General features: G+C 42.8%; 2 protein-coding genes across 3 annotated transcripts; one reads left to right on the top strand and one right to left on the bottom strand.

Annotated features, from left to right (window-relative positions):
• Positions 1 to 10,463: 10,463 nt before the first annotated feature.
• On the top strand, positions 10,464 to 23,122 carry LOC139379374 (G protein-coupled receptor 185 b). The gene is made up of 4 exons (XM_071122183.1): positions 10,464 to 10,636; positions 21,692 to 21,891; positions 22,028 to 22,314; positions 22,537 to 23,122. The coding sequence occupies exons 2-4, from the start codon at positions 21,694 to 21,696 to the stop codon at positions 23,120 to 23,122; spliced, it is 1,071 nt and encodes a 356-aa protein (XP_070978284.1). The 5' UTR covers positions 10,464 to 10,636; positions 21,692 to 21,693.
• Positions 23,123 to 42,548: 19,426 nt separating this feature from the next.
• On the bottom strand, positions 42,549 to 105,261 carry LOC139378797 (actin-binding protein WASF3). Of its 2 annotated transcripts, XM_071121301.1 has the most exons (10): positions 105,038 to 105,261; positions 79,555 to 79,694; positions 78,356 to 78,490; positions 62,433 to 62,586; positions 61,692 to 61,809; positions 57,965 to 58,042; positions 57,245 to 57,423; positions 50,137 to 50,436; positions 49,491 to 49,876; positions 42,549 to 46,080 (listed from the first exon to the last, which is right to left on the bottom strand). In XM_071121301.1, exons 2-10 carry the CDS (start codon positions 79,685 to 79,687, stop codon positions 45,920 to 45,922), a joined length of 1,644 nt encoding a protein of 547 aa, XP_070977402.1. In that variant the 5' UTR covers positions 79,688 to 79,694; positions 105,038 to 105,261; the 3' UTR covers positions 42,549 to 45,919. The 2 variants fall into 2 exon arrangements, with proteins under 2 accessions (XP_070977402.1, XP_070977403.1); XM_071121302.1 differs by lacking the exon at positions 57,965 to 58,042 and having other exon boundaries at positions 105,038 to 105,259.
• Between the last annotated feature and the right edge of the window lie 38,918 nt (positions 105,262 to 144,179).

Here is a 144,179-nt window from a genome sequence, read left to right as displayed (position 1 = left end):
ATGAGGCCGCCAGACCAGCAAACAAATCTAGTTGTAAACTCCTATATGAGAACAGGGAAGAGCAGACAGGCCCCTAGACGGGGATAATCTTAGAACATATCTAAGAAATTACAGTATTCCAGTGGACGTTCCACCTCCAAAACAAATGGCAAAAATAACCATGTCTTGCCATGTGTAGTTTCAACTACAATGCAACTAGTAAAATGCTCTAATCACGTGTTCCAGGAGGATAACATTTCAGAATAAATCGGTAGGATAACTGATCCCCTTGAGTACCAGTACCAATGCCAGCAGAGTCAGTCCAGCAAAAATCAAATGGTGCCGGAGGAGATGGCCGCCGTTTTATAGTCACCTAACCAATTGTGCTATTATGTGGTTGTTTTCGCGATATTTGTAAATAATTTTGTACGTAATGTTTCTGCAACCGTATCTTACGGAAGAAAAGAGCTTCTGGATATCAGGACAGCGATCACTCACCTTGGATTAGACGAAGATTTCTTCAACAACAACAACAACAAGCAGGACTCACACGATATTCTCCAAACACCCCACAGGGCAGACATCCCACTTATTTGCAAAAGGAAGCGACTCAGAGGAAGAAGAGCCGGATGCCTCATCCGGACCCGCAGAAGGCAACTAGGAAAGCTGCCGTTACCGTCAATATTACTCGCCAACGTGCAATCACTAGACGAGGTACGATCACGAATATCCTACCAACAGGACATTAAAAACTGTAATATCCTATGCTTCACGGAATTGTGGCTGAATGACGACATGGATATTCAGCTAGCGGGATACACGCTGCACCGGCAGCATAGAACAGAACACTCTGGAAAGACGAGGGGGGTGGTCTGTGCATATTTGTAAACAACAGCTGGTGCACGAAATCTAAGGAAGGCTCTAGATTTTGCTCACCTGAAGTTGAGTATATTGTGAAAAATTGCAGGCCACACTACTTACCTAGAGTTCTCAGCTATACTTTTCGTGGCTGTTTATTTATCACCACTGACAGATGCTGGCACTAAGACCGCCCTCAGTCAGCTGTATAAGGAAATAAGCAAACAGGAAACCACTCACCCAGAGGCAGCGCTCCTAGTGTCCGGAGACATTAATGCAGGGAAACTTAAATCAGTTCTACCAAATCTCTATCACCATGTTAAATGTGCAACCAGAGGGGAAAAAATTCTAGATCACCTGTACTCCACACACAGAGATGCATACAAAGCTCTCCCTCACCCTCCATTTGGTAAATCCGACCACAACTCTATCCTCCTGATTCCTGCTTACAAGCAAAAATTAAAGCAGGAAGCACCAGTTACTCGGCCTATGAAAAAATTGTCAGATGAAGCAGATGCTAAACTACAGGACTGCTTTGCTATCACAGACTGGAACATGTTCCAGGGTTATTCCGATGACATTGAGGAATACACCACATCAGTCACTGGCTTTATCAATAAATGCATTGAGGATGTCATCCCCACAGTGACTGTACGTACATGCCCCAACCAGAAGCCATGGCTCACAGGCAACATTCGCACTGAGCTAAAGGGTAGAGCTGCCGCTTTCAAGGTGCGGGACTAACCCAGAAGCTTACAAGAAATCCTGCTATGCCCTGCGACAAACCATCAAACAGGCAAAGCGTCAATAAAGGGCTAAGATTGAATCATAGTACACCAGCTCCGACGTTCGTCTTATGTGGCGGGGCTTGCAAACTATTACAGACTACAAAGGGAAGCATAGCTGCGAGCTTCCCAGTGACACGAGCATGCCAGATGATCTAAATCACTTCTATGCTTGCTTCGAGGCAAGCAACACTGAGGCATGCGTGAGAGCATCAGCTGTTCCGGACGACTGTGATCACGCTCTCCGTAGCCGACATGAGTAAGACCTTTTAAACAGGTCAACATTCACAAGGCTGCCGGGCCAGACGGATTACCAGGATGTGCGCTCCGGACATGTGCTGACCAACTGGCAGGTGTCTTCACTGATATTTTCAACATGTCCCTGCTTGAGTCTGTAATACCAACATGCTTTAAGCAGACCACCATAGTCCCTGTGCCCAAGAACACAAAGGCAACCTGCCTAAATGACTACAGACCCGTAGCACTCACGTCCGTAGCCATGAAATGCTTTGAAAGGCTGGTAATTGCTCACATCAACACCATTATCCCATAAACCCTAGACCCACTCCAATTTGCATACCGCCCAAACAGATCCACAGATTATGCAATCTCTATTGCACTCCACACTGTCCTTTCCCTCCTGGACAAAAGGAACACCTATGTGAGAATGCTATTCATTAACTACAGCTCAGCGTTCAACACCATAGTACCCTCAAAGCTCATCATCAAGCTAAGGAACCTGGGACTAAACACCTCCTTCTGCAACTGTATCCTGGACTTCCTGACAGGCCGTCCCCAGGTTGTGAGGGTAGGTAGCAACACATCTGCCATGCTGATCCTCAACACTGGAGCTCCCCAGGGGTGTATGCTCAGTCCCCTCCTGTACGCCCTGTTCACCCACGACTGCATGGCCAGGCACGACTCCAACACCATCATTAAGTTTGCTGACGACACAACAGATGTAGGCCTGATCACCGAAAATGACAAGACAGCCTATAGGGAGGAGGTCAGAGACCTGGCCGGGTGGTGCGAGAATAACAACCTATCCCTCAACGTAACCCAGAATAAGGAGATGATTGTGGACTACAGGAAAAGGAGCACCGAGCACTTCTCCATTCTCATCGACGGGGCTGTAGTGGAGCAGGTTGAGCGCTTCAAATTCCTTGGTGTCCACATCAACAACAAACTAGATTGGTCCAAACACACCAAGACAGTCGTGAAGAGGGCACGACAAAGCCTATTCCCCCTCAGGAAACTGAAAAGATTTGGCATGGGTCCTGTGATCCTCAAAAGGTTCTACAGCTGTAACATCGAGAGCATCCTGACCTGTTGCATCACTGCCTGGTACGGCAATTGCCCGGCCTCCGACCGCAAGGCACTTCAGAGGGTAGTGCGTACGGCCCAGTACATCACTGGGGCAAAGCTGCCTGCCACCCAGGACCTCTATACCAGGTGGTGTCAGAGGAAGGCCCTTAAAATTGTCAAAGCCCCCAGCAACCCCAGTCATAGACTGTTCTCTCTACTACCGCATGGCAAGCGGTACCGGAGTGCCAAGTCAAGGACAAAAAGGTTTCTCAACAGTTTTTACCCCCAAGCCAAAATACTCCTGAACAGGTAACCAAATGGGTACCCGGACTATTTACATTGTGTTCCCCCCCCAACCCCTCTTTTACTTTGTTGCTACTCTCTGTTTATCTTATATGCATAGTCACTTTAACTATACATTCATGTACATACTGCCTAAATTGGCCCAACCAACCAGTGCTCCCGCACATTGGCTAACCGGGCTATCTGCACTAATTCTGAACAGGTTGCAGCCTCACCGGGATACTTGGTTTCTTTACCTTGGTATGTGCCCTTGTGTAAGCACAAACACACACGTACAATGGAACATTTAATGAGTTATGCTCGGATCACTTCAGGGTCTGAACAAAATACCAGCCTTAGTAAAGTTGAAAATTTACTTTGAGGCCTTTGACTCTACAGCTACAGTACTCACCAGTTTCTCCACAGAGGTCCATAGGTCATCCCTGTAGACTGCCCAAAACTGGTGCCTTACAGCTGTAGACTTATCATGTAGTTATCAACTTAGAAACGCCCTAGATATGACATTAGATAATGCCATGATAGGGTAATTTTGCCAAGACCTTGGACGTATATAGAAAACAGTCCAATTAGATGATTAAGGTGTGATAATTATATTTTGTATATATTTTGTTTATGCTTCCATTCCTTTTAGTTTCATTTCCTCTGACACTTAGGAAGTGATAGAGCCATAAACAAGTTCCCCATACAACCCTCACTTCGTGCCACAACGCCGCTCACCTGGGAAGAAATGTAATTATGTATTTCATGAGTGTGTGTGCGTTATTAACATCTGCCTAAATTACTGCCTAGATCCACCAGCCTGAAAGACCAGGCGACGGGTCCGGAACGGCGTTCTCAATCCAGACATCCGCTGCCCATCCTTGTGGCAGCCTGCTCCATTTGCAGAAATCCTACCCGTGTCAACCACCAGAGGGTGAACGCAACAGTGATCCCAAACAAGGACATTCCCTGGCCATTCTTGTGGTAGTTTGCAGCTGTCAGAAAGCCTACCAGGGTAAACCACCGGGAGGGGGGGGGGACTGCTACGCTGATCCACATACATGGACATCCAAGGTTCATTCCTATGGTGGGTAGCAACTTGCAGGATCAAGTATAAAACCCACTTCCGACAAAATGTGCATTAGACCAGAGAGCATGGAACGGTAGCTACATGTTGAACAAGTTGGCAATTTAAATAAAGACCAGTTAGGTGGAGGGTCAGCTGAATATGTTACAAATGAGAAATCTACCACTCTATAGACCAAGCAGACCAAGGCGTGAGCCGGATGTTGCGAAATGGTTTAAACTACAACTCTACCAAAGGACAAGACCAGAGAACGTGGGGATCATCCCCATGCTGAAATTATTAAGAAATCTACAAACTAAAGACCAATTATTCAGTCTACAGCTGTTTAAGTACTTTAGTCTGGTAAACGCAACCGATCGAACGACCGAATGGTACTCTAAAAGATATATTCTGGAGAACCTTTCCTTATCAAGTGACCAGGGGTACGTCTGATGTATCCATTACAAAAGACACTATCCAGACCCCACTGAGAAAACTACAACTCGCAAGACTTTGATCACTGGTGGACAAACCAAAGACTTTCTGTCGACTGACTATCCAGCAGATGGACCGGCGATCACGGAGGGACAACAAAGGCATACACTAGTAAATATGTCAATTGCAATTTATTTTCGATTGAGCAGCTGTTCATGTGCAAAGGGTTAGCATTTCCATGAGTGTAGTTATCAACTGTATATCCGTGTTGTTTCTCTGACATTCCAGCTCTTGAGCTGTCCCCACCCCTTTCCTTTGTCTACCAAGCCGTCATATCAGTTTCATCCACTAGGGAATTTTCAGTGTATCATTATTAAGTGAGTAACCAATGTAGAACCTATCCTGTGTGTGTTTATGTAATTCTGTGGGATTATTTAGTTAGTAAATTTGTATATCACTGATTCATAATTTATGCTAGGGTTCGTGCAGATATCCAAGGGTTTGCGACATGCAGAATATGACTGATAAGGTAATAATACATTCATAAGTGACTGTAATTGATAAGATATGAAAATATCTGAAGAGAGTTACATTCGGGAAATTGTAACTCTTTAAACAACATTTTCCCGTGGTGCCCCGACTTCCTAGTTAATAACTATTCTTTGATTAGTGATAGTCCAATGTTTCAACAATACTGATCTATTTTTGTCTCTCTCCTTCTTTCTCTCACACAAACACACTCTCTAAATCGAAGCGTAGGGTCATTTCAGAGTCGATTCAGGCAGTCATCATCATCATCATTACCAGCCTTTTTACGCCTGATAATCCTATCTCAACACACCAAGTCACACACACACCCATTGTGCTTTAACTGTGTCTCTGCCGGGCCAATCAAATGATGATACAATTGTTAGATCGGTCTCAAAAGCCCACTGAGTAAAGCAAAGGGAATTAGATGATACTGTCAGACATAGACATTCATGAGACAATCAATTGTTCACACACATGCATGCAGATAGACATTCACTCCTTCTGTCTCTTCACACTCTTTTTCACACATGCACGCACATTCACATCTGCTGACGTCTAGTTCCATGTTCCTGCTTCTGTCAGCAGTAAGAGGCAATAGAGGACCTCTGCATTCCAAATGGTACCCTATTCTCTATTTAGTGCACTACTTAAGACCAGGGACCATATGGAATAAAATGACATTTGGGACGTACCCTAAGTGAATTTGGGTTACAGTTACTTTGTTTTTTTCTTTATTTTTGACTATTTTTTACATTGTAGAATAATAGTGAAGACCTCAAAACTATGAAATAACACATATGGAATAATGTAGTAAACAAAAAAGTGTTAAACAAATCAAAATATATTTTATATTTGAGATTCTTCAAAGTAGCCACCCTTTGCCTTGATGACAGCTTTACACACTCTTGGCATTCTCTCAACCAGCTGCACCTGGAATTCTTTTCCAACAGTATTGAAGGAATTCTAACATATGCTGAGCACTTGTTGGCTGCTTTTCCTTAACTCTGCGGTCCAACTCATCCCAAACGATCTCAAGTGGGTTGAGGTCTGGTGATTGTGGAGACCAGGTCATCTGATGCAGCACTCCATCACTCTCCTTCTTGGTCAAATAGCCCTTACACAGCCTGGAGGTGTGTTGCGTCATTGTCCTGTTGAAAAACAAACGATAGCCCCACTAAGCGCAAACCAGATGTGATGGTGTATTGCTGCAGAATGCTGTGGTAGCTATGCTGGTTAAGTGTGCTTGAAATCTAAGTAAATCACTGACAGTGTCACCACCAAAGCTCTCCCACACCATCACACCTCCTCCTCCATGCTTCACGGTGGGAACCACACATGCGGAGATCATCCGTACTCTGCGTCTCACAAAAACACGCCGGTTGGAACCAAAAATCTCAAATTTGGACTCATCAGACCAAAGGACAGGTCGTGTTTCTTGGCCCAAGCAAGTCATCTTCGTATTGGTGTCCTTTATTAGTGGTTCTTTTGCAGCAATTCAACCATGAAGGCCTGATTCATGCAGTCTCCTCTGAACAGTTAATGTTGAGATTTGTCTGTTACTTGAACTCTGTGAAGAATTTATTTGGGCTGCAATTTCTGAGGCTGGTAACTAATGAATTTATCCTCTGCAGCAGAAGTAACTCTGGGTCTTGCATTTCTGTGGCGGTCCTCATGAGAGCCAGTTTCATCATAGCGCTTGATGCTTTTTATGAATGCACTTGAAGAAACTTTAAAAGTTCTTGCAATTTTCCGGAATGACTGACCTTCATGTCTTAAAATAATGATTGACTGTCACTTGTCTTTGCTTATTTGAGCTGTTCTTGCAATAATATGTACTTGGTCTTTTACCAAATAGGGCTATCTTCTACAGTGCCTTGCGAAAGTATTCGGCCCCCTTGAACTTTGCGACCTTTTGCCACATTTCAGGCTTCAAACATAAAGATATAAAACTGTATTTTTTTGTGAAGAATCAACAACAAGTGGGACACAATCATGAAGTGGAACGACATTTATTGGATATTTCAAACTTTTTTTAAAAATCAAAAACTGAAAAATTGGGCGTGCAAAATTATTCAGCCCCCTTAAGTTAATACTTTGTAGCGCCACCTTTTGCTGCGATTACAGCTGTAAGTCGCTTGGGGTATGTCTCTATCAGTTTTGCACATCGAAAGACTGACATTTTTTCCCATTCCTCCTTGCAAAACAGCTCGAGCTCAGTGAGGTTGGATGGAGAGCATTTGTGAACAGCAGTTTTCAGTTCTTTCCACAGATTCTCGATTGGATTCAGGTCTGGACTTTGACTTGGCCATTCTAACACCTGGATATGTTTATTTTTGAACCATTCCATTGTAGATTTTGCTTTATGTTTTGGATCATTGTCTTGTTGGAAGACAAATCTCCGTCCCAGTCTCAGGTCTTTTGCAGACTGCATCAGGTTTTCTTCCAGAATGGTCCTGTATTTGGCTCCATCCATCTTCCCATCAATTTTAACCATCTTCCCTGTCCCTGCTGAAGAAAAGCAGGCCCAAACCATGATGCTGCCACCACCATGTTTGACAGTGGGGATGGTGTGTTCAGCTGTGTTGCTTTTACGCCAAACATAACGTTTTGCATTGTTGCCAAAAAGTTCAATTTTGGTTTCATCTGACCAGAGCACCTTCTTCCACATGTTTGGTGTGTCTCCCAGGTGGCTTGTGGCAAACTTTAAACAACACTTTTTATGGATATCTTTAAGAAAAGGCTTTCTTCTTGCCACTCTTCCATAAAGGCCAGATTTGTGCAATATACGACTGATTGTTGTCCTATGGACAGAGTCTCCCACCTCAGCTGTAGATCTCTGCAGTTCATCCAGAGTGATCATGGGCCTCTTGGCTGCATCTCTGATCAGTCTTCTCCTTGCATGAGCTGAAAGTTTAGAGGGACGGCCAGGTCTTGGTAGATTTGCAGTGGTCTGATACTCCTTCCATTTCAATATTATCGCTTGCACAGTGCTCCTTGGGATGTTTAAAGCTTGGGAAATCTTTTTGTATCCAAATCCGGCTTTAAACTTCTTCACAACAGTATCTCGGACCTGCCTGGTGTGTTCCTTGTTCTTCATGATGTTCTCTGCGCTTTTAACGGACCTCTGAGACTATCACAGTGCAGGTGCATTTATACGGAGACTTGATTACACACAGGTGGATTGTATTTATCATCATTAGTCATTTAGGTCAACATTGGATCATTCAGAGATCCTCACTGAACTTCTGGAGAGAGTTTGCTGCACTGAAAGTAAAGGGGCTGAATAATTTTGCACGCCCAATTTTTCAGTTTTTGATTTGTTCAAAAAGTTTGAAATATCAAATAAATGTCGTTCCACTTCATGATTGTGTCCCACTTGTTGTTGATTCTTCACAAAAAAAATAAAGTTTTATATCTTTATGTTTGAAGCCTGAAATGTGGCAAAAGGTCGCAAAGTTCAAGGGGGCCGAATACTTTCGCAAGGCACTGTATATACCACCCCTACCTTGTCACAGCACAACTGATTGGCTCAAACACATTAAGAAAGAACAAAATTACACAAATTCACTTTGAACAAGGTACACCTGTTGATTGGAATGCATTCCAGGTGACTGCCTCATGAAGCTGGTTGAGAGAATTTCAAGAGTGTGCAAATCTGTCATTAAGGCAAAGGGTGGCTATTTGAAGAATCTCAAATAGAAAATATATTTTTATTTGTTTAACACTTTTTTGGTTACTACATGATTCCATATGTGTTATGTCGTCACTATTATTCTACAACATAGACAATAGTAACAATAAAGAAAACTCCTTTAATGAGTAGGTGTGTCCAAACTCTCTCCATATCTCTCTCTTGGCCTCTGTAATATGCATAGCTGAATATGTGTGTGTGACTGTTTGTGTGTGTGTGTGTGTGTGTGTGTGTGGAATCAGATGTCCAAACCCTTAAGTTAAATTCAGGCTTTAAATGTCAATGGTTAAGTTAATTAAGGTTTGGGATAGGGTTAAAACAATAACAACTCCACGGTTAAGTTAAGCATTCATTCCGAATGGTTAAGGGTTAAGGATAGGGTAAACAAACTATAACAGTGCCTAGCACTGGGCTTGAACGCACAACCCTTGGGGCCAGAGCTCATGGTTTACACCCATCCACAACACCCTAACAAACCCAGAGCTTACTTGATGGTAATAGCGCTCACCGTTGCCCCTAGAGAATGGTTTTAACGTTATCTTCTGACATCCTGCTTACCTGGACGGAGGTCTAATTCCCAATGGATCTTGAGCGACTTGGCCGATTCTAATACCCAGAGTGCTATGCAGGAAAGATGAATGAAGGAGTCCGCTTGAAAACGACTGGGCGAAGTCATCAATGAACAGCTAGACACACACACACCCTCATCTGTATTCCTATCATGCGCTGTGATTCACACATTCATAAAAACATGTGTGTGTCTGTGTGTTTGTGCATTCCCTGTATGTTGTAAGTTACTACAATCAAGATTATTGCACTATTTCATACACAATAGCCACTGCAGAGGCACTGCACAAACGCCAAAGGCGTGATTTAGGTAGAGAGAGAGAGAGGGAATGAGAGAAAGAGAACTCAACATGGGAATGGAGCGGAGGAGGGGAATGGAGGATAGGGGGATGACAGAGAGCGTGTGGGCCGTGGAATTTCCTGCACAAAGGGTGTAATTGTGTTCCATGAGAGAGAGAGAGCAAGAGAGAAATATGAGTGCATATACTGTAGTTATAGCCTACCCTCACACCTTGACAAGTAACTCATGTTATTACTCACATTTAATATTCACAAGGGCAATTAACTTAAATCTTCTTAAACTGAAGTTCCACACTTGATCTGAATGATCTCAATTGGGTTAGGGTGAAAGGAAAACAGATGCAGGCCTACTTAGCCGTCTGTCTGCACATGCGAACTCACAGCTTCGACCTTGTGTTTGTGTGTGAGTGTGCGCGCGGACGGACGTTCACGTACGTGGGTACCGAACACAGAGATCCTCTTCTACCTATCTAAGCATGGAGTCCTGTTGTTTATGGAAACTGGAGAAACCGGATTTCATTATCAATATTCAGTCCCTGATTCACAGAACCCATCGACACAGCATGACCTTAGTGAGCTTCTGACGTCACCAAGGGAGAATCGTCGTCAACGTGTCCATGCAGAGAGTGGTGCGCATAGTAGGCTATGCACGGCTGGAGGAGAGCGGCAAGTGGCAGAGGTGGTTACACTGCTTACAGCGTTGAAGCAATGCTAACGAAAGGATAGCGTCAGATGACTACACCGTGCTCCTCAAGTACTACTCTACAGAAAGGAAAATCTAGATTAGTATTTCTTATATCCAGCGGCGTTAAAGAGGAAAAAGGACATAAAGAACTAGTAATTGTATTTCTTTTTTTCTTCTTCTCTGTCTTTGTGGCGTTGTCTCTCCTCTCTCCTTCCCCATCTCTCTCTATCTCTCTCTCTCTCTCCCTCCCTCCCTCCCTTGCTCAACAGTCACGGACTGCGCTGGGGGGAAAGGCATTGCAGTTGAATGAAACTGGGGTATTGTTCGTGGTGGGAGGTGCGCATATGGAATGATGCTATGTCTTTAGCGTACAGATGCATATGTTGTTTATTAATAAATAGTTTGTTGACAATGACAAACAATAACAGAAAACAAAATATTTATAAATAGAAACCACCAAATGGAAATTGCTTTGCGGGTTTAGTGACCTTCTCAGTCCTTTGCAGTGTGTCGGAGTGTACTGTATGTGTGTGCATGTGCGTGTGTATCCTTATATGCGCGTGCGTGTGCTTAGTAGACAGAGGGAGTGAGGGAAAGGAGGGAGGGTTAGAGAGGAGAGGATACATTTGTGAATGGAGCTTGCTGGCTGTGCGTGCGCTGGCAGAGTTAAAATTAGCTCTGTGTTTTTTTTTTGTCTGCGCAGCGTGTCAATCAGACTAGCATCAAAACGATCTCGCAGATTTTAAACGTTTTTTTCTAAAAATAGAATAAATCACTGCAAAGTGATAGCTCCAAGCCTAATCCGAAGGCTCTCTTTCTGTCCCATATTTCTGGTAAGAATATCAAATATGGATGTGTTTTTTTCTATTCCATTTGGACATGTTTTAGATGTCGCTGCAGCTGCAATGGGGATTATATTTAGCCAATACTGTTTCTTTAGGTTAATACTGTTTTTTTTTATAGGTTATATCTGTTCCATTCAAGGAGGAACAAAAGGAAAACAATTTCATGGTAAATCAATGCGGTATGTAGAAAAGCCATACAAGGATGCATGTTTAAACTGACAGGCAACATCTTGTGTTGTGCAATGTATGTGTAAGTGTCTCCAGCATCTATGTACTGAATAACGTGTATCTATGTATCAAGCATATGATCTGTATGTTTGCAACATGAGGGTGGTATTACAAGGAAACATGCATTTAGCGTTGTGTTGTAATGTGTGTTAAATGTGTTACAGTAGGCTATATACACTCACTAGCCAGTTTATTAGGTTTACCCATCTAGTACCGGGTCGGACCCCCCTTTGCCTCCAGAACAGCCTGTATTCTTGGGGCATTCTACAATGTGTTGGAATGTTGGTCCATGCTGACGCGATGGCATCACGCAGTTGATTCAGATTGGACACCGGTACATTCATGCTGCAAACAGCCCATTCCATCTCATCCAAAAGATGCTCTATTAGGTTGAGTTCTGGGGAATGCGCGAGCCACTCCTCAATTGTCCAGTGTTGGTGATCGTGTGCCCACTGGAGCGGCTTCTTCTTGTTTTTGACCGATAAGAGTGGAACCCGGTGTGGTCGTCTGCTGCAATAGCCCATCCGTGACAAGGTTCGACGAGTTGCCGTTCTGCGCTTCACTGTTGTACTGTGCCATTATTTGTCTGTTTGTGGTCTGCCTGTTAGCGTGCAAGATTCTTGCCATTCTCCTTCGACCTCTGTCATCAGCCCATAGGACTTTTTTTGTTTGTTGCACTATTCTCTGTAAAAAGCCATGGAGGCTGGCCATTTATGAGACACTGGATCCGGAGCGCCTGGCACCGACGATCATACCATACTCAAAGTCGCATACGTCACTTGTTTTGCCCATTCTAACTTTCAATCGAACAGTAACTGAATGCCTAGATGCCTGTCTGCCTGCTTTATTTAACAAGCCATGGCCACTTTACTCACTGTCTGCAGGAGCGATCCATTTTCGTGAACAGGTTGGTGTACCTACTTGACTGTCCAGTGAGTGTATATTTGTCACGTGCGCCGAATACAACAGGTGTAAACCTTACTGTGAAATGCTTACTTACAGGCTCTAACCAATGGTGCCCAAAAAAGTGTAGGTAAGTAAAGAAATAAAACAACAGTAGAAAGACATTTGAAAAAAGAGTGGCAAGGCTATATACAGACAATTGTTAGTCAGGCTTATAGAGGTAGTATGTACATGTAGGTATCGTTAAAGTGACTGTCCATATATGATGAACAGAGAGTAGCAGAAGCTTAAAAGAGGGGTTGGCGGGTGGTGGGACACAATGCAGATAGCCCGGTTAGCCAATGTGCGGGAGCATGTAAGATAAACAGAGAGTAGCAGCAGCGTAAAAGAGGGGTTGGGGGGGTGCACACAATGCAAATGGTCTGGGTAACCATTTGGTTACCTGTTCAGGAGGCTTATGGCTTGGGGGTAAAAACGGTTGAGAAGCCTTTTTGACCTAGACTTGGCACTCCGGTACCGCTTGCCATGTGGTATGCAAATTGGGGTGGGTCTAGGGTTTCTTGGATAATTTTGTTGATGTGAGCCATTACCAGCCTTTCAAAGCATTTCATGGCTACGGAAGTGAGTGCTACGGGTCTGTAGTCATTTAGGCAGGTTGCCTTTGTGTTCTTGGGCGCAGGGACTATGGTGGTCTGCTTGAAGCATGTTGGTATTACAGACTCAATCAGGGACATGTTGAAAATGTCAGTGAAGACACCTGCCAGTTGGTCAGTACATGCCCGGAGTACAGGTCCTGGTAATCCGTCTGGCCCCGCAGCCTTGTGTATTTTAACCTGTTTAAAGGGCCAGAAGTATACAGAATGGTGTCGTCTGCGTAGAGGTGGATCAGAGAATCACCAGCAGCAAGAGCAACATCATTGATGTATACAGAGAAGAGAGTCGGCCCGAGATTTGAACCCTGTGGCACCCCCATAGAGATTGCCAGAGGACCGGACCGGATTTGACACACTGAACTCTGTCGGAGAAGTAGTTGGTGAACAAGGCGAGGCAGTCATTTGAGAAACCAAGGCTGTTGAGTCTGCCGATAAGAATGTGGTGATTGACACAGTCGAAAGACTTGGCCAGGTCGATGAATACAGCTGCACAGTATTGTCTCTTATCGACGGCGGTTAGGATATCGTTTAGGACCTTGAGTGTAGCTGAGGTGCACCGATGACCAGCTCGGAAACCAGATTGAATAGCGGTGAAGGTACGGTGGAATTCGAAGTGGTCGGTGATCTGTTTGTTAACTTGGCTTTCGAATACCTTTGGAAGGCAGGGTGGGATAGATATAGGTCTGTAGCAGTTTGGGTCGAGAGTGTCTCCCCCTTTGAAGAGGGGGATGACCACGGCAGCTTTCCAATCTTTGGGGATCTCAGACGATACGAAAGAGAGGTTGAAAAGGCTAGTAAAAGGGGTTGCAACAATTTCGGTGGATCATTTTATAAAGAGTCTGTCCAGATTGTCTAGCCCGGCTGATGTGTAGGGGTCCAGATGTTGCAGCTCATTCAGAACATCAGCTATCTGGATTTGGGTGCAGGAGAAGTGGGGGAGGCTTGGGCAAGTTGCTGTGGGGGGTGTAGGGCTGTTGACCGGGGTAGGGGTAACCAGGTGGAAAGCATGGCCAGTCATAGAGAAATGCTTATTGAAATTCTTAATTATCGTGGATTTATCGGTGGTGATAGTGTTTCCTAGCCTAAGTGCAGTGGGCAGCTGGGAGGAGGTGCTCTTATTCTCCATGGACTTTACAGTGTCCCAGAACTTTTTGGAGTTTGTGTTACAGGATGCAAATTTCTGTTTGAAAAAGCTAGCCTTTACCTCTATATCTTTGCTTTTTTTTCTTGCTGGTCAAGGGCATTCAGGTCTGGAGTGAAGCAAAGGCTATATTTGTTCATGGTTCTACCATTTTTTAATGGGCATACTTATTTAAGATGGCGAGGAAAGCACTTTCAAAGAATAACCAGGTATCCTCTACTGACGGAATGAGGTCAATTTCCTTCCAGGATACCCGGGCCAGGTCGAATAGGAAGGCCTGTTCGCTGAAGTGTTTTAGGGAGCATTTGACAGTGATGAGGGGTGCAGACCCATTACGGACGCAGGCAATGAGACAGTGATCGCTGAGATCCTGGTTGAAGACAGCCAAGGTGTATTTGGAGGGCAGGTTGGTTAGGATGATATCTAGGAGGGTGCCCGTGTTTACGGATTTGGGGTTGTACCTGGTAGGTTCATTGATAATCAAATCAAATCAAATGTATTTATATAGCCCTTCGTACATCAGCTGATATCTCAAAGTGCTGTACAGAAACCCAGCCTAAAACCCCAAACAGCAAGCAATGCAGGTGTAGAAGCACGGTGGCTTGGAAAAACTCCCTAGAAAGGCCGGAACCTAGGAAGAAACCTTGAGAGGAACCAGGCTATGTGGGGTGGCCAGTCCTCTTCTGGCTGGGCTCTCCTCCGAGAGAGAGAAAGAAAGAGAGAATTAGAGAGAGCATACTTAAATTCACACAGGACATCGGATAGGACAGGAGAAGTACTCCAGATATAACAAACTGACCCTAACCCCCCGACACATACACTACTGCAGCATAAATACTGGAAGGATATAGGAATAATATATGCAAAGAACAATATATAAAAATATACACGGGACACGACAAGACGAAGACAAAGACATCTGACTGCTACGTCATCTTGGGAAAAAAATATGATTACTGCTGTGAGTCTTTCTAGGTACGTTTCTAAGAGCTTTCCACACCTGGATTGGGCAACATTTGCCTATTATTATTTTCAAATTTCTTCAAGTTCTGTCAAATTTGTTGTTGATCATTTTCAGGTATTTTCAGGTATTGCCATACATTGTCAAGTAAATGTAAGTAAAAAATGTAACTCGGCTACCCAGGAACATTCACTGTCTTCTTGGTAAGCAACTCCAGTGTACATTTTGGCTGGTTATTGACCTGCTAAAAGCTGAAATCATCTCACAGTGTCTGGTGGAAAGCAGACTGAACCAGGTTTTCCTCTAGGATTTTGCCTGTGCTTAGCTCCATTCAATTAATTTGTTTATCTTGAAAAACTCGTCCAGTTCTTAACGATTACAAGCATATCCATAACATGATTTAGCTACCACTATGCTTGAAAATATGGAGATTGGTACTCAGTAATATGTTGTATTGGATTTGTCCCAAACATAACACTTTGTATTGAGGACAAAAAGTTGTTTGCTTTGCCACATTTTTTGCAGTATTACTTTAGTGCCTTGTTGCAAACAGGATGTGTGTTTTGAAATATTTTGGGTGAATAAGTTGGATGAACTTTGACAGAGCTGGTGTAACTGAGTCAGGTTTGTAGGCCTCCTTGCTCGCACACCCTTTTTCAATTCTGCCAACAAATTTTCTATAGGATTAAGGTCAGGTCTTTGTGATGGCCACTACAATACCTTGACTTTGTTGTCCTTAAGCCATTTTGCCACAACTTTGGAAGTATGATTGGGGTCATTGTCCATTTGGAAGACCCATTTGTGATCAAGCTTTAAATTCCTGACTGATGTCTTGAGATGTTGCTTCAATATATGTTGCATCAATAAATCCACATAATTTTCCTACCTCATGATGTCATCTATTTTGTGAAGTGCACCAGTCCCTCCTGCAGCAAAGCACCCCCGGAACATGATGCTGCCACCCCCATGCTTCATGGTTGGGAAGGTGTTCTTCAGCTTGCAAGCATCCCCCATTTTCCTCCAAACATAACGATGGTCATTATGGACAAACAGTTCTATTTTTGTTTCATTAGACCACAGGACATTTCTCCAAAAAGTACGATATTCGTCCCCACGTGCAGTTGTAAACCGTAGTCTGGCTTTTTTATGGTGGTTTTGGAGCAGTGGCTTCTTCCTTGCTGAGCAGCCATTCAGGTTATGTCAATATAAGACTCATTTTACTGTAGATATAGATACTTTTGTACCTGTTTCCCCCAGCATCTCCACAAGATCCTTTGCTGTTGTTCTGGGATTGATTTGCACTTTTCGCACCAAAATACATTCATCTCTACGAGACAGAATGCTTCTCCTTCCTGATCGGTATGACGGCTGCGTGGTCCCATGGTGTGTATACTTGCGTACTATTGTACGTACAAATGAACGTGGTACCTTCAGGCATTTCAAAATTGCTCCCAAGGATGAATCAGACTTGTGGAGGTCTACAATTTATTTTCTGAGGTCTTGGCTGATTTCTTTAGATTTTCCCATGATGTCAAGCAAAGAGGCACTGAGTTTGAAGGTAGTCCTTGAAATACATCCACAGGTACATCTCCAATTGACTCACATTATGTCAATCAGCCTATCAGAAGCTTCTAAAGCCATGACATACTTTTGTGGAATTTCCCAAGCTGTTGAAAGGCAACAGTCAACTTAGTGTATGTAAACTTCTGACCCACTGGAATTGTGATACAGTGAGTTATATGTGAAATAATCTGCCTGTAAACAATTGTTGGAAAAATGACTTGTGTCATGCACAAAATAGATGTCCTAACCGACTTGCCAAAACTATAGTTTGTTAACAAGAAATTTGTGGAGTGGTTGAAAAACAAGTTTTAATGACTCCAACCTAAGTGTATGTAAACTTCTGACTTCAACTGTAAATAATGTGTGTGAAATGCTAGATAGTGTATGGGATGTAAACAGAGAGGTCTATTTTCTTGGGGATCTGAATATTGACTGGTTTTCAAATAAAATCAAATGGATTTGTCACATACACGTGGTTAGCAGATGTTAAAGCGAGTGTAGCGAAATGCTTGTGTTTCTAGTTCCGACAATGCGGTAATAACCAACGAGTAATCTAACCTAACAATTCCAAAACTACTACCTTATATACACAAGTGTAAAGGGATAAAGAATATGTACATAAAGATATATGAATGAGTGATGGTACAGAACGGCATAGGCAAGATGCAGGAGATGGTATCGAGTACAGTATATACATATGAGATGAGTAATGTAAGGTATGTAAACAAAGTGGCATAGTTTAAAGTGGCTAGTGATATATTTTACATAAATTTCCATCAATTACCATTATTAAAGTGGCTGGAGTTGAGTCAGTGTGTTGGCAGCAGCCACTCAATGTTAGTGGTGGCTGTTTAACAGTCTGATGGCCTTGAGATAGAAGCTGTTTTTCATTCTCTCGGTCCCTGCTTTGATGCACCTGTACTGACCTCGCCTTCTGGATGATAGCGGGGTGAACAGGCAGTGGCTCGGGTGGTTGTTGTCCTTGATGATCTTTATGGCATTGCTGTGACATCGGGTGGTGTAGGTGTCCTGGAGGGCAGGTAGTTTGCCCTCGGTGATGCGTTGTGCAGACCTCACTACCCTCTGGAGAGCCTTACGGTTGTGGGCGGAGCAGTTGCCGTACCAGGCATTGATATAGCCCGACAGGATGCTCTCGATTGTGCATCTGTAGAAGTTTGTGAGTGCTTTTGCTGACAAGCCGAATTTCTTCAGCCTCCTGAGGTTGAAGAGGCGCTGCTGCGCCTTCTTCACGACGCTGTCTGTGTGGGTGGACCAATTCAGTTTGTCCGTGATGTGTACGCCGAGGAACTTAAAACTTACTACCCTCTCCACTACTGTCCCATCGATGTGGATAGGGGGGTGCTCCCTCTGTTTCCTGACGTCCACAATCATCTCCTTAGTTTTGTTGACGTTGAGTGTGAGGTTATTTTCCTGACACCACACTCCAAGGGCCCTCACCTCCTCCCTGTAGGCCGTCTCGTCGTTGTTGGTAATCAAGCCTACCACTGTAGTGTCGTCCGCAAACTTGATGATTGAGTTGGAGGCGTGCATGGCCAGCAGTTGTGGGTGAACAGGGACTCCAGGAGAGGGCTCAGAACGCAGCCTTGTGGGGCCCCAGTGTTGAGGATCAGTGGGGTGGAGATGTTGTTACCTACCCTCACCACCTGGGGGCGGCCCGTCAGGAAGTCCAGTACCCAGTTGCACAGGGCAGGGTTGAGACCCAGGGTCTCGAGCTTGATGACGAGTTTGGAGGGCACTGTGGTGTTAAATGCTGAGCTGTAGTCGATGAACAGCATTCTCACATAGGTATTCCTCTTGTCCAGATGGGTTAGGGCAGTGTGTAGTGTGGTTGAGATTGCATTGTCTGTGGACCTATTTGGGCGGTAAGCAAATTGGAGTGGGTCTAGGGTGTCAGGTAGGGTGGAGGTGATATGGTCCTTGACTAGTCTCTCAAAGCACTTCATGATGACGGAAGGTAGTCGTTTAGCTCAGTTACCTTAGCTTTCTTGGGAACAGGGACAATGGTGGCCCTCTTGAAGCATGTGGGAACAGCAGACTGGGATAAGGATTGATTGAATATGTCCGTAAACACACCAGCCAGCTGGTCTGCGCATGCTCTGAGAACGCGGCTGGGGATGCCGTCTGGGCCTGCAGCCTTGCGAGGGTTAACACGTTTAAATGTTTAACTCACGTCGGCTGCAGTGAAGGAGAGTCTGCAGGTTTTGGTTGTGGGCCGTGTCAGTGGCACCGTATTGTCCTCAAAGCGGGCAAAAAAGTTATTTAGTCTGCCTGGGAGCAAGATAACCTGGTCTGTGACGGGGCTCGTTTTCTTTTTGTAATCCGTGATTGACTGTAGACCCTGCCACATACCTCTTGTGTCTGAGCCGTTGAATTGTGACTCTACTTTGTCTCTATACTGACGCTTAGCTTGTTTGATTGCCTTGCGGAGGGAATAGCTACGCTGTTTGTATTCAGTCATGTTTCCGGTCACCTTTCCCTGGTTAAATGCAGTGGTTCGCGCTTTCAGTTTCACGCGAATGCTGCCATCAATCCACAGTATCTGGTTTGGGAATGTTTTAATAATTGCTATGGGAACGACATCGTCAATGCACTTTCTAATGAACTCGCTCACTGAATCAGCGTATTCGTCAATGTTGTTGTTGGAAGCAATGCGGAACATATTCCAGTCCACGTGATCGAAGCAGTCTTGAAGCGTGGAATCAGATTGGTCGGACCAGCGTTGGTCGGAGATTGGTCGGAGCTGTCCGCTCAAGAGAACGCTTCTCAGTGTAATCAGCACCTGTAATCTGGTTCAGGTTATTAATCAACCTACCAGGGTGTTTACAAACACACCAGGAACAAGATCATCCACATGTATTGATCACATTTGGACTAATACGGTAGAGCTTTGTTCTAAAGCTGTATCAATATGCATTGGATGCAGTGATCACAATATAGAGGCTACTCTATATCTAGGAGAACGAAGGTTCCAGAAGCTGGGCCTAAAATAGTGTATAAGAGATCATACAAATGTTTATGCTGTGAATCTTATGTGGGTGATATAAAACATTTTTGCTGGTTTGATGTGATTAATAAGGAGCATCCAACCACTGCACTTGATAAAGTCATGAAATTGCTTCTTCCTATTATGGATAAACATGCACCTGTTAATTAAGAAACTGGCTGTTAGAACTGTTAAAGCTCCACCGATTGATGGAATTGAAAATGGTTGAATGGTTGAAAGAGATGGGGCAAAATTCGTGGCTAATAATTCTGGCTGCTGACAGCAAATTGAGCAATTATGTGACTAAATTTAAGAATTTTGGGGGGGAATATTTTAAATGAAATGATGTACTGTATGCTGATGATTCAACCAAATACATGTCAGCAACCACAGCTAATGAATTCACTGAAACCCTTAACAAGGAGTTGTAGTCAGTTTTGAAAAAGGTGGTCAGTAATAAACTGGTCCTAAACATCTCTAAAAGCAAGAGCATTGTATTTGGTACAAATTATTCCCCAAGCTCTTGACCTCAGCTGAATCTGGTGATGAATGGTGTGGCTGTTGAACAAGTTGAGGTGACTAAATTACTTGGTGTTACATTAAATTGTTAACTGTCATGGTCAAAACAAATATTGTGCATTCAGAAAGTATTCAGACACCTTCACTTTTCCACATTTTGCAACGTTAAAGCGTTAAAATGTATTAAATGGTTTATTTTCCTTGTCAATCTACACACAATACCCCATAATGATAAAGCCAAAACAGTTTTTTAGCGTATGTTTGCACATTTATTAAAAATAAAAAACAGATGTCACATTTACATAAGTATTCAGACCTTTTGGTATGAGACTCGAAATTGAGCTCGGGTGCATCCTGTTTCCATTAAGATGTTTCTATAACTTGATTGGAGTCTACTTGTGGTAAATTCATTTGATTGGACATGATTTGGAAAGGCACACACCTGTCTCTATAAGGCCCCACAGTTGACAGTGCATGTCAGAGCAAAAACCAAGCCATGAGGTCGAAGGAATTGTCCGAAGAGCCGAGGATTGTGCCGAGGCACAGTTCTGGCGAAGGGTACCAAAAAATTTCTGCAGCATTGAAGGTCCCTAAGAACACAGTGGCTTCGATAATTCTTAAATGGAAGAAGTTTGGAACCACCAAGACTCTTCCTAGAGCTGGCCGCCCAGCCAAACTGAGCAATCGGTTCACCTTCCAACAGGACAACAACCTTAAGCACACAACATCTGCTCTTTCCATGACATAGACTGACCAGGTGAAAGCTTTGATCCCTTTTTAATCACATTTTAAATCCACTTCAAATCAGTGTAGATGAAGGGGAGGAGACAGGTTAAAGAATACTTTTTAAGCCTTGAGACAATTGAGACATGGATTGTGTCTGTGTGGCAAGACAAAAAGATTGAAGTGCCTTTGAAAGGGGTATGGTAATAGGAACACTGTTTGTGGGGGGGAGGGTTCCGAATATTTGTTTTACTCGGTATATATATTATTTGAATCAGGCGCTTTTGTTGGATGGATGATCTCTTTGTTTTTATTTGAGAAGTGACTTTATTCCTCTGTAGTAATGGATACCTCTGACTCACTCACTCTCTCCCTCTACTCCTCAACCTGAATCACTTAATCCTCTTCCCCTCTCTTTCCTCATCCATCCTTCCTCTCTGCCCCAACTCTCACCCATCCCCCCTCTCTCCCACCTGGACTCCTCTCTCCCTCTCCTCTCCCTCTGTAGAATAATGTACTACAGCAACCATTATGCTCTGTATTCTCTATCTGGTTTTTATCTTATTAAAGACGTTCCTGAATCTTACACTATGGTGTCCCGTCTCCTTATTAATACAGCCTACTCTCTCCCTTCTTCTTCTTCACCCCCCTTCTTCCCTTCATCCAGTTATGATCCTCTCCCTAGCTGCAGCCATGAGCAGTGGTGGCCTTCCCCAGAACACTACTTCCTCTGCAACCTTTGATCCCTCATCCCTGGACCCCTGGCTTGACCCTTACCCTGACCTCCCTGGGGTCAACTCCTCCTCCGCAGTCCCCGTCCGCACCTCCACATCTGACCTTGATCTACGACCTCTGACCTCACCCCAGGTTAGTCATGATGTCATCAAGTTTTGTGAACATAAACGTACTGGTTGACTTTATAGCTTTAAAAAAATGTTGCTGACTATGTTAAGTGACTTTGGGTATTTTGAAAACGTATTACTATTATTGTTGTCATGAACAGGATGTCAGCCCATGGGACGTGGCATTATGTGTCACAGGAACCCTCATCTCCTGTGAGAATGCTCTGGTCATTGCTGTCCTGTTCTACACGCCGACCCTTCGAGCTCCTATGTTCATCCTGATTGGTTCGCTGGCGTTCGCCGACCTCCTGGCGGGTCTCGGACTCATCCTAAACTTTGTCTTCATCTATCTGGTCAAGGGAGAGGTCGTGACCTTGGTTTCCACGGGGATACTTATCGTGGCGTTCTCTGCGTCCATTTTGAATATCCTGGCGATCACTGTGGACAGGTATGGTGACGTTGTATTTCTCTTTATGTTGTATTTCTGATTGCTATAATTGCAGCGATGCAACTATGTATTGGAATTCTGAGTGTATCAGTTCTCACTAAGATGAAAACATGGACTGGACTAAAGTAATCAGTTATCAGTATGAGTTAAACATGTTTTGGAATAGTGAGTGTGCCAGTGAAAACATGGACTGGACTGACAGTAATGTTCACTCCATTACAGGTACCTGTCGCTGTACAACGCGTTGACCTATCACACCGAACGGACTGTCCTCTTCACGTACCTGGTAATAGGGCTCATCTGGTTGGTGGGTCTGATCCTTGGAGTCCTCCCTGCCCTCGGGTGGAACTGTCTAGACGACGAAACGACTTGTAGCGTATGCCGACCAGTCACGAAATCCAACGCCGTTGCACTCGCCATCTTCTTCCTATTGGTCTTCGCAGTCATGATGCAACTCTACCTGCAGATCTGTAGGATTGCGTTCCGACATGCTCAGCAAATCGCAGTCCAACATCAATTCATCGCCATTTCCACGACCAAAGGAGTCCAGACACTCTCTGTGATTCTCTGCGCTTTCGCTATGTGTTGGTTGCCGTTCGCAATGTATTCTATAGTGGCGGACTCGAGTTATCCTATAATATATACATACGCCACTGTGCTGCCGGCGGCGTGTAATTCAGTTATAAATCCAATTATATACGCTTTCAGGAACCCGGATATACAGAAGGGGTTGTGGTTGGCGTGCTGTGGGTGTGTCCCGTCAAATTTGAGTCTCAGACCGAGGGCGAGGACCTCCAGTGATGTATAGGGAACCTGAACATACAGAAAGTTTGATTAACTGGCCCAGAGCGTGTGGAGGATGTTGCCAGGACAACGGGGAGATGGGAATGTCGAGCCCCGGAGAAGGGCTTCTGGCTGCGACCGCTCCAATCTCTCCCTCCCACCATACATCCAGTGATGTAGAGGTAGGGGTGTTTCGGTCATCAGAGGAAGGGGATCCCCCCTCCTCCCCCCTTTCTCTAGGGGTGTGTTGACGTCAAGGCAAGATGGCACCCCTTCTCGAACCTCTGACGATGTATAGGGTGTGGGGTGTGGTGAGGTCAAGGTTCAAAGGTGACTAACAAGGCAAGGTCGACCCCCTCTTAGGACCTCCAGTCTCCAACAATGTCTAGGTTTGGGGTACGGTGACGTCAGAACAGGGTGGCAAGGAGAAATGTGGCCCAGTCCACACCTCACCTGCCTAGGGCTGAGACCAGTGTTGGGTGGCAGGTGTGGCTCCCCCTAGTCATATGTTGAGGAGGCATGGACTGGACTGAGAAGGTCTGGGATGCATTACCCTGGGTCTAGCCCTACCCAAGCTCACTGGATAGAGATGGTAGTAGTGGACTGTGACTGTGTGTGGGGCTAAGGTGAAACACTTATAGGCCTCTACAATGCTTCTAGCTCATAAGGTGAGCATTAGTAGTAGAGAGCCTAGTAGGAGTTGGTTGGAAGATGATAAGGAGTCTTCATAAACACAAGATGAGCTAACTCACTTATGATGAGCAAACTAGCCGACCATGGTAATGTGTGTTAGGGGTACTAGAGAAAACCTCAAGGGTACTAGAACCTTGAGGTTTTCAGTGAGGTGTCATTTGAGAGATTCTTTAAAGCTAGACTCCTTAGTTGCTACATCCATTTTTGGACTTACAAATGACTGATATATACCCATTGGTTATTGAAGAATATAACTTATAAATGCCTCATGAGCATGTATCAACTGTCATACATTGTCATTGTTTTATTTAAGAATTCTAGCTTTAAACTATCCTGCTTAAGCTGTCATGCCCCAAGGATCGTGTTGCAAATGATGACTATAACCGGCATTAGAACACCAATAACAATTGTTAGATCCAAGTCACAAGGCTACACAAACAAACAAACAAACAAACAAACAAACAAACAAACAAAACCAATATGAAGTCTGATTCATGTTTAACCTTAAAGAAAAAACACATTTTTAGAAAAGCCCAAACTTTTAAAACATTCCCTTGTTTCCCATTGCTATCAACACAAAACAAACCATTCAACAAACCTACATTCAGGAGGTATAAAAACAGAATAAAAGTACCTAGAAATCTACATTTTCTATGGTTATCATCATGGCGAGAAATGCATCTAAAACATTCTAAACCTGTTTCAGCACCATGGACTTCGCCTAGCAAATCTAGCCACTATCACCAAGCAACGAGAGCTCATTTCAGCACCATGGATAGCGACCGGGGAACCAACGCTCATAGTCCCTACTAGCCACTGATGTAAGGTCAGTTTTGTGTTAGAATTCAGGAAGTGTAATCTGATCCAAAATCCCTGTCTAAGCCAAGGGAAATTCTACCCTTGGAGCCAGCTATTCAGACCGTTGTTTTCACACCGTTCGTATGTTGTAGGGTTTAATCATGTATTATAAAACAGCCGTGGCGTTGAGAGAACGAGGGAGCACAGGCCCATGATTTTTAGATGAACAGGATCTTCCCAGGCAGACAGAGAGAGAGAGAGATGACAATATGTGTGTGTCACAGCCGACGACTCGTGTTTGCAGAAGCTTTGGTCGGGTTCCGTAATGATGTGATGGGTTCTACCTTTCTAAATTTTGCGAAGGGTTCTAAATGATAGCAGATGTAGATGACCATTGGAGGTATCTGTCATATCTTATTAGAATAGTGTGACATACAATCATAACAATTAATACACATCTGAATTAAATGTATTATTTGACATCATTAATGGAGTTAAATTTGAATTTAAACTAGGCCTATTGAAAACTTAGTATATGTAGGTTTTAAAGCCTTGATTGAGCCAGAAAAGTTAAACAATAATGATTGATCAACATCCATCTGTCAACCGACAATGTAAACAGTATATTGATTATCCATCATGTCAGATGAACAGACATCGATCCAAATCCGATAGGGTGTCTATCAATAAGATGGCGATGCATGGACGACACAGCACTAGACAACAACAGAACACCAGAACGTTTCCTGAAACACAAAACCAACATTCCGTTACATAGGTTCCGTTACATAGGTTCCATATTCATTATGTTATTGGCCTATATATCCCTCATTTCCCCTCTCCAGATCTAGGTCTCTACACAAGTTTCAAACCACATGCTCCCACTCGGCTCTACATCTCTGGATGTCTGCAATAGAGGGAAGCTGGCGTGTCATAGCCAGCCTCGGGAAGACTCAATGGCGCAGCGTGTTAATAACGACCAAGATACACTATACAAGCTGTAACTCGCCTAGCTTCACCCTGATGTGGGTGCTAACAAGCTAGCAAGCATGCTCATTAGCGCTAGGTATAAACAGCCATTGTCACCCAATCCAGTAGGGGCTGGAAGTTACAATGAGCTGGAAGCGGGGTCACTCACGCCGCAGTGTGGCGTATAAAGTTGAGCTTTCCCCATCTTTAGTCCTGCCCTGTGCTCAACAGTCCCCCGTTCACTCTTCTTCTCTTCACTCTCCTTATATTGAAAATGAATGGGAAGCCATTGTTACACCGCACGGTGCTGTCTCTAGTGTATCCAGGTCATAAGGTTTTGATAGGTGAGCCGCCAGGTGCGACGCGGTAGGGTAATGTGACCCGTGTTCACACATCGATAGTTTCACACACACACACACAGATTATACTGAGGTTAGTTTCTCATGAAAGGGTAGCTTGTAGTTGTAGGCTAACCCGCTGATATACATAGGCCCTTAGTGATGGTGATAGCGGTGTGGGAAAATTGTAGGATAGTAATACTGTGTCATAATACCTTGAAATGGCTTCCTTTCATTGTCTCCTTTCTTGCACAAGCTCGGATAGGTGAAAGTCTATGGATAGGTGGTTAGTAAGGAGAGGAGACGAGGAGAGGAAGCGAATTAAGACTATTAAGATGTAGCCCAAACTGTAAAGAAAACAGATGTCCTTTTCCCTCCATGACTTCTGATACTGGAGCGTATGTGAAAAGACTTGCTACATTAAGGTGAAGAGACGAGGAGAGGAAGCAAATCAATACTATTAGGATGTAGCCCCTAACTCCGAATTAAACAGAAATTGAGATGACACTTTCTTTCAAAAATCTTTCTGATTAGCAAACATGTTTGTTTGTCATCTCACAACTATGATTTTGCAACTGTATCCACTGTACTGTAAAAACAACAACAATTGTAAAAGACTACTGTGGCCTGTGAGATGTGCCAGCCATTGGGTCTATCTATCGGTCAATGGAGAGCTGGCTGTCTTATGAGGGTAAGAGTTTTGCCTCTAGAGCATGGTGTTTAAAAATGACTAAATGAAGGCAAATTGTACAGAAAGATTTGGATATTGTCAATGAGTCATCGTCACTTTTCAAGTGTATTACACGATTCCACGCTTTTACTGAAGAGAAAACTTATCAAAACAAATAACAAAAAATATAACAAACAACTCTCAAAATGGCACACATACAGGACTGGAGAACGTCTTTATAAAATGATAATGGAATTTTTCTACATTGTAAAGTGGTGTTTTTTAAAAATGGTTTTCTATTCAGCGGGATTGACGACCAAAAACAATCACATGCTTTCGCGGTTAGCCTGTGTCACAAATGGCACCCGATTCCTTATATAGTGCACTATGGGCCCTGCAAAGTAGTGCACTGCTAGCTACAATCGCGAGAGAGTGTTAACTGGACCTAAATGCAGAGAGAATCTATTCAAATCAAACTCTCACTACTTAAACTTTCAATAATCAAAAATAGACATAAATATTGGTTAGCATATATCAACAAAAACATTTTTTTGACCACCATATGACTGATTATAAATCGAGATATGTATTACCTGCTTGTGCCAGCCTTTAAATGCACAAGACAACAGATGTATATTGGGGTCTGCTGTGTACTCCTCTCTCTTGGGGTGTATTAACTAAGACCATTAAACAGAACCAAATGGAAGCAGAAGCAAACGGCGATGGACAAACTTGAATTTGTTTTTGTTGCAAGACATTTTAAGTTTGAAGTAAAACATTTCAGTTACAAAGCATTTTGCTACCATTTCTGACTTAATGAAAACACCCCTGGTCACTCTCTGATGGAAACGTGCATAACCACTGTGGTGAACACTCAAAACTCTGTGTTCTTATGTGAGGTGTGTCCTCCGATGTCATTGAATCCCATTTGTGAATATACCACTCTGTCATCCCTGTAGAACGGGGGTGGGACTACCTAGCACCGTGTGTGTGTGTCTGTCACCCCCTGGTTCATATTGCCAATACTGTATTGTAATGTGATGTAACAAAAAACAGACACTGTAAACAGGAGATGGTCAGGCTCCTTTCCTGGAGGGCTGCAGCACACCTGTGGCCTATTCATTTGGGATTTGGGCACGCAACGGAAGACATTATAAAACCCCTTGCAAATGTCCAGGTAGTTCCTTCTAGTTTCAGTCCATTTTCTTCCATTTGGTGCCTAATGATCACGACCCAGCTGATCCTCATCCTTGACTTTAAATTAGTGTCATTATTTACACATGGGAAACCATGTGTGAGCACTTTATAGCCAATCATTGACGCTAATTTGTTAATTGGTCAATTAACTGAGGAATGAAAACTACAGCAGACACTGTGGCCCTCCAGGATAAAAGCTTCCCTTTCTTATTCATCAACACATCAAGATGGGCCACACATATTGCTGTAGGCATACCTTTATAATCGAATCAAATTGTATTAGTCACATGCGCCCGAATACAACAGGTGTAGTAGACCTTACTGTAAAATTCTTCTTTATGAGTCCCTAACCCTTAACAATGCAGTTTTGAAAAATACAGATAAAAATAAGTAAAAGTAACAAGTAATTAAAGAGCAGCAGTAAAATTACAATAGCGAGACTATATACATGGGGGTATCGGTACAGAGTCAATGAGCTGGGTCACCGGTAGTTAGGTAGAGTTATTAAAATGACTATGCATTGATAATAACAGAGAACAGCAACAGTGTAAAGGGGGGGGGGGGGGGGGGGCAATGCAAATAGTCTGGGTATCCATTTGATTAGATGTTCAGGAGTCTTGGGGGTAGAAGCTGTTTAGTAGCCTCTTGGACCTAGATTTGGCGTTCCGGTACTGCTTGCCTTGTGGTAGCAGAGAGAACAGTCTACGACTAAGGTGGCTGGAGTCTTTGACCATTTTTAGGGCCTTCCTCTGACACCGCCTGGTATAGAGGTCCTGGATGGCAGGAAGCTTGGCCCCATGGATGTACTGGGCCGTTCGCACTACCCTCTGTAGTACCTTTCGGTCGGAGGCCGAGCAGTTGCCATGCCAGGCAGTGATGCAACCATTCAGGATGCTCTCGATGGTGCAGCTGTAGAACCTGTTGAGGATCTGAGGACCCATGCCAAATCTTTTCAGTCTCCCGAGGGGGAATAGGTTTTGTTGTGCCCTCTTCACGACTGTCTTGGTGTTATTGGACCATGTTAGTTTGTTGTTGATGTGGACACCAAGGAACTTGAAGCTCTCAACCTGCTCCACTGCAGCCCCGTCGATGAGAATGGGAGCGTGCTCGGTCCTCTTTTTCCTGTAGTCCACAATCATCTCCTTTTTCTTGATCACGTTGAAGGACAGGTTGTTGTCCTGGCACCACACAGCCAGGTCTCTGACCTCCTCCCTATAGACTGTCTCGTCGTTGTCGGTGATCAGGCCTACCATTGTTGTGTCATCGGCAAGCTTAATGATGGTGTTGGAGTTGTGCCTGGCCGTGCAGACATGAGTGAAATAGATTATATGAATTATCTTTCTATAGGCTCAACACAATCTCTTCAGGAGGGAAAAGGAGTGTGGTTATTTTTCTTATGCAATGCTGTACAGAAACGTATATTTTTTATATTCGTCGTCAGGGCATGAGTTTTAACAAACATGGTTGTTACAGTGTGTGCGACGTGTGTGTGTGTGTGTGTGTGCGTGTGTTTGTATTATCAATGGTCAAAATCATTTTCTTGAAACAATGTGTGTTGAATTATGCTAAAAAGTGCCATACTTCTTACCTATTACTGGTGTCTTATTTTGGTTGATGTATTACATGTATTGATCTTGTGTGTGTTTGTCTCATGTATTTCAAGGTAAATGCATTCACGAGCTATGAAAAAACAACACGACAGCCTATCACGAGCTATGAAATAACATAATAGCCTATCACCAGCCATGAAAAAACGTTACAGCCTATCACGTTTGATCTCGTGTACAGATGATATAGAAAAGACAAGAGCACTAAAACCAAACTGATCTACGATCAGCTACCCTCCCTGTCTCCCCCCAACAGAAACATAAACCATAGGAGGGAAGAAACAAAAGCTGATCTAGGATCTTACCCCACCCCACCCCAATCCCTACCTAACCATAGGAGAAGAGAGCACTGAAAAATTACCTTGAAAATATGAGCTAAATATGAGTTAAGAAAAACTGCAATCGAGGACCTTTGTGGCAGCAAAAATTGCCAAGAGTATATTTATCGGTGCTCTGTGAACAACAATGTGGAATACAGGAAGTACCTAAACTCATAGGCAATATTCACCAGAGTAGAGCAAACACATTAACTTGCCATTCTGAGAGCACATTGCCAAAAAAGACACATCAATAGGCCTAATTAAGATACAAAACAATCTTTATTGAGCCATTATACAGAGAACAGAAAAAGCAAGATGGACTTACATAAAAATAAGAAGAAAAAAGGGGGGGGAAGCAGGAATGAACGTCACACTGTCTATCTGGTTACAGGTGACGTCATTGCTGAGAAGAGAAGAGAGGAAAAGGTCACTTCAAAGACATGTTCTTTCTGCCTGCTTCCCAAATTGAACCCTAACCCCTATATAGTGCACTACATTTGATCAGGACCCACATAGGGCTCTAGTCAAAAGTAGTGCACTACATAGGAAATAGGGTGCCAACGTAGTGCACTATATAGGGAATAGGGTGCAAAAGTAGTGCAATACATAGGGAATAAGGTGCCATGTCAGACTGTGCTCCTCTCTCTGTAACATTTCACAAATCCTACCCAGAAATAAATCTGTCTCCAAACTATAAATAGCAAGCTGAAAGTGATGTTTACCCCCTGAGCAACTTGAAAATCCTCTCATTGCTCCATTAGACAAGAAACGTCTCTCTCTCTCTCTGTCTCTCTCTCCCCCCCCTCTCCCCTTCATGCCCAGCCTACCTGCCTTTCTCCTCCTCCTCTCTCCTTCTTTCTTTCTCTCTGACAGATCTGAGAATAATGTAAAGCTGGATTCTGTTTCGAATGCTTTTGCTGCTTTACAAAAGAACCCCACTAAACCTAAGCCACCTGCACTCATGATAAAATGTGTGTGTGTGAAGTGCTTTCAGCACTTGGAGAAGCATTATAAATCCCATTCATGAAAACGTTAGAACATTTTAAAACGTAATGTTGGGCTATTTTCTCCCTCTGTCACCCCTTTCACTAAGATAATGTATATAGCAGTACCTGAGAGCTAAACTTCACTGGGACCATGTATGGCCTTCACAGATTAAACAGTGTTTATGGTGCATTATCGTTGTTTCTTGGGGTGAATCCTAACTTCCACAAGTTTTCACTTAGTCATGCATTGCTGTCAACCGGTGACTAAGTGAAAATGCAACTTATGTAAGTGGAAGTTAGGATTTGTCCCTCATAGACTAAGGAAGTCAGGCCCTGAGCGAAGGATGTGATTGGTTGATGATACTGTGATGTAACAGAGCTAACATCTTGTTGTTGTTCTTACAAATGACTCCCTGTCTCCAATAGAGAGCAATAGTAAAATGGCGTCTTTTTGTAGGCACCAACTCCGCGAGGGACAAAGCCTATGGGTAAATTAATGGAGTTTTGGATAAATGCTGAAAATGTAGTCTGTGGTAAACACAGGCTTAGATCTTATCCCTTTTGTTCTATGAGATAATCATTTTCATCAGCTTACGTCACTTTTTGTGAATTTTGAAGCATTAGACTATGTGGGGAATAGGGTGTCATTTGTGACACAGCCCAAATCATGTTTTTATTTTCTTCTTTGTATTGTGAAATATCAATGTGATGATGACAAAGTACAATGGTTACATGGTACATGGTACATGGTTGTCTTCCAAATGGCACCCTATTCCCTATATACTGCACTACTAATTACCAGAGCCTTATGGGTCCTGGTCAAAAGTAGTGCACTACATAGGTAATAGGGTGCCATTTGGGATGCACTTTATGAGCGAGACAAGTTACACATTGCACTATAAGTGTTGAATGTATAATAATACTAATATTGCCGACAAATGATTTATTTTTCCTATTGCAAATAAATTCAAGAAATCGAACAGAACAAATAAACTTGCCAAATAAACTGAATAAATATGAAAGAAGCAAAATTATTTTTGTGTGCTTGTTGCGTCGCTCTCTTGCACGTTTCACTGTCTGTTGGGTCGAGTGCGTGTGTGTGCAGATAGTGTAGAATATCTTGTTTGTGTACGTGTGGGAGAGAGTATGTGTATGATATGTGCCTCCGTGTCTCTGAGCATGTCCTACGAGTGATGATGATATACATGTGCCTTCAGAAAGTTCACACACCCCTTGAGTTTTTCCACATTTTGTTGTGTTACAGCCTAAATTTAAAATGGATTAAATTTAGATTTTGTGTTACTGGCCTACACACAATAACCCATAATGTCAAAGTGGAATAATGTTTAGAAATGTTTAGAAATGAATCACAAATGAAAAGCTGAAATGTCTTCAGTAAATAAGTATTCAACACCTTTGTTATAGCAAGTCTAAATACGTTCAGGAGTAAAACATGTGCTTAACAAGTCACATAATAGGTTGCATGGACTCACTCTGTGTGCAATGATAGTGTTTAACATGATTTTTGAATGACTACCTCATCTCTATACCCCACACATACAATTAATTATCTGTTAGGTCCCTCAGTCGAGCAGTGAATTTCAAACACAGATTCAACCACGAAGACCAGGGAGTTTTCCAATTCCTCGCAAAGGGCACCGATTGGTTGAAAAAAAAGCAGACACTAAATATACCTTTGAGCATGGTGAAGTATTAATTACACTTTGGATAGTGTATCAATACACCCAGTCACTACAAACATACAGGCGTCCTTCCTAACTCAGTTGCCGGAGAGGAAGGAAACCGCTGAAGGATTTCATGACTTTAAAGCAGTTACAGAGTTTAATGGCTGTGACAGGAGAAAACTGAGGACGGATCAACAACATTGTAGTTACTAAACAATAATAACCTAAATGACAGAATGAAAAGGAAGCCTGTACAAAATATCCCAAGACATGCATCCTGTTTGCAATAAGGCACTAAAGTAAAACATCGAAAAAATGTGTCAAATAAGGAACTCTCTGTCCTTAGTAGGGCTGTGGCGGCCCTGACCTGGCTATGCTACTGTATATGGCTGTGGGCTACTTACTCACTTAGCAGACAAGATTTGCTTAGAATTCAGTGGCACTTTAAAAATATATATTTTATAGTGTGAGGAATGCAATTGAACATAGATGAATAAAATAGAAAGGATATTTTCTCCAAATGATTTGAGGGAAAGTCAGAGTGATTAGATAGAGTGCGGAGTACCAGGAAGTCAGCACGTTTGGCAGACTACTAATTACCATAAGCAGCATCAGAGCTTGGAGAAGCTTAATTACCATGACTAAATGGTCACATGGAATTTGACTGCCATCATGACTCGTGACCACCGGTGGGGCGGTAATATGGTCACCATAACAGCCCTAGTCCTGAATACAAAGAGTTATGTTTGGGGCAAATCCAACACTGCACATCACTGAGGACCGTTCTTCATATTTTCAAGCATGGTGCATCATCTTATGGGTATCCTTGTCATCGGCAAGGACTAGGGAGTTTTTTGGGGATGAAAATAAACGGAATAGAGCTAAGGACAACAAAATCCTGTGTGTTGTGTGTGTGTGTGTATTGAGTATTAAAAGGTCCGGTGATTAAATATAGCAAAAACTCTCTCTGGTTACATCCCAAATGGCATACTATTCCCTAGTATATAGGGGACCTGGGAAATGTCCCCAAGAGGGAAAATGTTCCTTGTTTTACTATCCTTGTGGGGAATTTGGGGATTTCCGGTACCCACGCCACAGGAAAAGTAAAATAAGCACACACATGTTTTGTTTACTATCCTTTTGGGGTCCAAACAGTTAACCCTAAACCTAACCCTATTCCCATTCAAAATACTGTTTTACCTAACCCTTAACCCTAACCATAACCCCTAACACTAACCCTAACTGTAACACTAACACAAAACAAAACCCCTAAGCCTAAAATAGCCTTTTTCCTTGTGGGGACTGGCAAAATGACTTGTGGTCCCCACAAAGATAGTAAAACCAAATAAAACACACACACATACACACACACTAATGTGTGATAGCAGAGTGGTGCAGCTCTGTCTCACCACAAATTATCACACAGAAGGTTGGGGGAGAGGACCGAGAGAGCACTGTCTGTGAGAACACCTAAACCAACACACATATATGCATGCACACACACACACACACCTCTACCTAGGCTAGGAGCAAGGACATGGGGAGAGAATTCCTATGCTAGCCAAACTCCTTCACTCACATTTGCAGAGGTCTCCTACTGAGAGAAACAGTACCCCCCTGTGGTCAGATGAAGGAAATGCAGGCTCAGGCAGGAAGACACGACAGAGCTGGGAAATCCTCAAGCAGGCTGGTCCATCCACCCACAGGCATAGGCTAAATCCCAAATCACCCCCTTCCCCTCACCCCTCAGCCCTCCATTTGCGCCTCCGCCATATTCACAAGTGGCCCAAAACTGAAGGAGTGAAAATGATCGAGGGTGTAGGGGCTAATTAGCAACAAGCTCTCACGGTCTCACTGCAGAATAAGACGATTAATCCATGTTCTCCAAACATAACATTTAGAAGTTGTGCCAAACCTAGAATTTCCAGTGGCGTGTATTCATGGATGCCAAGGGAAGCCAGGCTTCCCCCAAATTTGTATTAAAAAAATAAAAACAATGAATAATTTATCTTTCGTCTCTCTATGTTTCATAATTGTCCTTCAATTCACGAGAGGCTGGATGTATCTCACAGGAGAAAGCATTTGAGCAAGCGAAACAGTGCCACCTTGTCTCTCTAGGTGTAGGCCATCTGAAGCTGTCATGTCCAAACGAGTTTGACATTGTTGCCGCCCGTAGCACTCAAGGCAAGGGAAAACAGCGAGCATCTGGCCTCTCTTGACAAAAAAAGTATAAAATATTAACCAATCAGCGTTGAGCTAACTGAGTGAGCTCAACTGTGAATGGTCCTGGCGCACCCCCCCCCCCCCAAAAAAAAAAGTGTCAAGGGAAGCCAGCTTGGATTTGGCGTCACTCCTATCAAATTGGATTGAGAGTACACGTCATTGATAGAAAAACTAGAATTGTTGCATCTCGTTGTGTTGTCCTCAGGTGGATAGCTAGCTAGCTAGCAAAAATTGTCCCTTTCCTAAATTAGCCATGGATAGAGATATCAAATCAAGTCAAATGTATTTATAAAGCCCTTCTTACATCAGCTGATATCTCAAAGTGCTGTACAGAAACCCAGCCTAAAACCCCAAACGGCAAGCAATGCAGGTGTAGAAGGACGGTGGCTAGGAAAAATATGATATGGATTTGGACTTGGACTTGTGGTTTTACTTAATTCTCCGTACTTTCCAATGTTTATGACAGCGATTCTGATCCAACCATTAATTCATACATTGTTGTGCTGCTGGCTTGAGAGGATGGACGTATAATATGCAGCTATATGTAGAAGGCCAATGTTAACTAGCAAACGTTGCCCATGAATGAAAGTTAGGCTAGAGAGCAACCATTTTAGCCAGGACGCATAGGACAACAAAAGATAAAAGTGTGTACTGTATGACAGAGTGATAGACCGTTTCATCAACATGAAAGAGCGGAGGATGGCATTGGCGTTTCTCTACAAGTAGGTTGAGACAACATGTTTTTTTTACTTGCACAAATGCGCGCGCACTCACACACACAGAAATCAGAAATTGTTTTTGGTAATATTGACGTTGGAATGGTGTTGGAACAGCGGAGGCAGTTTCTGTTTTCGGTAACTCTCTGTGGTTCTAAACCAATATTTACGCAAGACTTTAGTTCTGGGTTAACCGAGATTATTCTCCACCTACCTCTCTTTCTCCCTCTTCTATTTACATGCATCTACCTCTCCCTCCCGATCTCTCTCACTACCCCCCTGTGGTCATATAAGGGAAGTGCAGGTACAGGCAGGGAGACGCCAGAGCTGGGAAATACTGGCTGGGAAATACGCACATCCACTGCCAACGGAATCTGCAAATCCATTCACCTCCACACACTAGCTCTACCTTTGTCAATCTTTCTATGTCCCTCCCTCTTTTTCTCTCTCTCTCTCTCTCTCGCTCTCTGACAAACCCACAACACATTGGTATTAATTTCAGAGCAACTCAGTAAACTCTCTTTTTCTCTCTTGCAGTCGTCGCCCACACGACCAACACTCTTTCTTACTTCTCACACTTTCACAGCAGATACCCCGTTCTCTTTCCCTCCTCTCTCCCTGTTCCCCTTTCTCGAGTGAGTCAGATAACTAACTCCTCCATCTGTAGCAGGGTGCTGTGTGTGTTTGAGTATGTGTGCATGTGTGTGGAGCGCCTCTATATGCCAGATAGCACAGGAGGTGATTATATCACTACCTCTGTACCACTGAGTCATAGGCCAAACATACCTTATGAGCCTTCTGCGATCAACTCAATAACCCTGGAAATGAATAATAAGTGACCCCCCTCCTAACCCCTAATCTTAGAATGGACCTGGGTACTTCCAGGAATTTAACCGGAAAGAACCACCGCAACACAGACGGGGTTAATACAATGATGCAAGAGACTATTATGACATGACACTAGAGTTAATACAGTGACGCCCAAAGAGGGCCCATAGGAGTCTGGTCAAAAGTAGTGCACTATATAGGGAATAGGCACATATGACATATTTCTCCCTTTTCATGACAAACATAATGACCATAAAATATAGTGACTCGCTGTTAAAGACGATGTGAACATTTTGGATGAGGAAGCCACTGAACCCTGTTTGAATGAGGGTAGCTATGGTGGAAAACTGCAAGATGATGTTTTAACACTGTATATGCATCAAATAAAACATGTATAAATACTCTCTCGTCTGTGTCTGTGGGACTGAGTTGGGCCTCTGGGGCTTGGCGCTGGCAATTGATTTGTGATGGCTTTGTGATTTGTGTCTGTGAAATGCTGGCCTGTCTGCCAGGGCCAGGTTTCTCTCCCACATGCAAATAAACACTGGACTTCAGAAATTGTGATGAGGACCCAGTGTCCCATGTTGCATTAGTATCTGTGTGTTAAGGAGTGCGGAATTGAGAAGATAACCCTGTATAAACAAGCAGTAAATGACCTAGAGACAGAAACCTGGCGCAATGAAAATCTTGCCTTCTATCTATGCCTTATGGCTAACGAGACATGGTGTGATGAAAGAAACATACAGGAACTCAAATCCTTCTGTTTACCTGATTTAGAATTCCTCACAATCAAATGTAGACCGCATTATCTACCAAGAGAATTCTCTTCGATTATAATCACAGCCGTATATATCCCCCCCCCCAAGCAGACACATCGATGGCTCTGAACAAACTTTATTTGACTCTTTGCAAACTGGAATCCATTTATCCGGAGGCTGCATTCATTGTAGCTGGGGATTTTAACAAGGCTAATCTGAAAACAAGACTCCCTAAACTTTATCAGCATATCGATTGCGCAACCAGGGGTGGAAAAACCTTGGATCATTGTTACTCTAACTTCCGCGACGCATATAAGGCCCTGCCCCGCCCCCCTTTCGGAAAAGCTGACCACGACTCCATTTTGTTGATCCCTGCCTACAGACAGAAACTAAAACAAGAGGCTCCCACGCTGAGGTCTGTCCAACGCTGGTCCGACCAAGCTGACTCCACACTCCAAGACTGCTTCCATCACGTGGACTGGGACATGTTTCGTATTGCGTCAGATAACAATATTGACGAATACACTGATTCGGTGTGCGAGTTCATTAGAACGTGCGTTGAAGATGTCGTTCCCATAGCAACGATTAAAACATTCCCTAACCAGAAACCGTGGATTGATGGCAGCATTCGCGTGAAACTGAAAGCGCGAACCACTGCTTTTAATCAGGGCAAGGTGACTGGTAACATGACCGAATACAAACAGTGCAGCTATTCCCTCCGCAAGGCTATCAAACAAGCTAAGCGTCAGTACAGAGACAAAGTAGAATCTCAATTCAACGGCTCAGACACAAGAGGCATGTGGCAGGGTCTACAGTCAATCACGGACTACAAGAAGAAATCCAGCCCAGTCACGGACCAGGATGTCCTCCTCCCAGGCAGACTAAATAACTTTTTTGCCCGCGTTGAGGACAATACAGTGCCACTGACACGGCCTGCAACGAAAACATGCGGACTCTCCTTCACTGCAGCCGAGGTGAGTAAGACATTTAAACGTGTTAACCCTCGCAAGGCTGCAGGCCCAGACGGCATCCCCAGCCGCGCCCTCAGAGCATGCGCAGACCAGCTGGCCGGTGTGTTTACGGACAGATTCAATCAATCCCTATACCAGTCTGCTGTTCCCACATGCTTCAAGAGGGCCACCATTGTTCCTGTTCCCAAGAAAGATAAGGTAACTGAGCTAAACGACTACCGCCCCGTAGCACTCACTTCCGTCATCATGAAGTGCTTTGAGAGACTAGTCAAGGACCATATCACCTCCACCCTACCCGACACCCTAGACCCACTCCAATTTGCTTACAGCCCAAATAGGTCCACAGACGATGCAATCTCAACCACACTGCACACTGCCCTAACCCACCTGGACAAGAGGAATACCTATGTGAGAATGCTGTTCATCGACTACAGCTCGGCATTCAACACCATAGTACCCTCCAAGCTCGTCATCAAGCTCGAGACCCTGGGTCTCGACCCCGCCCTGTGCAACTGGGTACTGGACTTCCTGACGGGCCGCCCCCAGGTGGTGAGGGTAGGCAACAACATCTCCACCCGCTGATCCTCAACACTGGGGACCCACAAGGGTGCGTTCTGAGCCCTCTCCTGTACTCCCTGTTCACCCACGACTGCGTGGCCACGCACGCCTCCAACTCAATCATCAAGTTTGCGGACGACACAACAGTGGTAGGCTTGATTACCAACAACGACGAGACGGCCTACAGGGAGGAGGTGAGGGCCCTCGGAGTGTGGTGTCAGGAAAATAACCTCACACTCAACGTCAACAAAACTAAGGAGATGATTGTGGACTTCAGGAAACAGCAGAGGGAACACCCCCCTATCCACATCGATGGAACAGTAGTGGAGAGGGTAGCAAGTTTTAAGTTCCTCGGCATACACATCACAAACAAACTGAATTGGTCCACTCACACAGACAGCATCGTGAAGAAGGCGCAGCAGCGCCTCTTCAACCTCAGGAGGCTGAAGAAATTCGGTTTGTTACCAAAAGCACTCACAAACTTCTACAGATGCACAATCGAGAGCATCCTGGCGGGCTGTATCACCGCCTGGTACGGCAACTGCTCCGCCCACAACCGTAAGGCTCTCCAGAGGGTAGTGAGGTCTGCACAACGCATCACCGGGGGCAAACTACCTGCCCTCCAGGACACCTACACCACCCGATGTTACAGGAAGGCCATAAAGATCATCAAGGACATCAACCACCCGAGCCACTGCCTGTTCACCCCGCTATCATCCAGAAGGCGAGGTCAGTACAGGTGCATCAAAGCTGGGACCGAGAGAATGAAAAACAGCTTCTATCTCAAGGCCATCAGACTGTTAAACAGCCACCACTAACATTGAGTGGCTGCTGCCAACACACTGACACTGACTCAACTCCAGCCACTTTAATAATGGGAATTGATGGGAAATGATGTAAATATATCACTAGCCACTTTAAACAATGCTACCTTATATAATGTTACTTACCCTACATTATTCATCTCATATGCATACGTATATACTGTACTCTATATCATCGACTGCATCCTTATGTAATACATGTATCACTAGCCACTTTAACTATGCCACTTTGTTTACATACTCACCTCATGTATATACTGTACTCGATACCATCTACTGTATCCTGCCTATGCTGCTCTGTACCATCACTCATTCATATATCCTTATGTACATATTCTTTATCCCCTTACACTGTGTATAAGACAGTAGTTTTGGAATTGTTAGTTAGATTACTTGTTGGTTATTACTGCATTGTCGGAACTAGAAGCACAAGCATTTCGCTACACTCGCATTAACATCTGCTAACCATGTGTATGTGACAAATAAAATTTGATTTGATTGATTTGATTTGATCAGAGGCAGGTGTTAGTCATTGTCTCTGATTGGGAACCATATTTAGGTAGCCTGTTTTGTGTTGGGTTTTGTGGGTGATTGTTCCTGTCTTTGTGGCACCAGATAGGACTGTTTCGTTTTTTTCACGTTTCTTGTTTTGTAGATTGTTGTATTTTCATCTTTATTAAAGATGTACAAAACTAACCACGCTGCATTTTGGTCCGCCTCTCCTTCAACAGAAGAAAGCTGTTACAAAACGTCAGCTATAAGAGAAATACTCAAAAAAAAATCAACAAAAATGGTATCTGTTTGGACAGAGGTGAATTTATTATCGCAACAAATTTTGGAAACAGTGTTAAGATTTTCTTTAAATGACGATTTCACAATTTTGAAGGTAAAGCGGAGCATGTGATGTCATCACGTAACTATAAATCTCCACTCCACATTCCTTTCCAAACGTCTACCGCTGCTGACTAAGTCATCAAGAATATGGTCCTGACCAAGTCCAGAATGCCTGCATTGCTTTGCCTTGCTTTTCTGGATGCAACTTTCCCCATCCAATTATTTCAGTTCTGCAGGAGTGCAAAAAGTCTCTCTATGGCAATCGAAAACTGTCTTTATAATAAAAATTCACCAAAACAAAAAAATGTGCTTTTTGGTCTTAATTTAAGGTTAGGCATAAAAGTTAGCAGTGTGGTTAAGGTTAGGTTTAAAATCTGATTTTAAGAAGAGAAATGGTAGAAATAGGCGGGTTTCTGACTTTGTGGCTGTGGTAGCTAGTGACGACCAGGACCATGTGGATAGCCTACTTTGGCACATGATAATTATTAAAGTACGGCAAATAGGCCCATCAGTCTGTTCTTGCATTCTATCCATGCTGGCTTTTGCGGGCTACCTGAGACATGAAACAGGTGGGAGGGCATACAGTGGTAGCAAGGAAGAAGCCACTGCTCCAAAACTGCCATAAGAAAGCCACACCACGGTTTGCAACTGCACACGGGATGAAGATCATACCTTTTTGAGAAATGTCCTCTGGTCTGATGAAACAAAAATATAACTATTTGGCCATAATGGCCATTGTTGTGTTTGGAAGAAAAAGGGTGCGGCTTGCAAGCTGAAGAACACCGTCCCAACCGTGAAGCATGGGGGTGGCAGCATCATGTTGTGGGGGTGCTTTGCTGCAGGAGGGTCTGGTGCACTTCACAAAATAGATGGCATCATGAGGTAGGAAAAGTATGTGGATATATTGAAACATCATCTCAAGACATAAGTCAGGAAGTTAAAGCTTGGTCGCAAATGGGTCTTCCAAATGGGACAATGACCCCACCCCAAGCATACTTCCAAAGTTGTGGCAAAATGGCTTAAGGACAACAAAGTAAACGTATTGGAGTGGCCATCACAAAGCACTGACCTCAATCCCATAGAACATTTGTGGGCAGAATTGAAAAAGCGTGTGCGAGCAAGGAGGCCTTACAAACCTGACTCCTTTACACCAGCTCTGTCAGGAGGAATGGGCAAAAATTCACCCAACTTATTGTGGAGAGCTTGTGGAAGGCTACCCAAAACGTTCGACCCAAGTTAAACAATTTAAAGGCAATGCTACCAAATACTAATTGAGTGTATGTAAACTTCTGACCCACTGGGAATGTGATGAAAGAAATAAAAGCTTAAATAAATCACTCTACTATACTTCTGACATTTCACATTCTTAAAATAAAGTGGTGATCCTAACTGACCTAAGACAGGGAATTTTTACAACGATTAAATGTCAGGAATTGTGGAGTTTAAATGTATTTGGCTAAGGTGTATGTAAACTTCCGAATACAGTTGAAGTCGATTAGTTTACATACACCTTAGCCAAATACATTTTTCCTCCAAACATAACGATGATCATTATGGCAAAACAGTTATATTTTTGTTTCATCAGACCAGAGGACATTTCTCCAAAAAGTACAAAAACAAACATAGTCTGGCTTTTTTATGGCGGTTTGGAGCGTGGCTTCTTCCTTGCTGAGCGGCCTTTCAGGTTATGTCGACATCGGACTTGTTTTACTGTGGATATAGATACTTTTGTACCTATTTCCTCCAGGATCTTCACAAGGTCCTTTGCTGTTGTTCTGGGATTGATTTGTACTTTTCGCACCAATGTACGTTCATCTCTAGGAGACGGAAAGCGTCTCCTTCCTGAGCGGCATGACGGCTGCGTGGTCCCATGGTGTTCATACTTGCGTACTATTGTTTGTACAGATCAACGTGGTACCTTCAGGCATTTCGAAATTGCTCCCAAGGATGAACCAGACTTGTGGAGGTCTACAATTTCTTTGAGGTCTTGGCTGATTTCTTCTGATTTTCCCATGATGTCAAACAAAGAGGCACCGAGTTTGAAGGTAGGCCTTGAAATCCATCCACAGGTTCACCTCCAATTGACTCAAATGATGTCAATTCGCCTATCAGAAGCTTCTAAAGCCATGACATAATTTTCTGAAATGTCCAAGCTGTTTGAAGGCACATTCAACTTAGTGTATGTAAACTTCTGACTCATTAGAATTGTGATACAGTGAATTTTAAGTGAAATAATCTGTCTGTAAACAATTGTTGGAAATGCACAAAGTAGATGTCCTAACCGACTTGCCAAAACTAGTTTGTTAACAAGACATTTGTGGAGTGGTTGAAAAACGAGTTTTAATGACTCCAACATAAGTGTATGTAAACTTCCGACTCATATATATATTTATTAATTTCTTCTTTGTCAGAATGCAGGAAGACTTCTTCCCCCACCAAATCCCTCCTCAAATAACTCAATAAGTAGGCTACACAGTCAGAATTTTCTTCACATTTATTATTAGCTATTAATACATGCATACTTTGCCTACAGTTTGTTTCGTGTAATACAGAAATTCTCTATCTAGATACCCTTTACAAGCAGTTTCTTACCAAAATTCTATACAATTTCATTTAAAACACAGAATGTTAGTTATATACAGCTTGAGAGACACTGAGTTAAATTGACTTCGGCTACAAATGACACCCTATTCTCCATATATACTAGTGCAATACTTTTAGTACAAAGTAGTATTTAATCAAAAGTAGTGCACTCCATGGAGAATATGGTATAATTTGAGGCTGAACCTTAGAAGTTGTATATTTACCATGTTGGCACTAATAGTTCCAAGACATTCTAGTTTAGAATGCAAATTATAACTTTGTTGTCATGAAACTACAATGTTTGCTGCTATTTGTTTTGTTATCACATTCCAGCTGTTCTTATGTACTGTATATTGAGGATAGAAGTTGTCCATAGTTAAAGATCTAGGATCAGCATAGCCTCCCCAACCCTTACCATTAGGGGTAAACCACAAAACTGACATTAGATCAGTGTTTATGATTCAACTTACTCATACTGTATTTATGTTCAGTTGGGATATATTTTAAAGGTGCAATGTCCCTTTTAATTAGCTTCTTATCCCGTGTAACGTTGAAACAACACAAAATAAAGTATTTTCAATGCGTTTCTTTTCTCAATGTCTTTCTTTCTTCATTTTAAAACCTGTACTTATTAAAAGCCTTATGATCAGGGATCATCCCTTTGGTTACAAACTCATTTTGCCCCACATTAAATCATTTCGGGGGGCACATTTGTCTCGTGGGCCAGGAGTTTGATACCCCTGCACTAAAACCACTGAGCAAATACAGAATTAACAGACAAATAAAGTCTGCAAAGTCTAGTGGTTTGAATGGTTGTTTAAACGTTGTTGAGACAACGTGAGTAACGTTAGATGAGTTAGCTAGGCAGCTGTACAATGTTACTTCATACAGCAAACAAAAAGCGGAGACTTGAGTATAGATATAATGAACCTTGTCTAATATTGAGACTGATTATTACACACAATTCATTACCCACAATTCCACATGCCCTGAAAAAATGTGCTCTTGAAAATACATCAACTCACTGCATCATACTGAACTAGTATGTCCGTTCACTCCCATACAGCTTAATTGTTGCTGATACAAACCTATATAGTGTTATTATTATCTTAAAACATTCATTTTAAAACTTGTGTTAAAGTGTAAAGCCATATTTAAAAGCACTGCACACTGGTATTTTCTTTTATGAGCTGGGTTTTATTTTATGAATTTGTTGTTGTTTACAAGTGGAGAAGAGGTGGGAGGTGTTGAGTTGTTAAGAGGGATCCTATGCAGTTTCACACACTATGGTATTCCAGGGTGCATCACACCCACCCCCCTCATGTGTTGCAGTGACAATTCACCAGAACATTGTCTGTCTGTCTTCTAGAATTAGCGTTATCAAGGTCAACTATCTGAACTTTCTGATGCTTAGTGTTAGTTGCTGTGGGTACATATTTGCATATTTATGTGCCATATAAAATAAATAACTGAATGAATAACTAAATAAAACATGAATGTGTCACCCACCTTTTATCTCACTTGTGCTCCTCTATGTATTTACAATTAATCCCTTCCCTCCATTTCGGACCATTTCATTTAGTTGACTTAAGCAAAGGGAAGTTGAGTTCTAGCTTTTTGTAGTGTTGTACTGTACAGTTATGGCCAAAAGTTTTGAGAATGACAAAAATACATTTTCACAAAGTCTGCTGCTTCAGTGTCTTTAGATATTTTTGTCAGATGTTACTATGGAATACTGAAGTATAATTACAAGCATTTCATAAGTGTCAAAGGCTTTTATTGACAATTACATGAAGTTGATGCAAAGAGTCAACATTTGCAGTGTTGACCCTCCTTTTTCAAGACCTCTGCAATCCATCCTGGCATGCTGTCAATTAACTTCCGGGCCACATCCTGAATGATGGCAGCCCATTCTTGCATAATCAATGCTTGGAGTTTGTCAGAATTTGTGGGTTTTTGTTTGTCCACCCGCCTCTTGAGGTTTGACAACAAGTTCTCAAGGGGATTAAGGTCTCGGGATTTTCCTGGCATGGACCCAAAATATCGATGTTTTGTTCCCTGAGCCACTTAGTTTTCACTTTTGCCTTATGGCAAGGTGCTCCATCATGCTGGAAAAGGCATTGTTCGTCACCAAACTGTTCCTGGATGGTTGGGAGAAGTTGCTCTCGGAGGATGTGTTGATACCATTCTTTATTCATGGCTGTGTTCTTAGGCAAAATTGTGAGTGAGCCCACTTCCTTGGCTGAGAAGCAACCTCACACATGAATGGTCTCAGGATGCTTTACTGTTGGCATGACACAGGACTAAAGGTAGCGCTCATCTTGTCTTCTCCGGACAAGCTTTTTTTCCGGATGCCCCAAACAATCGGAAAGGGGATTCATCAGAGAAAATGACTTTTCCCCAGTCCTCAGCAGTCCAATCCCTGTACCCTTTGCAGAATATCAGTCTGTCCCTGATGTTTTTCTAGGAGAGAAGTGGCTTCTTTGCTGCCCTTCTTGACACCAGGCCATCCTCCAAAAGTCCAAAGGTGCAATCTTACTGGCAGCAACATCCTTGCCTGCGAAGCCCTTTTTGTGCAAAGCAATGATGACTGCACATGTTTCCTTGCAGGTAACCATGGTTGACAGAGGAATAACAATGATTCCAAGCACCACCCTCCTTTTGAAGCTTCCAGTCTGTTATTCGAACTCGATCAGCATGACAGAGTGATCTCCAGATCTCCAGCCAGAGTCACTGACATGATGTCAGCTGGTCCTTTTGTGGCAGGGCTGAAATGCAGTGGAAATGTTTTTGGGGGTTTCAGTTCATTTGCATGGCAAAGAGGGACTTTGCAATTAATTGCAAATCGTCTGATCACGCTTCATAACATTCTAGAGTATATGCAAATTGCCATCATACAAACTGAGGAAGCAGACTTTGTGAAAATTAATATTTGTGTCATTCCCAAACTTTTGGCCACGACTGCACACTGGTATGTACTGTAGTCCTCTACTATAGCATTGCTTCATTGATTGTGTTATAGTGCTTGAGTAGAAGTCATGTAGTGTGTTTAGCAATACTACTCAAGCACACAACAATGTGCTAGAGTGGGGGAGTTAGGTAGGTTGGTGGTTGGTCTCTCCCTTTAAAGTCTATATGTGTGTGGTAGGCAACAGAAATTGAATTCAATAATTTTGAATAAAGTTTTGAACACCCTTTCCTCACAAGCACCTCCACTTGACCCCTAACACTTGTCCCCTTTAACCTATTGACCCCTGACCCATTTCAGTCGGACCACTCCCCGTTGTCCTCCCCTCCGGAGTCGGAATCTGATTCACTGTACTCAACGGCGATGCGACGTGATAGGATGGTGGCCACGTCGTTTCCAACTGGCTCTCTCTTCGCTTCCTGCTCTCTCTGTTCCTGGACCTTCCTCAACTGGATACCTGGAAAGATGGAAGGTTTGAAGGAGGGATGGAGGGAGTGAGGGGTTAGATAGATACATACATATAAAGCTCTGTGTGTGTGTGTGTGTGTGTGTGTGTGTGTGTGTGTGTGTGTGTGTGTGGTGTGGTGTGGTGTGGTGTGGTGTGGTGTGGTGTGGTGTGTGTGTGTGGTGTGTGTGTGGGTGTGGAACAGCATTGCTCCTGTCCCTCACTGGGCTTGAACCAGAGATCCTCTGAACACATCGACAGCGTGTCACCCACAGAAGCAGCCTTACCTGTTGCAAAATTCCTGTAACTTTCTGAAAGTTGCCAGGTTTTTTTTTTTTCCCCCTCACAATTCTGTGAATCTTTCAATCAGAATTTCTGGAAAACCTGGGAATTTTGCAACCCTACAGTCCACCAAAGCAATGCTTCTAAGGGGAATGATCTCATTCTAGGTCTCATCACAAAAGGGAAGATACAAACACACAGCTAACTAGTGTTGTCACGATACCAGAATTTTGACTTCGATACTGATACCAGGTTAAGTATCACGATACTCAATACCATCATGATACTCGATACAGATAAACAGAAACTCAGCTACTGCTCTGTTCAATCGTTGGTAATCTTTTGAGTTCAATATCATTACATTCTACATTTTTTTATGTCAATATTTCAGACAGGCATGTACACATTAATGCACCAATTATACAATTCTGCAATCTATCTTACTACATAACGGTAATTTATTTATTTGAATGGTAAATCTCTATTGATAAACTGGGTAAATCAAGGGGCTGCAGATGACAAAATCTGTTTCCCATTGATTTGGGACTTATTTTATTGATCAACAACGTTTTCATAGAGGAAGCATTTTCTTATTTCATAAGTGTGCGGTGTCTCTTTAAGACACAGTGTTGAGGTTATTTAAGAGGCACATGCACTCAAGTCAATTGGAGGGAGAGAAATGATGCGAGGGAGGCGATGTGAATGAATCAAGTTTTTGGTGACAATCGGCTTTGAAATCAGTATAATTTACATTATGGTTAGCATATTATGACAAACAGAGCGAGCAAGGAAAGTTAGCCTACAACGCTGGAAGCTACCGGTATCTTCTTGCATTGTAAAGTGTTCTTTCCTTTATAGACATTGTTTTGCGAACAGTAATAAACATTTTCAACATTTCTACATGCCGTGATGCATTATTCAAGTGTGATAACATTCTGTGCAGCATAAGTGGTGAGCCAACATGATGTGATCCAGACTCCCAGTGAGTGCAGTGGTTCCTCAGGACAGGCTAGAGCTAGCAATGAGTAAGTGGAGCAGGCACCTTGCTCTGGCGCTATAAAGGACATCGGCTGCGCTGATAGACAGACTTGGTCCTCTAAATAAGTATACAACGTGACACATTTGACATAAGTACCGAAAGTAACAGAAAATCTAATACTGAACCGGTTTTCATGTTCTAGTATCAACAAAGTACCGAAGTTTCAGTATATCGTGCAACACTACCAAAAACTAGCTAGCCATTTCAAATACGCTAAATGTACTCATTCACAGGTGGATACACATGTACAGTGCCTTGCGAAAGTATTCGGCCCCCTTGAACTTTGTGACCTTTTGCCACATTTCAGGCTTCAAACATAAAGATATAAAACTGTATTTTTTTGTGAAGAATCAACAACAAGTGGGACACAATCATGAAGTGGAACGACATTTATTGGATATTTCAAACTTTTTTAACAAATCAAAAACTGAAAAATTGGGCGTGTAAAATTATTCAGCCCCTTTACTTTCAGTGCAGCAAACTCTCTCCAGAAGTTCAGTGAGGATCTCTGAATGATCCAATGTTGACCTAAATGACTAATGATGATAAATACAATCCACCTGTGTGTAATCAAGTCTCCGTATAAATGCACCTGCACTGTGATAGTCTCAGAGGTCCGTTAAAAGCGCAGAGACCATCATGAAGAACAAGGAACACACCAGGCAGGTCCGAGATACTGTTGTGAAGAAGTTTAAAGCCGGATTTGGATACAAAAAGATTTCCCAAGCTTTAAACATCCCAAGGAGCACTGTGCAAGCGATAATATTGAAATGGAAGGAGTATCAGACCACTGCAAATCTACCAAGACCTGGCCGTCCCTCTAAACTTTCAGCTCATACAAGGAGAAGACTGATCAGAGATGCAGCCAAGAGGCCCATGATCACTCTGGATGAACTGCAGAGATCTACAGCTGAGGTGGGAGACTCTGTCCATAGGACAACAATCAGTCGTATATTGCACAAATCTGGCCTTTATGGAAGAGTGACAAGAAGAAAGCCATTTCTTAAAGATATCCATGAAAAGTGTAGTTTAAAGTTTGCCACAAGCCACCTGGGAGACACACCAAACATGTGGAAGAAGGTGCTCTGGTCAGATGAAACCAAAATTGAACTTTTTGGCAACAATGCAAAACGTTATGTTTGGCGTAAAAGCAACACAGCTCATCACCCTGAACACACCATCCCCACTGTCAAACATGGTGGTGGCAGCATCATGGTTTGGGCCTGCTTTTCTTCAGCAGGGACAGGGAAGATGGTTAAAATTGATGGGAAGATGGATGGAGCCAAATACAGGACCATTCTGGAAGAAAACCTGATGGAGTCTGCAAAAGACCTGAGACTGGGACGGAGATTTGTCTTCCAACAAGACAATGATCCAAAACATAAAGCAAAATCTACAATGGAATGGTTCAAAAATAAACATATCCAGGTGTTAGAATGGCCAAGTCAAAGTCCAGACCTGAATCCAATCGAGAATCTGTGGAAAGAACTGAAAACTGCTGTTCACAAATGCTCTCCATCCAACCTCACTGAGCTCGAGCTGTTTTGCAAGGAGGAATGGGAAAAAATGTCAGTCTCTCGATGTGCAAAACTGATAGAGACATACCCCAAGCGACATACAGCTGTAATCGCAGCAAAAAGTGGCGCTACAAAGTATTAACTTAAGGGGGCTGAATAATTTTGCACGCCCAATTTTTCAGTTTTTGATTTGTTAAAAAAGTTTGAAATATCCAATAAATGTCGTTCCACTTCATGATTGTGTCCCACTTGTTGTTGATCCTTCACAAAAAAATACAGTTTATATCTTTATGTTTGAAGCCTGAAATGTGGCAAAAGGTCGCAAAGTTCAAGGGGGCCAAATACTTTCGCAAGGCACTGTATCCATGCACACACGCACACACATACCCTCTATCGGTCTCACCTCTGCGTATGGCTGCCAGCAGTTCACTGCGAGCATTGCTGATCGGAAGCACACCTAAGCACACACACACACATACACACACACACACACACGAAAACAAACTTAAACAAAAAACAAAAAAAACACATTCATAAACACACCCCGACACACACCCCCCTCACACCCCCCAAAACTCTCTCACCTCTACGTATGGCAGCCAACAGGTCGCTGCGAGCGTCGCTTATCGGAATCATCGGCATCTGGCCCTTCCTAGTGGCAGGAGCTTCTCCACCAATGGCGTGAGCCAGAGGCAGGATGTGGGAGGGGGGTAGACCAGGTGGGGGAGGAGGGGGGGCAGCGGGAGGGGCACCGGAGGGGGTGTGAGAGGGGGAGGGGACATAGTTGGCAGGGGGGGCGGGGGGAGTAGGGGAGGGACTGTAAGGGCGGGACATGACCGCCACGGCCCCGGGGGGGAGAATGGGGGAGGAGGAGGTGGAGTCGAAGGCAGTCTGGGCGGACGGGATGAGGGGTGGGGGAGGGGGAGGGGCAGGGGGGGTGAAGTACTCGGGGATGGCTGATGGCTGGCCGCTAAGGTAGGAGGAAGAGAAAGACAGAAAGAGAGAGAGATAAAAATAACACAATCAATCAGACACGAATTGGCATCAGTGGGCAAATCTGTTGGCTCAAACAAACCTCTTAAAACTAAAATCAAATTAAATGTTATGTCAAATGTCAATATCAAATATATTATTCTAGAATTACAAAGGCTTCAAGAATTAGAATTCCTAGAATCCACATTCACAGTTAATTTAGTGTTTGGTGATTCTATTTCTATGTGGTGTTCTTACCCATATGCCCTGTAGTCCTTGACAGACTGCTGCCGTGGCCCATTGAGTGCTCCCCCCTCAGAGGAGGCGGGGGGTGCGTGGGGGAGCTGAGTGCGCCCCAGAGAGGCGATATGTCTTCCCCCAGCGACTACACCAGAGGGGAGATTAGGTCGGGGGTACCCACCCCTGTCTAAGGACTGGGTCTGTGGTGTCTGGGTGAGGTGGGGGACACCGTCGATGGGGTGGGGGGCGGAGGGGGGCTGGGAGGGGTGGTTAGGGCTGGACGGGTAGGAGAGCTCGCCCATGTCTGATGCCACAGACCTAGGAGAGGAGAGGGAGGGTGAGGGAGGGGTCATTTATTTTACCCAGCAGAGGGCAGAAGAGAGCTAGGCTGTGCTTAAGCACACTGAAGACTGGCCAGTCACTGAACAATTCATGACACATGTACATTGCATTCGGAAATATTCAGACCCATGACATTTTCCACATCTTGTTACGTTACAGCCTTATTCAAAAATGTATTAAATTGTCCCCCCCCCCCATCAAATCTACCATAATACCCCATAATGACAAAGTAAAAACAGGTTCGGACATTTTTTCTAATTTATTAAAAATAATTAAGTGAAATATCACATTTACATAAGTACTCAGACCCTTTACTAAGTAATTTGTTGGAGCACCTTTGGCAGTGATTACAGACTTCAGTCTTCTTGGGGATGACGATACAAGCATGGCACAACTGTATTTTGGGAGCTTCTCCCATTCTTCTCTGCAGATCCTCTCCAGCTCAATCAGGTTGGAAGGGGAGTGTCGTTGCACAGCTATTTTCAGGTCTCTCCAGAGATGTTCATCCGGGTTCAATTCTGGGCCCTGGCTGGGCCTCTAAAGGACATTCACAGATTTGTCCCGAAGCCACTCCTGCGGTGTATTGGCTGTGTGATTAGGGTCGTTGTCCTGTTCGAAGATGAGCCTTCGCCCCCAGTCAGAGGTCCTGAGTGCTGTGGAGCAGGTTTTCATCAAGAATCTCTCTGTACTTTTCTCCATTCATCTTTACCTCAATCCTGACTAGCCTCCCAGTCCCTGCTGCTGAAAAACATCCCCACATCATGATGCTGCCTCCACCTTGCTTCACTGTAGGGATGGTGCCAGGTTTCCTCCAGACGTGATGCTTGGCATTCAGGCCAAAGAGTTCAATGTTGGTTTCATCAGACCAGAAAATCTAGTTTCTCATGGTCTGATAATCGTTTAGGTGCCTTTTGGCAAACTCTAAGCGGGCTGTCGTGGCTTCCGTCTGGCCACTCTACCATAAAGGCCTGATTTGGTGATGTGCTGAAGAGATGGTTGTCCTTCTGGAAGGTTCTCCCATCTCTACAGAGGAATTCTGGAGCTCTGCCAGTTACCTCCCTGACCAAGGCCCTTCTCACCCAATTGCTCAGTTTGGCCGGGCAGCTAGTTCTAGCAAGAGTCTTAGTGGTTTCCACTTATGGAGGCCACTGTGTTCTTGAGGACCTTGAATGCTGCAGACATTTTTGATATCCTTCCCCAGATCTGTGCCTCGACACAATCCTGTCTCGGAGTTCTATGGACAATTCCTTCGACTTCATGGCTTGGTTTTTGCTCTGACATGCACTGTCAACTGTGGAACCTTATATAGGCAGGTTTGTGCCTTTCCAAATAATGTCCAATCAAATTAATTTACCACTGGTGGACTCCAAGTTGTAGAAACGTCTCAAGGATGATCAATGGAAACAGGATGCACCTGAACTCAAGGTCAGGTCTGAATACTTATCTAAACAAGGGACATACAGACAATTTGGGGCCTCTTAGAAATGTCCTTGTTTTTGAAAGAAAAGCAAATTGTACTTATAAATAACATCAAATTGATCAGAAATACAGTGTAGACATTGTTAATGTTGTAAATGACTATTGTAGCTGGAACCGGCAGTTTTTTAATGGACTAGCTACATAGGTGTACAGAGTCCCATTATCAGCAACCATCACTCCTGTGTTGCAGTGGCACGTTGTGTTAGCTAATCCAAGTTTATCATTTTAAAAGGCTCATTGATCATTAGGAAACCCTTTTGTATTTATGTTAGCACAGCTGAAAACTGTTGTTCTGATTAAAGAAGCAATAAAACTGACCTTCTTTAGACTAGTTGAGTATCTGGAGCATCAGCATAGATCTGGTACAACACGGTGTACTACTCCCTTCACAGAACAGCCCAAACTGTCTCTAACCAGAATAGAAAGAGGAGTGGGAAGCCCCGGTGCACAACTGAGCAAGACGACAAGTACATTAGTGTGTCGACTTTGAGAAACAGTCCTCAATTGGCGGCTTCATAAAATAGGACCTGCAAAACACCAGTCTCAACGTCAACAGTGAAGAGGCGACTCCGGGATGCTGGCCTTCTAGACAGTGTTGCAAAGAAAAAGCCATGTTGACTGTCCAATAAAACTAAAATATTAAGATGGGCAAAAGAACACAGACACTGGACAGAGGAACTCTGCCTAAAAGGCCAGCATCACAGAGTTGCCTCTTCACTGTTGACAAGCAACAAAATCCCCAAGAATCACTGTGAAAGAATTGCAGGCCTTGGTGGCGTCTTGGGGTCACCAGGTTTCAAAAAGCACCACCAGACGCCACCTCCACAACCACAGGCTCTTTGGAAGCATTGCCAGAAGAAAGCCCTTTCTGACCTCCAGACACATAAGCAAGTGCTTGGAGTTTGCCAAATGTCATTTAAATTATGACTGGAAGAAGGCACTCTGGTCAGATGAGACCAAAATTGAACGTTTTGGTCAGATACAGCATTGTCATGTTTGGCATCGAAACAGAGATGCATAAAAGGAGAGGCACCGCATACTCACGGTGAAATATGGTGGTGGGTCAGTGATGTTTTGGGGCTGTTTTAATTGCAGAGGTCCAGGGGCACTGGTTAAGATTAATGGCATAATGAATTATCAGGCAATTTTGGCTGACAATCTGGTTGCCTCTCCCAGAAGGCTGGGACTTGACAGTAAGTGGACTTTCCAACAAGACAATGACCCAAAACATAACTCAAAATCCATACACTGGTTCAGTGACAACAAAATTAATGCTCTGCCATGGCCATCTCATTCACCGGAACTCAATCCAATAGAAAACCTGTAGGCTGAGTTGAAGAGGGCAGTTGATAAGCGCAAACCGGAGAATATGAAAAATCTTGAAAGGATCTGCATAGAGGAATGGTCCAAAATCCCTACAAATGTGTTCCATAACCTTGTCAAACATGACAGGAAAACCTTGCTGTTATCCTTGCCAGAGGTGGTTGCACTAAGTACTAAATGATGAGTGCCAATAATTATGAAAACCTTGATTTTGGTGAAATTCATTTTGTATTATATAATTGTATGATTTTAGTTAGTTCCACTGAAACATTAATAAAGTACATTATTTCTCACATGTTGGTATTTTGAGTTTCTCTCTATAATTATATTGTTTATATTATTTAAAGTATTGTTGTGCATTGCCAGTCAGGGTTCCAGTAATTTTGAAGCCCACAGTATATACAGTACCAGTCAAAAGTTTGCACGATTAGGGTTGGTATACAGAAGATAGCCCTATTTGCTAAAAGACCAAGTCCATATTATGGCAAGAACAGCTCAAAAAAGCAAAAGAGAAACTTGGAAAAATTCAAGAACTTTTGAACGTTTTTCAAGTGCAGTCACAAAAAACATCAAGCGCTATGATGAAACTTGCTCTCATGAGGACCGCCACAGGAAAGGAAGACCCAGAGTTACCTCTGCTGCAGAGGATAAGTTCATTAGAGTTACTAGCCTCAGAAATTGCAGCCCAAACAAATGCTTCAGAGTTCAAGTAACGGACACATCTCAACATCACCTGTTCAGAAAAGACTGCATGAATCAGGCCTTCATGGTAGAATTGCTGCAAAGAAACCACGACTAAAGGAAACCAATGAGAAGAAGAGACTTTCTTGGGCCAAGAAGCACAAGCAATGGACATTAGACCAATGGCAATCTGTCCTTCGGTCTGATGAGACCAAATTTGAGACTTTTGGTTCCAATTGCCATGTCTTTGTGAGTGACTGGATGATCTCCGCATGTGTGGTTACTACCGTGAAGCCTGGAGGAGGAGGTGTGATGGCGTGGGGGTGCTTTGATGGTGACATTGTCAGTAATTTATTTAGAATTCAAGGCACACTTAACCAGCATGGTTACCACAGTATTCTGCAGCAATACGCCATCCCATCTGGTTTGCGCTTAGCGGGACGATCATTTGTTTTTCAACAGGACAATGACCCAACACAACTCCAGGCTGTGTAAGGGCAATTTGGCTAAGAAGTAGAGTGATGGAGTGCTGCATAAGATGACCTGGCCTCCACAATCACCCACCTTCAAACCAATTGAGATGGTTTGGGATGAGTTGGACCGCAGAGTGAAGGAAAAGCAGCCAACAAGTGCTCAGTATAATTAGGAACTCCTTAAAGACTGTTGGACAAGCATTCCTTATGAGGCTGGTTGAGAGAATGCCAAGAGTATGCAAAGCTGTCATCAAGGCAAAGGGTGGCTATTTGAAGAATCTCACTTTTTTTGGTTACATGATTCCATGTGTGTTATATAATAGTTGATGTTTTCACCACTATTCTACAATGTAGAAAATTTTAAAAATAAAGAAAACCCTTGAATGAGTAGGTGTGTCCAAACTTTTGAATGGTACTATACAGTTGAAATCGAAAGTTTACATACACCTCAGCCAAATACATTTAACCTCTTGAAGCTAGGGGCACTATTTTTATGTTTGGAAAAATACCGTTCCCAAAGTAAACGGCCTATTTCTCAGGACCAGATGCTAGAATATGCATATAATTGACAGATTAGGATAGAAAACACTTTAAAATTTCCAAAACTGTCAAAATATTGTCTGTGAGTATAACAGAACTGATATTGCAGGCGAAACCCTGAGGAAAATCAAACCAGGAAGTGGCTTCTATTTTGAAAACTCCATGTTCCATAGCCTGCCTTTGCTCCATTTAAAGGGATATCAACCAGATTCCGTTTCCTATCGCTTCCTCAAGGTGTCAGTTTTTAGACATAGTTTCAGGCTTTTACTTTGAAAAATGAGCGAGAAAGACAACATTGCGTCATTGTATGGCCGGGTGCCAGCAGCGTTTTGCTTGGCGCAACAGAGTTTGGGCAGCCATTGCCTTTCCTACTGAGAAAGACAGTTGCGATTGATATATTATCGATTATATATTTTAAAACAACCTGAGGATTGATTATAAAAAACATTTGACATGTTTCTGTGGACATTACGGATACTATTTGGAATTTGTCTGCGTTGTCGTGACCGCTCTTTCCTGTGGATTTCTGAACATAACGCGCCAAATAAATGGAGGTATTTTGGATATAAAAATAATCTTTATGGAACAAAAGGACCATTTATTGTGTTTACTGGGAGTCTTGTGAGTGAAAACAACTGAAGATCATCAAAGATAAACGATTAATTTGATTGCTTTTCTGAGTTTCGTGACCAAGCTACTTGATGCTAGGTGTACATAATGTTCTCGCGCGATCGATAAATTTACACAAACGCTTGGATTGCTTTCACTGTAAAGCATATTTTCAAAATCTGACACGACAGGTGGATTAACAAAAGGCTAAACTGTGTTTTGCTTTATTGCACTTGTGATTTCATGAATATAAATATTTTTAGTAATAATATTTGAATGTGGCGCTATGCAATTCAGCGGTTGTTGATGACAATATCCCGCTAAAGGGATGGGTAGCGTCAAGAAGTTAAACTCAGTATATCACAATTCCTGACATTTAATCCTAGTAAACATTCCCTGTTTTAGGTCAGTTAGAATCACCATTTAATTTTAAGAATGTGAAATGTTAGAATAATAGTAGAGAATGATTTATTAAAGCTTTTATTTCTTTCATCATATTCCCAGTGGGTCAGAAGTTTGGTAGCATTGCCTTTAAAATGTTTAGCTTGGGTCAAACGTTTTGGGTAGCCTTCCACAAGCTTCCCACAATAAATTGGGTGAATTTTGGCCCATTCCTCCTGACAGAGCTGGTGTAACCGAGTCAGGTTTGTCGGCCTCCTTGCTCGCACACACTTTTTCAGTTCTGCCCACAAATTTTCTATGGGATTGAGGTCAGGGCTTTGTGATGGCCACTCCAATACCTTGACTTTGTTGTCCTGAAGCCATTTTGCCATGACTTTGGAAGTATGCTTGGGGCCATTGTCCATTTGGAAGACCCATTTGCGACCAAGCTTTAACTTCCTGACTGATGTCTTGAGATGTTGCTTCAATATATCCACACAATTTTCCATCCTCATGTTGCCATATATTTTGTGAAGTGCACCTGTCCCTCCTGCAGCAAAGCACCCCCACAACATGATGCTGCCATGTGCTTCAGGGTCGGGATGGTGTTCTTCAGCTTGCAAGCCTCCCCCTTTTTCCTCCAAACATAATGATGGTCATTATGGCCAAACAGTTCTATTTTTGTTTCATCAGACCAGAGGACATTTCTCAAAAAGGTACGATCTTTGTCCCCATGTGCAGTTGCAAACCGTAGTCTGGCTTTTTTATGGCAGTTTTGGAGCGTGGCTTCTTCCTTGCTGAGCGGCCTTTCAGGTTACGTCGATATAGGACTCGTTTTTACTGTGGACAGAAATATTTTTGTACCCGTTTCCTCCAGCATCTTCACAAGTTCCTTTGCTGTTGTTCTGGGATTGATTTGCACTTCTCTCACCAAAGTAAGTTAATCTCTATGAGACAGAACGTGTCTCCTTCCTGTACTATTGTTTGTACAAATGAACATGGCACCTTCAGGCATTTGAAAATTGCTCCCAAGGATGAACCAGAGTTGTGGAAGTCTACAAAAACAAATTCTGAGGTATTGGCGGATTTCTTTTGATTTCCCCATGATGATTTCCCCAATATATATATCAATTAAATGTTTTGTTATATATAAATGTGCAAACATTTCCAAAAACCTGGGCTTGATTTGTCATAATGGGGTATTGTCTGTAAAAAAACACATTATGCTATCCATTTTACAATAAGGCTGTAACGTAACAAAATGTGAAAAAACACCAATTATTTGATTCTGGGTTCACCTGTTATCGGGTGATAGCGACCCCTCGGAGGACATTCCGTGATAGGGTGAGGGGGTTAGTCTGGTATCGGGTCGGAACTCCTTGTCATAAGCCATCATATTCCACTCCTGTCTGCGATTACGGGCTTTACGAACCTTCTTCACCTCCCTTCCCGGGTCCTCTACCTGTTTGTGCTGCTCCTGATAGAGTGACGGAGGGGAGTGGAGGAAGGAGAGACAAACAAACAAATACAAAGGGCTGCATTTATTATGGATAGTATTCTCTTCACACAGGGACAAACAGAGAGAGCAAGATCCATTCCACCATTTTCACTCACCGTCGACCAGCAGAATTCACCCAGTCCCACTATAAGCCAAACTTTTAAGCAATGTTAAGCAATATAAAACATTATCAACACAACATAAAACAGTCCCAAACATAGACGAATGGGTATAAGGGACCAGCTTGGTGGAGGGACAGAGACGGGAGGGGGGACACGCAGACGGAGGGGTCTGGGAGCTGGGAGGAGACCGGAACGTAGAGGTGGCGTCTTACGGAGCAGGGCGGAGACATGGACAGGGGACATAGGGAACAGGGATGTAGAAGACATTGAACACACAAGGGACAAGGGACAGTGAGACATAGCAGTGGACAGGGGGAAACCAGGGGGACACCCAGAGGACCCAGGAGGAAACAAGGACTGGGGACAAGGGAACATAGTTATGGATGTGGTGGTCTTACGGAGCTGGGTAGTGGGCTGCGAGGTGGAGCCTGTCTGCTGTGGGGTCTACCCTGGTCAGAGTGGGTCGGACAGCTGGTCTGGATGGGGAGACGTGGAGATAGAGAGCTCTAACACATTAGATATACTATGGTTACACAAAATGGGAGAGACAGAGTAGGGGAAAAGAGAGGGCAGGAGGAGGAGAGTCTACTGGTGAAAGTCTGGAGGTTTACAGGGGCGATAGTGGCACGGGGGAGTTGAAGCAGAGTGAGGGAGAAGATGGGACAGAAGACAGGAGGGGGACAGAAAGGCGGGATATACAGTGCATTTGGAAATTGTTCAGACCACTTGACTTTTTCCACATTTTGTTATGTTACAGTATTATTCTAAAATGTATTACATTTATTTTTCCTCTCATCAATCGACATACAATACCTCATAAAGACATCACAAAAATAGGTTCAGACATTTTAGCACATTTATTAAAAATACAAAACTGAAATATCACATTTACATAAGTATTCAGACCCTTCACTCAGTACTTTGGCAGCGATTACAGCCTAGAGTCTCAAGCTTGGCACACCTGTATTTGGGGAGCTTCTCCCACTCTTCTCTGCAGATCCTCTTAAGCTCTGTCAGGTTGGATGGGGAGCGTCTTTGCACAGTTATTTTCAGGTCTCCCCAGAGATGTTTGATCGGGTTCAATTCAGGGCTCTGGCTGGGCCACTTAAAGACATTCAGAGACTTATCCCGAAGCAACTCCTACGTTGTCTTGGCTGTGTGCTTAGGGTTGTTGTCCCTTTGGAAGGTGAACCTTCGCCCCCAGTAAGGGGTCCAGAGCACTCTAGGGCAGATTTTCATCAAGGATCTTGCATTACTCTGCTCCATTCATCTTTCCCTCAATCCTGACTAGTCTCCCAGTCCCTACCGCTGAAAAACATCCCCACAGCATGATGCTGCCACCACCATGCTTCACTGTAGGGATGGTGCCAGGTTTCCTCCAGATGTGCCGCTTGGCATTCAGGCCAACAAGTTCAATCTTGGTTTCATCAGACCAAAGAAACTTGTTTCTCATGTTGCCTTTTGGTAAAACTCCAATCGTGCTGGTATGTGCCTTTTACTGAGGATTGTGGAGTGCTGCAGAGATGGTTGTCCTTCTGGAAGGTTCTCCCATCTCCACAGAGGAACTCTGGAGCTGTGTCAGATTGACAGTCAGCTCTTAGGAATAGTCTTGGTGGTTCCAAACTTCTTCCATTTAAGAATGATGGAGGCCAATGTGTTCTTGGGGACCTTAAATGCTGGATATTTTTTTGGGTACCCTTCCCCTGTCTCAGAGCTCTACGAACAATTCCTTCGACCTCACGACTTGGTTTTAGCTCTGACATGTACTGTCAACTGTGGAACCTTATATAGACAGGCGCTTGCCTTTCAAAATCATGTCCAATCAATTTAATTTACCACAGGTGGACTCAAATCACGTTGTAGAAACTTCTCAAGGATGATCAGTGGAAAAAGGATGCACCTGAGCTCAATTTCAAGTCTCATAGCATAGTGGTCGTCCAAGACGAAGCTGAGGGTAAATGTGATGGACTGGCCAAGCATGTCTCCAGATCTAAACCCTATTGAGCATCTGTGGGGCATCGTCAAATGGAAGGTGGAGGAGTGCAAGGTCTCTAACATCCACCAGCTCCGTGATGTCGTCATGGAGGAGTGGAAGAGGACTCCAGTGGCAACCTGTGAAGCTCTGGTGAACTCCATGCCCAAGAGGGTTAAGGCAGTGCTGGAAAATGATGGTGGCCACACAAAATTTTGACACTTTGGGCCCAATTGGACATTTTCACTTAGGGGTGTACTCACTTTTGTTGCCAGCGGTTTAGACATTAATGGCTGTGTGTTGAGTTATTTTGAGGGGACAGCAAATTTACACTGTTATACAAGCTGTACACTCACTACTTTACATTTTAGCAAAGTGTCATTTCTTCACTGTTGTCACATGAAAAGATATACTCAAATATTTACAAAAATGTGAGGGGTGTACTCACTTTTGTGATATACTGTACATATACATTTATTAGAGGTCGACCGATTAATCGGAATGGCAATTAGTGCCGATTTCAAGTTTTCATAACAATCGGTAATAGGCATTGTGTCACTTCTGTTGCGTTCATTGCACGCAGAGTCAGGGTATATGCAACAGTTTGGGCCGCCTGGCTCGTTGCGAACTAATTTGGCAGAATTTTACATAATTATGATGTAACATTGAAGGTTGTGCAATGTAATGTAACAGCAATATTTAGACTTATGGATGCCACCCGTTACGTTAGATAAAATACGGAGCGATTACGTATTTCACTGAAAGAATAAACATTTTGTTTTCAAAATTATAGTTTACGGATTTTACCATATTAATGACCTCTAAAGCTCATATTTCTGTGTGTTATTATATTATAATTAAGTCTATGATTTGATAGAGCAGTCTGACTGAGTGGTGGAAGGCAGCAGCAGGCTCATAAGCATTCATTCTAACAGCACTTTCCTGCGTTTGCCAACAGCTCTTCGCAATGACTTCAAGCCTATCAACTCCCGAGATTAGGCTGGTACCTATTAGAACATCCAATAGTCAAAGGTATATGAAATACAAATGGTATAGAGAGAAATAGTCCTATAATAACTACTACCTAAAACTTCTTACCTGGGAATATTGAAGACTCCAACACTTTGTTTTTGCATTATTTAAACCGAATTGAACACGTCTCATTATTTATTTGAGACTAAATTGATTCAATTGATGTATTATATTAAGTTAAAATAAACGTGTTCATTGAGTATTGTTGTAATTGTCATTATTACAAATATATATATATAAAAAAATAAAAAAATATATAAATATAAAAATCGTCCGATTAATCGGTATCGTTTTTTTGGTCCTCCAATAATCGGTATCGGCATTGAAAAAAAATCATAAATCGGTCGAACTCATCTATATATCATGACAGTTTACAATCTAAGGTCACACCAAGTAATTTAGTCTCCTAAACTTGTTCAACAGCAACACCATTCATCACCAGATTCAGCTGAGGACAAGAGCTTAGGGAAATGATTTGTACCAAATACAATGTTCTTAGTTTTAGAGATGTTTGACCAGCTTATTAATGGCCACCTTTTTCAAAACTGATTGATGAGGATTTTTTGTTGTTGTAGTAATGCATTTTACAATAAGGCTGTAACGTAACAAAATGTGGAAAAGGTAAAGCGGTCTGAATACTTTCCGAATGCACTTTAGGTGTCCGAGAGAGGGGTTATAACTGAAGTTGTCTTTAGACAGCAAGAGGGGTTGTGTTTCTCAGGGAATGGGAAGTAGAATGGGCGTGAGGGTGTGGTTGAGCTCAACACACACAGTCCGGATTATAACGCAGCAAAGCAAATTGAATGTGAGATAAAGACAGAATGATAAACAGAAGCATGTGGAGATGCAAAGAACATAGCAGTGAAGTAGTAATGGATGACATTCTCTCTTTCCCCATCCAAGCATACAGTATCGTAAAGTTCAGCACACCCTCACACACACTGGAGTGACTCTAGTGACAGAAGTTGACTTGACATGTTTGAACACAATCACTGTCAGCAAGGAGACAACTACCAGAGGCACAGAGCGAAAGAGAGAGAAAGAGGCAGTGACAGAGAGAATGAAGAGACCGAGCACACACGCACCTGCATACTTGCACACACACATATAAACACACCCACCTTCTGTCGTCTCTTCTCCTTCCTCTTGTCCTCCGTGGCCTGCAGCATCTTTTCTTTCCACAGCATGAAGAAGTAGGAGGGGTCTGTGTAGAACTTCAACGCATCCTTCTTATCATCCCTGGAGAGAGGGATGGAGAGAGAGAGAGAAGGGAGGAAGAGAGAGATCGAAATGGGTCAGGTGCATTGCACCTTTTGCATTAGTCATTCACAGTGTTGGGTCAGTGACGTGCCTTTCTCAGCATCAGACTGGGATTCACAGCAATGGTGAGGATGATCTTACCTGTATGCTTTCAGCGAGGTGGTGGTTTAACTGACCTACAGGCTGACTATTGGGGCTGAGTATACTGAGGTACTGACCTATAGAGGCTGAGTATGTTGATAGGTGGAGGTTTGTCACAGCGATGGTACATCACCACAGGGTTGGGGACAGAGGTCTAACTAACCAATAGGAGAGTCAAAATGAGGGGCGGTGTACAAAACAAATGAATCAGCCATTGGATAATCTCTAACCAATCAGAGTATCAAAGCCAATGAAGTTAGGCCAGGCCGGCTCTGGCCCAACCCATCGGTTTCTGGGACCAATTCAAACGGTCGGAATGTGTTTGCATTCTACAAGACGTCAGGGAGGAAAGCAAATCCAGACTCATTGTGGAGAAGAAATGCTGGTGGGTGTGGTGTTTGGCCAGATCGGTGTGGATGGGTAGTCAGGCAAGAAGATGAGTATACTAAAAAGGTACCAACCTATAGGTACTGAGTATGTTGAGCGGTGGAGGTTTGTCACAGCGATGGTACATCTCTACCACAGGGTTGGGGACTGAGGTCCGTGAGACCACCTGTTGGTCTTGGATGGTGCTGCTCTTAAACGCTTTACGCATGTTGATGTCCTGCAGAGAGACTGGAGAAGACAGACAGACACACACAAAACCATCAGCATGTTTATGGTGGATATGAATGAATTACATTTTAGTTTCGTGTCAATTGGCATCCCATCCCTTATGGGATTAATTGACACAAACAAACAGAATAATTCACTATGGTAATTAAATTATAATTCTCCTCTCCGGTGTTCTCTGCATTGTGCACCGCATAAAGAGTGAAAAAAAGGAAGGGTTAAAAATCAATACAGTAAATTACATCCCTAGAGCAGTAAAATAACATACATACAGTACCAGTCAAAAGTTTGGACACGCCTACTCATTCAGGGGTTTTTCTTTATTTTTACTATTTTCTACATTGTAGAATAATAGTGAAGACATCAAAACTATAAAATAACACATATGGAATCATGTAGTAAGCAAAAAAAAGTGATAAACAGATTATTCAAAGTAGCCACCCCTTGCCTTGATGGCAGCTTTGCACACCTCTTGGCATTCTTTTAACCAGCTTCACCTGGAATGCTACTCCAACAGTCTTCAAATCAAATCATCAAATCAAATCAAATTTTATTTGTCACATACACATGGTTAGCAGATGTTAATGCGAGTGTAGCGAAATGCTTGTGCTTCTAGTTCCGACAGTGCAGTAATAACAAGTAATCTAACTAACAATTCCAAAACTACTGTCTTGTACACAGTGTAAGGGGATGAAGAATATGTACATAAGGATATATGAATGAGTGATGGTACAGAGCAGCATAGGCAAGATACAGTAGATGGTATCGAGTACAGTATGTACAAATGAGATGAGTATGTAAACAAAGTGGCATAGTTTAAAGTGGCTAGTGATACATGTATTACATAAGGATACAGTCGATGATATAGAGTACAGTATATACGTATGCATATGAGATGAATAATGTAGGGTAAGTAACATTATATAAGGTAGCATTGTTTAAAGTGGCTAGTGATATATTTACATCATTTCCCATCAATTCCCATTATTAAAGTGGCTGGAGTTGAGTCAGTGTCAGTGTGTTGGCAGCAGCCACTCAGTGTTAGTGGTGGCTGTTTAACAGTCTGATGGCCTTGAGATAGAAGCTGTTTTTCAGTCTCTCGGTCCCAGCTTTGATGCACCTGTACTGACCTCGCCTTCTGGATGATAGCGGGGTGAACAGGCAGTGGCTCGGGTGGTTGATGTCCTTGATGATCTTTATGGGCCTTCCTGTGACATCGGGTGGTGTAGGTGTCCTGGAGGGCAGGTAGTTTGCCCCCGGTGATGCGTTGTGCAGACCTCACTACCCTCTGGAGAGCCTTACGGTTGAGGGCGGTGCAGTTGCCATACCAGGCGGTGATACAGCCCGCCAGGATGCTCTCGATTGTGCATCTGTAGAAGTTTGTGAGTGCTTTTGGTGACAAGCCGAATTTCTTCAGCCTCCTGAGGTTGAAGAGGCGCTGCTGCGCCTTCTTCACGATGCTGTCTGTGTGAGTGGACCAATTCAGTTTGTCTGTGATGTGTATGCCGAGGAACTTAAAACTTGCTACCCTCTCCACTACTGTTCCATCGATGTGGATAGGGGGGTGTTCCCTCTGCTGTTTCCTGAAGTCCACAATCATCTCCTTAGTTTTGTTGACGTTGAGTGTGAGGTTATTTTCCTGACACCACACTCCGAGGGCCCTCACCTCCTCCCTGTAGGCCGTCTCGTCGTTGTTGGTAATCAAGCCTACCACTGTTGTGTCGTCGGCAAACTTGATGATTGAGTTGGAGGCGTGCGTGGCCACGCAGTCGTGGGTGAACAGGGAGTACAGGAGAGGGCTCAGAACGCACCCTTGTGGGGCCCCAGTGTTGAGGATCAGCGGGGAGGAGATGTTGTTGCCTACCCTCACCACCTGGGGGCGGCCCGTCAGGAAGTCCAGTACCCAGTTGCACAGGGCGGGGTCGAGACCCAGGGTCTCGAGCTTGATGACGAGCTTGGAGGGTACTATGGTGTTGAATGCCGAGCTGTAGTCGATGAACAGCATTCTCACATAGGTATTCCTCTTGTCCAGATGGGTTAGGGCAGTGTGCAGTGTGGTTGAGATTGCATCGTCTGTGGACCTATTTGGGCGGTAAGCAAATTGGAGTGGGTCTAGGGTGTCAGGTAGGGTGGAGGTGATATGGTCCTTGACTAGTCTCTCAAAGCACTTCATGATGACGGATGTGAGTGCTACGGGGCGGTAGTCGTTTAGCTCAGTTACCTTAGCTTTCTTGGGAACAGGAACAATGGTGGCCCTCTTGAAGCATGTGGGAACAGCAGACTGGTATAGGGATTGATTGAACATGTCCGTAAACACACCGGCCAGCTGGTCTGCGCATGCTCTGAGGGCGCGGCTGGGGATGCCGTCTGGGCCTGCAGCCTTGCGAGGGTTAACACGTTTAAATGTCTTACTCACCTCGGCTGCAGTGAAGGAGAGACCGCATGTTTTCGTTGCAGGCCGTGTCAGTGGCACTGTATTGTCCTCAAAGCGGGCAAAAAAGTTATTTAGTCTGCCTGGGAGCAAGACATCCTGGTCCGTGACTGGGCTGGATTTCTTCCTGTAGTCCGTGACTGACTGTAGACCCTGCCACATGCCTCTTGTGTCTGAGCCGTTGAATTGAGATTCTACTTTGTCTCTGTACTGGCGCTTAGCTTGTTTGATAGCCTTGCGGAGGGAATAGCTGCACTGTTTGTATTCGGTCATGTTACCAGACACCTTGCCCTGATTAAAAGCAGTGGTTCGCGCTTTCAGTTTCACACGAATGCTGCCATCAATCCACGGTTTCTGGTTAGGGAATGTTTTAATCGTTGCTATGGGAACGACATCTTCAACGCACGTTCTAATGAACTCGCACACCGAATCAGCGTATTCGTCAATGTTGTTATCTGACGCAATACGAAACATCTCCCAGTCCACGTGATGGAAGCAGTCTTGGAGTGTGGAGTCAGCTTGGTCGGACCAGCGTTGGACAGACCTCAGCGTGGGAGCCTCTTGTTTTAGTTTCTGTCTGTAGGCAGGGATCAACAAAATATAGTCGTGGTCAGCTTTTCCGAAAGGGGGGCGGGGCAGGGCCTTATATGCGTCGCGGAAGTTAGAGTAACAATGATCCAAGGTCTTTCCTCCCCTGGTTGCGCAATCAATATGCTGATAAAATTTGGGGAGTCTTGTTTTCAGATTAGCCTTGTTAAAATCCCCAGCTACAATGAATGCAGCCTCCGGATAAATCGTTTCCAGTTTGCAGAGAGTTAAATAAAGTTCGTTCAGAGCCATCGATGTGTCTGCTTGGGGGGGGGGGGATATATACGGCTGTGATTATAATCGAAGAGAATTCTCTTGGTAGATAATGCGGTCTACATTTGATTGTGAGGAATTCTAAATCAGGTGAACAGAAGGATTTGAGTTCCTGTATGTTTCTTTCATCACACCATGTCACGTTGGCCATGAGGCATACGCCCCCGCCCCTCTTCTTACCAGAAAGATGTTTGTTTCTGTCAGCGCGATGAATGGAGAAACCCGTTGGCTGCACCGCTTCGGATAGAGTCTTGAATGAGTTCCCACATATGCTAAGCACTTGTTGGATGCTTTTCCTTCACACTGAGGTCCAACTCAACCCAAACCATCTCAATTGGGTTGAGGTCGGGTGATTGTTGAGACCAGGTCATCACTCTCCTTATTGGTCAAATAGCCCTTAGACAGCCTGGAGGTGTGTTGGGTCATTGTCCTGTTGAAAAGCAAATGATAGTCCCACTAAGCACAAACCAGATGGGATGGCATATCTCTGCAGAATGATGTGGCAGCCATGCTGATTAAGTAAGTCTTGAATTATTAAAAAAATCACAGACAGTGTCACCAGCAAAGCACACCCACACCATCACCTCCTTCATACTTCACGGTGTGAACCATCCGTTCACCTACTCGGAGTCTCAAAGACACGGCGGTTGGAACAAAAAACTCAAATTTGGACTAATCAGACCACAGGACAAATTTCTACTGGTCTAATGTCCATTGCGTGTGTTTCTTGGCCCAAGCAAGTCTCTTCTTCTTATTGGTGTCCCTTAGTAGTGGTTTCTTTTCAGCAATTTGACCATGAAGGCCTGATTCACGCAGTCTCCTCTGAACAGTTGATGTTGAGATGTATGTTACTTGACCTCTGTGAAGCATTTATTTGGGCTGCAATTACTGAGGCTGGTAAACTCTCAGGGATGCAAACTGGTGAGGGCCCAAAAGGGTGACATTTATATTTTCTAATCCTTGCTAGGGAGAAATGCAGGTTTTAACTAATTAAACAAAGAATATGATCTACATGATCAGTCTCGGTGTGTAAAATAAAAAGTGCTAAAAATGTTTAAAAAAAATAAAAAATGCAAAAAAATGTAAAGAAAGCAATTCAATGTTATTTGTTGCCTAGACTTTACTGCAAATGACTCAGGTCTTGAGAAAAAAAAACAATACACTAATATTGCAGTTAGACATGACAGCCTTTGTAATAGAATGCTTGTGACCACACACATAAATATTGCACTTGTTTCCCCCCCCCATCTTAACCAGTTAACCAGTAAAAGTCTAATTTTCACTCAATTCTCTCATTCTGAAAATTAACCATATACTGTAGAGGGAAAACATTAGTTAACAGATAGGGGTTAGTTCATTAGCTAATGTATATTTCACACTGATGGCCAGGGTCCATTAAGCAACTAACGCGTTATAACTTGAACGGCAAGGAGTTGTATACCAGTTAACGTCAATACTATAGCGAATTGGTTAGGTTACTAAAGTGTTAACTCATCTGATGATGTAACGTTAGGTAGCTAAAGTTTGCTTTTTTAGCAAGCGAATTTTGACACCATAAACTCAATTATTTGATCAGATGAGTTGGCTAATGTTTGTCAACATTTCTCTGGCTAGCTAACGGAGAATTCAATCCACATAGAAAGACAACTAACAATGCTAATACTTGTTCCACCACACTTTCTCCCTCAGGCCTCACCTCAAACTTTCCAAATGCCTGTTGTTTTTCAGTTACAGCTCATGAAGTACGCTTCATCTCCTTCTTACCCCCGTCTCACGTAGGTCACCTATTTTGGATTCAAAACGGCGAATTTCACCAAAAGGTGACTAGTTTGCATCCCTGAACTCTAATGATCTTATCCTCTGCAGAAGAGGTAACTCTGGGTCTTCCTTAACTGTGGGTCCTCATGAGAGCCAGTTTCATCATAGCACTTGATGGTTTTGGAGACTGCACTTGAAGAAACTTTTAGAAGTTCTTGAATGTCAGTCAATGCAGAAAATGTAATGTCTTAAAATAATGGACTGTCGTTTCTCTTTGCTTATTTGATCTGTCTTCTGTATACCACCCCTACCTTTTCACAACATGACTGATTGGCTCAAACGCATTAAGGAAAGAAATTCCACAAATTAACTTTTAACAAGGCACACCTGTTAATTGAAATGCCTTCCAGGTGACTACCTAATGGAGCTGGTTGAGAGAATGCCAAGAGTATTCTGTCATCAAGGCAAAGGGGGGCTATTTGAAGAATCTCAATATAAAATATTTTGATTTGTTTAACACTTTTTTGGTTACCACATGATTCCATATGTGTTATTTCATAGTGTTGATGTCTTCACTATTATTGTACAATGTAGAAAATAGTACAAATAAAGAAACACCCTTGAATGAGTAGGTGTGTCCAAACTTTTGACTGGTACTGCATATATTGAGGAGCGGTGTCCTGGACACAGGTTAAGCCTAGTCCTGGACTAAAAAGCTACATCAATGGAGCATGCTCTTAAATCCAGCACCAGGCTTAATCTTTGTCCTGATCATAACAGCAAAAAAAAACATACTGGTAACTAACATAACTGAAAAGAGGGATACAATACATATACAGTACAATTTCTCCAGTCGTCAAGTTCAGGGCAGTGAACAATACTTTACAACATATACAGTAACAAGCCACAGGAACAGCTGTGTTTTACCTTTATTGTCAGCTTAGTGTGGCTTAAATCACCCCTGGCATGACCCTACACCTTTAAACCAACAAAGTCATGCTCAGGGAGGAATGCTCTAAATGGGCTACAGTGTGTGGTGGCCTCCCAGCTCTGAAAGAAGGGATTATGACAATAACAAAAGACCCAAGCCATGGAAACACCCCCAAATCCATCCATCTAATCATGCCCAGGGAGCAGTGCTCTCCCTAGACTACAGTGTGGCCAGTGACACCCCATGCCATGGCAGAACGGATAATGGGGAACAATAGAAGGATCAGCATTAAGATCACAGCACATTAAGGGTTACATATAGCATGTCCTAACATAATCCATATGTTCCTCATATCTCCAAAAGGTAAAGATGTGTTAGTAGCAGATATTATATTGACACGGCTTTATCTGTAGAACTGGTACAATAGTCTGCCAGGGTGTGTGCGTGTGTGTTACAGCCCCATCTGAGAGATCCTGGATCCATGCACAGTGGTGTGAAATCCCCACAGGGTTTAAGGGATTAACAAAACACACACACAGTTGAAGTCGGAAGTTTGAAATACACCTTAGCCAAATACTTTTATACTCATTTTATCACAATTCCTGACATTTAATCCAAGTAAAAATCCCCTGTCTTAGGTCAGTTAGGATCACCACTTCATTTTAAGAATGTGAAAATGTCAGAATAATAGTAGAGTGATATATTTCAGCTTTTATTTATTTCATCACATTCCCAGTGGGTCAGAAGTTTACATGCACTCAATTAGTATTTGGTAGCATTGCATTTAAATGGTTTAACTTGGGTAAAATGTTTTGGGTAGCCTTCCACAAGCTTCCCACAATTAAGTTGGGTGAATTTTGGCCCATTCCTCCTGAGTCAGGTTTGAAGGCCTCCTTGCTCGCACACACTTTTTCAATTCTGCCCACACATTACATTTTCTATAGGATTGAGGTCAAGGCTTTGTGATAGCCACTCCAATACCTTGACTTTGCTGTCCTTAAAGCCATTTTGCCATAACTTCGGAAGTATGCTTGTGGTCATTGTCCATTTGGAAGACCCATTTGCGACCAAGCTTTGACTTCCTGACTGATGTCTTGAGATGTTGCTTCAATATATCCACGTAATTTTCCTTCTCATGGGGACATTATTTTGTGACGTGCACCAGTCCCTCCTGCAGCAAAGCACCCCCACAACATGATGCTGCCACCCCCGTGCTTCACGGTTGGGATGGTGTTCTTCAGCTTGCAAGCCTCCCCCTTTTTCCTCCAAACATAACGATGGTCATGATGGCCAAACAGTTATATTTTTGTTTCATCAGACCAGAGGACATTTCTCCAAAAAGTACGATCTGTACTGTGCTGTTGCAAACCGTAGTCTAGCTTTTTTATGGAGGTTTTGGAGCAGTGGCTTCTTCCTTGCTCAGCGACCTTTCAGGTTATGTCGATATAGGACTCGTTTTACTGTGGATATCAATACTTCTGTACCTGTTTCCTCCAGCATCTTCACAAGGTCCTTTGCTGTTGTTCTGGGATTGATTTGCACTTTTCGCACCAAAGTATGTTAATCTCTAGGAGACAGAACGCATCTCCTTCCTGAGCGGTATGAAGGCTGCATGGTACCATGGAGTTTATACTTGCGTACTATTCTTTGTACAGATGAACGAGATACCCTCAGGTGTTTGGAAATTGCTCCAAAAGGATGAACCAGACTTGTGGAGGTCTACAATTTTTTCTGAGGTCTTGGCTGATTTCTTTAGATTTTCCCATTATGTCAAGCAAAGAGGCACTGAGTTTGAAGGTAGGCCTTGAAATACTTCCAAAGGTACACCTCCAATTGACTCAAATTATGTCAATTAGCCTATCAGAAGCTTCTAAAGCCATGACATTTTCTGGAATTTTCCAAGCTGCTGAAAGGCACAGTCAACTTAGTGTACGTAAACTTCTGACCCACTGGAATTGTGATAATTTACAGATTAAATAATCTGTAAACAATCGATGGAAAAATTACTTGTGTCATGCATAAAGTAGATGTCCTAACTGACTATAGTTTGTTAACTTCTTACGGATCATTGGGACGCTAGCATCCCACCTCGACAACATCCGGTGAAATTGCAGAGCGCCAAATTCAAATGACAGAAATCGTAATATTAAACGTTCATGAAAATACAATTGTCATACATCATTTAAAAACTTAACTTCTTGTTAATCCAGCCGCTTTGTCAGATTTCAAAAAGGCTTTACGGCGAAAGCAGTCCATGTGATTATCTGAGGACAGCGCCCCGCACACACAAGAATTACATACATTTTCCAACTTAGCAGAGGCGTCACGAAAGTCAGAAATAGCTATAAAATAAATAACTTACTTTTGAAGATCCTCATCTGATTGCAAACACAAGGGTCCCAGCTACATAACAAATGGCCTTTTTGTTTGATAAAGTTCATCTTTATATCCCAAAAAAGTAAGTTTCGTTGGCGCGCTTGACTCAGTAATTCACCGATTTCGCTCGTTCAAAATGCATTCAAATGAATCCCTTAAGTTACCAATAAACTTCCTCCAAACATTTCAAACAACGTTCCTAATCAATCCTCAGGTACCCTAATATGTAAATAAATTATCAAATTAAAGACGGAGAATACCGGAGACCATTACCAATAACGAAGTGCATGCCCTTACCGGAACGCGCAACAAACACTATAGCCAAAATGGGAGCCACTTAGAAAAACTACAAATTCTAGCTCATTTTTCCAAAAACAAGCCTGAAACACTTTCTAAAGACTGGTGACATCTAGTGGAATCCCTAGGAACTGCAATATGGGAGGTCTTCCTTTTTTAATCCCATTCCCAGCCATTGGAATCAGTGGTGAGCTGAAATAAAAATTCTGGATGGATTGTCCTTGGGTTTTTGCCTGCCATATCAGTTCTGTTATACACACAGACATTATGTTAACAGTTTTGGAAACGTTAGAGTGTTTTGCTACCAATTATATGCATATCAAAGCTTCTGGGCCTGAGCAACGGGCAGTTTACTATGGGCACCTCATTCATCCAAACTTCCGAATACTGCCCCCTAGCCCTAAGAAGTTAATATTAGACATTGCCCACCAGCTGTTATTGACAAATAGACACACACCCCCACCCCTCGTCTTACCAGACGAAGCTTCTCTGTTCTGCCGGTACATGGAAAATCCTGCCAGCTCTATATTATCCGTGTCGTCGTTCAGCAACGACTCAGTGAAACATAAGATATTACAGTTTTTAATGTCCCGTTGGTAGGATAATCTTGATCGTACGCCATCGATTTTATTTTCCAATGACTGCACGTTGGCCAATAGAACGGCTGGCAGTGGGAGTTTACTCGCTTGCCTACAAATTTTCAGAAGGTAGCCCGACCTCCACCCCCTTTTTCTCTGTCTTTTCTTCACGCAAATGACGGGGATTTGGGCCTGTTACCGGGAAAGCAGTATATCCTTCCCGTCGAACTCGTTAAGGAAGAAAACAATTATTCTTCTAGTTCAAGGTGAGTAATTGCTATTCTGATGAACAGAAGTTATTTTCAGTCATAAGAGACGGTAGCAGCAACATTATGTACAAAATAAGTAAATAAAGAAGTTACGAACAACGCAAAAAAACAAACAAATGGCACAGTTTGTTAGGAGCACGTAAAACGTCAGCCATCCCCGCCGGTGTCATTATACATCTTTGTAGTGACTGGGTGTATTGATACACCATCAAAAGTGTAATTAATAACTTAACCTTGCTCTAAGGGATAGTCAATGTCTGCTTTTTATATACCCATCTACCAATAGGTGTCTTTCATTGCGATGCATTGGAAAACCTGCCTTGTCTTTGTGGTTGAATCTGTGTTTGAAATTCACTGCTCGACTGAGGGACCTTATAGATAATTGTATATGTGGGGTACAGAGATGAGGAAGTAATTCAAAAATCATGTTAAACACTATTATTGTCCATTTGTCTTATTATGTGACTTGAACAGCACATTTTTACTTATTGAGGTTTGCCATAACAAAAGGGGTTCAATATGTATTGACTCCAGACAATTCAGCTTTACATTTTTTTATTTATTTGTAAAATGTTATAAACATAATTTCAGTTTGACATTGCGTGTGTGTATAGGCCAGTGACTACATTTTTTAATTTAATTAATCAGTTTAAAATTCAGTTTAAAACAAAATGTAACCCTTCTTTCTGAAGTGCATGAATTGGGCAATATTGCTGTCCTGCCTGAGCATTCAAAATGTAACGAGTACTTTCAGGTATCTGGGAAAATGTATGGGAGTAAAAAGTGTATATTTTCTTTAGGAATGTAGTGGCGTAAAAGTTAACATTCTCAAAAATATAAATAGTAAAGTACATATACAGTTGAAGTTGGAAGTTTACATAAACTTATGTTGGAGTCACTGAAACTCGTTTTTCAACCACTCCACACATTTCTTGTTATTACAGGAAAACTTAAATTGGTTTTACCTTATTTTTACCAGTATGTCACATACATTGCAAGTTGGGGGATTTTTGTTTCACACTTAGAGTAGCCCGAGCTATCCTTTTGTAAAGGTTGAAGAGTCTATTGTCCTGCTAATGGCCAATCATGGAAAGGTTGTTTGTACCTATGTTTTAGGACTGCAGTAGGTCCTAAAATCCATGCTCTCAGGGAATGTTTAAAAAAGTCCAAAAATCATGGGTGGAGTTAGAATTTTGGCTGTCACAAGTTTTAAAATCAACCAACGTCAGCCTTTAAATGCTTTATTATCCAAATGTTTAAAGTGTGTGTGGGTGACAAAGAGTACACAAAAGTGACCCAAAACTTTTGAACAGCAGTATATACAGTGGGGAGAACAAGTATTTGATAACCTGCAAAATCTGCAGTGTTTCCTACTTACAAAGCATGTAGAGGTCTGCAATTTTTATCATAGGTACACTTCAACTGTGAGAGACGGAATCTAAAACAAAAATCCAGAAAATCACATTGTATGATTTTTAAGTAATTAATTTGCATTTTGCTTAGAGTTTCTTGCCTCGGCAAATCACGACATTCAGACACTGATGCCCTTTGCAACCACATACCTATGTGAGAGTGGATTATCACCTTCACTAGCATGAAAACTAAATACAGGCACAGACTGCGTGTGGAAAACGATTTAAGACAGACTCACCAATACAATTGCAACATTGCAGTTATGTGCATCCTTTCAAGCACACCATTCTCATTAACCTGTGGTGAGTTATTCACAATTTTCGATGAACAAATAAGGTTTTATATGAAAGATGGCAAAAAAAAGAGCAAAATTAATTATTATTATTTGTGCCCTGGTCCTATAAGAGCTCTGTCACTTCCCACGTGCCAGATTGTGACAAAAACTCACTCATTCTTATGTTTAAGAAATATATCGTATAGTGTGTGTGGGGCTGGCTTACAATGATGGCAAAAACAACATTTAAGAGTGCACTGACCCTGGTGCAGTTGGAGGTTGAATGTTTAAAGGGGTACGGGACTATAAAAAGGTTTGGGAACCACTGCTCTAGTACAGCCAATATTAAAAACAATAAAATGCTTCTCAAAGATGCCCTCTGGTGGTCAAACTAGCACTAACTAGCATTAATGGCAACAATGGCTGACACTTAATAACTTGCCGTAGAATTCTGGGGCAGCGCGCAAGCTGTGCTGGATAGCCCCCTTTTTTCCCCAATTTTGCCTTAAACGACATACCAAATCTATACCAATTCAAGGATATGCATATTCTTGGTACCATTTGAAAAGAAACACGTTGAAGTTCGTGGAAATGTGAATTGAATGTAGGAGAATAACACAATAGATCTGGTAGAAGAAAATGCAAAGAAAAAAGAAAAAAAACATTTTCTACCACCATCTTTGAAATGCAAGAGAAAGGTCCCAGTTCCAGCCATCACTCTGGTTGTAATTCAGATGTCCACAAGATGGCAGCAGTGTATGTGCAACGTTTCAGACGGATAACTTGAAGTATGAGTGAACTACATGACATTTAGTGTGAAGTCAGTCAGGTACATTTGGGCAAATCGTGAAGGAGAAATTTACATTCACATAACATTTTTCTGCAAGAATATTGTCAAATCTGTATACTTGGACTTTGATTTAGCTTTTCCAGTATTAGCAGCCATATTATAAGTTCAACATTTACAAAACAACCAGTTTTCATAACTCTGAATATTCTTATAATTTTTGTCCAAAATGAAAAGGCATGCTGTCGCAAAATGTTAGCACCTACATTTTGCGACAGATACAGGGTTTCCGGGTACTCCCGTTCAGCCCAGCTCATTGGCTATCTAGCTAGCTTTGTTTGACGCCGATTGGTGCTTATTTGACAAAGATACAGTTGATCAAATGAAGACCGGCCGCGTCATTGGCGTGCCATGAAGGTGTCACTCTCTGACCAAATTTGGTGTCCTATAGGTTATACCACACCCCTAATGATATAGTGAAGTCTGGTTACGTTCTAGGATCTCTGAGGAATACATACAAATGTGATTTGCCTGGTTGAAACAACGTTTAGGGTTAGATTTTCACAGATTCCTTTCTTTGGAAAATGAACCTGTGGAAATACAAAATCGATCGTGCATGTTATATGGATTTTTAGGATATGAAAAATGATTTTAATGTAACAAAACGACACTTCATGTTATCTCTTGGACCCTTTCTATGATAAATCAGAGAAAGATTTCAGAATATAAGTACACATTTCACCTTCAGAGGTGAATTAATCAAACCTATCACAGTGAAAAAAAGTGTTTTGTTGTTAGGAGCTCTCCTCAAACAATAACATGCCATTATTTCACAGTAATAGCTACTGTAAATTGGACAATGCAGTTATATTTAATTATTGTTAATCTTTCAGCCGATATAAGACACTTATATGTACCGATATTTGTTGTTTCTCTAAAATCTGCGATGGTGACACAAGGCGCTGCATGATTTACAACTGTCGGTACACACTGATCTTGACAAACCATTTCTGCATGGACCTTGCTTTGTGCATGGGGGCATTGTCATGCTGAAACTGGAAAGGGCCTTCCCCAAACTGTTGCCACAAAGTTGGAAGCACAGAATTGTCTATAATGTCATTGATTTCAGTAGCGGTAAGAATTCCCTTCAGTGGAACTAAGGGAACTAGCCTGAACCATGAAACAGCCAAAGACATTATTCCTCCTCCACCAAACTTTACAGTTGGAACTATGCATTCGGGCAGGTAGCGCTCTCTTGGCATCCGCTAAACCCAGATTCGTCCGATGGACTGCCAGATGGTGAAGCGTGATTCATCACTCCAGAGAACGCATTTCCATTGCTCCAGGGTCCAATGGCGGCGAGCTTTACACCACTCCATTGCGCATGGTGATCTTAGGCTTGTGTGCGACTGCTCATCCATGGAAATCCATTTCATGAAGCTCCCGACAAACAGTTATTGTGCGGATGTTGCTTCCAGAGGCAGTTTGGAACTCGGTAATGACCCGAGGACAGACGATTTTTACACGCTATGTGCTTCAGCACTTGGTAGTCCTGTTCTGTGAGCTTGTGTGGCATACCACTTTGAGGCTCAGCAGTTGTTGCTCCTAGATGTTTCCACATCACAATAACAGCACTTACAGCTGACCGGGGCATCTCTAGCAGGGCAGAAATTTGACGAGCTGACTTGTTGGAAAGGTGGCGTCCTATGACGGTGCCACGTTGAAAGCCACTGAGCTCTTCAGTAAGGCCATTCCACTGCCAATGTTAGTCTATGGAGATTGCAGAGCTGTGTGCTCGATTTTATACACCTGTCAGCAACGGGTGTGGCTGAAATGGCAGAATCCACTCATTTTAAGTGGTGTCTACATAATTTTGTATAGTGTATGTAGCGGTGTAATAATGCTATATGGATGTACCGTTTTATATATTTTTTTATGTTTGATGTAAGTGCCTTACTGCGTTTGGACCCCTGCCTTGGTAGCAGCTAATGTGGATCCCTAATAAATACAAATACCTCCCTCCCATGTTACCACATGTATCACTGCAGACATCTTTCCCTTCAGCGGGACTCAGACACACACACACACACACACACACACACACACACACACACACACACACACACACACACACACACACACACACACACACACACACACACACACACACACACACACACACACACACAGCACGAGGCTCATCGATTAGTAATCATCTATTAAAATATATACTCCGGCTATTCTGGAGGAGGAAAGCCACTGACACACACACCAAAATATTCAAGCAGACAAACCACAAAGCCAGAGTCAAAAACCAAATATCCACAGGAACAACAACCACAACCCAAATCATGCACCCATGTACGCATAAACGAACGTACACACGTGCGCACACTCACACACTTTAAAAAGCACTCACCCCTATCCGTTGAGTCTGACACCTCTACAGGCTAGAAAAAGGTCAGCAGACACACAAACGCACGTGGCTGGTTCGTTTGAAGGTCAGACAGTCAAGAGTTTATAATGCACGCACACAACACACACACACAAAAAGAGTGCTTAGCCATCACACTGACAATGCAACTCCCTGTGCGTTGCCAATACAGTGCTTCTCTATGTGGCTGAAGAGACAATGCATTCCTATGGGGACTGAAAGAAAGAGCTACTACTCTAACAGTACACAGTGTGTAAGGTATGGATGGAATGGCTGAGTAGGAGACAGGAGAGAAGAGGAAAGCAGATTAAAAAACTAGAAGAGAGAAGCGGAGAAGAAATACAATATGAAAGAGAAGAAGGACAAAAGAGGAGGGGCCAGAGAGAAGGGGGGGGAAAACGGGGAATAGAAAGATGGAGAACACGTGTAGGAGAAAAGAGGAGTGGAGGATATGATAGAGGCAAGGTTATTATTAGTCGTGTAATACAGTGCTTCTCTCTCAGGTGGTCAGCTCATCCCTCCTGAATCCAGTGTGTGTGTGTGTGTGTGTGTGTGTGTGTGTGTGTGTATGTGTGTGTGTGTGTGTGTCTGTGTTTGTGTTCATCCCTCCTGAATCTCTAAGAAAAGCTGGGTCACTTCACTACTCCTCTGCAGCTAAGGCACAGTACAGCTCACACCACTGTAGCAGGCCACATGAAATAAAATACTATAGTATACTGTAGTATTACTATATTTATGTGTAGTATAGTATTCTACAGTACACTAAAATCATACTATAGCAAGCACTACACGATCAAGGGATACTACAGTGTGGAGTATAATATTCTACAGTATACTACAAAATGATGTAGTAAGCACAACACGATTGAGGAATACTGCCGTGTGTAGTATAGTATTTCACAGTATACTCCACAATAACAGAGAATTTTATACTGTCATTTAGTATTATATATTAAACTGTAGTCTTTTTTATGTGGGACTGCACAATACACACTCAATCAAGAGTGTATAGATTATATGCTCAGTGGGATCCTGTGGGATCCTTGGGATGACCCTGCCCTAAACCCTAACCTTAACCATAACCCTAACTTTAACATTTTAACTTCAATGGGGTGACGTCAGAGTTGAGTCGTCACAAGCATCCCACTTAGCATTTACCAATGATATGCACATTCCAAATTCCACCAAAGACAGAGTGGCTGCATTCAATCACACCAGCACTGGGGAAAACCACACTGCAGCAAAACAGATAGAGAGCTGCATTCACTCAGTGAAGCGGCTGTAGGTGAAATGTTGCTGCTGCTATGCTTTACCCCATGTACCAACACACTTTGTCAGGTGACAAACTAAGATGAAAACACACCTTCTTCCACGGTGGAGTCTAGCTGTGTGACTTTGACAGCCAGTATGTCTACTCTCTCCTGTAGGTTGTTCATTCTCATGTAGAAGCTGTTGGCTTCATTGAACAGCTCTCCAAAGATGTCCTCCGCATGACGACCTGCAGGAGGAAGAGACACATTAGTACACAGGATAACACACACACCTTAATCAATGGGCAGGAATTCTCTATAGTCTCTATAGAATTCTCTATAGGGTGCTGTGCCCCCTGCAGAGCTGCTGTCTGACATCCAGCAGAACACAATGCATTATAGTCTGCCTGCTCCACAGTGTGTACACACACCTTATCAAGGGACACTGCATATATATATATATATATATATATATATATATATATATATATATATATATATATAACAATATAAATTAAAACAGCACCTACTGTAACATCGCTGGGTGCTATGTCAGGTTATTGACTAGATATAAGGACTTATCATTGTTATAGCACTGATACATATTGTACCACACATCAATAATGTAGTCTAACACTGAGTGAAGGTGGTTTCAAAGCACACTCAAGTGCACTTCAGTCATTGTCTCTAGGGTGGAGAGGTGGAAGTCGGAGTTGTCTTTTAGTCTAATGAAGCTTCCCTGTCAAAGGAATACCATTAGACCACAATAGCAAGGTGTACTTACTTTACTACGCAAGGGATTCTACCCCAAAGTGGACACATTAGCAACCACTGGTGTAGAGGCTACTGGCATGACTAACAGACTATTATTCCAATGTATTAAATAAATAATACCCCCTTAGACACAAAGTCCTTGGATATTGCTGCTTTCCCATAGAAGCCATAGGGCAAAGCTGGGTGAATGTAGAGCCACAAATACTGGCAATTTGTATTAGCTTCAACAGTCAGCCTACTGGTAAGTGTCCATTATTATTATCTGCAGGTGTCTGGGTCAGAAAGTCAAGCTAATCTATTCCCATCTCAACCTCTACAGCAGACCTGATCAGCATACAGGATAAGTCTATAGGAGATCAGGATAACCCTAGGAGGCACAGACCAGTGAGGAGATGGATGGATTTCCAATAGGCGCACGGATCATGGCCTCACATGTTTAAACCATGCTCCTATCTCTCTCTCCTGCCCTTCACTGATGTGTTTGTTTCACACAAATAACAACCCCGTCCCCTGCGCGCGTGCACACACACACACTTACTGAGGCTACCAAGCTGTTTGATGATGGCAGCGAGGGTGCTATTGGTAACACACTCCAGTTCACTGGTGACTCCATCAGGTACTGCACCTTGACACAGGTGTCTAGGCTCTATACTGCGTTTTACCAATGGCATGGTTTACCTATGGGGAGAGAGATGGAAGAAAGTGCAAGAAAGAGTGAGAAATGGGCAAAAAAGTGAGGGAGGGGGAGAGAGAGGTGTCTGGGCTCTATACTGCGCTTTACCAATGGCATGGTGATTCACCTGGGGGAAGAGATGGAGAGAGAGCTGTAAGTCGTGGTAGAGAGAGAGGCAGTAGGAAAGACAGGGTGACAAAAGAGGAAGAGTAGAAGGAGAGTTAGACAAAGGGAAGAAAGAAGTAGGGAGGGAGAAAAGAAGCACAGGAAAAGGATAAATCAAAAGTGAACATCACAGAAGACATGATATTACACTAATCAACTCAGACAGTCAGATCAGATATCCACAGCGATTAACTAAATACAAACTGCCTTCTGATCAGCCTGTAGGCCACAGAGATAACTATCTCCACTGACTTAGAGACAGTGACCTGATCTGGGTGACTGGCTCTGTTAATATTGGGCTGGTGTCAGGCCCCCGGGGACCAGTTGCCTGCCAAGCTGCTTTGTGTCAGTGCGACTGGGATCTGTGCAGGGTCCAATGAGGCGGAATGGTTGGTTCAGTGTTAACTGTTAACTGCCACAGCTTGTGCTGCTACTGCTGGGCTGTCTTATCACTGGTGAGAGGACAGAATAAGGAGAGCCCCTGAACGCGTAACAAATGGCATCCTGTTCCCTATATAGTGCACTACGTTTGACGAAATCCATATGGACCCTGGTCAAAGGTAGTGCCCTATGAAAGGGTAGGGGAGCACAATGTCTTTGTAGAAAAAGACGGAAAACTCTGCTGCGAAGAACGCTCTCTTCTCCCTATCTCCCTCTCCAAAGAAGCTACACGTGAGATGGAACTGTAGCTCCTCTCTCTCTCTCTTCTGAATTTGGTCCATGGCCTCTTCTGCCCTTGGATTTTAACTGTGTGATGTGTGTCAGACCAGTGTGTGTGTTTGATATACGTACGCACGCACGTACGTACACACGCACACGCACACACACACACACACACACACACACAGAGAGCATGTATGCGTGTGTGAAGTATTTATGTCAGTTCTCTATGTGATAGTAATTGTGACGGTGATTATCTTGGAAGTGTGGGAGTGTGTGTGGAATGGCTGACTTCCACAGCACTGACACAGAGACACACACACCGCCTTCCAACTGAGATGGAAATAGGCCACAAATGAAAAGTGATGATGAGCGCTATTTATGTGTGTGTGTGTGTGTGTGTTGGTTGCTTGTTTGGTTTGTCCCAATTGAGCTCTGCCTGTCATCCTAACAGATAGTGTCTGCCCTCTCTCCATCTCACATAGGGTTGCAAAGGGTCAGAAACTTTCCGGTAAATTTCCGGAATTGTTCCATGGGAAGTTAAGCCAGGGAATTTTGCTTACATTTATCAAAAAAAGTTAGCCTATAAACAGTAAACTTTTTTTGTGGGATACACATTAGGCAATTCTAGGTCTTGTGGCACATTTTGGTTAAACTGTCCCCAATTCAATGGAATTGCAACCCTCTGCATGCACAGTGCATTCTTCCATCATATGTACAGCTGAATCTCAAGATCTTGCACACTATTGAGCCAATACTACTACACTGTCTGAGCCAAGGACTACATGGTTTCTGGTTTTGATTACAATACTGGGTAGGGTGAATATATTTTATACGACATACATATTTTTTTGTTAACTAGTAAATAGTAGCCTAAAGCAAAGTGTGTTTAAATCATTTCTAACTTGTTAACAATTTCTGCTAGTTAGTTTTTGCTACCATGTGGGTTTTTAGCTTGCTTGAGCCTGCTAACCGAGGAGTGTTAATTCACCTGTTTCCATACATGTTTCATTTTAAAACATTTATCTTACAAAAAGGAGTTGTTTAATTTAACTGCTTAACTATTTATCTGTACATGGAATTGTATTTTTTCTTTTTTAACCTCTAGCGTCGAGCAATCCCGTATCCGGGAGCGTAATCATAGCCTCAAGCTCATTACCATAACGCAACGTTAACTATTCATGAAAATCGCAAATTAAATGAAATAAATATATTCACTCACAAGCTTAGCCTTTTGTTAACAACACTGTCATCTCAGATTTTCAAAATATGCTTTTCAACCATAGCTACACAAGCATTTGTGTAAGAGTATTGATAGCCTAGCATAGCATTAAGCCTAGCATTCAGCAGGCAACATTTTCACAAAAACAAGAAAAGCATTCAAATAAAATCATTTACCTTTGAAGAACTTCGGATATTTTCAATGAGGAAACTCTCAGTTAGATAGCAAATGTTAATCTTTTCCCAAAATATTATTTGTGTAGGAGAAATCGCTCCGTTTTGTTCATCACGTTTGGCTAAGAAAAAAACCCGAAAATTCAGTCACTACAACGCCAAACTTTTTTCCAAATTAACTTCATAATATTGACAGAAACATGGCAAACGTTGTTTAGAATCAATCCTCAAGGTGTTTTTCACATATCTATTCGATGATAAATCATTCGTGGCAGTTGGGTTTCTCCTCAGTAGCAAACGGAAAAGTACTGCAGCTGGAGATTACGCAATAATTGCGACGGAGGACACCAAGCGACCACCTGGTAAATGTAGTGTGTTATGGTCAATCTTCCAATGATATGCCTACAAATACGTCACAATGCTGCAGACACCTTGGGGAAACGACAGAAAGTCTAAGCTCATTTGTGGCCCATTCACAGTCATATAAGGAGTCATTTGAACACAGCGCCTTCAAAATCTGGGGCACTTCCTGTTTGACATTTCATCTTGGTTTCGCCTGTAGCATCAGTTCTGTGGCACTCACAAACAATATCTTTGCAGTTTTGGAAACGTCAGAATGTTTTCTTTCCAAAGCTGTCAATTATATGCATAGTTGAGCATCTTTTCGTGACAAAATATCTTGTTTAATACGGGAACATTTTTCATCCAAAAATTAAAATAGCGCCCCCTATATCCAAGAAGTTAACTATGTTTCCCTAATTTTTACAGGAAAATTCCATGGCACTATCTGATGTGTGGAGACATTTCACTGCAGCTAATGTAGAAGGAAAAGATGTGTACATTTGCAAATACTGTACCAAATCATATGTGAAGAATGCAACAAAGATGCAAAATCATCTGGCCAAGTGCATAAAGTTCCCTCAGACTCACAACAAACAACCTCTGACAAAGGACCCTCTATTTCTATTCGAGGTGAAAATGATGAATCAGACACCTTATCGATAGCAACAGCTCATGGTCCTACCTGAATCAGAAGATTGTTTTTTTACTCAATGGAAGAACGTAGTCAGAGAAATGCTGGTGAATGTCTTGCTCGAGCTGTGTATGCAACTGGTTCACCTCTGATGGTCACAGGCAGTGTATAGGAAGAGATTTCTGAATGTTCTTCCCCGAGCATACACTACTCCAACCAGACATGCTTTGTCTACTAATTTGCTGGATGCAGAGTTCAACATAGTTCAAGTGAAGGTCAAGCAAATCATAGAGAAAGCAGACTTCGTGGGCAAGGAATAATTAACTACATAATCTACACCCCTCAACCAGTATTCAACAAGAGCACAGCCACAAGGGACAACAGACACACTTGTCTCTACATTGCAGATGAGCTAAAGGCAGACATCAATGACCTTGGACCACAGAAGGTATTTTCACTGGTGACAGACCAAGCAGCCGCCATGTTCGCAGCATTGTCTAAAGTGGAGTCCTACCCTCACATCACACCCATTGGCTGCACTGCTCATGCATTGAATCTGCTCCTCAAGGACATCATGGCACTGAAAAGAATGGGTACACTCTACAAGAGAGCCAAGGAAATGGTTAGGTATGTGAAGGGTCATCAAGTTATACCAGCAATCTACCTCACCAAGCAAAGTGAGAAGAATAATAGCACCACATTGAAGCTGCCCAGCAGCACCCGTTGGGGTGTGTTGTCATCATATTTGACAGTCTCCTGAAGGGGAAGAAGACTCTCCAAGAAATGGCCATATCACAGTCTGCCGATATGGGCAGCCCCATCAAGAGGTTCCTCCTGGATTATGTATTTTGGGAGAGAATGGTAAATTGTCTTGGTGGATACATCTCATTATTGTAATCTATTTTTGAATATTCAATTTGGTTTGTTGACGTCAACCGCATGTTTCAATGGAGAGAGACGCTATACTAGCCTCATACTATGAATAGACAACTCCGATATGAAGTCTTTGAATAGACAACTCCGATATGAAGTCTTTTTTTCCTTCGATGTCACGTGTCCTACTTATTTCAGTACATTAATATGTGTAACATCAGTTTGCAAACAAAGTAAAAACAAAAAAATATAAACTCAGCAAAAAAATAAACATCCTCTCACTGTCAACTGCATTTATTTTCAGCAAACTTAACATCTGTAAATATCTGTATGTACATAACAAGGTTCAACAAATGAGAGACAAACTGCACAAGTTCCACAGACATGTGACTAACAGAAATTGAATAATGTGTGGGGGGGGGGGGGGGGTCATGCTGCCACCCCCGTGCTTCATGGTTGGAATGGTGTCTATTATTATTTTTTTGCTGAGTTCTTTTGATTTCCCATGATGTCAAGCAAGGTGGCACTGAGTTTGAAGGTAGGCCTTGAAATACATACACAGGTACACTTCCAATTGACTCAAATTATGTCAATTAGCCTATCAGAAGTTTCTAAAGCCATGACATAATTTTATGGAATTTTTCAAGCGGTTTAAAAGGCACAGTCAACTTAGTGTATGTAAACTTCTGACCCCCTGGAATTGTGATACAGTGAATTATAAGTGAAATAATCTGTCTGTAAATAATTGATGGAAAAATACTTAGTAGATGTAGATGTCCTAACCGACTTGCCAAAACTATAGTTTGTTAACAAGACATTTGTGGAGTGGTTGAAAAACAAGTTTTAATGACTCCAACCTAAGTGTATGTAAACTTCCGACTTCAACTGCATGCATGCATGCATGTATGTATGTTTGTAAGCATTAGGCTTAAACAAAATTCTCTCTCTAAAAAAAACCCATTACAACTGAATAACATAACACCCCACTACCACTCCCACCCCATATTGCCCTTGAGTGGGTATATCCCCATTACCTAGAGGGTTGGAGCCTGTGTGTGTGTATAAGATAGAGGGATATCTATACTCGACGTGAGTAATGCCGCAGGTGTGTGTGCCCGGAGTGTGAGTAATGTGTAGAGGCAGTATCGAGGTCACTCAGAAGAGTAGATCACACACACACACACACACCCTCTAGTCTAGTCATCCCTTTAACCTTGAGGCCTGTCTGGCTGTCCGTCCACTTTAGGATCCACCCATCAGTCCATCCATTACCCTTTATCTCACTTTCTACCTCTCTGTATCCATCTGACAAACTCTCTCCTTATTCTGAGAAAAGGATCGTAAGCATTCTCTTTCTCTCTCCCTTTATTCCCCTGCCTCTTTCTCTGTCTTCCTCCCTCTTCCCTTACCCCATAAGGGAAGAGACAGCCATCACCTTTGTCTTGAGATGTCTCAAGGTGAACTCATCTCCTGGTGTTTGGTGGAAAGCAGACTGTACCAGGTTTTCGACGTCTCTTAGCTCCTATTCCATTTATTTTTTATCCTGAAAAACTCCCATCCCTAACGATTACAGGCATACAAATAACATGATGCAGCCACCACTATGCTTGAACATATGGAGTTATACTCAGTAATGGGTTGTATTGGATTTGCCCCAAACACTTTGTATTCAGGACAAGAAGTTAAATTGCTTTTCCACATTTTTTGCAGTAATCATTTGATGCTTTGTTGCAAACAGGATGCATGTTTGGGAACATTTGTATTCTGTACAGACTTCCTTCTTTTCACTCTGTCAATTAGGGTTAGTATTGTGGAGTAACTACAATGTTGTTGATCCATCCTCAGTTTAATGGCTGTGATAGTTAGTATTCTATTTTAAAGTCACCATTGGCCTCATGGTGAAATCCATGAGTGGTTTTCTTCCTCTCCAGCCACTGAGTTAGGAAGGACACCTGTTAGGAAGGACACCTTCTAGTGACTGGGTGCATTGATACACCATCCAAAGTGTAAATAATAACTTTACCATGCTCAAAAGGATATTCAATATACCAATAGGTGCCCTTCTTTGTGAGGCATTGGAAAACCTCCCAGGTCTTTGTGGTTGAATTGGTGTTTGAAATGCACTGCTCGGCTGAAGGACCTCACAGATAATTGTGTTTGGGGTACAGCGATGAGGAAGTTATTCAAAAATCTGGTTAAACACTTATTGCACACAGTGTGAGTCCATGCAACTTATGTAACATGTTAACCACATTTTTACAGAGAGAGTGTGTGTTAACTAAAGAGTAGAAGGTTTCATCCAGTGCTTTCCCCTTACTGTCACAATGACATGCAGATCATTATGCATGTACTATATATTCATTCCTCCACACTGATCCAGCGAAATCACAAGTAGGCCTTTGTAAATATGAACAAATTAGCCATTCTATGCAGCATTATACACCAAGTATACAAAGCATTAAGGACTCTTGCGCTTTCTATTATATAGACTGACCAGGTGAAAGCTATGATCCCTTGTCAATGTCACCTGTTAAATCCACTTTAAAAAATCACTGTTTCCCGGTAGGCCGTCATTATAAATAAGAATTTGTTCTTATTTTCAATGACGGCCTAGGAACAGTAGGTTAACTGCCTTGTTCAGGGGCAGAACAACAGCTCGGGGATTTGTCAGCTCAGGGATTTGAACTTGCAACCTAGTCCAACGCTCTAACCACTAGGCTACGCTGCCGCTGCCTCGAAGTTGACTGAGAACCCATTCTCATTTACAGCAACAACCTGGGGAATAGTTACAGGGGAGAGAAAGGGGGATGAATGAGCCAATTGGAAGCTGGGGATGATTAGGTGGCCATGATGGTATGAGGCCAGATTGTGGCTTAATACCCCTACTCTTACGATAAGTGACCACAGAGAGTCAGGTCACCCATTTAATGTTCCATCTGAAAGACAGCATTCTACACAGTGCAATTTCCCCAACCACTGTCCTGGGGCATTGGCATATTTTAGACCAGAGAAAAATAATGCCTCTTACTGGCCCTCTAACACCACTTCCAGCAGCATCTGGTCTCCCATCCAGGGACCAATAAGGACCAATCCTGCTTAGCTTCAGAGGCAAGCCAGCAGTGGGATGCATAGCTTGTGTTACTACAGAAGTGGTTTTTGTTTAAAGCTACATAGTAGGATAGAGCAGCAGGTCAGTAGAGGCTAGTAAAAGGGAGGAGAGGAGGAGAGCGGTGCCAAGGGGGCTGTTGCTATAGCAACATGCTGAGAAACCTGCTCTAGACGTGTGCAGCAGTGGAACCCAATGCGACATTGCAATAGTGATGGAGCGAGAGAAAAGGGAAAGACCGAAGGATTGTCTAAGCTACATCTAGATCTAACGTGCTAATACAGTACATAATGCCTATGCCGTGTGCCTTGGCTAGGTTTTGTGTGACCCAGTGCGTAATTAACAAACTTAACACTCTTCCTGGAGTCAGCCGTGTGATGATTCTAACCTGGATTACTTTCAGACAGGTGAGTGTGATTGTCATCTGGTCATAATACAGTAACTGCCCTGGAAGGCGGTCCTTAACTAAATTCCATGGCTGCCCTGGATGGCTCGCTGGCCTAACTAAGCACAATTATCCTTATCTCACTTGACCTACAGACACCGCCACTCTCCAGATGGAAAAAGGTGGAAGGGGGAGGGTGAGACGAGAGCAGGGTCAACAGGGATGAAGTCGAGTGAGGAGAGGGAGAAGGGTGAGGCCATGAGGGAAAGCAGTAGGGGGAGGGATGAACAGGAGGCTGACTAAGTGGTATCTCTGTCCCTGCCTGGCCTCCCTGTAGGAATGCGTGTTAAAGTCCCAGAGCTAATGCTATCAACATAATCATCCTTTAACCACCCACTGTGACACCAGTCTGCTACAGTCTAGAGGTCGCTAGGCTAACATTATGGCTAATTAGTTAGCTGTGACACCAGTCTGCTATAGCTAGGTCTTATGGATATACATGGGCTCCCGAGTGGTGCAGTGGTCTAAGGCTAGAGGTATCACTACAGACCCTGGTTCGAATCCAGGCTGAATCACAACCGGCCGTGATTGGAGTCCCATAGGGTTTGGCTGGGGTAGGCCGTCAACGTAAATAAGAATTTGTTCTTAACATTTATTTTAACTAGGAAAGACAGTTATATAAAATAGGAAGTAAGTCTGTTATACCCAGACCTCTGATTGTGAGAGACATTGGCTAGCAGTCTGCTACAGTCTTAGAGGTTGCTGGGCTAACACAAGCTTAGCTTCATGCTAAATAGCTAGCTACCCTTTATGTATCCAGCTAGATGCTAATACAGAGAAAGACAGGGCAAAAGTCTGCTAACTATATGCTAACCACCCACTAATACACCAGTCTGCTACAGTCTAGTTGCTAGGCAAACGTTACAGGTTAATTAGCTAGCCTCTGCAAATATAGCTATGAACACACACAGAGAGAGAGACAGGGCATGAGTCTGTTAGCTATCCACTCCCCACTTTCTGAGAGAGACATGGTCTGGCTAACACAGGGGTTGATTAGTCAGACAGCTTAACAGAAATATTTAGATAGGCAGGGTTAAAACATTGAATGAAATAAATCCAAAGATTGTGTCACTACATAAAAATACATTCATATCGAAAATGTATTTCTATAATTTCAATTGCTACCACAAGAAGAGAGAGAGAGAGTTGACTGCCTTTGAATTTAAACTGCCCCGATTCCACAGTTTCAAGTAGTCCCCTCCCCCTTCTACCCCCCCGTCTCAACTCTTTGATGCGTGTGTTTGTTGACGCTCACAGGAGAGTTCCATTGTATGGGTCATTATCCTGAGATGGAATTACGACTGCACTTAAAGCCACTAATACTAAACCAAAATTATGCAAAATACTATCCCTCCCCCCATTGACTCGTGCAAGTTCCATGGTAGCTACATCTTTACACAGAAATGAAATTACGACTGCACTTCAAGCCGCTAATCCTAAACCCAAATTACTGTATGCACACTACCACCCTCCCTCCCCCTTTTTTGGAAGATGGGTTTGGTGGAGGCGTTGCCATGGTTTCCTTTGAAGTCCTCCAACTTTGGCTTCAAATAAAAAGTGAGGGGCAGCAGAGAGCGAGAGAAAGGGAAAAAGGAGGGTGGGAGAAAGAGGGGGTAGAATGAGATAAAGTACAGAACGAGAGAGGTAGGTAGAGAAAGAGAGAGCATGAGAGAGCTTGCACAAGGCAAGGAGAAGAAGGCCGTTTCCTGTTGTTGTGTTACGACACAGAGGGAGACACAGGTCAGGTGAGGGATTACCAAACAGTCACTGTAAAAGTACTGTGAATAAAACATGGCCATAGGAACACACTACAGCATCTGATGTCATACTGTAGGTTCATAACATGGAGAGGAGATGCAGAGGGCTGCCCTGGAAAGCACACACATGCAAAATAGCTTTTGTCCTCATGGGCATATATACAGTTGAAGTCGGAAGGTTACATACACCTTAGACAAATACTTTTAGACCAGTGGTTCTTAACCTTGTTGGAGGTACTGAACCCCACCAGTTTCATATGCGCATTCACCGAACCCTTCTTAATTGGAAAAATAAAATATGATTTTTTTCAAATTCAAAACATAGGTATATATTTTACTGGTGCACAAAATGAACCGTGCATCAACATCACCGTGTTCAAAGAACAAAATCATCAAAACATGATTTTCACACAAAAACAAAAACATAATAATGAATATTTACTGCAAATCAGTGTGACTTCTGCTGTTGCCTTTCAGAGACCAGTTCAGAAATGCGCGGCTTCACCTTGGCAAGTGCCACTCTCATGTCATTTTCGCAACAAAGTCTGTTCCTTTTCTTCGTTTTTATGTCCAGCATCCTCAAAAAGGATTGCTCGCAAAGATATGTTGTAACAAACGGTATGAAAATCTCCAGAGCTTTCTTAGCAATAACAGGGTACGTTACCATTTGTTGACACCAAAACGTTGAAAGCGTTGTTGTTCTGAAGAGTTGCTGTTGAACCTGGCTCTGCTGAATTTCAATGATTTCATCGAGGTATTCATCATTGACATCTGTTGTTTCAACACTAAACGTGAACGGCTGTCTCACCCATGCTGGATATGACTCTCTTGTAGGGAAGTATCCGTCGAGAGACTTTGCAAGCTCATCTAAGTGCGTGGCAATTGCTTGATTCAGTTCCGCGGGTACAGAAATGTATCCGATTCCAGATACATCTTCGATGTTACTTACACAGTTGTCCAGCAGGGGAAAGTTTGCGAAGTTATCGTTCTCTGTTCATCGTTTCCATAACGGTAGCTTTTTTTGAAAAGCTTTCAGGTTTTCCTCCGCTTCGATGATGTTGACTCCACCGCCATGCATCTTTTGATTGAGATGATTGAGAGCTGCGAAGATATCAGCCATGTACGCTAAAATGAGAATGAACTCAGAATTTTTGAAGCAATCTGCATGACAATGTTGGTGCTCTTGTAAAAACAGGGCTAATTCCACACGCATGGCAAAAACACGATTCAGCACCTGTCCCCGGGATAACCACAGAATGTTAGAATGGTACAGAAGTACCTCGAATTCAGAGCCAATTTCTTTACACAGCTCACTGAAGATGCGATGCCTCAGAGCACTAGTTCGCACATAGTTCACGTATTCCACTACAATTTTTAATACTTCTGCCAGTTTTGAGGCAAGGTTTTTGTTGCCAACGCATGCCTGTGTAGAATACAATGCGTAACAATGATGTGTGGTGCATCGGCTTTCACTAGCGCACCAAAACCAGACTTTCTTCCCAGCATGACTGGAGCTCCGTCCGAACAAACTGCAGAAACCATATCCCACGAAGGATTGTTGTCTTTGAAGAAGTCATCCACAAGTTTCTTCACATCGGCTGCCTTAGTTGTTGTTGTAAGAGGCGTACAAAATAAAAATTAAAAATCTTCCTTTATCACGTCGTCTTTCACATAGAGCATGAATACAGCAAGCTGGCTTAGATTGGAAACGTCTGTGGCCTCGTCGAGTTGAAGGCTGAATTTTGCCGGGCTTGAAATCAGATCTGCAACTACTTGAGCCAAGTCTTTGCTCATGTCCTCTATTCTGTCGTTGATGGTGTCATTTGAAAGAGGAATTTGGGATAACTTAACTTCAGCCTCTTTTCCCAGCATGATATTCGCCATCTTCAACACACCTGGTTTTATGAGTGTTTCACCAATGGTGTGTGGCTTGCCCTGCTTTGCGATCAGGTAAGCAACTTCGTACGATGCTGTGAGGATCGGTTTGTTGATGGGTACAAAGCCGAGAACAGGCAGAGTAGTCTTTTCATCAAATCTGGCTCTCTTCACCTTGAATTCAGCGAGCGTTGTGTTCTTGTATTTTCCATCTCCATGCAGTTTAAGGAAGTGTTCTCTTAGTTTTGCCGGTGTTAGACTAGAATTGCTCAACTTGGCATTGCAAATCATGCAGTTAGAACACTGACTCCCATCACGTTCCGTTATATGGGAATCCATTTTGCACATATTCGTCCGACCACTTTCTTTTTTTGCTTGACATAGTAAGTATGAAGGGATTAAATTATTAAGAAAGAAATCACAAGACGTACCATCACGACAGACACAAGTCGACTACTGAGCGCACCAAATTCCCTGCAGCACAGATAGGCCAAGCGATGTAGCGTGATCACCTGCAGCCAATGATGGCCAAGCGGGGCGTGTTATCACGAATCATATGAATCGGATGTGTGTCTTGACCTCCGCCGAACCCCTGAGACTGACTCACCGAACCCCTGGGGTACGATCGAACCCAGGTTAAGAACGACTGTTTTAAACTCAGTTTTTCACAATTCCTGACATTTAATCCTAGTAAAAATTCCCTGTCTTAGGTCAGTTAGGATCACCACTTTATTTTAAGAATGTGAAATGTCAGAATAATAGCAGAGGATGATTTATTTCAGCTTTTATTTCTTTCATCACATTCCCAGTGGGTCAGAAGTTTATATACACTCAATTAGTATTTGGTAGCATTGCCTTTAAATTGTTTCACTTGGGTCAAACGTTCCGGGTAGCCTTCCACAAGCCTCCCACAATAAGTTGGGTGAATTTTGGCCCATTCCTCCTGACAGAGCTGGTGTAACGGAGTCAGGTTTGTAGGCCTGCTTGCTCGCACACTCTTTTTCAGTTCTGCCAGCAAATGTTCAATGGGATTGAGGTCAGGGCTTTGTGATGGCCACTCCAATACCTTGACTTTGCTGTCCTTAAGCCATTTTGCCACAACTTTGGAAGTTGGCTTAGGGTCATTGTCCATTTGGAAGATCCATTTGCGACCAAGCTTTAACTTCCTGACTGATGTCTTGAGATGTTGCTTCAACATATCCACATAATTTCCTGCCTCATGATGCCATCTATTTTGTGAAGTGCACCAGTCCCTCCTGCAGCAAAGCACCCCCGCAACATGATACTGCCACCCACGTGCTTCACGGTTGGGATGGTGTTCTCCGGCTTGCAAGCCTCCCCCTTTTTCCTCCAAACATAACAATGGTCATTAATGCCAAACAGTTCTATTTTTGTTTCATCAGACCAGAGGACATTTCTCCAAAAAGTACAATCTTTGTCCCCATGTGCAGTTGCAAACCGTAGTCTGGCTTTGTTAATGGCGGTTTTGGAGCAGTGGCTTCATCCTTGCTGAGCAACCTTTCAGGTTATGTCGATATAGGACACGTTTTTACTGTGGATTATAGATACTTCTGTACCCGTTTCCCCCAGCATCTTCAGAGTCTCCTTCCTGAGCGTTATGATGGCTGCGTGGTTCGATGGTGTTTATACTTGCGTACTATTTTTGGTACAGATGAACGTGGTACATTCAGTACATTTGTCCCACGGATGTACCACATTTGTGGAGGTATACAATTTTTCTGAGGTTTTGGCTGATTTCTTTTGATTTTCCCATGATGTCAAGCAAAGAAGCACTGAGTTTGAAGGTAGGCCTTGAAATACATACACAGGTACAACTCAAATGGACTCAAATGATGTCAATTAGCCTATCAGAAGCATATAAAGCCATGACATCATTTCATGGAATTTTCCAAGATGTTTAAAGGCACAGTTAACTTAGTGTATGTAAACTTCTGACCCCCTGGAATTGTGATATAGTGAATTATAAGTTAAATAATCTGTCTGTAAACAATTGTTGGAAAAATTACTTGTGTCATGCATAAAGTAGATGTCCTAACCGACTTGCCAAAACTATAGTTTGTTAACAAGAAATTTGTGGAGTGGTTGAAAAATGAGTTTTAATGACCCCAACCTAAGTGTGTAAACTTCCGACTTCAACTGTATGGAAAATGTCCCCACAAGGGAGAATTTTCCTTGTTTTACAATCCTTGTGGGGACTTTAGAATAAACACAAAATCTCTCAATACCAGTATACAAGGGAATAGTGACCACAGTCAATAGGCTTAGTGAGAGAGAGATGAACAGAGAGAGTGTGCGTGTGTAACATGCTATGGTTGTGTGTGTAGTTCCCCTCCCTTTCTGACCCCGGCCGTCAGAGACTATTAAATGTGTTGCCCTCAACACAATCGCAACAAGTCATCCATACCCATGTGACACTCTTTCCAATCCACCTAAAAACAGACACTCTCTGGGACCAGGGCAGAAACTCTCCACACACACGCACGCGATGCAAAGAGTTAAACGATATCAGAGAGAGTTAGGCAAACTGAATTTAAGATGTTGTAATGGTTGCCATGTTGGCACCGTTTCTCACCGTAATGATTAAAGTTAAGGCGGGAAAAGGGTCAACTGATCCTAGATCAGCCATATTAGTAATGTGGACTGATGAAGTCATTGTTAGATCATTGTCTAAGGCCAGTTTTTCTCCATAACTGTACAAGTTAAGATTGCCTGTGGATCAGCTTAACAGATGCTAAGCACATATGGATAGAGATAGATGGCATGGATCTGCAGTAGATCAATAACTTGATTGCTCATTCCATAATCACTTCATTGACTCCACATTTGAATGCTAACACAGCCCTTAGCAATGATCACCCGGGCAATGCACAGCCTGAACGATGACGCGAGTGAGAATATCGCTTGTGTGTATAAAGTTAACAAAAACCTGTTTATTTCACTACAGATCCAGCAATGCTTTCCCCTCCCCTCTATATAAGGCTTTCTGACCTTTGTGTGTTGAACTCTGTATAACTCTGACTCTTTTGTTGTGACATTCTTTGTCAGTCGGGGGATGCAAAGTGCAAGCCAGGCCACTCTATTGAATAGTGGCTTTAGTACAGTGGCTGATACATGATACAATAACACAGCAATCAGCTAGCTACATACCAGCCATAGTGAGGTACTAATACAATCATTAAGTTGGCCCGTCTCGTTGTATAGTTGCTGAGTACAGTGGCATCTGGGATGAATGAGTTAATGGATCACTAGTCTGTAGTAGAGGTCCACCGATTAATCGGAATGGGCGATTAATTAGGGCCGACTTCAAGATTGCATAACAATCGGAAATCGGTATTTTGGGGCGCCGATTTTTCAGATGTATTATTTTTATTTTTTTTAACCTTTATTTAACTAGGCAAGTCAGTTAAGAACACATTCTTATCTTCAATGCCGGCCTAGGAACGGTGGGTGAACTGCCTTGTTCAGGGGCAGAACGACAGATTTTCACATTGTCGGTTTGGGGGATCCAATCTTGCAACCTAACAGTTAACTAGTCCACCGCTATAACCACCTGCCTCTCGTTGCGCTCCACAATGAGACTGCCTGTTACGCGAATGCAGTAGAAGCCAAGGTAAGTTGCTAGCTATAGCATTAAACTTATCTTATAAAAAACAATCAATCAATCATAATCACTAGTTATAACTACACATGGTTGATGATATTACTAGTTTATCTAGCGTGTCCTGCGTTGCATATAATCGATGCGGTGCGTATTGTTGCTCCAACGTGTACCTAACCATAAACACCAATGCCTTTCTTAAAATCAATACACAGAAGTACAGTGGGGCAAAAAAGTTTTTAGTCAGCCACCAATTGTGCAAGTTCCCCCACTTAAAAAGATGAGAGAGGCCTGTAATTTTCATCATAGGTACACTTCAACTATGACAGACAAAATGAGAAAAAAAAAATTCAATGAATTTATTTGCAAATTATGGTGGAAAATAAGTATTTGGTCACCTACAAACAAGCAAGATTTCTGGCTCTCACAGACCTGTAACTTCTTCTTTAAGAGGCTCCTCTGTCCTCCACTCGTTACTTGTATTAATGTCACCTGTTTGAACTTGTTATCAGTATAAAAGACACCTGTCCACAACCTCAAACAGTCACACTCCAAACTCCACTTTGGCCAAGACCAAAGAGCTGTCAAAGGACACCAGAAACAAAATTGTAGACCTGCACCAGGCTGGGAAGACTGAATCTGCAATAGGTAAGCAGCTTGGTTTGAAGAAATCAACTGTGGGAGCAATTATTAGGAAATGGAAGACATACAAGACCACTGATAATCTCCCTCGATCTGGGTTCCATGCAAGATCTCACCCCGTGGGGTCAAAATTATCACAAGAACGGTGAGCAAAAATCCCAGAACCACACGGGGGGGACCTAGTGAATGACCTGCAGAGAGCTGGGACCAAAGTAACAAAGCCTACCATCAGTAACACACTACGCCGCCAGGGACTCAAATCCTGCAGTGCCAGACTGCAGGGGGACACCCCCTGCTTAAGCCAGTACATGTCCAGGCCCGTCTGAAGTTTGCTAGAGAACATTTAGATGATCCAGAAGAAGATTGGGAGAATGTCATGAAACGTGGCTGAGTCTTTCAGCATGACAATGATCACAAACACACCGCCCGGGCAACGAAGGAGTGGCTTCGTAAGAAGCATTTCAAGGTCCTGTAGTGGCCTAGCCAGACTCCAGATCTCAACCCCATAAAAAATCTTTGGAGGGAGTTGAAAGTCTGTGTTGCCCAGCAACAGCCCCAAAACATCACTGCTCTAGAGGAGATCTGCATGGAGGAATGGGCTAAAATACCAGCAACAGTGTGTGAAAACCTTGTGAAGACTTGCAGAAAACGTTTGACCTCTGTTATATACCGTTTGTTGGCAATGACAAAGTATTGAGATAAACTTTTGTTATCGACCAAATACTTATTTTCCACCATAATTTGCAAATACATTCATAAAGAAATCCTACAATGTGATTTTCTGGATTGTTTTCTTCTCATTTTGTCTGTCATAGTTGAAGTGTACCTATGATGAAAATTACAGGCCTCTCTCATCTTTTTAAGTGGGAGAACTTGCACAATTGGTGGCTGACTAAATACTTTTTTGCCCCACTGTATATATTTTTAAACCTGCATATTTAGCTAAAATAAATCCAGGTTAGCAGGCAATATTAACCAGGTGAAATTGTGTCACTTCTCTTGCGTTCATTGCACACAGAGTCAGGGTATATGCAACATTTTGGGCAGCCTGGCTCATTGTGAACTAATTTGCCAGAATTTTACGTAATTATGACATAACATTGAAGGTTGTGCAATGTAACAAGAATATTTAGACTTAGAGACGTCACCCGTTAGATAAAAATACCGAACGGTATTATAAATGTTTTGTTTCGAAATGATAGTTTCCGGATTTGACCATATTAATGACCAAAGGCTTCGTATTTCTCTGTGTTATGTTATAATTAAGTCTATGATTTGATATTTGATAGAGCAGTCTGACTGAGCGGTGGTAGGCAGCAGCAGGCTCGTAAGCATTCATTCAAACTGCACTTTCGCCCGTTTTGCCAGCAGCTCTTCGCAAGCAGAGCGCTGTTTATGACTTCAAGCCTATCAGCCTAATTAATGGCTGGTGTAACCGATGTGAAATGGCTAGCTAGTTAGCAGGGTGCGCGCTAATAGCGTTTCAAACGTCACTCGCTCTGAGACCTGGAGTAGTTATTCCCCTTGCTCTGCTTTTGTGGAGCGATGGGTAACGCTGCTTCGAGGGTGGCTGTTGTCAATGTGTTCCTGGTTCGAGCCCAGGTAGGGACGAGGAGAGGGACGGAAGCTATACTGTTACACTGGCAATACTATTAGTGCCTGTAAGAACATCCAATAGTCAAAGGTATATGAAATACAAATGGTATAGAGAGAAATAGTCCTATAAATACTATATTAACTACAACCTAAAACCTCTTACCTTGGAATATTGAAGTCGCATGTTAAAAGGAACCACCAACTTTCATATGTTCTCATGTTCTGAGCAAGGAATTCAAACGTTAGCTTTTTTACACAGCAAATATTGCACTTTTACTTCTCCAACACTTTGTTTTTGCATTATTTAAACCAAGTTGAACATGTTTCATTATTTATTTGAGGCTAAATAGATTTTTATTGATGTATTATATTAAGTTAAAATAAGTGTTAATTCAGTATTGTTGTAATTGTCATTATTACAAATAAATAAAAGTACATTTAAAAAAAAAAAATAGGCCGATTAATCTGTATCAGCTTTTTTTGGTCCTCCAATAATCATCATCGGCGTTGAAAAATCATTACCGATCGACCTCTAGTCTGTCGTGAGATAAAACAGGTTATTATTTCAATTTGCACACTGTTACCTAACATGCACAAATACACTACTGCCTAGCAAAACCGTATCATATCGTACAGTAGCTAATGGATTCAACAGGAGAAGAGTAAAATACTACTCAAAAGAACTGGCCATGTTTCTTTTCAATTGCCAGGACTCTTGAAAAATAGTTTCAAATCTCAACATACTTCCTGGTTAAACAAAGGTAAAGTACTCCCATTGCCTGTGAGGATATAGTAGCCCACCTATCAGCTTGTCTGGAAAAAACATTAGCTTTCTGGGCCAGAGTTGAGAGTTCTAGGGTGTTCTAGTCAAAAAGTACTAAACTACACAGGATTAGCCCTGGTAAAATGTATCGCACTAAATAGGGAATAATAGGGTACAATTTGTACAACTAAAGAAACAGATCAGTTACAGAACACAATACTACAGAGAGCACTTCTGGAATTCTCATCACAGACATTATTATTCTAACAGACTGGGCCTAAGACCACAACACACAGGTTAAACATTCTCTCTGCTGCTGCTAAGTTCTGCAGGGGTACAACAGAGTGGTCGGTTTACAAACCAATCTACTCAACAATGCACAAAGTTTGGTTAGATACAAGTAGATGATGTAGCCTATGATATTATGCAGTCTATTTACCTGACTCACTGTTGAGAGAAATTAGGGGTGTGTGAAATGCTAAAATGTGGTGTCCTAATACAGGATTACTAGAGTATGCAGAATAGTTACAGATAGAAAGAGCAAGAGGGAGAGCGAGAGAACGAGAGAGCATTAGTAGGCAGTCTGATAGGAACATTGCTGACGGATGAGGGAAAAGGAACAAAAAACTGACTGTCCAACTCTGACCTCACCTGATCTCCATCCCAGAAATATTGGATCACACACACACACACACACGTTTTTTTCCTATCCTCGTGGGGACCTAAAATGTATTTCCATTCAAAATCCAATTTTCCCTATCCCCTAACAAGTAAACCTAGCCTAAACCTAACTCCTAACCCTTAACCTAACCTCCAACTTTAAAATAGCCTTTGTCCTCATGGGGGCGTGGCCTCTTTAGAACTGTAGTAGGCCTAACAACACTATAAAACACACTAGCTGTCTATATCTGAACTGCCATATTTCCTAAGTCACAGGCTACATTGAGTTTGCATTAGTACTGGCTTGGTATTTTATTCCGCTGCTAAATGAACTTGCATAAAATACCACAAAAAAGACAGAATGACTGCCACCCAACTAGGGTTGCAAAGGATTAGAAAGTTTCTGGGAAATTTCTGGACATTTTCCATGTGAGGTTAAGCCTGGGATTTTTGCTCAAAACTCATAAAATAAAGTTAGCTTATAACAGTGAACCTTGTTTGTGGGATACACATAAGGCAATTCTAGGTAGTGTGGCATATTTTGGTTAAACTATCCCAAATTCAATGGAATTGCAAACCTGCAGGTCATTTTCCACCATAATTTGCAAATAAATTCATTAAAAATCCTCCAATGTGATTTTCTGGATTTATTTTTCTCATTTTGTCTGTCATAGTTGAAGTGTACCTATGATGAAAATTACAGACCTCTCTCATCTTTTTAAGTGGGAGAACTTGCACAATAGGTGGCTGACTAACTACTTTTTTGCCCCACTGTACATACAATTTTGTGAACTAATAAATAGTAGCCTACAGCAAAGTGTGTTTAAATCATTTCTAACTCGTTAACAATTTCTGCAAGTTAGCAAAAACTAACACGTGGGTTTTAGCTGGCTTGAGCCTGCAAACTGAGGAGTGTTAATTCACCTGTTCCCAAATATGTTTAATTTTAAAACATGTATCTTACTAAGAAGTTATTTAATCTTACTGCTTAACTATTTATCTGTACATGGAATTGTATTTGTTTTTACTCAGTGTTTTCCTAATCTTTACAGGAAAATGCCACGGGCACTATCTGATGTGTGGAGACATTTCACTGCAGCTAATGCAGAAGAAAAAGCTGTGTATATTTCTAAGTAGTGTGCCAAATCATATGTGAAGAATGCAACAAAGATGTAGAATCCTCTGGCCATGTGCATACATTTCCCTCAGGTTGCTTGTTGTGAGCCTCTGACAAAAGTCCCTCTACTTCTATTCGAGGTGAAAAGTATGAATCAGACACCTTATCAGTAGCAACAGCTCATGGTTTTTTGACACAATGGAGGAACATAGTCAGAGAAATGCTGATGAATGTATTGCTCGAGCTGTGTATGCAACTGGTTCACCTCTGATGGTCACAGGCAGTGTATAGGAAGAGATTTCTGAATGTTCTTCCCCCAGCATACACTCCTCCAACCAGACATGCTTTATCTACTCATTTGCTGGATGCAGAGTTCAACATAGTTCAAGTGAAGGTCAAGCAAATTATAGAGAAAGCAGACTGTATTACAATCATCTCTGATGGGTGGTCGAATGTGCGTGGGCAAGGAAGACCACAGAAGGTATTTGCACTGGTGACAGAGAATGCTGTGAACATGAAGGCTGCTTGGTCTAAAGTGGAGTCCTACCCTCACATCACACCCATTGGCTGCGCTGCTCATGCATTGAATCTGCTCATCAAATACATCATGACACTGAAAACAATGGATACACCTTACAAGAGAGCCAATGAAATGGTTAGGTATGTGAAGGGTCAATCAAGTTATAGCAGCAATCTACCTCACCAAGCAAAGTGAGAAGAATAATAGCACCACATTGAAGCTGCCCAGCAGCACCCGTTGGGGTGGTGTTGTCATCATGTTTGACAGTCCTCTGAAGGGGAAGGAGTCTCTCCAAGAAATGGCCATATGACAGTCTGCCGATATGGACAACTCCATCAAGAGGATCCTCCTAGATGATGTATTTTGGGAGATAGTGGTAAGTTGCCTGAAACCTATAGAAGTAGCCATTGCACGGATTGAGGGAGACAATGCCATTCTGTCTGATGTTCAAACTCTGCTTGCAGATGTAAGAGAAGAAATCTGTACTGCCTTGCCCTGCCCACTTCACTGTTGCTCCAAAGCAGAGGAAACTGCAGTTCTGAAATACATCAAAAAGCATGAAGACCTCTGCCTGAAGCCCATACACACCGCAGCGTACATGCTGGACTCCAAATATGCTGGCAAGAGCATCCGGTCTGCTGCAGAGATCAACAAGGCCTATGGTGTCATCACTACAGTGTCTCACCACCTTGGCCAGGATGAGGGCAAGGTTCTTGGCAGTCTGGCAAAGTCTGCTTCCAAGCAAGGATATTGGGAAGGAGATGCAATCAGCCACCTGGTAAAAGGGACTTTGTGGATCTGAGGCTCTTTCCCCTGTTGCATCCATCATCCTCCAAATCCAACCATCCTCCAAATCCAACCAACATCAGCCGCCTCAGTGGGAACACGCACACAAAATGCAAGCAACAGGCTGACCAATACAAGGGTTGAAAAATTGGTGACCATCCGGGCAAATTTTAGGCTTTTTCAACAAGATTAGAAGGTGAGTGGGGATGAGGCCTCAGAGTCTGATGTTCAAGAGGTGGACATTGAGGAAGCCCGAGAGGAAGACAACCAAAGCTTTAGTTTCTAGACTATCATTTCACAGATGTATGTTGAAAATGTTTTGGGGAGATGCAATGGATCACTGGGGATCATTCCATGTTCCCTTTCTTTTGTTGTTCAGTGAAATCATCCCATGTGAAGAGTCACCTCATTTAATTAAAGTTAAATTCATAACTAAATTATTTATTATTTATTTATATTGGAAGGATTGAATCATTTGCAATTATGTTTACTTATGATAATGTAGAAGGTTTCTGTCTTCATATGATATGGTAAATATATTCAACGCAAAAAACATCTACATGGCATTATTATTAATTTGCATATGTTTCCATTAATTACAATGTATTCCCATGGAAAGTTTCCACTGAAAATTCCCCAAAACGTGAAACCCTACACTCAAACACTAAGTTGTTTTCAACTTACTGTAGCTGGGAAACCCAATCCCCAGAAAATGGGCCTCTTGACCATATGTGCACCCTGTGCTAACATGTACCCCCTACTGAAAATGCATCGACTTCCCCCCCATTGTAAATGCATTGACTATGAACTTCAGAGTACAATACCTGAGCTGATCCACATAATACTACATTTTACTATAGAATACTACAGTACTTACTATAGAATTCTGTTGTAAATTAAAGTATACTATACACTGTAGTATCCCTCAATCATATGTAGTACTTAGTATTGAATGTTATAGTATACTGTAGAACACTCTACAGTTCACAAAAACAATGTTACTTATAGTAAATACTACAGTATGTAATTTGCATATGCCCTGCCCATTCCCCTCCCCCATATACCAATTTGTGGCACTCATAAGTAAGAAACCTACATGCCAAGTATAGACCATATATTGTGTTCTATACAGGTTATATAAAAAAACAATTGCTCTAAACTCTCCATTCATAACCCAGTCCATAACATTTCTCTATTAGGTTTCCTCAAGGTAAAAGCCAGCAATTTTATTGTCAAATACAACACACACAAAAAAAAAAACACAACAGAATACTACATTCTGCAAAATCGCTACAGTAATTTATATAAACCAGTCTTTTTTACTACAGTATTTGTACTATAGTAAACTGTAAATACTACAGTATATGTAGTCCACAAAAACATAGTGAATACTACAGTAAAGTCAGCAAAAACAGGGGCAGTTCCTCTTGCTGCTCCGTAGGCGAGTACCATGGTCTTGTAGTGGTTGCGAGCTTCGACTGGAAACCAATAGAATGTGCAGAGGAGCGCAGTGACATTGCAGAACTTGGGAAGGTTGAACACTGGGCTTGTGTTCTGGATAAGTTGCAGGGGTTTGATGGCACAAGCGGGGAGCCCAGCCAACAGTGAGTTGCAGTAGTCCTGACGGGAGATGACAAGTGCCTGGGTTAGGAACTGCGCCACTTCCTATGCGAGCAAGACACTGCTTTGATTTTTGCAGAGTCTCATGCCAAGGTTCCTTGCACTCAGGGAAGGGGACACTGGAGTTGTCAACCGTGATGGAGAGGTCTTGGAGAGGGCAGGCCTTCCTCGGGAGGAAGAACAGCGCCGTCTTGTTGAGGTCAAGCTTGAGGTGGTAGGCCGACATCCAAGCTGAGATATCTGCCAGGCACGCAGAGATGTGTGTCGCCACCTGGGTGTCAGAAGGGGGGGAAGGAGAAATGTAGTTGAGTGTCATCCGCATAGCAATGATAGGAGACCATGTGAGGATATGACAGAGCCGAGTGACTTGGTTTATACAGAGAAGAGGACCTCACTAGAACCGAGATCTGGGGGACACCAGTAGTGAGAGTACGTGGTACAGACACAGATCCTCTCCACAACACCTGGTAGGACTCGCTTGCCAGGTAGGATGCAATCAAAAAGTGTGCAGAGCCTGAGAAGCCCAGCCCTGAGAAGGTGCAGAGGAGGATCTGATGGTTCATGGTGTCGAAGGCAGTTGATAGAGCTAGGAGGATAAGAACAGAGGAGAGAGTGTCAGCTTAGGCAGTGTGGAGAGCCTCCGTGACACAGAGGAGAGCAGTCTCGGTTGAGTGACCCGTCTTGAAGCCTGACTGGTTAGGGTCAAGAAGATTGTTCTGAGAGAGAGATAGCGAGAGTTGTTCAGAGACATCAAGTTTTGGAAAACAAAGAAGAGATACCGGTCTGTCATTTTTGATATCAGAGGGGTGCGTTGGTTTCTTGAGGAGGGGAACGACTCTGGCAATTCTATGGTCAGAGGGGATGAGTTGATGAGGGAAGTGAGGTCTCCAGAGATGGTCTGGGGAAGGGAGGAGGGGATGGGGTCAAGCGGGAAAGTTGTCGGGCTGCTGGACCTCACTAGTTGCAGAATTTCATCTGGAGAGAGAGGGGAGATATATGTCAAGGCGTAGGGTAGTTCTGAGTGAGTGGGACCAGTGAACTCAATAGGCTGTGTGAATGAGGAGTGGATGTCGTCAACTTGTTTGACAAAGTCGCTGGCAACGAGGGGGTGGAGGATTAAGAAGGTGGAAGAGAGATTCCTAGGGTTAGAGGCAGAAGCTTGAAATTTAGAGTGATAGAAAGTGGCTTTAGCAGGGAATACAGAGGAAAATAAAGTAGAGGAGGGAGTGAAAGGAAGAGTGTTTCCAATTCACAACAAAAACCCTAGTCATTGCACAGATGAAAAGGGAAGCTATCTATAATAATAAACTTTTGTCATAGCCTACAAATAGGACCAAGAGTTTTACCCTGACCAGGTCATGAGATCTGGGGCCTGGAGTTTTTCCTTAAAAGACAAACTTTGCCACACCATTTTTGAACCTGTTGTTCCACCTCTGCTGAGGTGTTGGACTAGACGATAGTTGCTATCCCTTTGAGAGCTGCGATTGGTTTCCCAAAATTCTGGGGTAGGGCTTAGCAAAGGGTCTATTGTTTAATAACTGTCTTCAACTGTTACAAGGCTAATACTGTAACCAAATATAACCTAGTGAGCACAAGACATTGAAAATAAGGCTTTCCAAAATGTTTTGAAACAAAGGCGTATTTTCAACACCTTGTGCTCATAGTGAAGGATATCCTCTAACAATTCAGATATTTGAGTTCCAGTTCAAGTTCAAGCGTTCTCTCTGCAGGTTTACAAAATGTCTACCAATTTAATGAGATAATATCAAGCTGTTTTGAAGCCCTTTCACTCACACAAATGTCATTATCATGAACCTATAATTACACAAATCAGGCGTCCGTTTATACTAAATAAGCTTTAACTCCCTAATCTCTTGAAAAGGTCATTCAAGCTGTGCTCAGGAGAAGCCGCCAGCAAAACAGTGGTTAAATGTTACAAAGCACTAGTTAGTCTACACAACAATAAAAACATTAATAAAACAACAAGGTACCCACAAAAACAACATTCTACAACAGAATGTTTGACACATTGTGAAACTTTATTTGGACAGCATGCGATAACAACAGCAGTGACCAGTCTGGTAAAGGTTGTTGACAGTGAGTCAGGCTCTACCGAGAATAATCTGTTACACTAAACCCTTGAACCAAGCTGGTGATACACTACTAGTGTAGCCGATGCCCCTATTGGCACCTTCTCCCCGAACCAGTACCTGTGCTTGAATACTTATTCAGGGCATACAAGTCTAGTAGTCTGTTCTAGACTTCAACGATGGCCAGTTGTTTTGGACAGGAGTGCGGGCAGGACGGCAGGCTGTCAAATCCACTGTACTACTGTAGTAGCCTAAACTAAAGTCTTTATCTTAGGATATCGGCCTGTATAACGTCAATATTTGTTACCACGCACAATAATACATCAATTCAGAAAAAAAAAATCTGAACAGTTCCGTGTCATGAACTGTAACGGTAACATAACAATCAATTCAATAGGGAAACAGAACATGTCTGCCAATCAAATGATAGTCGGTTTCGGATTCCGATTTGCTTTTTTGAATTCATTGCATGATGAATCGGCCACAAATGTTAACATTTTCTCACGGATAAATACTTGCAGCGCAATACTGTTGCAAGGAAGGCAATCTGAATGACACACCCATGTTACGAATGCATGTCGACAAACGTGCTATTTCCCTATTGTTGCTAATTTACCGTTAGACCACTGCTACACCGTCTGCTACGACAAGCAAAGCGGATTTTAAATCACCAGGTTTTAGCCTACCCGCCTGTGCGCCGCTTCAAGTTATTTTCACTCTGTCTTTTTCAGCCTTGTCTGCATTTCTGCGGGTCCATATCAGTGGTGGCACAGCCGCCCAGTTGACTGCTGATGGGAGGAATGGATGGAGGAGAAGAGTGGAGGAAGAAGCCTCTGAAATCTGGAAATCTGGGTCCCCAGTTCGTGCTCCGCATGTGTGGCGTTACCAAGGCAGCGACTCAGCCTGTACTGCGAGCTGCATCAGATTCCAGATACCTGTTAGTGCGCATGCGTGTCACTGAAAACCAAGATGAGCGGAGACTTGACGGACCGACCCCTTGTTAATAGCCTCGAGCGAGTTAACAGAGATGAGCAAGCGCTCCCTGCTTCTCTCGCGGTTACGTTTTACTGTACCGCGAGGTGCAATAAATATATTTGTGTTACTCCCTTCCTCTTTAGGCCTATTTACGAGGAATGTAAAGCAAGCCGAATGCTCAAACTATAGCAGGGGAAGGCAACCCTGTTCCCGGAGTACTGCAGGATTTTGTTCAAACTAGGCACCACACCTGACCAACTGAGCTAATTGACCAGTTCAACGATTGCCTAAATTTAACACACCTGGTCTTCCATGTCGGTTAAATAAAAAAACACGAAGTGCTTGCAGCACTCCACGACCAGGGTTGTCAACCCCTGCACTATTTTTATTTATTTCACCAGGTAGGCTAGTTTAGAACAAGTTCTCATTTGCAACTGCGACCTGGCCAAGAAAGCAAAGCAGTTCGACACATACAGCAACACAGAGTTACACATGGAATAAGCAAACATACAACCAATTCTAGAGTAGGAAAAATTATATATACAGCATGTGCAAATGAGGAAGGATAAGAGAGGTAAAGCAATAAATAGGCCATGGTGGCAAAGTAATTACAATATAGAAATTAAACACTGTAATGGTAGAATGTGCAGAAGATGAATGTGCAAGTAGAGATACTGGGGTGCAAAGGAGCAGATAAATAAATACAGTATGAGGTAGATTGGATGGGCTATTTACAGATGAGCTATGTTCAGGTGCAGTGATCTGTGAGCTGCGCCGACAGAGATGGCCGCCTCGCTTCGCGTTCCTAGGAAACTATGCAGTTTTTTGTTTTTTTACGTGTTATTTCTTACATTAGTACCCCAGGTCATCTTAGGTTTCATTACATACAGTCGAGAAGAACTACTGAATATAAGATCAGCGTCAACTCACCATCAGTACGACCAAGAATATGTTTTTCGCGACGCGGATCCTGTGTTCTGCCTTACAAACAGGACAACGGAGTGGATCCTATGCAGCGACCCAAAAAAACGACTCCGAAAGAGAGGGAAACGAGGCGGTCTTCTGGTCAGACTCCGGAGACGGGCACATCGTGCACCACTCCCTAGCATTCTTCTTGCCAATGTCCAGTCTCTTGACAACAAGGTTGATGAAATCCGAGCAAGGGTATCATTCCAGAGGGACATCAGAGACTGTAACGTCCTTTGCTTCACTGAAACATGGCTCACTCTATCCGAAGCGGTGCAGCCAACGGGTTTCTCCACGCATCGTGCTGACAGAAACAAACATCTTTCTGGTAAGAAGAGGGGCGGGGGCGTATGCCTCATGGCCAACGTGACATGGTGTGATGAAAGAAACATACAGGAACTCAAATCCTTCTGTTCACCTGATTTAGAATTCCTCACAATCAAATGTAGACCGCATTATCTACCAAGAGAATTCTCTTCGATTATAATCACAGCCGTATATATCCCACCCCAAGCAGACACATCAATGGCTCTGAACGAACTTTATTTAACTCTCTGCAAACTGGAAACGATTTATCCCGAGGCTGCATTCATTGTAGCTGGGGATTTTAACAAGGCTAATCTGAAAACAAGACTCCCTAAATTTTATCAGCATATCGATTGCGCAACCAGGGGTGGAAAGACCTTGGATCATTGTTACTCTAACTTCCGCGACGCATATAAGGCCCTGCCCCGCCCCCCTTTCGGAAAAGCTGACCACGACTCCATTTTGTTGATCCCTGCCTACAGACAGAAACTAAAACAAGAGGCTCCCACGCTGAGGTCTGTTCAACGCTGGTCCGACCAAGCTGACTCCACACTCCAAGACTGCTTCCATCACGTGGACTGGGAGATGTTTCGTATTGCGTCAGATAACAACATTGACGAATATGCTGATTCGGTGTGCGAGTTCATTAGAACGTGCGTTGAAGATGTCGTTCCCATAGCCACAATTAAAACATTCCCTAACCAGAAACCGTGGATTGATGGCAGCATTCGTGTGAAACTGAAAGCGCGAACCACTGCTTTTAATCAGGGCAAGGTGTCTGGTAACATGACCGAATACAAACAGTGCAGATATTCCCTCCGCAAGGCTATCAAACAAGCTAAGCGCCAGTACAGAGACAAAGTAGAATCTCAATTCAACGGCTCAGACACAAGAGGCATGTGGCAGGGTCTACAGTCAATCACGGACTACAGGAAGAAATCCAGCCCAGTCACGGACCAGGATGTCTTGCTCCCAGGCAGACTAAATAACTTTTTTGCCCGCTTTGAGGACAATACAGTGCCACTGACACGGCCTGCAACGAAAACATGCGGTCTCTCCTTCACTGCAGCCGAGGTGAGTAAAACATTTAAACGTGTTAACCCTCGCAAGGCTGCAGGCCCAGACGGCATCCCCAGCCGCGCCCTCAGAGCATGCGCAGACCAGTTGGCCGGTGTGTTTACGGACATATTCAATCAATCCCTATACCAGTCTGCTGTTCCCACATGCTTCAAGAGGGCCACCATTGTTCCTGTTCCCAAGAAAGCTAAGGTAACTGAGCTAAACGACTACCGCCCCGTAGCACTCACATCCGTCATCATGAAGTGCTTTGAGAGACTAGTCAAGGACCATATCACCTCCACCCTACCTGACACCTTAGACCCACTCCAATTTGCTTACCGCCCAAATAGGTCCACAGACGATGCAATCTCAACCACACTGCACACTGCCCTAACCCATCTGGACAAGAGGAATACCTATGTGAGAATGCTGTTCATCGACTACAGCTCGGCATTCAACACCATAGTACCCTCCAAGCTCGTCATCAAGCTCGAGACCCTGGGTCTCGACCCCGCCCTGTGCAACTGGGTACTGGACTTCCTGACGGGCCGCCCCCCAGGTGGTGAGGGTAGGCAACAACATCTCCTCCCCGCTGATCCTCAACACTGGGGCCCCACAAGGGTGCGTTCTGAGCCCTCTCCTGTACTCCCTGTTCACCCACGACTGCGTGGCCACGCACGCCTCCAACTCAATCATCAAGTTTGCGGACGACACAACAGTGGTAGGCTTGATTACCAACAACGACGAGACGGCCTACAGGGAGGAGGTGAGGGCCCTCGGAGTGTGGTGTCAGGAAAATAACCTCACACTCAACGTCAACAAAACTAAGGAGATGATTGTGGACTTCAGGAAACAGCAGAGGGAACACCCCCCTATCCACATCGATGGAACAGTAGTGGAGAGGGTAGCAAGTTTTAAGTTCCTCGGCATACACATCACAGACAAACTGAATTGGTCCACTCACACAGACAGCATCGTGAAGAAGGCGCAGCAGCGTCTCTTCAACCTCAGGAGGCTGAAGAAATTCGGCTTGTCACCAAAAGCACTCACAAACTTCTACAGATGCACAATCGAGAGCATCCTGGCGGGCTGTATCACCGCCTGGTATGGCAACTGCACCTCCCTCAACCGTAAGGCTCTCCAGAGGGTAGTGAGGTCTGCACAACGCATCACCGGGGGCAAACTACCTGCCCTCCAGGACACCTACACCACCCGATGTCACAGGAAGGCCATAAAGATCATCAAGGACAACAACCACCCAAGCCACTGCCTGTTCACCCCGCTATCATCCAGAAGGCGAGGTCAGTACAGGTGCATCAAAGCTGGGACCGAGAGACTGAAAAACAGCTTCTATCTCAAGGCCATCAGACTGTTAAACAGCCACCACTAACACTGAGTGGCTGCTGCCAACACACTGACACTGACTCAACTCCAGCCACTTTAATAATGGGAATTGATGGGAAATGATGTAAATATATCACTAGCCACTTTAAACAATGCTACCTTATATAATGTTACTTACCCTACATTATTCATCTCATATGCATACGTATATACTGTACTCTATATCATCGACTGTATCCTTATGTAATACATGTATCACTAGCCACTTTAAACTATGCCACTTTGTTTACATACTCATCTCATTTGTACATACTGTACTCGATATCATCTACTGTATCTTGCCTATGCTGCTCTGTACCATCACTCATTCATATATCCTTATGTACATATTCTTTATCCCCTTACACTGTTTACAAGACAGTAGTTTTGGAATTGTTAGTTAGATTACTTGTTATTACTGCATTGTCGGAACTAGAAGCACAAGCATTTCGCTACACTCGCATTAACATCTGCTAACCATGTGTATGTGACAAATAAAATTTGATTTGATTTGATTTGATTTGACAACTGGTGCTTAAAGCTAGTGAGGGAGGTAAGAGTCTCCAGCTTTAGTGATTTTTGCAGTTTGTTCCAGTCATTGGCAGCAGAGAACTGGAAGGAGAGGTGGCCAAAGGAAGAATTGGCTTCGGGGGTGACCAGTGAGATATACCTGCTGGAGCGCGTGCTATGGGTGGGTGCTGCTATGGTGACCAGTGAGCTGAGATAAGGCAAGGCTTTACCTAGCAAAGACTTGTAGATGACCTGGAGCCAGTGGGTTTGGCGACGAGTATGAAGCGAGGGCCAGCCAACGAGAGCATACAGGTCGCAGTGGTGGGTAGTATATGGGGCTTTGGTGACAAAACGGATGGTACTGTGATAGACTGCATCCAATTTGTTGAGTATTATCCTACCATTTCTACCGATCTGCTTGCACATTATCAGTTTCATTTAAATAATAATGTTTTCGTTTCTCAAAATCATTGTCATAGTTAATCATGAAAATCTGAATTAAAATGATAAAAATCAAAAAGTAAAAATTCAGCTAACGCAAGAGCACCAGCCTCTATCATATGGACACATTGATACACTGGGATCCATTGGCGGCTAAATAAATGAGTGCGTGGATTTCAGTGATAGCCTATAGGCCAATGCAGCAGTAGGCCTATAACTTCCGTTGTCAACTAAGTCAAATGCATAGGCCTAAACAGGCAAATAAAAAAAAAGAAGGCCTAGAAAATATCCTGATGAAAATGTAGGTTCTTTCAATGGCATTAATCTCTCTACTCTGCTGGTCTGCCTCCCTTTCTACAGTATCTGTCATGAATTGAGCTATCACTAATGAAGTGCAATACTGTATCAAATCAATCAACTGGGTCTGACCTGAAGCTGTTGCTAGCTAACTTGCAACATTGTGTCAACTAGCCTATTCCAGGCCCTAAGTTTCTGGACAGACAGCTGTTTTTGTGCAAGGGAAAAATGGTCATGTATTTCACAACGTCTCCACAGGACATAAGGAACAATCAGATCATGATATTTTGCTCTTTCACACCGAGGTGTGGTGATTATCGAGGCTGGGAGAGTGTTGGAAAGATTTTTTTCAAATATTGTGAGGAACTATTATAATTTCAAATGGATGTTTAATAAAATACTTTGTTGACTTACTGTGTGAGGTGAAGAAAAAATGACTGAAAAGCTCAACTTATTAGTGATGGATGTGGTGAGCCAACACAATCAGAAATCAGACATTACCAAATAGGCACTTTCCTACATTTGCTTGCAGCAGGCCAGGTAGGTAGGCTTACTTCTATGCGTGCTCAGGCGTTCATGCACCCTCAACATTATCAGGATAGAGAAACCAGACATGCTCATTGCTCACAGGGAGCACTCCAAACAAAAGACCATGAAACATTTGACACATTTCAAAAATTATGGTTATGAAATATAACAAAACTTGTTTCTCACAAGTGTAGCAGGTTGTGAACTCTGCAAACATCACTCGAATATAATTGCTTTAAATCAGCCTGCACATGAGGGCTCTCTCACGGTCTTTCTCTCTAAATCAATTCCATTCAAATTGCGTCCAAAATTGATTGGCCTACTCCTGTTCAAGATTTGAAGTATTTAGGCACCTCGACTTTTGTCACATTTTGTTATGTTACAGCCTTATTCTAAAACTGATTTTTTTAAAATTCCCTTATCAATCTACACATAATACCCCATATTGACAAAGCAAAAAAGTTTTTTATTGAATTTTTGCTCATAACAAAACAAAATATAACATTTACTTAAGTACTCAGACCCTTTACTCAGTACTTTGTTGAAGCACATTTGGCAGCGATAACAGCCTTGATTCTTCTTGGGTATGACACTACAAACTTGGCACACCTGTATTTGGGAAGTTTCTCCCAGTCTTCTCTGCAGATCCTCTCAAGCTCTGTCAGGTTGGATGGGGAAAGTTGCTGCACAGGTATTTTCAGATCTCACCAGAGATGTTCAATCGGGTTCAAGTCTGGGCTCTGGCTAGGCCATTCAAGGACATTCAGAGACTTGTCCCGAGCCCACTCCTGTATGTTGTCTTGGATGTGTGCTCAGGGTGGTTGTCCTGTTGGAAGGTGAACTTTAGCCCCAGTCGGAGGTCCTGAGCGCACTGGAGCAGATTTTCATTAAGGATCTCTCTGTACTTTGCGCCGTTCATCTTTGCCTCTATCCTGACTAGTTTTCCTGCCACTGAAAAACATCCCCACGGCATGATGCTGCCACCACCATGCTTCACCGTAGGGATGGTGCCAGGTTTCTTCCAGATGTGATGCTTGGCATTCAGGCCAAAGAGTTCAATCTTGGTTTCATCAGAACAAAGAATCTTGTTTCTCATGGTCTGAGAGTCTTTAGGTGCCTTTTGGCAAACTCCAAATGGACTGTAATGTGCCTTTTACTGAGGAGTGGCTTCCGTCTGGCAACTCTACCATAACGGCCTGATTGGTGGAGTGCTGCAGAGATCGTTGTCCTTGTTGGAAGGTTCTCCCATCTCCAGAGGATCTCTGGAGCTCTGCCAGATTGACCATCGGGTTTTGGTCACCTCCCTGACCAAGGCCCTTCTCCCCCGATTGCTCAGTTTGGCCGGGCAGCCAACTCCAGGAAGAGTCTTGGTGGTTCCAAACTTCTTCCATTTAAAAGTGATGGAGGCCCCTGTGTTCTTGGGGACCTTCAATGCTGCATATTTTGTTTGGTGCCCTTCCCCAGATCTGTGCCTCAACACAATTCTCTCTCAGAGCTCTACACACAAGTCCTTCGGCCTCATGGCTTTGTTTTTGCTCTGACATGCACTATCAACTGTGGGTATTTATGCTGCAGTATTTATGCTGCAGTAGTTTATGTGTCGGGGGGCTAGGGTCAGTTTGTTATATCTGGAGTACTTCTCCTGTCCTATCCGGTGTCCTGTGTGAATTTAATTATGCTCTCTCTAATTTTCTCTTTCTCTCTTTCTTTCTCTCTCTCGGAGGACCTGAGCCCTCGGACCATGCCTCAGGACTACCTGACATGATGACTCCTTGCTGTCCCCAGTCCACCTGGCCATGCTGCTGCTCCAGTTTCAACTGTTCTGCCTGTGATTATTATTATTTGACCATGCTGGTCATTTACAGTGCCTTGCGAAAGTATTCGGCCCCCTTGAACTTTGCGACCTTTTGCCACATTTCAGGCTTCAAACATAAAGATATAAAACTGTATTTTTTTGTGAAGAATCAACAACAAGTGGGACACAATCATGAAGTGGAACGACATTTATTGGATATTTCAAACTTTTTTAACAAATCAAAAACTGAAAAATTGGGCGTGCAAAATTATTCAGCCCCCTTAAGTTAATACTTTGTAGCGCCACCTTTTGCTGCGATTACAGCTGTAAGTCGCTTGGGGTATGTCTCTATCAGTTTTGCACATCGAGAGACTGACATTTTTTCCCATTCCTCCTTGCAAAACAGCTCGAGCTCAGTGAGGTTGGATGGAGAGCATTTGTGAACAGCAGTTTTCAGTTCTTTTCACAGATTCTCGATTGGATTCAGGTCTGGACTTTGACTTGGCCATTATAACACCTGGATATGTTTATTTTTGAACCATTCCATTGTCGATTTTGCTTTATGTTTTGGATCATTGTCTTGTTGGAAGACAAATCTCCGTCCCAGTCTCAGGTCTTTTGCAGACTCCATCAGGTTTTCTTCCAGAATGGTCCTGTATTTGGCTCCATCCATCTTCCCATCAATTTTAACCATCTTCCCTGTCCCTGCTGAAGAAAAGCAGGCCCAAACCATGATGCTGCCACCACCATGTTTGACAGTGGGGATGGTGTGTTCAGGGTGATGAGCTGTGTTGCTTTTACGCCAAACATAACGTTTTGCATTGTTGCCAAAAAGTTCAATTTTGGTTTCATCTGACCAGAGCACCTTCTTCCACATGTTTGGTGTGTCTCCCAGGTGGCTTGTGGCAAACTTTAAACAACACTTTTTATGGATATCTTTAAGAAATGGCTTTCTTCTTGCCACTCTTCCATAAAGGCCAGATTTGTGCAATATACATAGATTGTTGTCCTATGGACAGAGTCTCCCACCTCAGCTGTAGATCTCTGCAGTTCATCCAGAGTGATCATGGGCCTCTTGGCTGCATCTCTGATCAGTCTTCTCCTTGTATGAGCTGAAAGTTTAGAGGGACGGCCAGGTCTTGGTAGATTTGCAGTGGTCTGATACTCCTTCCATTTCAATGTTATCGCTTGCACAGTGCTCCTTGGGATGTTTAAAGCTTGGGAAATCTTTTTGTATCCAAATCCGGCTTTAAACTTCTTCACAACAGTATCTCGGACCTGCCTGGTGTGTTCCTTGTTCTTCATGATGCTCTCTGCGCTTTTAACGGACCTCTGAGACTATCACAGTGCAGGTGCATTTATACGGAGACTTGATTACACACAGGTGGAATGTATTTATCATCATTAGTCATTTAGGTCAACATTGGATCATTCAGAGATCCTCACTGAACTTCTGGAGAGAGTTTGCTGCACTGAAAGTAAAGGGGCTGAATAATTTTGCACGCCCAATTTTTCAGTTTTTGATTTGTTAAAAAAGTTTGAAATATCCAATAAATGTCGTTCCACTTCATGATTGTGTCCCACTTGTTGTTGATTCTTCACAAAAAAATACAGTTTTATATCTTTATGTTTGAAGCCTGAAATGTGGCAAAAGGTCGCAAAGTTCAAGGGGGCCGGATACTTTCGCAAGGCACTGTATGAACATTTTAACATCTTGGCCATGTTCTGTTATAATCTCCACCCGGCACAGCCAGAAGAGGACTGGCCACCCCACATAGCCTGGTTCCTCTAGGTTTCTTCCTAGGTTTTGGCCTTTCTAGGGAGTTTTTCCTAGTCACCGTGCTTCTACACCGGCATTGCTTGCTGTTTGGGGTTTTAGGCTGGGTTTCTGTACAGCACTTTGAGATATCAGCTGATGTACGAAGGGCTATATAAATCAATTTGATTTGATTTGATATAGACAGGTGTGTGCCTTTCCAAATCATGTCCAATCAATTGAACTTATCACAGGTGGACACCAATCAAGTTACAAGATACATCTCAAGGGTGATCAATGGAAACAGGATGCACCTAAGCTCAATTTCGATTCTCATAGGAAAGGGTCTGAATACTTATGTAAAGGTATTTCTGTTTGAATTTTTTTAAATAAATTTGAAAATATCTCTAAAAACCTATTTTCGCTGTGTCATTTTGGGGTAGATTGCTGAGGATAAAAAAATAATGTAATCCATTTTAGAAAAAGGCTGTAACGTATAAACATGAGGAAAAAGTCAAGGGGTCTGAATAATTTCTGAAGGCACTGTATATCATAGGCTATGTAGGCCTGTTGGATAACAGCACCATCATTTTGGATTTTGGGGGTTTGGGATCATAAAATGTCTTTAATGTAGGGCTCATCAGGCTCATGTAGCATCAGGCTTGAATTTTCACGCTGATCAAAGCTCTAATCAAATCCAGACATATTTATATGCTTTATATGCTTCAGAATGACAATCTGATTTTGGCGGGAATTACAGGGTTACCTGGGAGAAAAGTGATTTATTCTGGGGATGGAGGGTTCTAAAATACTGGGAAAATATTGAACCCTATTAGTCACACTCCCTTCCCTTCTTCTTGTCTCATCTTGTTAAATTCACTGACAGATGCAACTCAATAATCACTAGGGCTCTATTGCCACTAACACTCCCAAAATTGTGGGCTTCCCGAATAGGGATAAGCCTATGTGCTTGTGATTTGAAACATCTATTTTTTTTAAAGAAGCTAATGATCCTCGGTGGCTAAGACATTCTCTCTGATGAATTATTTTGAAAAATGTTATTTAGACATGAGTAATTAGTTTGACAATCCATACTCTATTTTTTCAGACAGTATCTGACACATTGTCTAAACATACTGAGAAATAGTGTTTCGCTCACTTCTTTCTGTTGGGGCGCTTCTATGTCAAGTAAATCAATATTTAAATATTTTATTTGGAGGGGCAAGGAGGTAACGGAGGGCGGGCCAGGCCCTCTAAGTCCCGCCCATAAATGCCTGCCCTTGCTTTAGTATGCCGTTGTTCCTTTACATCGCCACAGAGTGGAGCTAATGCGTCATATTTGGAACATAGGGCTGGACTGTAAAGGATTGGAATTGGAACAATGCTGCTCTCTTCGGGCTCTTCAAGCGAAGTGCAGAGGCCTCCTCTGTTCCTAGTCCATTGTCACGTCGATAATGAATCATTGCATGAAAATTTTTCTCCTATATGAGAACACGCACGACCTTATATTGTGGGACCCACATACAATAAACACACTGTAACTAACTTTTAAAGGCACTAACAAGTTTAGTCTGGCGTCAGTCAAACAAACAATAATTCAAAAGGGAGACTTCACTCAATGACACTACACATTTTATAATGGCATTCACATGGTCTATAATTATCCTTTTAACTAATGTTCAAAGCCACAAACAGTTGTTTAAGCTTAGATTTATCTGAAATCTGTCTGTTGCTGTCCTTGATGCTGACATAAGGAAAGCTTAACAGTAGGCTCCATACATCCTTCATCTATCCATCCATCCATCCATCCACCCATCCATCAAGCAGAAGGGAGACTTTGTGCACAGATTAGAATGACGTTTTAATAATAAATAAATAGCAGCATCACACAGAAAAAAACAACACTGTCTTGTGGATGATTGAAATAGTCAAAACATGAGAAGTGTCATTGACAAACATTCACAAGTAAATGGTATGAAAATCGGTGATTGATTGATTGATTGTAATGGAATGGAATAATAACACAAAATATCTTTAGCTATGGACCAGGGCATTATGCCGCGTTTATGACAAGTGGGAAACTTGGAAAATACAACTTGTACTGTAAACTGGGAGCAACAAGTTGTGTGCATTTACATGCTTTGAACTCATTGAGAATGCCGATTGGTGAATGGTAAACAATCTGCGTCAACCATAAACTAAAAGTACAGCTATCATGCTCGTAAACAAATGACAGTGTTAAAAAACTATATAAATAGAATACATTATGTTTATGTCTATTTGCATTTAACTGCTGTTATCAAGGTCATTTTCTTAGTAGGTGACAACAGAGCTCAGCATGTGGGAGATGTCGTGGGCACAGGGATGAGAGATGAGTATCCCACTAGTAACTACGAGTTGGAGGGGGGTTCAATTGGATTTTTCCCAGTTGTATGCTCATAGTTAAGAGATGTCATAAACCCAGCATTAGCATGGCTTGCTAACGCTGACAAGGGAAAGCTCAGAAGCACTAATGCCCTGGACCAGAAACAGCTATATTTTACACACACACAGTTATGGCTAACATATACAGCTTAAAATTAATTGTTTAGGATACCTCTTGACTTCGCTCCTCAATCGGAACGCAAACTGATTTCGGATCAGGCGCCCGTCCTCTCTGCAGGACTTTTCATTCTTTTAGTTTAATGTTTTTATCAGACTTTATGTCAAACACGTCAATGGGCCTGTAGCAACCCACCTTTTCAACCCAAAATACTTATTTCCAACGTCTTTTCAACGTTATCTTTTTTGTCTGATAAATGCTCCAAAATTACTAGCGACAATCGCTTAGACCTTCTGTTCAATCTTCCTCATGTAAGAGAGAACTTGACATCATAGTGAATGAATTGATACGTTTTTGACCTTTGAACTTTGACCTGTGTAGAGGGGTCAGAGGTTGTCATATATACATTCATTCAGGTGCTCTGGTGTTTTGGTTGTGGTTGTTGCAGCGTTTGATTATGGGTTGTAGGAATAATTTTGGTAGTAGTTCAGAGTGGGATATACTGTATAGGCCTGAAGGATTACTAACATGCTGTACATTTGGTTTGTTCTATGATAGGGCTATAGACTATGGTTATGGTTGAGTTATGGTCATAGCTATGGTTGTAAAGATGACAGAAGGGGGATTATCTTCTTGTGAAGTTAGGTTGGCTGTGTGAGACAAAAGCATGCGCACACTGCAGCCCTTCGGGACCTGCACTGCTGTTTATCCTTAACTTGACTGTTTACTGATCTTCTCAAAGAATGCTGTGTGAATCTGAGTGAGGTGATACATTATGATGTGTGAGAGAGATCCACTGTACACAGTGTTTCCAACCCCTTCATTCACCGACCCTCTTGGAAATGATTTATTTCATGCATTCATACAGACACCAGAAGGTGGAGCTATGACACTATCACTGTGGCTTATTTGTGTTCAGTTACATTCCTCTCTCCATTCAACATTACTAGTCTACCTATTAACCATTATTGGCCTTTTTATACACACCTGCAGAGCTCAATTCAGACCTGTTACATTCTTATGTAGTGTCCTAACCAGTTATAACATGGTGCTGAACTGTTACTAAAATCCATAATACAGTTGAGTTTGGGTATATTTTAAGTATTGAGTCGCTCTCTGTTCAGCCTTGTTCATGGCTTCTTCTTCTAGATTGAAAAAGTACTTTTCTATTACATCCAGATCAAGATAAGTTCTTCCCATAGAGTTGGATAGAAGGCTCTTGTGCCACAATGCCACCTTTAACATGGACAGAGTCACTGAGGGCTTCACAATCTACAGATAAGAGATGGTCTTTCTAGTATCTCTATGGTCCTTCCTTGGCCCTGTGCTCTGTGGATGTGTCCACTGTCTCTCTATAAGACAAACCCAATATCGTCCCCCTCTCTTGCACGCATCACAATAGATGTCCATTCCGTCCATCCATCGTCACCCAATGAGACGCGGCGCAGCCATAATTCAATTAACCAATCAACCAATCAGACGCTGCTGGTGCGCTCCACCTGGGCGTGGCAGAAGCTGTCGACGGAAAGCTTCAGCTCCGACATTCCGGGTTTTAATTCCGACATTATGCCGAGACATTCCATCTCCATCCCCATCCTGCCATCTGTGGGGTCGACAGGTTCCATCCCTCTGATCATCCCATTCCCATCTGCCCGGTCCCCTCCACCACCATTCCGACAGTTACTATTCCGGTCCACACTTCCCATCTTCCCATTCCCACCATTATGTCCAAATATGGGCACGATGGCATGTGACGGACACGGCATCATCGTAACTGCAAGCGACTTATTACTAACTCCGGCGTTTGGCCCTGTGTTATACTGGCAACGTATATAGCTGGAAAACGCCCTTCTATATGTCTTATTAAACAAGGTATATACTAAAGGGTTAACTCCGGAGGATATATATCCCACCCATACGAAGACGTTGAGGAGCTCGGCTAATAGCGGCTCATTGCATGAACCCTGGCAGAGGACGTATGTGACATTGGTGATGAAGAAAGGACACCACATGATCAGGAAGAGGAAGAACACAATCCCCAGCACCTAGAGAATAGGACAGAGAACATAGAACACATTAGAACAGATTGGATTAGAGAACACAATCCTCACAACATAGAACAGAGTAGAATATACAACATAGAACAAGATTAGTGTGGAGTGTAAACGGTTATGGAATGCAATAGAACAGAATGGAAAATAATGAAATGGAAGAGACGAGAAGCGAAGGAGACGAGAACAGAAAAGAAGATCATAGTTGTGTAAATTTGGTCCTCACCTTGGAGGCTCGCCTCTCGTTCTTGATGGCCTGCATCATCCCCCGTCTCCCAATACTGTCCCGTGGATCATGCCCCGCCGGCGAGCTCAGCTGGGATGCCACCTCGGAACTTGGAATTATGCTGATGTCCTCTGAGGGGGAGGTGTTTAGGAGGCTGGTCTGCCGGACATGCTCTGCTCCTTTCTGGCAGCTCAGACTCCCTTGTCTGTTAGGAGGAGGAGCCTCAATGTTTATGGGTGGGACTTGGAAGTTTGGGGCCGGGGATCTGGGATATGAGGGCGTGGGTGGCGGGTGTAGTGGCTGATGGGAGGGAGTCTTCCCCTCGTAGAGGAAGACGGTTGCCTGGCGCTGGAGGACCTGGAAAAAGACAGACAGGATGTGATATTACAGCGGTCTTATTTTGTCCTACTGTTCTTATGTCTTACGTCTGTGTTTGCTATGTGTATGAACCACATGCCTTTTAAGCCAGACACATTTCCATTCCTATCAAAAAGGGAGCAAATCAAAACATGCTATAGCCATCTTAGTGCTTGTAGCCGACAAAGTTGGGCCAGTGTTATATTTCCTCTCTGACTGACCAAAGAGATTCAATCAGGCGGGAAAAATACATGGCTAGCCAATCAAAAGACATAACGTCATAACGCCAATTAAAACATTCTCTGACAGACCTGTACGGTTAGGTAGTAGGACACCACCATGATGACCAATGGGATGAAGAAGGCCACGAATGAGCCAATCAGCATGAAGTGCTCCTCGTTGAGGACACAGCTTCCGTCAACAAACACCTTGTCCTTGTTACGGAGGCCGATGACCGGGATAGGCATTGACACTCCTAGTAGAAGGGGAGAGAGAAAGAGAGAGTGATTAGAGAAGAAAAGAGAGAGATTAGAGAGAGACAGTTAAAGACATTGTCCTTGTAAAGGCTGATGACAGGGATAGGGAGAGAAAGAAAGAGAGGGATGAGAAAGTAGGGAAGGAGGGAGGGGAGAGAAAGAAGATAGGGATAAGAGAAAGAAAAGGAGAGACAGATGAAGATGTTGTTCTTGTTGTGGATGCTGATTACTGTTATAGGCAGGGACACTCCTTAGAGAAGGAGAGAGATAAATAGAAGGATGTGGCGAGGAGAGACATGAGGAAATGGTCCTTGTTGTGGAGGCCGATGACTAGGAAAGGTATGGATGAAAAAATAGAAAGAGAGAGAAAATAGGGATGAGAGAAGGAAATAAAGAGAGGAGTGGGACGGAGGAGAGGGATCAAGACTGTTTTTGTTGTGCAGACCTAATAAGCTTGAATGAAATGTAGAGAGAAGGACGAAAGAAGAATACAGAGGGTTGAGAGAGAAGTGAGAGAAAGAGAGATAGAAAAGGGATAGAGAGAGAGAGACAAAAAGGTAAAGAGAGAGCGAGAAAGAGAGAGACCGAGAGACAGACTAACAGATAGACAAAGACAGATAAAATAGTAATTCCATGCATCCCTCTAATCCAGGGGTGTCAAACTTATTTTTCCCCTTGGGGCTGTATTTAGTCTTCAATGAGGTCCGTCAATATGTGCAACATTTTTTATATTTTAGCTTTCATTTTTGTGATTATTAATGAGTTTGACACAGTCAAGAAACTGCATGAATTTTGAAAGTACTCAGACCCCTTGACTTTTCCCGCATTTTGTTCTGTTATAAAAACCAACCCATGAGGTTGAAGGAATTGTCTGTAGAGCTCCGAGACAGGATTGGGTCGAGGCACAGATCTGGGGAAGTGTACCAACAATGTTCTGCAGCATTGAAGGTCCCCAAGATCACAATGACCTAATTTTTCAATGGAATAAGTCTGGAACGACCAAGACTCTTCCTAGAGATGGCCACCCTGCCAAACTGAGCAATCGGACCTTGGTCAGGGAGGTGACCAAGAGCCTGATGGTCACTCTGACAGAGCTCAGGAGTTCCTCAGTGGACATGGGAGAACCTTCCAGAAGGACAACCAGCAATCAGGCCATTATGGTAGAGTGGCCAGACGGAAGCCACTCCTCGCATCAGGCGCATGACAGCCCGCTTGGAATTAGCCAAAAGGCACCTAAAGGACTCTCGGACCATGAGAAACAAGATTCTCAGGACTGATGAAATCAAGATTGAACTCTTTGGCCTGAATGCCAAGCAACACGTCTGGAAGAAACCTGACACCATCCCTACGGAGAAGCAAGGTGGTGGCAGCATTATGCTGTGGGGATGTTTTTCATCAGCAGGGTCTGGGAAACTAGTCAGGATCAAGGGAAATATGAACAGAGCAAAGTACGACGAGATCCTTGATGAAAACCTGCTCCAGTGCACTCAGGACCTCAGACTGCCGCGAAGGGTCACCTTCCAACAGGACAATGACCCTAAGCACACAGCCAAGACAACGTAGGAGTGGCTTCGGAACAAGTCTCTGAAAGTCCTTGAGTAACCCAGCCAGAACCCGGACTTTAACCCGATTGAACATCTCTGGAGAGACCTGAGAATAGCTGTGCAGCGACGCTCCCCATCCAACCTGACAGAGCTTGAGAGGATCTGCAGAGAAGAATGGGAGAAATTACCCCAAATACAGGTGTGCCAAGCTTATAGCATCATATCCAAGAAGACTCGAGGCAGTAATCGCTGCCAACCACAGTTCACAATTCCCTGGCAAGCCGTGAGAATACTTGATAGATGATGGAAGCAGCGTGTTGTTTTTATTTATTTTGTTTTAAGCCTTGCCCAAACCATAGCTCTAACCTTAACCACTCAGAATGAATGCCTAATGCTGTTAACCTTTGAGTTTTTTCTGTTTTAAGCCTGTAACCACGCGGAATTAACCCTGTAACCATTTGGAATTATAGCATCAAAAAATAGACCTTCATCCATCATACTTCGAATTTCGCGATTGGACTACCTCGGACCATGTCATCTGTTTAACACACATGCACGCACGCACGCAAGCACACACAGAGACAGTAATACTGAGGCACACACACAACCTGACCTTTCACCCTGTCATCTGGCTGTCTACCAGACCCATTGACGTTACTTATCTATCCATCCTTAAATAGCGAAAGAGAGAGAGACAGATGGAGAGAGAATCATGTCTGTGTCAGTCTCACACAGTTTTGGTATACCACCATGCTTCACAACGAGAGAGGGAGGGAGAGAGAGATGGAGGGATAAACAGCCAGGAGGTCTAGATGAGTAGGCAGAAAAAGAGGAAATAACAAAGTCTCCTTCTGCCTCTATTCATCAACATTTCCTAAAGGAGTACTCTGTGCGTGTGGGTGTGACGCATGCACCCATATATCCCCACACCTACCTATAGATATAGTCCATACAGCTGCTATCTTCATCATAGCTTTAGTTCTGGAGTTGAAACGGCTGTGCTCTATAGGATTTCTTATGGCCACATATCGATCCAGAGATATAGCACACAAGTGCATTATACTGGCTGTAGAGAAGAGAACATCCAGGTAGATCCAGATAGGACACAATGCACTGGGCAGGGGCCAAGCATAGTCTGGAAGAGGAGAGGGGGAAAGTCAGGTTAGATACAGTGCCTTCTGAAAATATTCAGACCCTTTGACTTTTTCCACATTTGTTTTTACTTTACGGCCTTATTCTGAAATGGATTAAAACAAAAACAAATTTCTCAGCAACCTAAACACAATACCCCATAATGACAAAGCGAAAACAGGTTTTAGAAATGTTTGCAAATTTATTAAAAATAAAAAACAGAAATACCTTATTTACCTAAGTATTCAGACACTTTGCTATGAGACTCGAAATTGAGCTCAGTTGCATCCTGTTTCCATTGATCACACTTGAGATATTTCTACAACTTGATTGGAGTTCACCTGTGGTAAATTCAATTGATTGGACATGATTTGGAAATAAATACACCTGTCTATATAAGGACCAACAGTTGACAGTACATGTCAGAGCAAAAACCAAGCCATGAGGTCGAAGAAATTGTCCTTGGAGCTCCGAGACAGGATTGGTTTGAGGCACAGATCTGGGGAATGGTACGAAAACATTTCTGCAGCATTGAAGGTCACCAAGAACATAGTGGACTCCATCATTCTTAATTTGAAGAAGTTTGGAACCAACAAGACTCTTCCTAGAGCTGGCCGCCCAGCTAAAATTAGCAATCGGAGAGAAGAGCCTTGGTCAGGGAGGTGACCAAGAACCCAGGGAGGAACCCAAGAACCTAGAGCTCCTCTGTGGAGATGGGAGAACCTTCCAGAAGGACAACCATCTCTGTAGCACCACCATTCAGGCCTTAATGGTAAAGTGACCAGATGGAAGGCACTCCTCAGTAAAAGACACATGACAGCCCACTTGGAGTTTGCCAAAAGGCACATAAAGACTCTCAGAACATGAGAAACAAGATTCTCTCATCTGATGAAACCAAGATTGAACTCATTGGCCTGAATGCCAAGCATCACGTCTGGAGGAAACCTGGCACGGTAAAGCAAGGTGGTGGCAGCATCATGCTGTGGGGATGTTTTTCAGCAGCAGGGACTGGGAGACTAGTCAGGATCGAGGCAAAGATGAACGGCGCAAAGTACAGAGAGATCCTTGGTAAAAACCTGTTCCAGAGAGCTCAGGACCTCAGACTGACACAGAGGTTCCCCTTCCAACAGGACCATGACCCTAAGCTCACATCCAAGACAATGCAGGAGTGGCTTCTGGACAAGTCTCTGAATGTCCTTGAGTGGCCTAGCCAGAGCCGATCGAACATCTCTGGAGAGACCTGAAAATAGCTGTGCAGCAACACTCCCAATCCAACCTGACCGAGCTTGAGAGGATCTGCAGAGAAGAATGAGAGAAACTCCCCAATTACAGGTGTGCCAAGCTTGTATACCCAAGAAGACTCAAGGCTGTAATCGCTGCCAAAATGTGCTTCAACAAAGTACTGAGTAAAGGGTCTGAATACTTTATATTAATTAGGCCAAAATTCTGAACCTGTTTTTGCTTTGTCTTTATAGGTTATTGTGTGTAGATTAATGAGGGAAAAAAATGATTTAATCCAGTTTAGAATAAGGCTGTAGCCTATCAAAATGTGGAAAAAGGGGTCTGAAAACTTTCCGAAGGCACTGAAGATATGACATTTTTAGGGCTGATGTGGAACACAGATATTATTCAAATTAAAGTAGTATGAAATTAATATGGAATATTATGCAAAGTATGCACTTAATATGCAAATGAGGCATGAGTACATAGTAACTTAAACCCATAAGTAACTTAAACCCATAATTTATGGTAATGTGATGTTATTAACACATCTTCAAGTTTTATGTAAAACTGAGAGTTTGTAAAAATGTGAAACAGTTAAGGAATTTAGAAAACATTGTTGTATACTATTTTATGCTAATTAAATACATCATAATATGATAAGAAGTCTGTGCAGAATTAAAAACTACAGCATGTTAAACCAATATATTTAAAATCAGATGGTCATATTGTCAACATAATTTATGTTTTATGCAGAACTGGGAGTCACACACACACCAGGGGTGGTAAGAATAATTGGGATTACATGATAATGAACAAAAAGCAGGGTTACTATTCAATAGCCCAACTGATTAGGCCTAGAGTGCCAAATAATATGCCCAAGCCTGTGCCCATGCACGCACGCATGCACACACACACACACACACACACGCACACACACACACACACACACACACACACACAGAATGCGTATACCAAACATTAGGAACACCTTCCTAATATTGAGTTGCGCCCCCCTCTTTTGCCTCAATTCGTTAGGGCATGGACTCTACAAGGTGTCGAATGCATTTCACAGGACTGCTGCTTTTAGTGTCTGTGTGTCCTTGTGTGGTTTTATTGTGTATTTATTGTGATGCATGTATTGGCTGGTGCATTTTCCTTTTGGGGAGTTACTAAGTACTATCTTATCTTAGCCTACTAAAAGGGTTATCAGGTTTTACTGTCATCCCATAGCTACAGTGCCTTGCGAAAGTATTCGGCCCCCTTGAACATTGCGACCTTTTGCCACATTTCAGGCTTCAAACATAAAGATATAAAACTGTATTTTTTTGTGAAGAATCAACAACAAGTGGGACACAATCATGAAGTGGAACGACGTTTATTGGATATTTCAAACTTTTTTAACAAATCAAAAACGGAAAAATTGGGCGTGCAAAATTATTCAGCCCCTTTACTTTCAGTGCAGCAAACTCTCTCCAGAAGTTCAGTGAGGATCTCTGAATGATCCAATGTTGACCTAAATGACTAATGATGATAAATACAATCCACCTGTGTGTAATCAAGTCTCCGTATAAATGCACCTGCACTGTGATAGTCTCAGAGGTCCGTTAAAAGCGCAGAGAGCATCATGAAGAACAAGGAACACACCAGGCAGGTCCGAAATACTGTTGTGAAGAAGTTTAAAGCCGGATTTGGATACAAAAAGAATTCCCAAGCTTTAAACATCCCAAGGAGCACTGTGCAAGCGATAATATTGAAATGGGAGGAGTATTAGACCACTGCAAATCTACCAAGACCTGGCCATCCCTCTAAACTTTCAGCTCATACAAGGAGAAGACTGATCAGAGATGCAGCCAAGAGGCCCATGATCACTCTGGATGAACTGCAGAGATCTACAGCTGAGGTGGGAGACTCTGTCCATAGGACAACAATCAGTCGTATATTGCACAAATCTGGCCTTTATGGAAGAGTGGCAAGAAGAAAGACATCTCTTCAAATATATAAAAAGTGTTGTTTAAAGTTTGCCACAAGCCACCTGGGAGACACACCAAACATGTGGAAGAAGGTGCTCTGGTCAGATGAAACCAAAATTGAACTTTTTGGCAACAATGCAAAACGTTATGTTTGGCGTAAAAGCAACACACCATCCCCACTGTCAAACATGGTGGTGGCAGCATCATGGTTTGGGCCTGCTTTTCTTCAGCAGGGACAGGGAAGATGGTTAAAATTGATGGGAAGATGGATGGAGCCAAATACAGGACCATTCTGGAAGAAAACCTGATGGAGTCTGCAAAAGACCTGAGACTGGGACGGAGATTTGTCTTCCAACAAGACAATGATCCAAAACATAAAGCAACATCGACAATGGAATGGTTCAAAAATAAACATATCCAGGTGTTAGAATGGCCAAGTCAAAGTCCAGACCTGAATCCAATCGAGAATCTGTGGAAAGAACTGAAAACTGCTGTTCACAAATGCTCTCCATCCAACCTCACTGAGCTCGCGCTGTTTTGCAAGGAGGAATGGGAAAAAAATTCAGTCTCTCGATGTGCAAAACTGATAGAGACATACCCCAAGCGACTTACAGCTGTAATCGCAGCAAAAGGTGGCGCTACAAAGTATTAACTTAAGTGGGCTGAATAATTTTGCACGCCCGATTTTTCAGTTTTTGGATTTGTTAAAAAAGTTTGAAATATCCAATAAATGTCGTTCCACTTCATGATTGTGTCCCACTTGTTGTTGATTCTTCACAAAAAAATACAGTTTTATATCTTTATGTTTGAAGCCTGAAATGTGGCTAAAGGTCGCAAAGTTCAAGGGGGCTGAATTCTTTCGCAAGGCACTGTATCTTTTACATTAAGTGGTCACTTTCTGCAGTTTCTCCCCAGCTAGTTTACAGTTTTTTTTTCGATTGCTAAACGACAGTGGGCACAACTGGAGTCACATGTGCAAAACTCTAACTACAGTCTGCACTACCAACAGTCACCTGAGCTAAACAGTTCACATCACCTGCAAAACTCATTCCAAGCAACACAACTTTTAACACATGGCTCAAAACACGCTCAGTGCAGCCAAACACTATGCACAACCCTCACTGAGATAACACACACTGTCACTCAGAACACACTGAGAGTAAAAACACTAGCATCAAACACCAATTCAGAAAATACAAACTTTTCATCTTTACAGTTTGAACAATTTCAGTGACTTCATACAAAGTAATATTTTTTTCAAAGAAAAGAGTGACATTCTTTCACATGATTTATTAAATTTTTTAGAACATAACAATTCTTTAAGGTAAATGAAAATTAGCAGTTTGCTTCAATAGCCTGTAGTAATTTACGGAATTACAGTAATGAGAAAAAAAGGGTAGAAACTAAAAGTACATACTGTAATTCGAACAAATAATTGAGGGGCTAATCCTGCCTCTCTCTAGCATCAGGCCACAGGTTTTCTTCAACATCACATCTAATGTTTTCTCTTGCCATGCACCTGGGGAAGAACCTTCTGGAGTGCCTTATCCATCCCTGGCAGTTCTCTGGACTCGTGTCCTCACATCTGGCACGCATGGCTTCCAAAAGAGACATTTCGTCATGTGGGGGTGACCAACACTTTCCACCTCCAGGCAGAGAAAAACTCCTCTATTGGGTTGAGGAAGGGTGAATATGCAGGCAGGTACAAAACCATAAATCTGTGATGTGCTGCAAACCAATCTGTGACAGCTGCAGAGTGGTGAAAAGCAACGTTATCGCAAACTATGACAAAAACTTGGGGGTTTCTTACTGGCTCCCCCTGTTCTGCTGGCACTAGCTGAGCATAGAGCTGTTCTAGGAAAGCTATAAGCCTTTCTGTGTTATATGGGCCAATGAGTGGTGTGTTGAGAAGCAAACCATCATTGGCCATTGCAGCACACATGGTGATATTTCCCCCCCTTTGGCCTGGAACCTCCACAATGGCCCTTTGACCTATAACATTCCTTCCTCTGCGCCGTGTTTTGGCAAGGTTAAATCCAGCTTCATCGATAAATACAAATGAATGTGGTCTTTCCAGTGCTTCCACCTCCATTACTCTCTGAAAAACAGTAAGTGCACAGTTTTACTGTAGAAATGCTAGTGTTTTTTTTAACTGTAAATATTTTGTATAGCTGTGTACGTAACCTCAGACGTCTTATCTGGACATATTGGTATCTTTGCTCTTTTACCCGTTCACTGTTTCTCTCGAACGGTACAGTGTATAACTGTTTCATTGTAACTTGGTGTTTCTTTAGGACTCGAGCAATAGTTGTCGTGCTGACAGAATTAACATTTTCAAATATATCATTATCAGCCAGCACTCTATCTTGAATCTCCCGCAGTTTTATTGCATTGTTGACAACAACCATGTCAACAATAGCATTTTCCTGCGCATCTGAAAATATTTTTCCTCTTCCCCCTGTTGGGGGCAGCCTTTGGGTCCTGTTGTAAAAATATATTTTACAGTCAAACTTACTGTAATATATACTGTGTAAATATTCTATAATTGCAATACAAAATAGATTCCTGTAATGTTTTCATTTACTGTAAGGATGTAACTCTCACGTGTTTGCATGATGGAAAATTCGCATTACAGATGCCACTGTGGATCTTTGCAGATTGGGTTGCACCCTCAACCCTGCCTCTCTCAATGAGAGACCATGGTTCACAACATGGTCTATAAGTGTAGCCCTTATTTCATCTGAAATAACAGCTCTTTGTTTTCTTTGTCTTCCTCCACGCATCTGCCCTCTCCCTGCCACCCTTCTCCCTCCACGAACCCATCTTCCTTGTTCCATTTCCAAAATGAGTCTTTCTGAGCTCTACCTATATATACTGTAATATGTGTGTGTGTTCACTAACAAGTCTAAAACAAGACACCTGCTTAGCCTTTCAGCTGAAATTGCAATCAGCAGTGTTTGAAAGGCACAAGGCTGAAATCGATTCCGTTTTGAATGTGTGGTTCACAGTTTTGACAGCAGTGTGTTAGCATTTGAACAAAGTGCTGTAAATCCACAGTGTTGTGCAGGTTGTGGTTAAAGTCATGGGATAAGTGTGTAGAGTTTTGAAAACTGTGTTCAAGCAATGAAAAACGAACTAGAGTTTGGTCCACATGAACTGCTGCTGTGCAGACTGTAGTTAGAGTTTTGCACATGTGACTCCAGTTGTGTCCACTGTAGTTTAGCAATCGAAAAAAACTGTAATAGTGGTAGGATTACTGTTCTTGGGTCATCCCAGATTGCCCGTTACATGATAAAACATGCATTCTTACAGTTATCTATGAATTAGTTCTTTCATTCTCGCTGTAACATAAGTTAAAATCTTTTTGGGATAAGGGGCAGCATTTTCACTTTTGGATGAAAAGCGTGCCAAGAGTAAACTGCCTGTTACTCAGGCCCAGTTGCTAATATATCCATATAGTAGATTTGGATAGAAAACACTCTGAAGATTCTAAAACTGCTTGAATGATGTCTGTGAGTATAATAGAACTCACATGGCAGGCGAAAACCTGAGAAAAATCCAACCAGGAAGTGGGAAATCTGAGGTTTGTAGTTTTTCAACTCACTGCCTATCCAATATACAGTGTCTATGGGGTCATATTGCACTTCCTAAGGGTTACACTAGATTTCAACGGTCTTTAGAACCTTGTTTGATGCTTCTACTGTGAAGGAGGGGGGAACGGGAGCTGAATGAGTCAGAGGTCTGCCAGAGTGGCATGAGCTGATCATGCTCACTCACGTAAGAGTTAGCTTGCGTTCCATTGCATTTCTAAAGACAAAGAAATTCTCCGGTTGGAACATTATTGAAGATTAATGATAAAAACATCCTAAAGATTGATTCTATACTTCATTTGACATGTTTCTACGAACTGTAATATTAATTTTCTTCTGAACTATCACCTGGACTTGCCCGCGCGTCGTGAGTTTGGATTTGTGAACTGAACGCGCTAACAAAAAGAGGTATTTGAACATAAATTATGGACTTTATCGAACAAATCAAAACATTTATTGTGGAACTGGGATTCCTGGGAGTGCATTCTGATGAAGATCATCAAAGGTTAGTGAATATTTATAATGCTATTTCTGACTTCTGTTGACTACACAACATGGCGGAAATCTGTATGGCTTGTTTTGTTGTCTGAGCACTGGACTCAGATTATTGCATGTTTTGCTTTTTCCGTAAAGTTTTTTTTAAATCTTTGGATAGTAGTAATCAAGTTAATGTGCATTACAATGTATGCTTGTACATTGTGTGTTTGCAAAGCATCTCTGCTAGTCATTTTATCTGAGCGTGACTCATCTAACACCATCGTGCTTGGCCCAAATTCTGTGGGCCGCTTCATGTGCTGTCCAGCAGTCGAGCAGCCCGATAACTTTTTCTACTCGGATGGCATTTGTCGTCGGCTAAACATTACTGGGTCAGAAGTGGGCCTCCTGAGTGGCGCAGTGGTCTGAGTCACTGGGGATGTTCTTGTCCCATCTCGCTCTAGCGACTCCTGTGCTGGGCCGGGCGCAGTGCACGCTGACACAGTCGCCAGGTGCACGGCATTTCCTCTGACACATTGGTGCGGCTGGCTTCCGGGTTATGTGGGCATTGTGTCAAGAAGCAGTGCAGCTTGGCTGGGATGTGTTTCGGAGGACGCACGGCGTCCTCTCGATCTTCACCTCTCCCGAGTCCGAACGGGAGTTGCAGCGATGAGACAAGACTGTAATTACTAGTAGGATACCATGAAATTGGGGAGAAAATATATATATATATATACAGTGGGGCAAAAAAGTATTTAATCAGCCACCAATTGTGCAAGTTCTCCCACTTACAAAGATGAGAGAAGCCTGTCATTTTCATCATAGGTACACTTCAACTATGACAGACAAAATGAGAAAAAAAATCCAGAAAATCACACTGTAGGATTTTTAATGAATTTATTTGCAAATTATGGAGGAAAATAAGTATTTGGTCAATAACAAAGGTTTATCTCAATACTTTGTTATATACCCTTTGTTGGCAATGACAAAGCTCAAACGTTTTCTGTAAGTCTTCACAAGGTTTTCACACACTGTTGCTGGTATTTTGGCCTATTCCTCCATGCAGATCTCCTCTAGAGCAGTGATGTTTTGGGGCTGTTGCTGGGCAACACGGACTTTCAACTCCCTCCAAAGATTTTCTATGGGGTTGAGATCTGGAGACTGGCTAGGCCACTCCAGGACCTTGAAATGCTTCTTACGAAGCCACTCCTTCGTTGCCCGGGCGGTGTGTTTGGGATCATTGTCATGCTGAAAGACCCAGCCACGTTTCATCTTCAATGCCCTTGCTGATGGAAGGAGGTTTTCACTCAAAATCTCACGATACATGGCCCCATTCATTCTTTCCTTTACACAGATCAGTCGTCCTGGTCCCTTTGCAGAAAAACAGCCCGAAAGCATGATGTTTCCACCCCCATGCTTCACAGTAGGTATGGTGTTCTTTGGATGCAACTCAGCATTCTTTGTCCTCCAAACACGACAAGTTGAGTTTTTACCAAAAAGTTATATTTTGGTTTCATCTGACCATATGACATTCTCCCAATCTTCTTCTAGATCATCCAAATCCTCTCTAGCAAACTTCAGACGGGCCTGGACATGTACTGGCTTAAGCAGGGGGACACGTTTCGCACTGCAGGATTTGAGTCCCTGGCGGCGTAGTGTGTTACTGATGGTAGGCTTTGTTTCTTTGGTCCCAGCTCTCTGCAGGTCATTCACTAGGTCCCCCCATGTAGTTCTGAGATTTTTGCTCACCGTTCTTGTGATCATTTTGACCCCACGGGGTGAGATCTTGCGTGAAGCCCCAGATCGAGGGAGATTATCAGTGGTCTTGTATGTCTTCCATTTCCTAATAATTGCTCCCACAGTTGAGTTTTTCAAACCAAGCTGCTTACCTATTGCAGATTCAGTCCTCCCAGCCTGGTGCAGGTCTACAATTGTTATTCTGTTGTCCTTTGACAGCTCTTTGGTCTTGGCCATCGTGGTGTTTGGAGTGTGACTGTTTGAGGTTGTGGACAGGTGTATTTTATACTGAAAACAAGTTCAATCAGGTGCCATTAATACAGGTAACGAGTGGAGGACAGAGGAGGCTCTTAAAGAAGAAGTTACAGGTCTGTGAGAGCCAGAAATCTTGATGACCAAATACTTATTTTCCACCATAATTTGCAAATAAATTCATAAAAAATCCTACAATGTGATTTTCTGTATTTTTTTTCTCATTTTGTCTGTCATAGTTGAAGTGTACCTATGATGAAAATTACAGGTCTCTCTCATCTTTTAAGTGGGATAACTTGCACAATTGGTGGCTGACTAAATACTTTTTTGCCCCACTGTATATATTCACAGAAGTATAGCCTTAAGTTGACCTTAACTTTAAATCTGAGGAATAAAGGTTATCACCTTGGACCTTAATCAAATAAAATGTTATTGGTTGCATACACATACTACTTAGCAGATGTTATTGTGTGTGTCGCGAAATGCTTGTGTTCCTAGCACCAACAGTGCCGTAATATCTAACAGTACACAACAACACACACCAGTCTTAAAAGTAAAAGAATATAAATATTCGGATGAGCAATGTCGGAGTCTGGAGTGTGTATATGTATACTGTATATATATAGTATGTCATGGCTGAGCTGTGCCGCTCTGTAGCAGTCTACTGTCTGCTCTTATCTCTGTACAATGTCTTATGTTATACTGTATAACTGTATAATAATTTCCGGACTATAAGCCGCTACTTTATTCCCACGCTTTGAACCTCGCGGTTTATACAATGACGCGGCTAATTTATTGATTTTTCCGCCAAAACACTGAGCACCGTCACATAATGTGACGTAAATCGAGCGCGCTCAAACTTCCCATCATTCTGATTACGGTAGTAATTTTGTCATGGCAAAGACACAGAGAAATACATATGATGCAGCTTTCAAGTTGAAGGCGATCGGTCTGGCTGTTGGAAAAGGAAATAGAGCTGCTGCACGGGAGCTTGGCCTTAATGAGTCGATGATAAGACGTTGGAAACAGCAGCGTGAGGAACTGACTCAGTGCAAAAAAAGACAACAAAAGCTTTCAGAGGGAAGAAAAGCAGATGGCCCAAAGTATTTGCAGCCACTCGACATCAGTGTAAATCGTGCATTTAAGGTGGCGCTCCTTGTTCAGTGGGAGGCTTGGATGACAAGTGGGGAGAAATCCTTCACTAAAACGGGCCGCATGCGAAGAGCAACTTATGGTCAAGTCTGCCAGTGGGTCCTGACAGCGTGGAGCATTGTCAAAAAATCCACTATCATCAACGGGTTTCGAAAGGCTGGACTGCTGCGTGTTGAAGGGGCAGCATGAGCTCAGCGGGGTATTTGTCTCCAGATGAAAGTGACGAGAGCGACAATGAAAACGATCCAACATTGGATGAAGCAATTCTGAGGCTATTCAACTCCGACACCGAAGGAGATGGCTTCAGTGGTTTCAGTGCACAGGAGGAGGAAGATAGTGACCAAGTTAATTTGTTTCAATGTACCGGTAGGCACCTGCGGCTTATAGACATGTGCGGCTTATTTATGTACAAAATACATATTTTTTAATAATTCAGTAGGTGCGGTTTATATTCAGGTGCACTTAATAGTCCAGCAATAACGGTATGCCTTTTCCAATTTTAGCCAGGCAAATGCAGCCGTTCTTATCACAGTCCGATAGCAGGGATTCAGTTCCCTTTGGCATGCAGACTGCTCTGGAATCAATCTGTCGGCCTACCCTTCATGGCTTACAGAGAAGAAACCAAAGTGCATATCAAAGAGTAGGATCTCTCCTCTCTTAGCACAAGTTTGAGTTCACATTAAAGCAACAGTGTTGGGTTTACATTATGCTCTTCCAGAGGCTTTCATGGGTTTTTCAGTCTGAAATACACTAAATGTTCCTTCCCTTTAATCTCGCATTATCTCTTAAATTCTGTTTATATTATGCAAACTCACATGTTAACCATACTCTCATACAACCTGAGATGAAAGAATTAGCATGGAACATCAGTCGTCATCACTAGAACTAACACTGCTTTGTCCTCTCTCTAATGTTATACTACCTGCATGCTGAGCATGGGCGGCACCTGGCGAACCTCTGTTCAACATTAATGCTGGCGATAACTGACAAGATACTGGAACTCATCATGGCTCTCGTTCCTTGGTCAGTGCTGTGGGCTAGCTCTGAGCTATCGACCCCCCAATTTTACATCGGCGCCACTACTGCTTCTCAATTGGTCTCGGCTTCACTCTCTAGATCATGAGCCCATGATTCTCTGCTGCTATGCTGTTGCATTTGATTGATTCTGAGATTGTGAGCCTACATTAGTTCTCGCAGTATTGGTAAAAACTGTAATATCTTATGTTTCACCGAGATGTGGCTGAACAATGACATGAACAACATACAGCTGGAAGCACCAGTGACTTGGTCTATAAAAAAGTAGTCAGATGAAGCAGAACTACAACACTGTTTTGCTATCACAGACTGGAATATGTCCCGTGATTCCTCCGATAGCATTGAGGAGTACACGACATCAGTCACTGGCTTCATCAATAAGTGTATCGATGACGTTGTCTCCACAGTGAGCGTACTTACATACCCCAACCAGAAGCCATAGATTACAGGCAACGTCCGCACTGAGCTAATGGGTAGAGCAGCCGCTTTCAAGGAGCGGGACTCTAACCTGTAAGCTTATAAGAAATCCCGCTATGCCTTCCGATGAACCATCAAACAGGCGAAGCTTCAATACAGGACTAAGATCGAATCATACTACACGTGGCATGTGGCAGGGCTTGTGAACTATTACAGACTACAAAGGGAAGCACCGCCGAGAGCTGCCCAGTGACACAAATCTGCCAGATGAGCTAAAGTACTTCTATGCTTGATTCGAGGCAAGTAACACTGAAACATGCATGAGAGCATTAGCTGTTCTGGAAGACTGTGTTATCATGCTCTCCGCAGAGTAAGACCTTTAAACAGGTCAACATTCACAAGGCCATAGGGCCAGACGGATTAGCATGACGTGTACTCCGAGTATGAGCTGACCAACTGGAAAGTGTCTTCACTGATATTTTTAACCTCTCCCTGTCTGAGTCTGTAATACCAACATGTTTCAAGCCGACCACCATAGTCAATGTGCCCATGAACACTAAAGTAACCTGCCTAAATGACTTCCGACCTATAGCACTCATGTCTGTAGCCATGAAGTGCTTCGAAAGGCTGGTCATGGCTCACATCAACACCATTATCCCAGAAACTCTAGACCCACTCCAATTTGCATACCACCCCAACAGATCCACAGATGATGCAATCTCTATTGCACTCCACAATGCCTTTTCCCGCCTGGACAAAAGGAACACCTATGTGAGAATGCTATTCATTGACTACAGCTCATTGTTCAACACCATAGTGCCCTCAAAGCTCATCACTAAGCTAAGGACCCTGGACTTCCTGACAGGACCCCCCAGGTGGTAAGGGTAGGTAACAACACATCCGCCACACTGATCCTCAACAAAGGGGCCCCAACACAATCATTCAGTTTGGCGATGACACAACAGTGGTAGGCCTGATCACCGACAATGATGAGGCTGCCTATAGGGGGGATGTCAGAGACCTGAACGTGTGGTGCCAGGACAACAACCTCTCCCTCAATTTGATCAAGAAAAAGGAGATGATTGTGGACTACAGGAAAAGGAGGACCGAGCACGCCCCCATTCTCATCGACGGGGCTGTAGTGGAGCATAGACTGTCATAGACTGTTCTCTATGCTACCGCATAGCAAGCTGTACAAGACCGCCAAGTCTACGTCCAAGAGTTTTCTAAACAGCTTTTACGCCCAAGCCATAATATTCCTGAACATCTAATCAAATGGCTACCCAGACTATTCACATTGCCCCCCCCTCCCCCCATATATTTTACACTGCTGCTACTCTCTGTTATTATCAATGCATAGTCACTTTAATAACTATACCTACATGTACATACTATTACCTCAATTACCTCGACTAACCGGTGTCCCCGTAAATTGACTCTGTACCGGTACCCCCTGTATATATCCTCGCTATTGTGATTTTACTGCTGCTGCTTATTTATTTGTTACTTTTATTTATTTTTCATTTTTTTAAAGCATATTTAATTGTATATATTTTTTAAAACTGCATTGTTAGTAAGTAAGCATTTGACTGTAAGATCTACACCTGCTGTATTTGGCGCATGTGACAAATACAATGCAATTTTTTTTTTTCATGTTTGTGTCAGCCCTGTGGTCCTGTAGCTATGTTGCATAGGTAGAATATCCTCATTTTCCAAGATGACAGCTCTTCCTGCGTCAGCAAGGCTGTGCTAATTAGATAGGTTGCATATTTCCCATGTACCAAGATGACAGCTCATTTTGCCTCATCGAATGTACGAATGTACGGTGCATCATATGAGAAATAGACATAGTGCTACATTAGATCACGCTACACATAATTAGTATTCCCACATAGGCCTTGTAGACAATAATTTAATGGTAAAATGACCTTAGCTGGTCTATTGAGAACTCCTAAATGGCAATGAGATTCACTGCCAGTACTATGCCTCATTAAGTTGGCTTTGATGGACTCAGGCGTGGTCAATAGCATAGATGTTGCCGTCTTGGATTCTTCATATATAGCACATTGCATATACAGTGGGGTACAAAATGATTGACATTCCCGATAAAGATGAGCAATAATGACAGTATGAAATAAATAAATCATAACTATATTGTATGCTAAAAAAAAAATATTTTTTATTTTATACTAAAATAATTGCTCAGAGAAATATTTTGTTGAACAAGTATATATATTTTTTAAATGTATAGGTCAAAATTATTGACACCCCTAAAGATTCTAATAAATAATGTAGTCACAAGTTTAGTATTTGGTCCCGTCTTCCTAGCATGCAATGACTACATCAAGCTTGTGCAGTTTTGTCACACAACAGAATGTCACAGATGTCTCTTTTGAGGGAGACTACGCAAGCTCAGGACCTTCACATCTGGCTTCTTCACCTGCGGGATTGACTAAGACCAGCCACATGTACAGCTGATGAAACTGGGGAGTATTTTTGTCTGTAATAAAGCCCCTTTTTTGAGGTGAAAAACCTATTCTGATTGGCTGGGCCTGGCTCCCAGTGGATGGGCCTATGCCCTCCCAGGCCCACCCATGGCTTCGCCCCTGCCCAGTCATATGAAGTCCATAGATTAGGGCCTAATTCATTTATTTCAATTGACTCATTTCCTTATATGAACTGTAACTCAGTTAAATCGTTGAAATTATTGCATGTTGCGTTTATATTTTTGTTCAATATAGGATGATATGTCATGTTTAGGATGGTTACATAAGACAGATGGTTAATTAAGGCAAAAACCAAAGTAAAGTGGTTGGTCGGAGGCTTAACGCAAACTTCTAGCAAACCAAAGGTTGCGAGTTTGAATCTCATCACAGACAACTTTAGCATTTTAGCTAATTAGCAACTTTTCAACTACTGACTATATTTCAACTACTTAGCATGTTAGCTAACCCTTCCCCTCATCCTTCCCCTAACACTCACCCTTTTATTTAATGTTTTATTTAACTAGACAAGCCAGTAAAGAACAAATTCTTATTCACAATGACGTCCTACCCCGTACGACGCTGGACCAATTGGGTGCCGCCTACGGAACTCCCAATCACAGCTGGTTGTGAATCGAACCAGGGTCTGTAGTAACTCCTTTAGCACTGAGATGCAGTGCCTTAGACTGCTGTGCCACTCCTATACTTAACCCTAACCTTAACAAGCATGCTAGCATTAGCCACCTAGCTAGAATTTGTAACATAGTGTACATTTTACAACTTCATAACATATAATACGAATTGTAATTTGTAACATATCATATGAAATGGGTGATAGACATCCACAAATAAATACATACCATACGGAATGAGGTGACTCGGCTAACATACAGAATAATACGAATTGCCCTGAGACCAGGTTGAGTAGAATGGTTTGGATTTCTCCCTGAACACAATGGCTGCCATTTTCAGACCATTTTGGAACTTTGAGGGTTCATGACATAGCCCTTCTTGTAATTTAATAGGATCTCTCTGCAGAAGAGTATTTACAGTGGTTATTCCTTTAAAATTTGTCATACCTGCAGCAGAGCTTTGCCAGGTACTGCAGGTTGGGCCTGGCTCCCAGTGGTATGGCATTTTGGAGTGGATGAAGTCATAGTATTTTACCATTGTTGCCATTAACTTCTTGGTGACAGGGGGTAAACTGCCTGCTACTCTGTCCCAGATGCTAATATATGCATATAATTATTATTATTGGATAGAAAACACTCCGAAGTTTCTAAAACTGTTTGAATGATGGCTGTGAGTATAACAGAACTCATATGGCAGGCGAAAACCTGAGACAAATCCAACCAGGAAGTGGGAAATCTGAGGTTTGTAGTTTTTAAACTCTTTGCCATTCAGTGTACAGTGTAATGGGGTCATATTGCACTTCCTAAGGCTTCCACTAGATGTCAACTGTCTTTAGAACGTTGTTTGAGGCTTCTACTTTGAAGTGGGGGCGAATGAGAGCTGATTGAGCCAGGTGTCTGGCAGAGTACCACAGGCTCTGAGGCGCGGTCACGAGAGAGTTAGCTCTCACTCCATTCTGCTTTTCTACAGACATAGGAATTCTCCGGTTGGAACATTATTGAATATTTATGATAAAAACATCCTAAAGATGGATTCTATACTTAGTTTGACAAGTTTTTACAGCTCTAATATAACTTTTCGTCCGACGTTCGGCTGGACCTGAACACGCGTTTGGATTTGTTTACCAAACCCGCTAACAAAAGAAGCTATTTGAACATAAATGTTTCCTCAAATTACAGAAGATGAAGGAGTTAGATTAAAATGTGTTTACTTGGTTTTAGAACTTTATTTTTGTGTCCAGTTAAGTGCAATTTATTTCAATTTTCCTTGCTATCTTCAGTAGCAAGTAGCAGTAGCTAACTAGCTACCAGTGCGAGCATGCAGTTTTCAGCACCAGAAGTGCAGAATGGCCAACGCTACCAAAAATGTTGTGGACCTTTTGTTGAAGAACACCTTTCTCTGGAGTACATGGAAAGACGTGAATTTAAGCCGAGGGTCGACTTCTGCCTGAAATCAGTTTCATGATAAAGGATGAAAAATTGATGGCGTTCAATACCAATTGGTATAAAAAAGTATAGCTGGTTTATAGGGAGCCATTCATCAAGCCACCTGTATTGCTGGCCTCGCCTGCTTTTTGGAAAGTCTGCGCCTTGGGCGAAAGGAAGGTAGGTACAGTGACCTGAAGAACATCAATCGTTCTGCTAAACGGCATAACAAAAGCAGGGAGCATATCAGTGGAGGCTCCTCAGGGGAGGAAGGGGAGGACCATCCTCCTCAATGAATTTCAGAACATGATTTTTTTATAGTGAAACATGAAAGTTATTTTTAGATAAAACTATCCTAAAGAGATTCACATGTAACCAAATAATTGATCAAGAAACACTGTTTTTGCTATAAAGGAATACACTGGCCTCAGTGGCACTTTGTAGGGTAGCACCATGTTGTACCTGGAGGACAGCTAGCTTCCAACCTCCTCTGGATACATTGATGTCAATATAAAACCTAGGAGGTTAATGGTTCTCACCCACTTCCATAGAGTTACACAGTAATTATGACAACTTCCAAAGGACGTCTTCCAACCTATCAGAGCTAGTACTGAAAGCATAAGCTACAGCTAGCTAGCAATGCAGTGCATGAAATGTTCTAAGTAGTTAAAGGAAATAGTTGAACAGTTTTGAACAAATAAGTTCTTACAAAATGAAGGAGAAGCAAGAGAGAGAGAGAGAGAGAGCTACTGTAGCTATATTTCCTAGTATTTTCTTTCTTCACTTTCATTTACTTACAGTGCCTTGCGAAAGTATTCGGCCCCCTTGAACTTTGCGACTTTTTGCCACATTTCAGGCTTCAAACATAAAGATATAAAACAGTATTTTTTTGTGAAGAATCAACAACAAGTGGGACACAATCATGAAGTGGAACAACATTTATTGGATATTTCAAACTTTTTTAACAAATCAAAAACTGAAAAATTGGGTGTGCAAAATTATTCAGCCCCCTTAAGTTAATACTTTGTAGCGCCACCTTTTTCTGCAATTACAGCTGTAAGTCGCTTGGGGTATGTCTCTATCAGTTTTGCACATCGAGAGACTGAAATTTTTTCCCATTCCTCCTTGCAAAACAGCTCGAGCTCAGTGAGGTTGGATGGAGAGCATTTGTGAACAGCAGTTTTCAGTTCTTTCCACAGATTCTCGATTGGATTCAGGTCTGGACTTTGACTTGGCCATTCTAACGTAATGTTTATTTTTGAACCATTCCATTGTAGATCTTGCTTTATGTTTTGGATCATTGTCTTGTTGGAAGACAAATCTCCGTCCCAGTCTCAGGTCTTTTTCAGACTCCATCAGGTTTTCTTCCAGAATGGTCCTGTATTTGGCTCCATCCATCTTCCCATCAATTTTAACCATCTTCCCTGTCCCTGCTGAAGAAAAGCAGGCCCAAACCATGATGCTGCCACCCCCATGTTTGACAGTGGGGATGGTGTGTTCAGCTGTGTTGCTTTTACGCCAAACATAACGTTTTGCATTGTTGCCAAAAAGTTCTATTTTGGTTTCATCTGACCAGAGCACCTTCTTCCACATGTTTGGTGTGTCTCCCAGGTGGCTTGTGGCAAACTTTAAACTACACTTTTTATGGATATCCTTAAGAAATGGCTTTCTTCTTGCCACTCTTCCATAAAGGCCAGATTTGTGAAATATACGACTGATTGTTGTCCTATGGACAGAGTCTCCCACCTCAGCTGTAGATCTCTGCAGTTCATCCAGAGTGATCATGGGCCTCTTGGCTGCATCTCTGATCAGTCTTCTCCTTGTATGAGCTGAAAGTTTAGAGGGACGGCCAGGTCTTGGTAGATTTGCAGTGGTCTGATACTCCTTCCACTTCAATATTATCGCTTGCACAGTGCTCCTTGGGATGTTTAAAGCTTGGGAAATATTTTTGTATCCAAATCCGGCTTTAAACTTCTTCACAACAATATCTCGGTCCTGCCTGGTGTGTTCCTTGTTCTTCATGATGCTCTCTGCGCTTTTAACTGACCTCTGAGACTATCACAGTGCAGGTGCATTTATACGGAGACTTGATTACACACAGGTGGATTGTATTTATCATCATTAGTCATTTAGGTCAACATTGGATCATTCAGAGATCCTCACTGAACTTCTGGAGAGAGTTTGCTGCACTGAAAGTAAAGGGGCTGAATAATTTTGCACGCCCAATTTTTCAGTTTTTGATTTGTTAAAAAAGTTTGAAATATCCAATAAATGTCGTTCCACTTCATGATTGTGTCCCACTTGTTGTTGATTCCTCACAAAAAAATACAGTTTTATATCTTTATGTTTGAAGCCTGAAATGTGGCAAAAGGTCGCAAAGTTCAAGGGGGCCGAATACTTTCGCAAGGCACTGTAGCTAGCTTCAAATGTAGCTAGCTAGTTTAGCCTACTCAAACACACGTTAGTTATAGTAGCTATGTTGACTATGATGTGACAAGGATGTAGGCTGTGTGTAGCGGGGGGTTTTCGCCTGGTGACAGACATCTGGTTTGTTGTGAACTGAAATCCACAAGCAAAGGGAAAAGGTGAGAGGAGGAGAGCACATAGATAGATGCGAGAAGGAATTATATACACTATACAATGAGCTGTTTGTATGTGGCTGCTATGAAAGTAAACTGTGTTTGCTTGAGATCAGGGGTGTATTCTTTGCGCCGATTCTGTTGAAAAACTTGAACTGAAGCAAAGCAAACAGTATGAAATGGGAATAAACATACCTGGAATAGGTCCAATAGAAACTCTTGTTTGCAACTGTTGGACTAATGATTACACCCTAGATCAGTTAGATGTAGGCAAGAGTGTGCAAAGCGGTATTGATTGTGTCACTGTCTGTCACCTTGATTACTAAGAATTCTCTCGACCTGTGCACCTACGTTCGAAACTTTCATTCACAGGCTAGGTTGAACCAATCTCATGGTGGGTACAGGGAAAATTTGAGTATCACGTAGTAGCCTAAACCTATCGATGTTACATTGAGCTGGGTGAATGGAATATGAATGACAGCTATAAAATATCCAGTAATAGAAATAAGCCCACGTTAACAATAAAAAAAGATCATCCTCCCTCATATTAAATGGCACCGACCCCCCCTGGAGGATATAACCGTTGCACTGTCAACTGCGTTCATTTTCAGCAAACTTAACTTGGGTAAGATTCAACAACTGAGACATAAACTGAACAAGTTCCACAGACATGTGACTAACAGAAATTGAATAATGTGTCCCTGAACAAAGGTGGGGGGTCAAAATAAAACAGTCAGTATCTGGTGTGGCCACCAGTTGCATTAAGTACTGCAGTGCATCTCCTCCTCATGGACTGTACCAGATTGGCCAGTTCTTGCTGTGAAATGTTACCCCACTCTTCCACCAAGGCACCTGCAAGTTCCCGGACATTTCTGGGGGGAATGGCCCTAGCCCTCACCCTCCGATCCATCAGGTCCCAGACGTCCTCAATGGGATTGAGATCCAGGTTCTTTGCTGGCCATGGCAGAACACTGACATTCCTGTCTTGCAGGAAATCACGCACAGAATGAGCAGTATGGCTGGTGGCATTGTCATACTGGAGTGTCATGTCAGGATGACCCTGCAGGAAGGGTAACACATGAGGGAAGAGGATGACTTCCCTGTAACGCACAGCATTGAGATTGCCTGCAATGATAAGCTCAGTCCAATGATGCTGTGACACTCTGCCCCAGGCCATGACGGACCCTCCACCTCCGAATCGAACCCGCTCCAGAGTACAGGCCTCGGTGTAACGCTCATTCCTTCGACGATAAACTCGAATCTGACCATCACCCCTGGTGAAACAAAACCAGATCTTGTCAGTTAAAAGCACTTTTTGCCAGTCCTGTCTGGTCCAGCAACGGTAGGTTTGTGCCCATAGGCAACGTTGTTGACGGTGGTGTCTTGTGAGGAGCTGCCTTACAACAGACCTACAAGCCCTCAGTCCAGCCTCTCTCAGCCTATTGCGGACAGTCTGAGCACTGATCGAGGGATTGTGCATTCCTGGTGTAACTCAGGCAGTTGTTGTTGCCATCCTGTACCTGTCCCGCAGGTGTGATGTTCGGATGTACCGATCCTGTGCAGGTGTTTGCACGTGGTCTGCCACTGCGAGGATGATCAGCTGTCCGCCCTGCAGCGCTGTCTTAGGCGTCTCACAGTACGGACATTGTAATTTATTGCCCTGGCCACATCTGCAGTCCTCATGCCTTGTTGCAGCATGCCTAAGTCACGTTCATGCAGATGAGCAGGGACCCTGGGCATCTTTCTTTTGGGGGTTTTCAGAGTCAGTAGAAAGGCCTCTTTAGTGTCCTACATTTTTATAACTGTGACCTTAATTGCCTACCGTCTGTAAACTGTTAAGGTCTTAACGAGCGTTCCACAGGTGAATGTTCATTAAAAGCATGGGAAACAGTGTTTAAAAACTCTTTGAGATAGGGGGCAGCATTTTCACTTTTGGATAAATAGCGTGCCCAACTTCAACTTCCTGCTACTCATGCCAGGAATATAAGATATGCATATTATTAGTAGATTTGGATAGACAACACTCTGAAGTTTCTAAAACTGTTTGAATCATGTCTGTGAGTATAACAGAACTTATGTAGCAGGCAAAACCCAGAGGACTAACCATTCAGAATTATTTATTTTTGAGGTCACTGTCTGTTCAATGAGTTCTCATGGGGAAACGATATTTCCCAGGCACTTGTTTGCAGTTCCTACCGCTTCCACTGGATGTCACCAGTCTTTGGAATTTGGTTGAGGTTATTCCTTTGTGCAATGAAGAAGTAAGGCCATCCTGGAAAAGGGTAACGCTGTTGAGAGTTGGCCAAGACTTGAAAAGTAGCGTTAGTTTCCTCTCGTCCTCTATTGAAAACAGATAGACAATTTGATCAATTATTAACGTTTAAAAATACCTAAAGTTGTATTACAATAGTATTTTGAAATGTTTTGGCAAAGTTTACAGGCAACTTTTGAGATATTTTGTAGTGACTTTGCGCAAATTGGAAGCTGTTTTTTTTCTGGATCAAACGCGCCAAAT

Source organism: Oncorhynchus clarkii, chromosome 21, assembly GCF_045791955.1.
Source record: "Oncorhynchus clarkii lewisi isolate Uvic-CL-2024 chromosome 21, UVic_Ocla_1.0, whole genome shotgun sequence".
In the NCBI taxonomy this organism is placed as follows: domain Eukaryota; kingdom Metazoa; phylum Chordata; class Actinopteri; order Salmoniformes; family Salmonidae; genus Oncorhynchus; species Oncorhynchus clarkii.
Note: the sequence above shows the minus strand (reverse complement) of the source record. Positions and strands in the feature narration are given on the sequence as shown.

Coding starts and splice junctions, on each gene's coding strand:
- LOC139379374 (XM_071122183.1), top strand. CDS start 21,694: ATGATCCTCTCCCTAGCTGCAGCCATGAGCAGTGGTGGCCTTCCCCAG. Junction 21,892..22,027: donor GACCTCTGACCTCACCCCAG/GTTAGTCATGAT, acceptor TGTCATGAACAG/GATGTCAGCCCATGGGACGT. Junction 22,315..22,536: donor CTGGCGATCACTGTGGACAG/GTATGGTGACGT, acceptor ACTCCATTACAG/GTACCTGTCGCTGTACAACG.
- LOC139378797 (XM_071121301.1), bottom strand. CDS start 79,687: ATGCCATTGGTAAAACGCAGTATAGAGCCTAGACACCTGTGTCAAGGT. Junction 61,810..62,432: donor AACATACTCAGTACCTATAG/GTTGGTACCTTT, acceptor CCCTCTCTCCAG/GGATGATAAGAAGGATGCGT. Junction 58,043..61,691: donor AGGAGAAGAGACGACAGAAG/GTGGGTGTGTTT, acceptor CTCCCCATCCAG/ACCAGCTGTCCGACCCACTC.